We start from the raw sequence: 121896 nt of genomic DNA, 5'->3' as shown, positions 1-121896 counted from the left end.
ACTTCTCACACACCATTTGTTAATTTATATCCGTTGATTTTTTTCAATTCATCTGATTCGACGGTCGAAAACAAAAAAGGTGTGGGAGAAGTAAAAAATGATGTGTGGATATCACATCCCTATTTCTATACAATCTTAGGGATATCTGGACAGCCACATCATTTGAAAATTTTGTAAAACACAAGAAAATGAAAGAGAAAGACTCATTGTATACCACAATTATCATTTAATTAACTAGTTTTTCTTAATTATTAGTTTATTAAATAATAAACTAAATTTAAAAATCTGGTTAATTTAAATGATGTGGCCGTCGACATCAAATACCAGAGAAAACCAACGGATACCTTGAAAAACAAAAATGGACCATATCAATGCCAAATGCGACCATGCAACGGATCGTATGATACAATAAATTATTTCAAGTTGTCAGGTCGAGTGAAGCATCGCAGTGAGAGAGAGAGAGATAGAAAGAGAGCCCGAGGAGGCATAGCAAAAACCCGACCTTTGGGACTCTCGGAGGGATCACCTTTCTCCCCAACGACTCTTCTGCTTGCAGATTCTTGTGCATGATCCAACTCCCCCATCACCTATATTAACTCCTCACGCCACCCGCAAGACCTTTCAATTCAGACTTCAGACCACCCTCGATCATCCAGTCATGTCTCATTGGGCTCTCTCTCAGGTAGTGCCCGGCCCCCTTTTCAGATTCGTGTTTGTTTCCCGAGAAAATGAAAGAAAAATTGAGTCTTAGGTGGTTTCGTGATTACCCAATTTCTGGATAGCAGATATTTGATTAGATATGCTGTTTTTGTAATTGGAATCTGATTGTTTTGCTTGCTTGCAGGGTTCACTGACTGTTCCTGTTGCAAGTGATTTCTCCCTCAGAAGATCTGTGTTCAAGGTGTGATCTTTGTATTTTTGGTGGTGTTAATTTCGTGAAGTTGTGTTTGTTTTTATTCATTTACTATAGCTTAGCATTTCTCGGATTCTCCGCTCGAGCTTAGAAGCACTTTTGTTAGCATTACTTTGTGTATCTTAAGGATGGAGCTTCTAGAAGAAAAAGAAGTTGCCTTTTCGGTTTTTTAATTTCCCTTTTTCTTCTTTTTAGGATGTTATAATCTTAGTGGGCATTGTAACATTTGTTTCAAAGTACAACCAAACAAATCGTAGCTAGTAAATTTGAATGTGATGGTGATGGTCTCTTCTGTTGTTAGAAGCTGCCGTGGGCAGTGATTGTCAACAGTTGTGAATTTTAAGTTATGAGCTAAATTTAGTTTAATGATTTGTAATTGAGTGGAATGTTAAATTAATAAATTGTATTAAAAAGATTTACAAACGTATGAATATATTTGCGGTTGAAACAAATCTCTTTATGCTGATCTGATTAAGTTTAAACTGCATCTTAGACTAATGTTTTAGGGTCTTAATATGCTGGTTCAAGTTTACCTGATAATAGAGTACATATTTAACGTGCTATGTGTTTGTTCAGTTGATAACTTTCACTGAAACCGCTCTGTAATTTCGCTGCAGGCACAAAGTGTTAACTTTAATGATAAATCATGGGCACCTATTTTACCTTTGGACTTGAAGACGAAGAATGGGCAACTGAGAAATCAGCGCATTGTATGCATGTCGGTGCAACAAGCTAGTGCACCTAAAGTTAATGTAGCTCCTTTACAACTTGAGGATGCTAATGAACCCCCATTAAATATACACAAGCCTAAGGAACCTTATACTGCAACCATTCTTTCTGTTGAGAGAATTGTTGGCCCAAAGGCTCCTGGTGAGACTTGCCATATTGTTATTGATCATGGTGGTAATGTGCCCTACTGGGAAGGGCAAAGTTATGGTGTAATTCCTCCTGTAAGTAACTTATATTTATGTTTTCATGAATATTTGCATGATTTTTGGCCTTTAAAGTTCACTCGGGTTGTCTTTTTTAACTAAATGATATACTCATGTTCATCTGTTTCATGCTCTGCCTATGGATATCCAGTGCAGTTATGATTTTAAAATTAAGAGTATTATGATTCAATTGTTTTCAGCCCCATTTGTTGTCTATCCTCTTCACTAAAGGCGCATAGTTTTAGACACTGTTATTGGTTCCATCGTCACACTAAATTCCTCCTTTGTAGTACCTTATTGTGATTCACTTGCATAACAGGGTGAAAACCCAAAGAAACCTGGGGCTCCGCACAATGTTCGTCTTTACTCAATTGCATCCTCAAGGTATGGAGACTATTTTGATGGCAAGACAACCAGTTTGTGTGTCCGCCGTGCTGTCTACTATGACCCTGAGACAGGAAAGGAGGATCCTTCCAAGAATGGTGTATGCAGCAACTTTTTATGCAACTCCAAACCTGGTGATAAAATTAAGATCACAGGTAAGAGCCTATTTTTTTAAAGAACATTCGGACTTTTTAAAATGAAATTTAGCCTGCGCAATAGTGCATAGCTCATGGCAATGAACTCATACAGCTCAGGGACTGTGCCCCTATCTCATTTAGTTGCCCCAGCCTGTTCTTCCCTTTTGTTATTTACCAAATGCCTGCCTTCTTCGGATTTCCAACATATATGAGTTCGATGTGCATTTTAGTTCTTGCTTTGGCCAAGTCATTTTATGGATTTGACACTGTTGCGTAGTTAAGATGCACTCTTTATCAGTAGTTAATTGTACTTTAAATATTAATATGGCAGGGCCTGCTGGCAAGATCATGCTTTTGCCTGAAGACGACCCAAATGCCACCCACATTATGATCGCCACTGGCACTGGTGTTGCCCCATACAGAGGTTACCTTCGTCGCATGTTCATGGAATCTGTTCCCAAATTCAAGTTTGGCGGCCTTGCATGGTTATTCCTTGGTGTGGCCAACATTGATAGTCTCCTCTATGATGAAGAATTCACCAAGTATCTCAAGGACTACCCTGATAATTTCCGGTATGACATAGCACTTAGCAGAGAACAGAAGAACCAGAGAGGAGGGAAGATGTATGTTCAGGATAAAATTGAGGAGTATAGTGACGAGATCTTTAAGCTACTGGATAATGGGGCCCACATATACTTCTGCGGGCTCAAGGGTATGATGCCCGGGATTCAAGAGACCTTGAAGAGGGTTGCAGTTGAAAGAGGGGAAAGCTGGGAGGAGAAGCTTTCACAACTGAAAAAGAACAAGCAATGGCATGTGGAGGTCTACTGATAAGGCACTGTTTCTGAACTGATTCGTGTCTCTTTCTCGAGAAGATGCTGAAGTCTCTTATGCTAGGTAAAGTTTTCTTCTTTCTTTGTTGTAAGTTGCCCATTTGACAGCTTTAGTTAAGGAACTTGAGTAACAATAGCATTCATCTGTAGCATTAGACAAAGAGCCAAGCCGTCATCTTGGCCGCGCCAATTTGTGAAACCCTTTTTATTGTTGATTGATGTTTCATCTTATGATGCTGTTTACTACTTTAAGCACTTATATATGATCTATAGCTGTCCAATTGTCCTGTAAACTATCTCTGGATGAACAATCCGTGAATCACGTTTGGATTAGGTGGTTCGAGCGATCAAGCATTGTGGTGTATATATGCTTCCGATGTTCCTCAGCCTTTGATTGCATTAGCCATTATCGAGGTTCTCTGTCCAACTACAGAAACGGAGAAACACTTTGATTGTTGAATGATTTTCATCACCTTTTACTTTTTTGTTAGATTAGCTAGCGATGAGGTTCGAACTCACGCCGTCATGCAAAGGCTCTACTCCTTTCCACCACAGTAGAAAAAGGGTCATGTGGCTGTCCGATTGCACACAAAACATTGCACTCCCTGTATTTGGTCTCACCGCTCGCCCGCCCGGTCTCACCGCTCGCCCGCCCGGTCTCACCCCTTGCGGCTGGTGCCCTGTGTAACGTTGTAAAGCTGGAACACAAGAATCTCTCATGCTTTGTTTAAACAATATTACGTAATAATCAGAAGGATCCTTCTGTCACATATTTGGTGGTTGTCCTTTTGTCCTGTCAAAATGTCCATTGTCTAGTGATTGCAATAATAACTAACATAACACGAGTACACCGATTCATAACGTCCTGGACACCTGATATGACTTCAAGTGAATGAAAACCTACAAATCTTTATATCATCGGTATAAGATTTTACGATAACAGTGTACTTGTGTCATATAATTCATAAGTTATGACTCCACTGATTAACATTTGGCATGATTCATGAGGTGGTTCGGAGAAAGCGACCAAATTTTGGATTTGACGCTTACCTTTGGAAGTACCAAACTTTTCCGGTCCTGAGCAATCTGGAGAGTGGGGTATAAATCTCGTAATATTCCCTTCCTAAAAAAGCTATTCTCTTATAAATGTTTGTTTCTCTCTTTTAGGTCGGTGTATTCGGTTGGATATTGTTATTCAAACTCATTTTTATTTTTTACATACGTGTCTCAATTTTCGATCGTCAGATTCAAGGAATTAAAAAAGATTAATGATAAAAAAATTGATAAGAGTATGTAGAAAATAAAAATAGATATTTGAATAGCACTATTTTATTCAATTTTATGGATATTTTAATCTATAACAAAAATCTAACGGTTAACAAAATGGGGATCATGGTCACATATTTCGATTACCAAACTATGTGTTGTGAAGCTCATAATCTTATCGAATCCTAAGTCACTCTAACCTTATTAGTGATGATGGTGATTGGTGGTGTCAAAGTGTAAACCCACTCAGTTGATGCCTTATCTCTTGCTTCTGCCGGCCATGTTTGTTTGCCACATTGTGTGTTCAAAGGGCTAATGCAATTCATGTTATCATCCTGCATTACTAGTAAGGTTTCAATTGTAAGACTTGACTTGTAGAGCGTAATTCTAACATTTTATTTTGGGAGTTTTAACGAAAAGTTCGCGGTACTGTTCACTTTAACGACTATATTTTTACATTAAAAAGTCAAACTTGGTACTATTCACTTTACCCTTTATTTTGTCTTTATCGTTAAAACTCAAAGTTTTTAAGTCATTTTCATTAGTTTTACACAATCAATTATCGTCAAAAGAACTTTATGTGAAACAATTAAACTTTTTATTCTTTTATCAATACAGATCGTATGTTTTATAATTTTGAAAAGATTTTAAGTTTGAATTCTCATTTTCATTCATCATTGAAAGCATTACATTTTTTGCTCACCATCTTATTGTTTATTGTTGGATAAGTTTGATCTAATTTATTTATTACGCAAATCTCAAAATTTAAATTAAAATAATAGTGATTGGTAGAGTGATGAATATTAAGCGAAAATCCACTACTAAAAAGAGTAAAAAAACATTATGGAAAAATGTCAAAGAAACTCTTTTAAAAGTATGACTCTTCATGGACTCTCTGTTACCTTATATTTTTTTTACAACGTTTGACAATGTTGTAATATTCCTTCGCATTTCTCAACATTTTGTGTGATGTGGCATTGCGATTGTGTCAATTGTCACGGTGTCATCTAAACATAAACTTTGTCAAGAAAGGCAACTCTCAGGTCGGAATTCATGTACATTTGCAAAAGTGGCATTGTGTTAGGGGTGGAATTTTTTCCCGAAAATCCCGAAAATCCCGAACCGTCCCGATCCCGTCCCGAAATTATCCCGAAAAATTCCCGAAACAAATATCCCGAAACCGATCCCGACCCGAAATTTTTGGTTTGGGATTTGGCCATTGCTTTGAAATCTTTCGGGAATCCCGAACCGAACCGAATAATTTATATATATATTTATTTATTTTTAATTTTTAATTAGGAATTACTTGAACCGTTGGATTTGTTAAAATCAAATCCAACCGTCCATAGTTAGGTCATTTGTTTGTTAGAAGTTAGGTTATCATCAGACTCTCTCAGTCGCTCTCGCTCTCTCACCTCACTGGCGCCGCTCACCTCACTCACTCTCACAGTCACTCACTCTCACAGTCCCCCCGCTCCACTCCTCCGTCGAATCCACGTCGCTCCTCATCGTCCATCACTCCATTGACTCACGCCGCTCCACTCCTCCGTCGACTCCAGCCTGATCGGACAAGTTTGGAACAAAGGAATCCATGCCGGTCCTCGTCGTCCATTGACTCACGTCGCTTCTCCATAGACTGACGCTTCTCCATCGACTCACTCACACACTCGAATCCGACACCAATCGAGTCCCAAAATCCAGGTTAGTAGGCCTAGAAGCTTTCCCAGTTGCATGCAACGCTTCATCTCTGTGCCTCGAGAGAGAATGAGAAAGAAATCATCTCACTTCTTCTTCAACGGAGCTTGATTGTCGAGAAGGAGGTCCTGGGGTTCGCGGCGGAAGGTCCGAAGATTAGGATAAGAGCTTTTGTGGAAGGCGGAGCTGGAATCTGCTGTGGCGCGAACAGAGGAGCTGTGGCGAGGAAGGACTTGGTGTTCGAGCCTCTCTCTGAGGACTCGCACAGGCTCTGGTGCCAGAAGCTCGGGGATTACATCGATTCTCTCGGTAATTTAATTTGTAATCGGCTTGCGTAGTTCCTGCAGGTTCCGTACTCTTTATTTCGAACACATTTTACTCATTCATATGGATGTTAAGTTTTAATTTGTTTTTGCTTTCTCCGGTACATTTTTCATTTGGATGCCCTGCCATTTTTCATTTTTCAATCCCTGCTATTTGGCATGCCCTGCTATTTTTGCATGCCCTGCTATTTGTATGCCCTGCAACGATTGTGAAGACTTGGTTAGTGTGTGTGATACTTAATTTTGGCAATTTGATTTTGTATTCAGGTCAGATTTTAAAGCAGCTATCATAGATAAGTAGCAGGGAGGTTCTAACTTCTAAGTTTAAACAAGAGCTCAATAACAAACAGGTCAGATTTTGCACTCTGTCAATATATGTAATGTGATATATATAATGTGGTATACATCTGCACTCTCTGTCAATATATGTAATCTGATATATATAATGTGGTATACATCTGCCATCTGAGTTTATATACACTTTTATATATGTGCACTCTGTCAATATATGTATGCTGAACTGTGTTTATATATCTGCCATCTGAGTTTATATACACTTTTATTTATGGATCAGTTTATGAATATTATATATATGCTGAACTGTGTTGTGATATATTATTGTGCATTGTCAGGATGGATGGTTCTGGTAGTGGTAGTGGTAGCCAATCACAATCTACTAGTACACCTAGGATCTCGGTTTTAGTAAAACGAAAACCACAGTACATTCGAACTTAAGAATACTTTGAAGATTATTGTGATGATGATCCGGATATGGATGCTGATATAGGGTTAGAAGAAATAGATGAAGAAATAGAGGAAGAAGAAGGTGAGGAGGAGGAGGATAGTGTTGAATTGGACAGGCGGCAGATGCCTTCGGTGGCCACATTAGCAAGTAGGGTGGGTCAACAGAAAAGAAGTAATAGGACTAAGGGGCCAAGTCCGGCTTGGAATGATGCCACTAAGGTAAAAGTGACCAATGAATTTGGAATTACAACGGTTATGGCGGAGTGCAATCATTGCAAAGTGCAAGTGCCAGCGGAGTCTTCTAGACATGGGACGAAAGGTATTCTTAATCATTTGAAGAAATGCCCGGATTCTAGTCTTTACGAGGCTCCGGATTCGAAACAACCATTGTTGTCACAAGGGGTGATGGGGGGTCAAGTTGTCGCTCACACGTTTAATCAAAAAAGACTTGATATGAAATGTGTGAAGTGGATAATAAAAGCGGAGATGCCTTTTAGGGCGGTTGATCAAGAGGACTTTAGAGATTGGATCCATGACTTGAATCCAAAGTACAAGCTTCCAAATAGGCACAAGGTGGCGGCGGCGGTTTTAGAATTGTATTTTACAGAGAAGGAAAAAATCAAGAGGGTGGTTGATGGTTTGAGGGTGAGTATCACTACCGATACTTGGACCTCAATCCAAAATATTAATTACATGGTGGTGACGGCACATTTTTTGGATAATGATTGGGCTTTGCATAAGAGGATCCTAAATTTTGTTCAAATTACGTCTCACAAGGGTGATGATATTGGGAGGTGTCTAGAGGTATGCTTGAATACTTGGGGCATAGACAAGGTATTTAGCATTACCGTTGACAATGCTAGTGCCAATGACACTGCCATTGCCTACATGAAGAGAAGACTCAAGTCCAATGGTACTCTTTTACTTGATGGGGCTCACTTGCACATGAGGTGTGCTTGTCACATCCTCAATTTGATAGTTAAAGATGGAATGACGAAGCTTAGTCGTGAGATTGAAGGGATAAGGAATTGTGTCAAGTTCATACACTCATCCCCCGCGAGGTTGGAGACTTTTAGGGAGTATTGCGTCTTGATGAGATTTGATAGGATGTCGAATATTCCTTTTGATGTTGTCACAAGGTGGAATGCCACCTATGAAATGCTCAATAGTGCCTTCAAATTTAAGCAAGTGTTCTCAAGGATGGCAGATGAGTGCAACACTTTCATCTCTTACTTTCAAGAGGAAGTATCTAAAGAGATTAATGGGGTCACAACCAAGGTGAAACGGGTGGGTCCTCCGGTGGTGGAAGATTGGGAGAGGGCGGTGAGTTTTGCTCACTTTCTTAAAAAGTTTTATGATGCCACCTTGACACTTAGTGCAACCTTGACACCAACTTCAAACTTAATACTTGGCACGGTGATGGCATTGCAAGTGGAGATAGAAGAAAAGATTTGCACTTTCTCTAATGCCACTTTGCAAAGTGTGGCAACTTCCATGAAGCTTAAGTTTGACAAGTATTGGGGGGACATTGAAAAGGTTAACCCTATACTCTTTATAGCCCAAGCACTCGACCCGAGGTACAAGTTTGAAATGTTGGAGGCAAGTCTAGAGGAACTCTGCTATTCATGTGATGCAATCTTGGATGTGAAGACGACTATTAAAAAAAACTTGACATATTTGTTTAAGGCGTATAAGGAGGGAGAGGTTTCTAGTAGTAGTAGTAGTGTTACCGGGAATCAAAGGCCAAGTGTTGTGGTAGATGATTCTTCGGGGTTGGAAGATGATGATGTTGCTACAAGAATGCAAAGGAAGATCCAACAAAAAAGAGCAGCGGCCCAACAAAATGAGATATCCAATGAAGTGGATATGTATTTCAATGATCCTCACCAAAGCTTAACTTATGAGGGTTTCAATATTTTGGATTGGTGGAAAGTCAATTCTGGAATATATCCAACTCTTAGTAGGGTTGCCAAGGACATTTTTGCTCTTCCTAGTAGCACCGTTGCTAGTGAGAATGCTTTTAGTCTTGGTGGGAGAGTTGTAGATCCTTTTAGAACTTCCCTAACACCGAGAACAGTTGAGGCTTTGGTGTGTACAAGTGATTGGCTAAGGGGGAATGAAATGTCTTTCTACAAGGAGCCTACAATTGACGATCTTATGTTCTACAAGGAACTTGAAGAGTTGGAGAAGGGTAAGTGAAATATTTGATTTCATGTTTTCATTTTCTTAGTTTTAAAATTTATGCATTCACTTTCTAAATATATTTTGTGTTTTATTGTTTTTATCGTTTTAGAGTTGCCTAATATGGGAGGTGAGGAGAATCCCACACAAGGTGAAATGCCACCTCCTCCACCACCTCAAGTTCAACGCCGCCCATCATTACCTCCACGACCACCCATTTCAAGAGCATCTAATCCAACACAAAGGAGGGTTCAATTATCAACAAGAGGAAGGGGTCCACCACCACCATCAACACCAACGTCAACGGGTCATTCATCAACAAGGGGAAGAGGCCGAAGGGGCTAAAGGAAATGAACTACGTTTATAAACTATGTTTTGCTTTTGGTTTGTAATTTAATCTAAATTCATTCGGAAGTTTGGTTTGTAAAATTTAACTTATTTCATTTTGGTTGCATGCACTTTTAATTAACTAGTTTGTTAGACGTTTATAAACTTAAGCTTAACTTGTTAGTTGTTGCTTTCTTGGTATGAAAATTGAAACATGTGTGGTATTGTGAATCTGTGATATTGTGATGAAATTGAAACAAGTGGGCTGCCTGTGCTTATGCGGGCAGTGGCTGGTTGCAATTGCCAATTGTAACCTTTTTTTTTTTTTTTTATGAAAAAAGGGTGGGCTTACCCTTTAAATGGTGGGCTTACTCTTTAAAAGCCCAACATTTTGGGCTTCAAATTGTAAAAAGGTTAAAATTGTAAAAAGTTATAAAAGCCCAACATTTTGGGCTTCAAGGCCCAATCCCGAAGTTTCCCGAAAATCCCGAAACACTTTCGGGAATCCCGAATTTCGGGATTCCAATAGTTTTGGTTCGGTTTCGGGATATAAAATCCCATCCCGAAATGTTTTGGTTTGGGAATCGGGTTTGGGGTTTCGGTTCAGGATCCCGACCCGAACCAGCCCTACATTGTGTACATACCACTACTTTTCAATGTCAATTAATAATAAAATCAGGTTTAATATTAAGAAGGCAAATAGTCTGCACTCCTGTTTGGTTGCCATTTCCATCATCTTCTATTTTGTGCGATAACGGTTAAGTCACGTCAACATTTTATATTAATTTTTTTATATATATAATAAGATAAAAGGCAATAAGAATATAAAATGTTGACGTGACTTAACCGTGATAGTACAAATAGAAGAGAATGAGAAAGGCACCCAAACAGGAGTGCAGACAATCTGCCTCCTAATATTAATACCTTTGACATTTTATTTGCCTAAATAAGGGGAGAAAGAAATAAATACGAAAATGACTGGTTATGACGCATGAAACTTTAATTTAGAATGTCAAACATTTACAACATATTCTGGAAGGCAATGACTCAAAATTGGGATGACCCACCAGGTGAAATATTATGGACAAGGATTGTCTGCCCTCCTTGTTCCCGTGCCTTTTCGTGTCTTCCTGTTTTGTGTGGTCACGATTAAGCCACGCCAACATTTTATATTGTTTTTTTATAGAGATAATAAGATAAAAATGAATAGTAATATAAAATGTTGACGTGGCTTAACCGTGACCACACAAACAGGAGGGCATGGGAGGGCACGGGAACAAGGAGGGCAGACAATCCTTGTCCAAATATCATTTGACAAAAGTAACAAAATTCCTTTTCATTACTAAATACACATTACATAATTAATCCATTGCGTCCTAAGTAACTTATTGTCTAGATAGTTTCGACGCTTGCAAGTGGCTTGTTATTGTGCATAGTATATTCTTCTTTTAACTTATTGTGTCCTAAGTTCAAACCCTATTCATTTTCCTTAGTAGTTTAGGAGTAGTAATATTGCTTATAAGTCAATAGAGTTAATTCTCCTTCGATTTCTTCCTCACTTATTACTTATCAAATTCGTAAGCAACAATGGAGTTGAAGCGATAGAGTTAATTCTCCTTCGATTTCTTCCTCACTTATAGGTTTTTTTTTTGTTAATTAAGAATGAATAGCCACTCAGTACTACGGTTTGGTATATTCCTTTTCATTTGGAAGTGAGAGGTCTTATGTTCCAATTTTGTCGATGACGAATTCGATATCAAATTAGATTGCTTATTGTGTGACTTAGCCAAACTTCCCTTTGCCTAGTGTAAAATTATCAATGTACTAAAAAAAAAATGAATATATACATTTGCACCCTAATACGGATTCCCACCAATTCCTCTCTCCCCGAGCAACGAACTATTTAACCAAATCCAACTACTACAAGTCTACAACTCTAAAAGAAAGAAATGATTACATGCCCAACTGCCAATTTGGGAGTTGGGAGCAGCAAAAGGAGTGTGGTAGTTATTTTAGGGAAGGCAATTAAACTGCCCATATCCTGAAATTAATAATTTTAATCTCCACCAATTTTAATCTCAATCAATCCTTCCTGTCCTACCATTGTAATTCCACCTCCTCTGACCTTACAATATAAAAACAAATAAATAAAATACTTTTCAACAACTAGAAAAACAAAAACGAAACTAAAAAAACAAAACCAAAACAAAACGCAGTTGTTTCAACAATCCTCCTCCTCCTCCTCCTCGTCCCCTCTCTCTCCCTCTCTCTCTGTTGCTGGTTATTTCTCTGAAGAATCAATCATTCTATAAGGGGCATTTCCCATTTCTTCAATCCACTGGTAAATTTGATATCTTTCTCCATAATTTTATAATTGTCAGGTTAGTTTTTCATTTTTTGGATGATTGGTTTCTATCATTTTCTCTTTTTCTGGTTATATGTGAATGATATAGCAGTCGTTGGATTGATTTGGAGCCTTTGATTTGGACCAAGTTTCCACCTTTAGTTGCATGTTCTATTACTTTTGAATAGAACCCATCATTTATGATTATTAATTATCCCTTAATTGTTGATTTGGGTTTTGTTTCTTGTAATCGTTGATTTCATTTTGTTGCGTTTGATTGGAGCTTTCATCATTTGGGACACGAAAAAATCAACATAAAAAACAAAAATACATTCACGTATTTTATCCATTTATGGGGTTTTTGTAGCCAAGTCAAATAGTATTTTTGTTCATTAGTTTTTCTCTGAATTTGATGTGGATGTTTGGATTATCGGACTGCCTTCAACTTCGAATGATGTAAAATACCCGTCAACGATTATTGCATACTCGCAGTGGTATTGCGAATTTCATCGTTTTCAAACTGATTTTTGCTCACATATGGGGGGCAATTTGCTTGATATGAGCTCTACAGGATTAGCTTGTCTGCGTACTTTATGCTAAAGAAGTTCAAATTTTGAGGCTTTCGATTCGGTGTGGTTGTTTCGTTTCTGGAACGTTTTTTGCTCAGGTTGGTTGTTTTAGTTTTCCTTTTTCAGGTCACTGTCCTGATTACTTGAAAATAACCGGCATCACTCGTTGCATGATTGTAAGTTATTAGTGGAGCAATGAATCACCGTCCTATGGAGCTTGGGAGGCCTGCCTCAGGTATGCTTGTAAAACTCAAATCAAAAGAAAAATACAATATGAATAGGGTCTTATAACTTGAATTTTTTTAGATATTATGAATTATGCACCGTATTTACATGTAATATTCTGGTAAGAAAAGGAAAAAGGAAGGAAGGTTTTGTTCTACATACTTTCTATTCACTGGACTGTACAACTTTTCTTACTGTGGTTTCTTGAACCAAATCTGTACATGTTTGGCATAAAAAGAAAGTGTCCTTTATGTTTATTGCTTTAATCTAGAAACTGAATGACTTGCACGTTTCAATGCAGGTAAAAGAAGATTAAAAGATTTATTGATCCAAAAAGATAATCGCAATTGTGCTGATTGTGGTGCAACAGATCCTAAATGGGCGTAAGTTTTTCCCCGTTGATACTGACATTGTGTCGGTGTTTGTATAAGCACCAAGTCAGTTATTGCACTGTTTCGTGAAAAGCTATTAGTTGACATCCCAAATTTGGATACACCTGTTTCAGGACAATTGAAAATAAATGTACATTAGGACAGTTTACTTTCCATCCTATATCCTTCTGATTTGTAAGATATTTTGTTCGTAACTGCATTTGCAGGTCAGCAAACATTGGAGTTTTTATATGCTTAAAATGTTGTGGTGTGCACAGGAGTCTTGGTACTCATATATCAAAGGTAACCGCTCCTGATTGCTGGATGCCTCTAATTTAATTTTTTTAATGGAAACAATTTGCTAGTTGAAAACATGACAGATGACTAGTTAGGGACACTCATACTTCAGAGTTTTGTTTGCAGGATTGTAATATAACTAAATTTATACAGAAAAAAAAAAAGAACAGAAGCATGATTGTTTTTAACAATACAAAATCTACTGACCAAAAGTAAACTTGTAACTCGAAAAACGAAATAACTGATTGATGCCAATCTGCTTTCATCAAGGAAGTTCATTTGATTTTTTACATGAACTTTCATCCTTGGTTGTTTGAGTTGCACCGCAAGGAAACTGGGGAAGTTTATTTCAGTTCTTTTACCAAAAAAATCTCTCTTTTGGGTTGTCTTCTTCTTTTGTTTTTAGGATGTTAGGCACAGTAGAACTATTCCAGGCTTGCTCGGCGATCTGTCAAATGTTGCTTAATTGATTGATATTTGATATTCATTATTATTTTGTTTTCTCTATATTCAGATGTGATGTCCCAAGTCATATGCATTATTATAATTGTATATTTGTCTTAAACAACATGAATTTGAAATGTTCAGGTTTTGTCAGTGACCCTAGATGAATGGTCTGATGATGAAATTGATGCAATGATAGAAGTTGGAGGAAACTCTTCTGCAAATTCAATTTACGAGGCTTTTATTCCTGTGGGAGTTTCAAAGCCTGGACCAGATGCCGGTCATGAGGAACGTTCAAAATTCATCCGGTTAGTTATGATATAGAATTCTAGAATCTACCATGGAGCAGATTCAATTGTTGGGTTATTTTTCAGATGTTTAAAGTAGTCACATATTTATGCAGGTCAAAGTATGAGCTTCAAGATTTTCTGAAACCTAGCTTACGGATTAACTCAGGTCCTTCTAGAAAGAACTCTCTCCAGAGCACTCTCCAATCAAATAGTTTTTCTAGAAAGATTATCGATAGTTTCCGTTCAAATTCTTCAGAGAAATCGGTAAATATTGTCACACCTTATGTCTGCCTTTCAATTATGTAGTTCGAGTATTAAAGTAAAAGTTGATATACTTTTGGGAGGGTGGAATGTAACTTTGTTCCATACTTGACATGTGCAGCAGGAAGGCATGGTAGAATTTATTGGTTTATTGAAGGTAAAGGTGATTAGAGGCACAAATTTAGCTATTCGAGATATGATGACAAGCGATCCTTATGTCATCCTGACTCTTGGGCAGCAGGTTAATAATTCATTCACTTTTCTTTTTGCCTTGGTACTGAAACTTCAGAATCTGCTTGACATGCAGAAGCATGTAGAATTTATGGGATCCCTTTACTTCCTAGTTCCTGGTTACTTTCTGTTTATTTGAGCTCCATGTCAAAGTCAAACATCCAAAATATCCCCAAGAGAGCGATTAGAGGGACAAAAACAGGGTTTGAAGGGACGAAAAGGGGGGATGGGGGAGAGAGAGAGTTCATCTTTACTTGGTTTTTGCATATAACAAGGAACATGGGGGTAAAACTTTCAAAGAACAGGGTTGTTGACACATGCTAACGGGCTAGATTTGATTACACGTGTTAGACCATTTATAGATTGCGACCCGCTATGTTAATAAGATAATTTCAATTTCAATTCACTTGAGACTGACATTTCTTTATTTGATCATGACAATGTTGGTGATGATGTAGACTCTTCGGACGACTGTAATAAAGAGTAACTTGAATCCTGTCTGGAATGAGGAACTCATGCTGTCTGTACCTGAGCAATTTGGACCTTTGCAGTTGGTACGTATATATATGCCTCTTTTCCTCTTCATCTTTGCACATAATTCATTTGTTATTCGATAAGAGATTATTATTATACTCGATAGATTAGGAAACACCCATTTTTTTTAATCGCATTTTAACACCCATTTTGTAGGGCCCACTTCATAATGTATTTATATGATTCAAATCGTTGAAATACATTACAAAGTGGACCCTATAAAGTGGGTGTCAAAATGTGTGTCAAAAAGCATGTGCCCACCCATCCTAACCCTAATACGAAGTGGGCCATACTCACCGGAAGCAGTCACGTCAGCCTCCCGCTATTCCTATGTTAAATGTCGCAACAAAGTTTGTTTTGATGATAAGGAAAACTTTGACGCAATCTGACTGCTTCCAAGGTTTTACCTTTTATCCTTTTTCACTTGTAGATTATGGTATACATGGATAGCAGATTAGCCTCTGCCTCTGGTCTAATCAGAAGCCTTTATGTATTACTTGGGGAGTATCTTACCCTATCGTTCTGCTTGTCACATTGCAGCAGGTGTTTGATTATGACACGTTCTCGGCTGATGACATAATGGGAGAAGCAGAGGTTGATCTTCAGCCTTTGATAACATCTGCAATGGCGTTCGGGGATGCAGGAATGTTTGGCAACATGCAAATCGGAAAATGGCTGAAGTCGAATGACAATGCCCTCATAGACGATAGCACAGTTAATATTATCGACGGGAAGGTAAAACAGGAGCTGTCTCTCAAGCTGCAGAATGTTGAGTGTGGAGAATTAGATTTAGAACTAGAGTGGATGCCCCTTGAGCAATAGGTAAATAATTCAATTATTTTTTGTTCATGGTATTCAATAAAAACCTGTCGTTTTTGGTAAGAAAGACAATGAGTGCTTGAAGCTAACAGAAGACTTGGCGCAAAACCGAACGCAGTGGCGTTCTAGGATCAGCCGACCTCACTTAGTGGGAGAAGGCTTTGTTGTTGTTGTTGTCTTCGTTGTATGTATATTTTTGTATGGAATGGCACCGTGCACTTGTCTCCATCTTGTGTACTTGCTTATAGAAATTTAGTTGTCATTCTAGTTAATGAATTGCCGTCCGATTGGGAAAAATTAGATCATAAGTCCCTTAGTCACAATGGTTTTGCTTATTTCCATTGGAATCTTCTAGTTCTAGAAAAGAAGTTGACCTGGATGAGATGAAATAAAAGGGAAGAGTAACCCTAACCATATGTTTACTTGGAACGAGGGAAGTCATGAATCGAGGAAGGGAGAGAAGAAATGGGTTCAGGGTCAAGGAGGTAGTCATACATTATAAATTTCGGTCTAATGTTATTGAGCTCGCATAATATATTCTCGAGCATGCTCATGACTTGGAGAAGATGATCATATCAATTGGTACCTCCTAGTTGATCTGATTCTTGATATTAAGTATTTCATCACGGATTTTAATTTAAACTCCATATTTTATTATTTTATATGTCAGTAAACACGAGAAGTTGAACCGAATCTTTGATTTGAAAAATTGAAATTGCTCTATTCAACTATTGAGAATGTAAATACTACTAGACTAAGAGCTAATTAATGAGAAGATAAATATTACTAAATTGAATCCGATTCTTGTTCAAAGATCCGACTCAAGTAACCGTGTTCTTTATCATCATCTTCACTTTGATTGTCGATGCCGTCACCCACAAGCTAACCCAAAGTCAACCATGTGCTGTGAGCTGGACTAAATGCTCACCAACCGATAATTAATTTTAGCAGGAGGATTCTCGGATCATCTTTGTGAGAATTTTGGGATTCTTCAATCACATTCGTTCATCATATATCGTGCAGTCAAAAATCATTATAAATTTTTTTATTTAAAATTGAATATAAACAGTAACTAACAAAAACTGATAACACGATGTACGATGAACGGATGTAATTGGAAGATCCCAGATCCTCTCTTTTAATTTTACTCTATTTTTGGCATTCCTTTGTGACAAATTAATCCTTACTTATTCCTCCATATATCTCACATAATAAAAGCTATATCGATACATTACAACCTACATCTAACTATAACACTTAAATCTTGAAATAGTATGAAATAATATTTATCTGAGTGGTTCAAAAAATTAATGGTTTAGATTTTACATATAGAGATTTAATGGATATTGCACATTTAGATCATGCATAAAACGAGCATCATTGAGTAGGACGTGTAACCATAATCTAAATTAAAAGCAACTCTAGGCATTGTTAATTAATTTGGAACCTCATTACAAGCATTAACATTAAAAGCACTAAGGCAAATTAACAAGGATCAAAGAAAAATAACTGGACATCTGCATCCTCTATCGCATATGATGCAACTCTTAAGTTTATTTACACGAAAAAAATAAAATTAAAGAGTATAAATCCAAAGAAGCATTAGGAGTCGTTTGAGAGTACTTTTAAAATAGTTGAAAGTGTTTTTGATGAAAATGTTTTTAGAACTAATCTTTAATCAAAATGCTGCTGAAAAGCACTTAGAAGAAAACATTTCAACCCAGTGTTTTTTCAATTCAAAAATATTTTCTCTAAAAACGCTTTCAGTCGTTTAAAAGCGGCTCCAAACTTATATGCCCTTAGGTATTACTTAATGTAATTACCTCAAGATGACGGTGATTCTGACGGTAAAGATTTATGCTTTCGGTACCTTAAGACGTAAACAAAAGCGGAGGCCACGAACAGAGCGACACCCGCAATCCCACAAACCAAGCTCGCCACCAGCAACACGTCCTCCACGTGATCTCTACGCCTCCCGCCGTCACGTGCCACCACGCCCTTCCACCACGACGCGTCGGCGTCGCTCGAGTTCATTGCCTTTGGCTTCGGCAGTGCTGCGTCCCCCGCCGCCGGAGAATTCTCTCCTCCTCCCCCGCCGAAGAACGACTTCTCATCCGCCGGCGACTTCGCGCTGGCCGGCGCCGGGTTCTGGTACACGAGGCCGTGATCAGACGGACGCAGCTCCCGCCCGTCAGATTCCATCGCCACCGCCATCAGAAACACCGCGATCGCTGCTACACCAACTTGGATGAAAAACGCCATTTCTCTCCCTCTCTGCCTCTGCCTCTTCCTCTGTCTCCAGAGGGCTCAGGTCCACCAACGGCGTCGTTTTATATGATTTTTTTTTTCTTTTTGTCTGGATTCAGAAATCTGTGTTTTGGTTGTCGTTTGTCGGAGACCAGTGACGACTGAGCAGTGGCTGCTCTCGCTCTCTGTCTCTCTCCACTGTATTGCAATATAGAATTCACAGAAGTCTATATAATGGACTTGAGTTGATTCAACGGTCATCGTTTGCTTTATTGTACTGTACTATTATCCATTCATAATATATAATTTCTCACACACCAACCTAAATCACTAGAAGTTTTTTCATTTTGTCGGAAACACGATTAATATATCAAATGTCATTATATAAGGAGTAATGATATTCATACTATATTTTTGTACCATATTTCTATATCATTTTGGATGATATCTGATGTGAACAGTCGTATCATTTAAATTAATCAAATTTTTAAATTTAGTTAAACATGGTATGAAAATGATTAATTCATGGTTTTATGCCCAATGAAAAATTTGCAAAACCCAAAGAAATGAAAGAGAAATACTCATAGTAAGCCACAATCATAATTTAATTAACTAGTTTTTCTTAATTATTAGTTTATTAACTAATGAACCAAATTTAATATGTGACTATCCACATCAAATGCCACATACATAAGATGATATGGAAATATGGTACAAAAACATAGTATGAATAACATTGCTCATATACAAGCGGATATTTTTTTTATACGTTATTAATTTTTTAACACAAGTATCTCATTACTTGTACAATAACAAAGGGTTTATCACCAATGTTCCGAACATATTGAAATCTCTCCTTAACATGCACCCTTTTACTCTTTTAGATTTTACACCCTGTAATAATAGAAGGGAGAAAAAGAACATGATTTCATTGGAACAGATTGTATTTGATGGGAAATCTTGTTCTTAATCACTTTTTGTGCTTGGCATTGGATTGGATGGCTCGCTAGACTCAAAAAACACTTATCAGATTGTTCACCGCGTCATTCATAGTCTCACAAAATCATGGGTTGCTTTACATCTCACCGAATCCCACACAACAACGTTTGCGGTAGGGGATACCTTAATTTGTGCTCTATCGATATCTTCAACTAGACTCACATTATGTTGGAGGAAGAAATAGAAGTGAACTACCAAGTTTTGTCCAAGTTGAACTCGAGAATGGACTAGTCGTGAATGAAATTATCACTTCCGATTCCCACCAATGCTAGGATAACAACACCTTATAAAAAAACTTGAATAATTCAAAAATTTAGCCTTCCATTGCTTTAACGTAACTTGACTCTTTTGAGTTACCAAATCCAATCCAAGAAACCATCCATAACGATCATGTAATATGTATGACATAAAAAAAAAAAAAAAAAAAAAAAAAGATGGCCGGGTGAAGCTTTTGCTTTGTATTTTTGTAAAGCTTGATAAAGAATGGTCATGGTTCATCCGTGATGCCAAAAGTAGTTTAGTTTGTCACATTTTACTTTATGGTACTATACGTGATTGGAAACAAAAAATGATATTTTTACTTTTTATCTGACAGAGATATGACTCACATGTATTGATAGATCTTACCTTTATTAGAAAAATAGTACAAACGATGGTACAAATAGATTGTAAGTGTAACACTACTCGACTGGAAATGACTTAAATTGGGAGCATCATTTAGGAGCTTAACTTTTTTTATTTATTTTTAACATGGGCTTAACTTTGGGTCTAAGTTGCTTCTGCTTCATTCTTTCTCTTTTCTTCTTTAACTTCGATGACAAAGAAGAAAAAGAAGGAAAATCAAATTTAACTGTAGACATTGACGGCGATAAGTAACCTTTGCACAAAATGCACATGAGATTTTTAAGCTGAGAAGAACTATCATGCACATGAAATTTTCTCAGCGCTTGATTTTTAATCTAATCATGTATTGTTGCGTGAGAAAGATAAAACATTTGACCATCAAACATGACATTACAATAAGTGATTGATTTAAGATATTATTAACATAATATCTTAGCTGGTGGGAGTTTTTCGTGACTTAGCTATTATATACTTTTTACTATTCTCATTAACAACATTTAACCAACCCGGTAACCATATGAATTATGGGTCTTGAACAGTGATTCGATTGATGATAAAGAAAGAGAATTCTTGGTTCAGTTCTCCACCTTAACAACAGAAAAAAATGATTGATCAAATTCTATTTCAGAAAATAGCATACATCCATGCATTTCTTTTTTACATTTACTATTGCTAGTCTTGGTGTCGATCTTTAGCCATTAGATCTTTGGCTCAGATCCTTATTTATAAATTAAGGATAAGGAGAAGATAGTTCCAGTAAAAAATTTAAGAAAACCCTTGGCTTGGACATTGCAAGGAAAGGAAATGGCATTTATCTCCGCTTATTTATCTTTTGTTTTGATTCTAGTCAAATATAAAACTATTGATTCATTCTATATCATACCGTTTCAATTTGGATTGAAAAAACAAATAAATAAAGAAGAGTTAAGTAAAACAGTCGCCTAGTCAAAGGCCAAAGTTCTTTTAGTCTGCACCCAAACGTAATGCTTATGCTTGCATTTTTTTTTTAAATAGATCACGACAGTCTATTTTTATAGGACCGGAAAGACTTATAAAGACATTTTAGCCTTTCTTTAGCTACCATTGTAGGATTCACTAGTTTTAGAAATCAAACATAAGACGTGCAATGTGGAATACAAGTCTAATATTCGTCTCCAACCACTGAATCATTCCGTGATGGTTTATGCTTATGTATGAAGTCGTTGGTCGTGACATGTATATGTCCACGTGTTGGGACAAGATAAGATAACTTGAAAATCCAGTCGTCCAATGGGGATTTGGATCCCCTCCTGAGCTAATGGAGAGGATCCTCCTGACCAAGTGTTATGGGTCATTGAATTTTCATCCAACGGCTATAATTATTATAACTTTAAAATGACTCATCTATTTGTAGTCGTTGGATAAAAATCCAACGGCCCATAACACTTGATCAGGAGGATCTTATCCATTAGCTCAGGATCCAAATCCGTCCAATGGCATTCTGCTCTGAGCTCCCTCTCTCGCCGCGCTCTTTCTTGCAAACGGAACACTCAGAGCTCGGTAGAGCACCTGCAGCTGCAGAGAGCTTCACAAAAATAACAGGACTTTTAGTAAATTCCTAGTTTACTCCCCATAGAAATGGGTAATTACTCAGAGGCCCACATTCGCCAATGCCTGACCCTCCTATATCTACTCTCCGGCGCAATTCCGCGGTCACGATCACCGGCAACCGGCAAAAGACCGGCGAGGAATTCGTGGGTGGTGTCATATATCTGGCCCAAGGCCTGCTCCAACTCGGCCTATGTTCCGGCGACGTCATTTCCATTGCTGCCTTCAACAGGTGCTGCTTCACTTGTACAATGCTTTTCAAAGACAATAAACCAAGGACTTGTTGAGGATTTCTTCCAAATGAACAGCTTCTGCCCATAATTTTACTAAAAGCGTAACAAATTACTATGTGAAAGTCCTAGGATGGATACTAACTTAATCTATAAATTTCAACTTAACACTAATGCAAATTATGGTTTAAATTAATCAGTTATGCAAACATAATCTTACACAAATATTCAGTACGAATATAAAGAGCACACACACGATGTAGGATTTTATGAGGCAAAACCCACCACTGGGAAAATCCTCAGGCTACCAAACCAGGAAGCACTAAGAAAGAAAGAATACATAAAGACTTACAAAACTCATCAACTAGACACTCATACCAGTTGGCAGCTTTGTCTCCGCGCTTTGCTACTCGATCTTTCTTCAGTCTTCGAGTTGAAGTGGCACGGCACTAACGCAGCCGTCAATCACCTTTCTCTCGAACTTTGCAAGATGCTAACTCGATCATGCAGAATGTTTATATGATGAAGTGTTTGTTTGAAAAACAATCAATTACGAAAATCACAAGGCACATTCCCATAATTGATATTCAATTTGAAACCTCAAAGAAATCAGCATGAAAAAAAATATTTTCTCTTAAAAACCCATGCTGTTGGAACCACAATATAACAGCAGTATTCAAATTATTTTTCCACGCACAAAAAAACTAAAGCTGGTGCTTCTAAAAATTCTTTTCAATGAAATCAGTTTTCATGCATATATGGCTCACTTTGAGCACGTCCCTGACTTCCCATATAAATACAAAAAGCACCGCACCAATTTCTTATCTGATAAGAACTACAATGCAATCCATGTAGTTGGATAACTCCACCAACATGCAATCAGATAAATCCCATGCAAACAGATAAGTCCTACCAACATGCAAACACCTAAGTTTGAAAACACGGTTTGATAGACGGGATAATTCATTCTAGAGAAATAAAACCCACACTGTCCTATCCCTAATACAATAACATGTGATATAGATGAATGTAGTTGGATGCATGCAAACGTACCTGAATGAGTATCGCGTTTCGGTAACATCTTCGCATCGAAAGTGTGAGAAACCTCCCTAGACTTAAACTATTACAATTGAAAATATGTAACAAGTCTAAGCTATTACAGACTCAAGCATTTTGTCAGGGATTGCCAATTTTACCCTAACACTATGAATTCATAAGGACTATTTGGTATTATATTTGAAATTTTTTATCATTTCTCAAAACATTTCTTAAGAATATTTCTTGAAAATATTTTTTTTAAAACTCAAAAACTTGATTGGTTTACGATTTAAAAATTATAAATCTTACGACTTAAACTAGATAAAGAGATCTAAAAAGAGGAGATCGCAGGAGAGGAAGAAAGAGGAGAGAGGAGGAAAGAAAGTAAGAGATAATTGAAGGAAAGAGAAAAAAGAGAGAGGGTCGGACGAGATAGATAGAAAGATGAGTGAGAAAAAGAAATGAAAGAATGAAGATAGCGGATTGGAGAAGAGAAAAAAAAAGTAAAAAATAAAAAAAGAGAGAAAGAAGAAAAAAGAGAGATAAATTTGGAGTGAGATGGGAGGATGGAGAGAAAAGAAATGAGTGAGTTTAAGTTTAAAAACTCTAAAAACTCACTTTTTATGTTTTTAGAGAATAGACTATATGTTTTAGTTAGTCTTAAATTCAATTTTTGAAAATAGTTATACCAAACAAGTTTTTAAAGCCTAAAACTTGAAAATTGTTTTTTAGTTTAAAAAGTTAGGTTCAAGTAGAATACTAAATAGACCCTAAGTTTCATGAAAAAACACTTTTGCTCATAACTTTGCTAGAAGCATAACAAAAAATTTCACTAGAATTTATCAAGTTTCCTGAAAAAGCACTTCTGCTCGTAGCCCTACTGAAGCGTAACAATTTTTTAACTAGAATTCTTAGGGCCTGTTTGGTACCATACTTGAATTCAATTTTTTAAACTCAAAAATAATTTTCAAGTTTTAAGCCTTAAAAACTTATTTGTAGGGACTGTTTTAAAAAACTGAACTAAAACTAACTCAAAAATATAGTCTATTCTCTAAAAACATAAAAAAAAAAAAAAAGGAGTTTTTAGAGTTTTTAAAACTTAAACTCACTCATTTCTTTACTCTCCCTTCTCTCCTCTCACTCCAAATCTATCTCTCTCTCTCTTTTCTTCTTTTCTTCTCTTTTTTTTTGTACCTTTTTCGTCTCTCCTCCAATCCGCTTTCTTCATTCTCTCAGTTCATTCTCTCACTCATCTTCCTCTCTATCTCGTCCGATCCTCTCTTCTTTCTCTTTTTTTTTCAATCATCTTTTATTTTCTTCCCTTCTCTCTCCTCTTTCTCTCTTTCGTGCGACAATTTCTTTTTAAATCTCTTTGTCTAGTTTAAATCGTAAGATTTAAAATTTTTAAATCGCAAACTAATCAAGTTTTTTAGTCTTAAAAAAATTGTTTTCAAGAAATGTTCTTAAGAAATGTTTTGAGAAATAATAAAAAATTTCAAATAAGATATCAATCAGGCCCTTAGGTTTCTTTAAAAAGCACTTATGCTCATAACGCTACTAGAAGCGTAACAAATTTTTTTACTAACATTCAAATGCTTCCTAAGAAAGCACTTCCAAGCATAACTTTACTAGAAGCATAAAAAAAAAATTTCTTAATGTCCAAATGCTACTTGAAAAAGCACTTGCACTCATAACTTTACTAAATTGATGCTTCTAAAGAAAGCACAAAAAAGTGCTTTTAAAAATCTATAAACTCTTTTTTGTTATTTCTACCTATCATGTCGTAAGCGCTTTGATTATCTGAAAGCACTTTTAGCCATTCTAAACCATGGATAAGTACTAATATTTGGTTGTTTATGATTAGTGAATTGTATTCGGAGTGGTTACTAGCCATTGCAGATGTTGGTGCCATAGCTGCTCCTCTTAATTACCGATGGGTACGTAAGTAAACTTTGAAACCATACTTTTGTCAATTACTTTTCTGTAACCAAATCTGACGCAACATTTTTTTAATTTGTGCTTTCACCCCCTGCAGAGCTATGAAGAAGCACTTTTGGCAATGGAAGTAGTGAGGCCAGCAATGTTGGTGACTGATGATAGCTGCATCCCTTGGTACTCAAAGCTTCAACTCCGCGATGTATGTACCTTCTCTGAGGTGGCATGTTTCGTTGGATTCGCCTTCCTCGGATGTCGTAAGGGCTTCGAATAATCGTATGTAGTTTCTAAGACATGAATTTTACGTTCAGAAAATTGTAACAAAAACCAGTTGGTTTAATGTGTTAATCTGCATTCTTTGTTTGGCCAGTGATAACTAATGAATCGATTAAAAAGAACTCCGTTGGGGCTGGGCCGCTGGGCCGACGTTGAATTACTCCTGGGCGCCTGAGGGGGCTGTGATCATGTGCTTCACTTCTGGTATGATCTCTACTCTCTCTTTCTTTGTCCTCAAAAGGTTCTAAAATTGTTCTTGTTACATAGGAACCTCTGGAAGGCCAAAGGGAGTTAACCTAAGCCACTCGGCTTTTATCATACAGTCCCCATCGAAAATCGCCATTGTTGGCTACGGTGAGGATTATGTATGCATGTCTTCTTCTTGTAGTTTGCGTGGAGAACGCTCAAATTAGATTTTCGCATGAAAGCAGGGGTTGAACGAGATTCAGATCGTGAAATTGAACGAGTTCATAACATTTAATGGTGTGGATATTTGTAGGTTTATTTGCACGCTGCTCCGCTGTGCCACATTGGTGGTTTGTCATCTGCCCTGGCAATGCTGATGGTGGGAGCGTGCCATGTCTTGATGCCCAAGTTTGAGGCTAAATCCGCCCTCGAATCCATAGAGCTACATAGCGTGACTTCTCTGATCACCGTTCCGGCAATGATGGCCAATTTGGTTTCTAGATTCAGGTAAATGACGACCCTTTTTTTGTATCACACGCATGAAAGAACGAATTTTTCTGTCTTTCATATGCAGTGCACACATGAGTCTTGAACTGTTGTTTTTCGAAGTTCATGTTCCGAAATCTGTCGGGGAGAAGGAAACATGGAAAGGGATAGATAGTGTGAAGAAGGTATTAAATGGAGGTGGAGGCTTGTCAATTGAGCTGACCAAAGCTGCCATTAAATTGTTCCCAAAAGCTAAGCTTCTCTCAGCTTATGGTAATAAGTCTCTCTTTATCCCAGCAGGTTCCCTCGCTCATATACTTAGTGCTCGTTTGGCGCCTAGGATTGAATTTGATTGGATAACTCAGGAATGACGGAGACATGCTCGTCGTTAACCTTCATGACTCTGTACGAACCAACTGCTGACACCGCCGGCCAGCCGCTAAGAATGGTTCAACAAGGAAGAGGTGTTTATGTTGGGAAGCCTTCTCCTCACGTAGAACTGAAGATCTCAGTTGACGGCTCTTCTCGTGTGGGGAGGATTTTAACTAGAGGCCAGCATGTCATGCTCGGATATTGGCATGGAAGTCCACCAAATGCGTCAGTTTCCGGTGATAAAGAATGGTTTGACGCCGGTGACATTGGATCCACTGATGACTCAGGTAATGTATGGCTAATCGGACGAGCAAATGGTCGGATCAAAAGTGGAGGGGAGAACATTTACCCTGAAGAGATACGAGAGTTTCAAAGTTACATATAACTGGAGCATAAAATCTAGATTTTTTTGTCACGGATTTACCGATTTAGAAAAGTATATTTACTTATTTCATTAATTATCTCCAATCTGTAGGTGGAGCGCACCCTGTTACAACCAGAGGCGGAGCCACAGTGGGGTCAATGGGGTTGCACGACCCCTTGGAAGCCATGGAAATAACCTTAGAGGTCCCTTGGAGCTGCTGGTGCGACCCCTTGGAGCTGCTGGTGCGACCTCTTGGAGCTGCACACCACGTGTTCGATGAAATGTCTAAAAGAAGAAAAAGACTTCGGTTGCAGGTTGAAGAAGAAGGAAGGGCGCGCGCGCGAGAAGAAAAAGACTTCGGTTGCAGGTTCTGTGTAGAGTTTTGTTGTGTGCACCTCGTTACAGTGGCGAAGCCAGGATTTCTCGGGGGGGGAGGAGCGAACTTAAAAAAATGCAAGGTTAAAGAAAAATGGCAACAACTAAATCTTTTTATATAGTAATGTCTTCCATAATTAATCAATACAAACAAATTACAATTGTTGCCGGCGAGGTTTCATGTCATGAAAACGTCGCATAATAGGCTCATTATCATTCATAATTTCATTCAAAATGTGGCTTATTACCAATAAGTTTAGTTAAAGATGACTTTTGACATGCCAATTTATCTATATGTACAATTATACATACACATGATTCTTCTAATTCCCAACAATTCGTATCAATAATTTCATAATTTGTATTAAATAACTATGACATGAATAATCAATAACCATATCATTTGATTCACATAATTAAGGTAGGGATTATGCATTTAAGAATTAAAAAAATTACCTTTAAATAGTGATTGGAGCCGGCTCAATCTCTCAGAGGAGAGGAGAGTGGCTCACTGGCTTGTGGAACAGAAATTAAAGAGGACTTTGTGGCTTTGGCTTGGCTGCTGGAGTTTGAGGAGCAACTTGGCTGAGATGGATGGTGGCTCGCTCTGTGTGTGTGTGTGTTGATTATTGGTGAAGAAGACAGAATAGAAGGATAGAAAAGAGTAAAGGGTGTGCAGTGTGCAGATGGGGTGTGTGTGGGGGGTACAGACAAAAGAAGAAAGCTAGGGTTTCATTGGGGTGACACGCGGAAGCGGTCCCCTACCCCATTATAATTTTTTTTTTTAAATTCAACTATCAAAACGGCGCCGTTTTGATTTAGTTTTTTAAATTTTTTTTTACCAGGTCCAAAACGGCGTCGTTTTGGCCTGGTTTTTTTTTTTTTTTAAATTAGAATGCAATCTGCACTGCAGATTGCCCAGAAAACCCAGAAAAACAGAGGGCTCTGCCTCTGCGTGAACCATTATTTTCCGGCGAGGCGCGCGAGGGGAGTGGCGAAGACCTGGGGTCTAGTGGTGTTTCCCGACGAGGGGAGTGGCGGCCGCCACTGCCTCGTTAGTTTCATAGTTGTAAGCCTGGCTCTTTCCTTATCATACTGTTCGTACTTGCAAAGTTTGCATTTTTTTTCAATTTGAGATCTAAGATTACATTGATGCTGATTAGTTGTGGTATTTTTGGTTGTCAGGGAAAGTGAAGGCACATTTTAGTATGGTAACTATCGGCGAGAGGCTGATGACTTGCACTCTGTGGTCGAATACTTCTCTAGGGCGAAACGTGCACCCAGGGCAATTCTTGGACACAGTAAAGGTAACGTTGGATTGTTTTGCACAATCGTTGTGTGAGATTTTACTCTCATAAAATAGAGGACAAGGATTTCCTTCTAACTGCAAGAAGGAAGGATGCCCGCAATGTCAAAATCAAGAGGACCAAGGATGCTATCAAGTTCAAGGTTCGGTGCTCCAAGTACCTTTACACACTTTGTGTGTTTGATTCCGAGAAGGCCGACAAGTTGAAGCAATCTCTTCCTCCATGTTTGAACGTTCAGGACCTTTGAACAAGGATTTTGGAGTAGCTGGTCGCGCTATCCTACCAAGACCCGATGAAATGACGATATGCATGCCGTTTCTGTTAAAAAAAAATTTCACGCTGCGCGCGCTATCCTTATTGACCCCCCAAACATTATTTCCTGGATCCGCCACTGGTTACAACATCCAGGGGTCACCGGCGTTGTTGTCTTCGGAATTCCGGATGCTCGTCTAACCGAGATGGTTGTTGCTTGTGTTCAAATAAGAGAAGATTGTCAGTGGCTGAATACAAGCATCAAACACTCGGTCTCAAAACAAAGCCTCACATCTCCAGTGAGATTCTTTGCCAATATTGTAAACAAAAGAATTTGACGGGGTAAGGAGCCAAGTAGTGTTCTCAAATTTCTCGTTCTTGCTTCGTGCGGAAAATTTTGTACATGTGTGCACTTACCATAAAATGCTTAACAATTTTCTTATGATCTTTGCAGGTTTAAGATACCAAAAATATTCATTCTATGGAAGAAGCCATTTCCGGCAACTACGACTGGAAAAATCAGAAGAGACCAAGTCCGAGAAGAAGCTGTATTTCATCTGCAACAATTGAATAGCAATCTATGATTCTATTTTTCAACAATGAAGAAAAAAGTTCGATTTTTCGGTTCCGATGTCGTTTTAATTAATTAATTTATTTTATGAAAGAGAGTTTTAGTTTTACAACAGAAAGCGCAGCTGAAACAAACATGTAGTATTGCTATGGCACACATACAAAACAAGCTCTAAACCTAAGTGAACTCTAAAACAACTTCTTCCAACCATGGAAGGAGGAGGAACTAGCGGTCAACTCCAGACGACGTTTTACCTCGGCTCCTAGACAAAAAGAACTGAGTAAAAACTGTACTTCACAAAAACCAAGCTCCCTATTTCCGCATTGCCCGTATTGGTTGCGAACCATTTCACATCTCATTCCTTTGTCAAATTTTGCTTCTGCAACATGTCTATCATATGGGATTATATCTCTTATGGCTCATCAACTTTTTCTTGGATGGCTGTTTTGACAAATGTGATGAATTGCCTGACAACTACTCTGCTGACACTGCGTCACACGAAAGATGCATTGCGAGACCATTAAGAGTATACCTAACAGTCTCAAATAAGTAAAATTTAAACATATTTATAGGAGTTACGTGACATGGTGAGCTGTTGTAGAAAGATGAAACCATTAAAGTGGAAACCTTACCAAGGCAAAGGGGTGCATCAAGCTGCTTTAGTTTCTCCAGTTAATTCTCTCCTTAACAGCTTCAAAATTTCAGTTATCTGCAAACGCAAGAGAAAAATACTTGGTCAATATACAAATGTTCTTTCCGCGCATCAAAGCATTCACCACACTAGATCTTCTGAACCAAAAACTTATTGCAGATAAGAACGTATTCCAACTAATTCCTACAAAATATATAAGGGCCTATTTGCAGAAGTGCTTTTGTTAGAAGCACTACATTTTTATTATAATTCAGAATCAATTAATGTTTTTATTAACTGTCATGCTTGGAGTAAATTTCTGTCATTCCCGCCAATTTTAATAGATATTAAAACCGACATCAGTCTTTTTTTCAAACACGGGCATCCGATATTTCCAGACATCAACGCATTCATCTTTTACACTGGTTCCTCTGAAATCTAGAAGGCATATAGAGCTAACATGAACAACAAATGAATAGAAGAAAGCATCTTACTCCAGGATAATGCTTCAAAACTGGTGAATAATGATCAAGGGCAATGTGTATTTTTTCAACAAGGCTCAATAGAGTCTCCACCTTATCCCCCAAAAGATCAACCTGAAAATCAATGATAAAAACTCCATTATAGAAGGTATTGATAAAAATAAATCGTAATGCTCGTTTTTAGTATATTTTAATGATCTAGGGCACACAAACTACAAAAGCTATGTTTGATTCATAATCATAATTTCATAAACAATATACTAAAAATATATAATTCATTTTCTTACATTACAATGCTACAGCATAACATTGTGAAATGGAAGTCATATCAGAGTCAGTAATGGAAGATAACTTCCAATCATATTTACACTGTTCCGTCATCCAGCAGGGCATCTCAAACAGCTTCTCCCACATGTATATGCATTATGCAAGCATCAATTCAATTCCATGGGTTTTATAGCACGAAATATAATATGAGGCCAAAACATCAAGTTGGAAAATATCAATGCACAACGCTGATCTGATTTGAATTCACATACCTCAGCTTCGGCCTTTTCCAGGTCAGAACATTTCTTTTCAAGTCTCTGCTGGTACAGCAACCCTCTTCTTACAATGACATTAGCTTTTTGTTTAAGAAAGCACAATTGATAACTCAAATTCTTCAACCTGGAAACAAGGCCAGAGGCACATTAGCTTTTTGCTTAAGCAAAGAGTAATATATGGAAGTCCTTGATCTCTTCACCTAAGTAATGATTTAAACAATTATCGAGAAGAAATCACATTAACACTATTAAAGGTGTTTTCTTTAAGATCATTGTACTCCAAAAACTAGAACTGATGAGGCTAAGTTAACACTAACTAATGATATTATCTAGGTAAAAAAGGTTAGTCTGACACATAACATTTCTACCTCGCACAAACCTCTTTCCAGGCACTTAAAAATACAACAAAATCATTTCAACTTACATGCATACACATGAGGTTTCTGAATGGAGAAACACATCCCATTAGATTAACAAACATCACTCGTCCCAAGAATCATATAAGAATGTGGAAGCAAATCTATACACAGAACTAGCGCGCAAAAAGCATTTACAGGAAGCAATAAAAGATAAAAATAACTGAGGAAGTACCTTGAACATTTCCCTGAAATATCTTGTGTTACTCTACATTCAAATTCAGCAACCACTTTCGATATATGCACAGCCATTGATTCCAATTGTTGCTTGTGCTCCCTTTCTTTTGCTTCAAACAAAGAAACAACATTTTGCTTCTCTTGGTTAGCATCAAGAAGCTTTCTCCTCTCTTCGCGCAACTCTTTCATTGCTAGTTCAAGCTTCTGATCTAGCTTGCACACGTCAGCCTTATATCTTTCATTTTGCTCCAATGCATCAATTAAGTGCTGCTTGGTTGCCTTTGACTCTTCAATGCTGTCAGAAATCAATTTCAGTAGCCGACATGTCTCGTCCTTTAAATTATGTAGCTCCTGAGCGGCTAATTCATATCGCTCCCTTTCGTTTTCCAATGCAGCTGTTGCATCATGAGCCAACTGCTCCTTCTCTTCTGACAGAGATGCTATTTCTGTCTTTAATCTCTCTTTGTTCGCAACCTCAACTTCAAATTGTTTCTCTTTTTCTAGTTTTTCCATCTCAAGCGAAACCCGGAGTTCATTTTCTTCTCTATATTTCACGTTCAGGTTCTTGAGATTTTGCTCAGCATCTTTCATGGCTTCTTGGAATACAAGTACAAAATGTTCTTGCATGATAGTGTACTCCATATTCAAATCTTCAATTTCAGATTGGCTAGCAGGTTGAGCACTGTGGGAAGCTTCTTTAAGTATACTTTTGTTAATTTGTTGTATATAAATATTTTCCACAAGCGACTCTTCAGCAATGCTTTTAATTTGATCCATCATTTCCCTGAGAATACAAGCATATGTATCTTCAACAATTAAAGCTTCAATGTCCGCATCTTCTACAGCTGATTTAAGATTTGCAGTTGTTTTTAACAACTTTGCCTCAGCCATGGAGTGTTCTGACATTTTCTCAGCAGCTTCAGAAACTTGAAGTGAAAGACACTTAACTTCCCTTTCCTTATTTGCAAGCAAATCTCTGAGGTGGTGGTTTTCTGAAATGAGTAATTCCAGTCTCTCTTTCAAACTGCTAAGACTTTCTTCATTATTACCACATGTAGCAACTTCCTCCTTTTCAACAAGAACTTCATCTAATTTGGTAATAACCTCGGAGATTCTCCTACGCAACATGTCAAACTCCTTGCTTTTCTTTGATGGCAAAGAGGATCCCTTTTCTTTAAAAAAATCTCTCATCAGGCTGTAAATTTGCTCAGTCAAATCCAGCACATCAGACTCATGACTTCTCTTCAATTTAGTCAAATAGCTTTTCAATTCATCTGTTGACATATGCGTAAGCAGGTTGACATCCACTTCCCAAAGAGATGATGATGTTGATGTTGATGTTGATGTTGATGTTGATGTTGAGTTTGATGAAGATATCAATGATAATGACGGCGATGATTTAAGATTGTTCAAAAATCTGTGGTGTGAACGGTCACCCTTCTTATGATTATTACTCTCTTCATCTACTACCAAGGACCCGTGAGAAGATAGGTGCCCAATGTCAGAAACAGATAGTGATTTAGAAATGGTATCTAATTCCTCACGTAAACTTGATATCTCTTCCATCCTTCCATGCCAGTTCAAATTCTTATTGCCATAAAACCGGTCCCGATTTTTTTCTTCAATACTCCAAATACAATTCCTCATCACCAGTGCTTCTATTTCTGCTTTAAAATCCTGCTCCTGCTGCCATTCACAGACTGATGCCTTTGCCGAGCTAACCATTTCTTCCACCTGTTGAAAGACAGTTTCAACTGTGTCTTTCAGGCTATCGAACAATCTATCCACATCAATCCATCTGTGAGATACATCACCCAAGCCCAACAACTGAGAACCAGAACCAATCCTCTTGATTGAACTACACCCTCTAATTCTATCAATTTCATTCTTGAGCTTGTTGAACTGCTCTTTAGTTGTTCCTCTTACGATGCCCCAAGATTTTTCTATGCCATCATGCTCTACGACAGCTTCAAGAAAGTTAGGACACACGCCACCTCTGGCACCTTTTTTAATAAATCTGTCTTCAGTAACTTTTGATTCTCGCTCCATGGGTAAGAATTCGTTTTCATCACCACCCACGCTGTGAACATGTAACATTTCCTTCAGCTTAGTCACCTCTAGTTCTTTCTGAGCAATTTTCTCTGCTGCTTCTTGTGTTACCGCATTAACGATCCCCTTGATGACCGAGTCACTCACCACCCTCGATATGGTCAACCGGTCATTGATTTCTTCCAAATAAGAATCCAAATCCTGGAGAAGGCCAAGATCCGGATTATCATTTTCTTTCACGCCATTGCTAAGCTGCACCAAATCTCCATTGCATGATTCAACACAGTTACTCATGACTTCTAAAATCTCCCTAACTTCTTAGGTTCTTCGCAAGTATAAAAACGAACATCAGCACCAATATGCAGACCCGTTGAACTGCAAAAGTTTAAAAAGAAAAAAATTAGGAAAAATCACAATTAAAAAAGGCCCAGGAACTATAATCTTGTCGACTCAACTAAATTTCATGAAAACGTGAATCAAATTACAAAGGAACCTGCTCAAGTGCTAATAAAAATGGAAGAAAACAAAATATGCAACAGTATCAAGTCATTTAAAAAGAATGCAGAAAACAAATATACACATACATACATATAATATAGATATATATATATAAGTATATAGTCTCTGAAATTTTTTTCATTTCTACTAGTACATAAGTTAAGCAACCAAAAAATGCAATGCCAAATTCAAATTATTTTATATTTCCACTTTCTTGCATTTTCTCGCCAACCAAACAGAGCTTCCACGAAAACAGCTCCAGAACACCAAAATTAAAAATCCAAAATTCCTAAAAATGGAACCACAAAAAAAGCTACTTACCAGTGAAGAAGCTGAATCCACTGCTGATACTGTGTGAAAATCCCGCGACGAGTGTGAATTTTGGGAAAAGCTGCTTGCTTTCGTCGGAACGGAAACTTTTCCAATTTTGTGGTCTGGATTTTTAGGGTTTATGGAGAAAGAGAAGTTATGGCCTTTGGGGTGGATTTGGTGAGCGGGAGAGGGATTTGCCGCCGTTGTGCGCCAGAATTATGACTGTTGACCCAGCTTTGAACTTGGTGCGTATACTTGTGACGTGACGTAAGCGTACGGTCAATTTGTTCTCATTGGGCAGCCTCTCCAACTTTACTTTTTTTTTTCTCTTTCTTTTCTCATTAGTCCGTATTTCTTTTCAACTTTTGGTTGAGATCTCGTACTTTTTTTATTAAGGTTAATTTTAGTTAAATTAGAACAATGATTTTTCAACTAAAAATTTATTATCATTGATCTTTCAACTCTTCAAAACGTGCGGACCATCATCAACTAAAAATTCATTACCATTGGTCATTCAACTCTTCAAAACGTGCGGACCATCCTCAACTAAAAATTCATTACCATTGGTCCCTCAACTTTAATCTAACTAGATAAATAGTCCCTCAACTTTAATTCAATCGGAGCAATGGTCCCACATATTTAACTCCATTGTAGAAATAGTTCTTCCAACATAAATCATTTTGACAAAATTCTGATGAAGTTGACAAAAATGACTATAGCTACTCGCTTTGATGAGTTAAGGGACCCCAATTATAGTAATGGTCATTCCAACATAACTCATTTTGACAAATTTTTTACAAAGTTGACGAAAATGATCATAGCTACACATTTTGATGAGTTGAGGGACAAATGGTAATGAATTTTTTGTTGAGAAACCATTGCTCCATTTTGATTAAAGTTGAGGGACCATTGCTATAACTTACTCAAGGAATTATATAGTATGGTCAATAGTTTATATTTTGCTCATCTTAAATTGCTTTTAAAATGTTTAAAAATGTTTTTAAAGAAAATGTTTTTAAAATCAATTTTTAGTAAAAATCTAAGTGAATCTTGAAAAAAATTTAAGGTGCTTTCCAACTATATTTTTTTCTCTTCTTTTCTCATTAGCCCATATTTCTTTTCAACTTTTGGTTGAGACCCCATACTTCTTGATTAAGGAATTATATAGTATGACTGATAGTTTAGATTTTGCTCGTCTGAAATTGCTTTTAAAATGTTTAAAAGTACTTTTGAATAAAATATTTTTGAAACCAATATTTAGTAAAAATCTAAGTGGCTCTTGAAAAAAATTTAAAGTGTTTTCCAACTGCATTTTTTTATCTTCTTTTCTCATTAATCCATATTTCTTTTCAACTTTTGGTTGAGACCTAATACTTCTTGATTAGGAATTATATACTATGACCAATAGTTTAGATTTTGCTCGTCTAAATTGTTTTTAAAATGTTTAAAAACACTTTTGAAGAAAATATTTTTGAAACCAATATTTAGTAAAAATCTAAGTGGCTCTTGAAAAAAATTTAAAGTGTTTTCCAACTGCATTTTTTTATCTTCTTTTCTCATTAATCCATATTTCTTTTCAACTTTTGGTTGAGACCTAATACTTCTTGATTAGGAATTCTATAGTATGACCAATAGTTTAGATTTTGCTCGTCCAAAATTGTTTTTAAAATGTTTAAAAATGCTTTTGAAGAATTTTCTTTTTTTGAAACCAATCTTTAGTTAAAATCTAAGTGGCTCTTGAAAAAAAAAATTAAAGTGCTTTCCAACTGTAATTTTTTTCTCTTCTTTTCTCATCAGTCCATAATTCTTTTCAACTTTTGGTTGAGACCTCATACTTCTTGACTAATGAATTATATAGTATGACCAATAGCTTAGATTTTGTTCGTCTGAAATTACTTTTAAAATGTTTAGAAACGCTTTTGAATAATGTTTTTGAAACCAATCATTAGTAAAAATCTAAGTGCCTCGGGAAAAAAAAATTAAAGTGCTTTCCAACTGTGTTTTTTTCCCCTTCTTTTCTTGTTACTCCATATTTCTTTTCAACTTTTGGTTGAGACCCCATACTTCTTGATTAAGGAATTATATAGTATGACCAATAGTATAGATTTTGCTCGTCTGAAATTGTTTTTAAAATGTTTAAACACGCTTCCGAATAATGTTTTTGAAAACAATCTTTAATAAAAATCTAAGTGGCTCTTGAAAAAAAATTTATATAAAACACACTATATATAATTTATATAAATTATGTTATATCAGTAAGAACTCTGACACGTGATTTGATAATTATTCTAGGCGACGTTGGTTCATGACATCTCGATATTCGTGCTAAGGAGTCATAGCACGGACCTTAGGTAAGTGGGCATTTTCCTTTTTATCGTATAAAATTGCTTTTAAAATGTTTAAAAACGCTTTTGAAGAAAATGTTTTTGAAACTAATCTTTAGTAAAACATAAGTGGCTCTTGAAAAAAAAAATTTAAGTGCTTTCCAACTGTAATTTTTTCTCTTCTTTTCTCATTAGTCCATATTTCTTTTCAACTTTTGGTTGAGACCCCATACTTCTTGATTAAGGAATTATATAGTATGATCAATAATATAGATTTTGCTCGTTTGAAATTGCTTTTAAAATGTTTAAAAACGTTTTTGAAGAAAATATTTTTGAAACCAATATTTAGTAAAAATCTTTGTGGCTCTTGAAAAAAAATTAAAGTGCTTTCCAACTGTATATTTTTCTCTTCTTTTCTCATTAGTCCATATTTCTTTTCAACTTTTGGTTGAGACCCCATACTTCTTGATTAAGGAATTATATAGTATGACCAACAGTTTAGATTTTGCTTGTCACAGCCCGTCCCGAGATTCTATTTATCGAGGTTGTGAAATGACGAAATTGTCCTTGACGGATGCTAAGGTATGTGTGTGGCATATTATCGAATAATGCATATTTTCCTAAGTTTGGAAAATTTTGAAATGGATTAAAAATTATTTGCAATTTGTGTGGTTAGGGAAAGAAGTTGGACTTGTTTTGGGATGGACCACACACACACACGGGATACCCTCACCCCGTACCCTCTCTCTCTCCTCTTCTTGGTTCACTCTCACTCTCTCCCTCACGAAACTGTACGGACCGACCCAAAAACCCTTGAAATTTCATGGATCGAAGTGGAGATTAGCACCATCGCGTTCATGAGTGCCCTACGAACTCAAAGGTCCCATTTTCAAGTAAGGTTTTCCTCATTTTCAAGTCGAAATCACAAGCACCGAGTTTGGCACTATTCATGAACTTTGTATTGGTTCGTTTTTAGGACAATCCAAGCTCATAGTGAGCTTTAGGAAGTTCCCACGAAGCTCGGGGACGTTTGTTTGGAAGTTTTAGACGTTGGGAAACCCTAGTTCGAAGGTGGCCGGTTTTGGTGAAATTTCCCGACGTGATTTCGAAGGATTTGGAGATTTTTAAAGGTATAGCCTTCTTCCTCTCGTAATTTGTGAAGTTTTGGTGAAAATTTCATGAAAAATGGTTGAGAATCGAGCGAGAAAAGACCGATTACAGGTCTGCCCAGTTTCCGGCGCCGGCGAGTTTTCCCAGCGACTGGAGGTAGGGGATGATGCGCTTGGACACGTGCCTATTCTGACGCGTGGGGGCGCGTGCAGCCTCGAAATTTTTTTCTAAAAATATGTCTACGTCCGTGACGTCGAGTAGGTCACTGTGGTATATTCATATACCCAAATTGGGCACCGTATGAGAAGTTATTACGAATTGTCGGTTATATGCTTTAATTAACGTTTTTATAGTTGTTTCGCATATAGGTGATACCTATCCCGAGGACGAGCGCATCCAGGGACGTCATGGGGGTTACGACCCTTCGACTTATCAGTGAGTGGGCAGTTATTTATGTTATTACTTATATACTATTGAATTTCCCATAAATTGAATTTAAATGAAAGTATGTTTTTAAAATGCCATGCATGCACATTATGAATTATATGAATTAGCAATTGATGCATATATATATGAAATGGTGCTGTGGACGCACAGGTGAGTATCAGGTGAGTTTTATGTTATTCATATGATTTATTGTTGATGTGAATCGTGTTGAGAGCTCATAACCTGCACCCCTGGTGTTAGTGCTTATAATATTCACCCGCACCGCACGCTCACCTTGGATCTAAGTAGGTGCATGTCTTACAGACCATGAGAGGGTTCCGACATGCTAGTCGTACAGATCAGTAGAGGTGGTTCCGACTGGTAGGTGACCTTAGATTATGTGCACAGATGATTGATGAGAGAAGCATTAGAGCGTATTATTACACCATTCTTGTCGTACAGACTACTTCAGGTAGTTCCGACTTATGTGCAGAGTAGTGTCGTACAGGTCACCGTGGTGACTCCGGTTGGTTTGGATATTGAGATATGGAATTAACCGTACAAGACCAACTGCAGGGTCTCCGGTTGATTCATTATGTCACCTGTTATATTGATGCATTCTTAATCTGTTATTGACATTTATGGCATGGCATATTTTATGGGTTTTGATAAAGAATTGTGATTTGAGATATATGAAAATTATATGCATATTACGTTATTTTCTGGGAAAGTATACATGTTTTACAGCGAGGGGTTAGAAATGTTTTAAATGAAATGTTTTTGAAAAACTTTGGTTTTACTGACCCATTCAATTTTGTTTTCCGCCCCTCTAGGTTCTAGTTAGCAGCGTTGGTGGCCCACAAGGATTCCCACGGCGTACTGACAGACTACATAAATGTAGGACTCACCTGCGGGTGTTGTAATTTAGTTATGGTCCTACTTGACTGCACCTAGTACTTATGCTCTGAATTTGTATGTTTCACACTTAAACTTACTCTAGTATGTTAGTTGGATATTATTGCTAGTAGTTAGTTTTTATTCCTTCGTATTTCTCTTATCTTTTGCTTCCGCATCGCACTTTTGGTTACATCACGCTCACGTGACGGCCAGCACGCCTTGATTCTAGGATCAGGGTGTGTCATTGCTTGTTTGAAATTGCTTTTAAAATGTTTAAAAATGCTTTTGAAGAAAATGTTTTTAAAACCAATTTTTAGTAAAAATATAAGTGGCTCTTAAAACAAATTTAAAGTGCTTTCCAACTATAATTTTTCCTCTTCTTTTCTCATTAGTCCATATTTCTTTTCAACTTTTGGTTGAGACCCCATACTTCTTGATTAAGGAATTATATAGTATGACCAATAGTTTAGATTTTACTCGTCTGAAATTGCTTTTAAAATGTTTATAAACATTTTTGAATAAAATGTCGTTGAAACCAATTTTTAATAAAAATCTAAGTGGCTCTTGAAAAAAATTTAAAGTGTTTCCCAACTGTATTTTTTTCTCTTCTTTTCTCTTTAGTCCATATTTCTTTTCAACTTTTGGATGAGACCTCATATTTCTTGATTAAGGAATTATATAGTATGACCAAGAATTTAGATTTTGCTCGTCTAAAATTGCTTTTAAAATGTTTAAAAATGCTTTTGAAGAACATATTTTTGAAATCATATTATTAAAAATCTAAGTGGCTCTTGAAAGAAATTTAAAGTACTTTCCAACTATATTTTTTTCTCTTCTTTTCTCATTAGTCCATATTTCTTTTCAACTTTTGGTTGAGACCCCATACTTATTGATTAAGGAATTATATAGTATAACCAATAGTTTAGATTTTGCTCGTTTGAAATTGCTTTTAAAATGTTTAAAAATGTTTGAAGAAAATGTTTTTAAAATCAATCTTTAGTAAAAATCCAAGTGGCTCTTGAAATAAATTTAAAGTGCTTTTGGAATACAAAATTAATTTTTCTAAAAGCGCTTTTAATCATTTTAAAAGCACTTTCAAACGAGCCTTAGATGTTGGATCCTTGGATTTTAATAAAAAAGAAGCTAAACTCTGAATAAACACTTAAAGTGCTTCTAAAAAGCATTTTTCAAGTTCTATTTTGAACCCATTATCACTTTTAACTTTTTTTTTGGTCAAATATGATCAAAAGTGCTTGTGATAATTTGAAAGCACTCTAAAACTCACATCTCAACAACATGATCAATTAACGCTAATAACATGAAATAATAGAATAGAGGCATATAAGTAAAACAACATCTGGGCTTAAATCCGATACAAAATCTAGCACACCAGATCGATAAAGTATCATTGATCTTATAAAAAATTGTCTAATTGATTGGTTTACATATTCAGATGAAGTTCATCTAATTTTCTGCATTTAATATGTTTGCGTTCTAGTTCAAATTGTCTTTGAAATTGGTATAACTTCTCATGTTTATCTTTGATGTTGAAAATCAATTGAATTGATCTCTAGTTTGTCCACTATCAATCATTATGTTCATTCCGTGAAAAATCTATGTGAAATGGAAAAGTAAATTGAGGGGTTGATTGGACAAAAATACGGTTAATTTAACTGAGACTTTTTCCCGGAATCACTATTATGATTGATGGTAGACAAACTTGATGATCATTTGTTGCGATTTTCAATCTCAATGAACAAAATGAGACCTTATACTAATTTCAAAAATCATTTTAACTAAAAAGCGTAATATATTTGGACAGATGACTGCTTGTTAGTTGTATTGGGCAAATTCAAAAGTAATTGGGTCCTATTACTTTTGTACCTCTCCAACTGTACTTTTCTTTCTTATTTTCTCATTAGTCCATATTTCTTTTCGACTTTTGGATGAGACCATACTTCTTGATTAAGAAATTATATAGTATGACCAATAGTTTAGATTTTGCTCGTTTGAAATTGCTTTTAAAATTTAAAAATGATTTTTAAGAAAATGTTTTTAAACCAATCTTTAGTAAAAATCTAAGTGGCTCTTAAAAAAAAAATTAAAATACTTTTGGAATCTAAAATCAATTTTGACTAAAACGCTTTTAATCATTTTAAAAGCACTTGAAAATGAGTCCTGGCTGTTGGATCCTTGAATTTTAATAAAAATGCAGTAAAATTCTGAAAGAACAATTAAAGTGCTTCTAAAAAGCACTTTTCAAGTTTTAGTTTGAACCCATAATCATTTTTAACTTTTTTTTGTCAAATATGATCAAAAGCACTTGTGATAATTTGAAAGCACTCAACTCACATCTCAACAACATTATCAATTAACGCTAACAACATCTAGGCTCAAATCCGGTACAAAATCTAGCACACCAGACGGATAAAGTATCATTGATCTTATAAGAACTGAATACGATCCAATATTTCACGAATATTCACAGCCATTGATTCCAATTGTTGCTTGTGCTCCCTTTCTTTTGCTTCAAACAAAGAAAAAACATTATACTTCTCTTGGTTAGCACCAAGAAGCATTCTCCTCTCTTCGCACAACTCTTTCATTTTCTCAGCAGCTTCAGAAACTTGAAGTGAAAGACACTGAACTTCCCTATTCTTATTTGCAAGCAAATCTCTGAGGTGGCGGTTTTCTGAAATGAGTAATTCCAGTCTCTCCATAACTTCTTAGGTTCTGAAATGAATAACCACCAACAATATATAATCCCCAGAAAGTATCACTTTGTCCGCAACAAATACCAATACAATATGCAGACCCGTTGAACTGCAAAAGTTCAAAAAAAATTAGGAAAAATCACAATTACAAAGGCCCCGGAACTATAATCTTGTCGACTCAACTAAATTTCATGAAAACGTGAATCAAATTACAAAGGAACCTGCTCAAGTGCTAATAAAAATGGAAGAAAACAAAAGATGTAACAGTATCAAGTCATTTAAAAAGAATGCAGAAAACAAATATACACATACATACATATGTGTATAGTCTCTGAAATTATTTTCTTTTGTACTAGTACATAAGTTATAAAGCAACCAAAAAATGCAATACCCAATTCAAATTATTTATATTTCCACTTTCTTGCATTTTCTCGCCAACCAAACAGAGCTTCCACGAAACAGCTCCAGAACACCAAAAAAATAATTAAAAATTAAAAATCCAAAATTCCTAAAAATGGAACCACAAAAAAAGCTACTTACCGGTGAAGAAGCTGAATCCACTGCTGATGCTGTTTGAATATTCCGCGACGACTGTGAATTATGGGAAAAGCTGCTTGCTTTCGTCGGAACGGAAACTTTTCCAATTTTGTGGTCTGGATTTTTAGGGTTTATGGAGAAAGAGAAGTTCTGGGCTTTGGGGAGGATTTGGTGAGCGGGAGAGGGAGGGTATCCAGCTTTGAAGTTGGTGCGTAAATTTGTGACGTGACGTGACGTAAGCGTACGGTCAATTTGTTCTCATTGGGCAGCCTATCCAACTACCCTTTTTCTCTTCTTTTCTCGTTAGTCCATATTTCTTTTCAACTTTTGGTTCAGGCCTCGTACTTTTTAATTAAGAAATTATATAGTATGACCAATAATTTAGATTTTGCTCGTCTGAAATTACTTTTAAAATGTTTAAAAACGAATTTAAAGAAAATATTTTTAAAACTAATATTTAATAAAAATCTAAGTAGCTCTTGAAAAAAAATTGTAGTGTTTTTCAACTGTATTTTTTTCTATTTTTTTTCTCATTAGTCCATATTTCTTTTCAACTTTTGGTTAAGACCCCATACTTCTTGATTAAGGAATTATATAGTATGACCGATAATTTAGATTTTGCTCGTTTGAAATTGTTTTTAAAATGTTTAAAAACACATTTAAATAAAATGTTTTTGAAACTAGTCTTTAGTAAAAATCTAAGTGGCTCTTGAAAAAAATTTAAAGTGCTTTCCAAGAGTTTTTTTTTTTCTTTTCTTTTCTCATTAGTCCGTATTTCTTTTCAACTTTTGGTTGAGACCCCATACTTCTTGATTAAGGAATTATATAGTATGACCGATAGTTTAGATTTTGCTCATCTGAAATTGTTTTTAAAATGTCTAAAAACGCTTTTGAAGAAAATGTTTTTGAAACCAGTCTTTACTAAAAATCTAAGTGGCTCTTGAAAAAAATTTAAAGTGTTTTCCAACTGTATTTTTTTTCTCTTTTTCTCATTAGTCCATATTTCTTTTCATTTTTTGGTTGAGACCTCATACTTCCTGATTAAGGAATTTTATACTATGACCAATAGTTTACATTTTGCTTGTCTGAAATTGCTTTTAAAATGTTTAAAAACGCTTTTGAAATCAATATTTAGTAAAACAAATCTAAGTGGCTCTTGAAACAAAATTAAAGTGCTTTCCAACTGCATTTTTTTCTCTTCTTTTCTCATTAGTCCATATTTCTTTCCAACTTTTGGTTGAGACCTCATACTTCTTGATTAAGGAATTATATAGTATGACCGATAGTTTAGATTTTGCTCGTCTGAAATTGCTTTTAAAATGTTTAAAAATGCTTTTGAAGAAAATATTTTCGAAACTAATCTTTAGTAAGAATCTAAGTGGCTCTTGAAAAAATTTAAAGTGCTTTCCAACAGTATTTTTTTCTCTTCTTTTCTCATTAGTCCATATTTCTTTTAAACTTTTGGTTGAGATCTCATACTTCTTGATTAAGGAATTATATAGTATGACCAATAGTTTAGATTTTGCTCGTCTGAAATTGCCCTTAAAATGTTTAAAAACGCTTTTGAAGAAAATGTTTTTGAAACCAATCTTTAGTGAAAATCTAAATGGCTCTTGAAAAAAAAATTAAAGTGTTTTTGGAATCCAAAATCAATTTTGTCAAAAGTGCTTTTAATCATTTTAAAAGCACTTGCAAACGAGCCCTAGCTGTTGGATCCTTAGATTTTAATAAAATGCAGGTAAAGTCTTAAAAAATACTTAAAGTGCTTCAAAAAGCATTTATCAAGATCTATTTTGACCCCATAATCACTTTTAACTTTTTTTTGTCAAATGTAATGAAAAGCGCTTGTAATAATTTGAAAGCACTCTAAAACTCACATCTCAACTACATGATCAATTAACGCTAATAACTTGAAATAATAGAATAGAAGCATATAAGTAAAACAACATCTAGGCTTAAATCCGGTACAAAATCTTGCACACCAGACCGATAAAGTATCATTGTTCTTATAAAAAAGGGTTATGATTTTCACACACCCTTAACTACTTTTCCCACACCCCTCCCTATTTTTTAGTACTTAATTGGTATCCTACTAATTATTCTTCCATATATACCCTCACCCTATTTAATCTTTCATTAATTACCATAAAAAAGTAGGAAGGGTATATATGGAAGATTAAATAGTAGGAAACCAATTAACTATTAAAAAATAGGGAGGGGTGTGGGAAAAGTAGTTAAGGGTGTGTGAAAATTGTCTAATGATTGGTTTACATATTCAGATGAACTTCATCTAATTTTTTGCACTTAATATGTTGGCGTTATAGTTCAAATTATCTCTGAAATTGGCATAACTTCTTATTTTTATCCTTGATATCGAAAATCAATAGAAGTAGTCTGTAGTTTGTCCACCGTCAATTATTCTGGTCATTCCGTGAAAAATCTCCGTTAAATGGAAAAGTAAGTTGAGGGGTTGATTGGACAAAAATACGCTTAATTTAATTGAAACTTTTTCATGGTATCACCATAATGATTGACGGTAGACAAACTCAATGATCATTTGCAGTGAGACAAACTCAATGATCATTTGTAGCGATTTTCAATCTCAATGAGTAAAATGAGAACTTATACTAATTTCAAACACCATTTTAACTAAAAAGCGTAATATGTTTGGACAGAGGACTGCTTATTAGTTATATCCAGCAATTCAAAAGTAATTGGGTCCTATTACTTTTGAACCTCTCCAACTTTACTTTTCTCTCTTCTTTTATCTTTAGTCCATATTTATTTTCGACTTTTGGATGAGACCCCATACTTCTTGATTAAGGAATTATATAGTATTACTAAGGGCGTGTTTGGCATGCCGGATAACACACCGGATAGTATTATTTAACACTATCCGGTGTTTGGTGTCATTCCGCATTAAATTAGCATCAGATTATTTATGCGGTCCGGCCTATTTTATACGACGTAGGCCAGATAACTTATACACTCCAAATCGTTGGTATTAATTAGTCGAGTCGCTGAAAATAAAATCAAGCTGACTCTTTTTCCATCTCTCTTGCTAGCTTTAAACTGTGAAACTCAGTGCCATAAATGTTCTTCAATCTCCTTTTGAGGAAGTAAATGAACATGATAATCTTTGATGAATTGAGTTTTTAATCTGATACTGCACCAAACGCCCGATTAAATAGTCAATACGCTCGACTAAATAGTCAGTACTATCCGATGACAAATTATCATATTCGACTGAAATAGTCAGTACAGTCCGAGCTGCCAAACGAGGCCTAATAGTTTAGATTTTGCTCATCTGAAATTGTTTTTACAATGTTTAAAATCGCTTTTAAGGAAAATGTTTTCAAAACCATCTTTAGTAAAAATCTAAGTGGCTCTTGAAAAAAAAAATTTAAAGTGTTTTTGGAATTGAAAATCAATTTTGTCAAAAGCGGTTTTAATCATTTTAAAAGCAATTGCAAACGAGCCATAACTGTCGAATCCTTGGATTTTAATAAAAAAAGCATATAAACTTTGAAAAAAAAAACTTTAAGTGCTTTTAAAAAGCATTTTTCAAGTTCTATTTTGAACCCATAATCACTTTTGACGCTACATGAAATAATAGAATAGAGGCATATAAGGGCTGGTTTGGTATTGCTGTGCTTTGAAAAAAAGCGGCTGTGCTGTGAGAATAAGCGGCTGTGAAATAAATCAGCAGAGTGTTTGGTAAACTTTTTTGTAAAAGTGCTTTTGGAAAAAAAAGCAGTCTAATAGTGGGTATTTTCATTAAAGAAGCACCGTAGCTCCGTGTGCTTTGAAAAAAAACCAGTTTTCCAAAGCTGCAAATAGCAGCTTTAGCTTTTTCCTTTAATTTCAGCTTATTCTCACAGCAGCTTCCAAAATAAGCCTTTTTTTTCAGTTTACCAAACACCTAAAACCCTCACAGTTTTTTTTCATGGGTGCTTTTTTTTTAAGCACCTCACTCCCAAACTAGGTCTAAATCAAACAGCATCTAGGCTTAAATCTGGTACAAAATCTAGCACACCAGACCAATATGTGTCATCGATCTTATAAAAAATTGTCTGATTGATTGGTTTACATATTCGGACGAACATCATCTAATTTTCTGCATTTTAATATGTTGGCATTCTAGTTCAAGCTATCTCTGAAATTTACATAACTCGGATATTGAAAATCAATAGAAGTGGTATGTAGTTTGTCCATCGTCAATTATTCTGGTCATTCCATGAAAAATCTCTGTTAAATAGAAAAGTAAATAGAGGGGTTGATTGGACAAATATACGCTCAATTTAACTGAAACTTTTTCACGGAATTATCATAATGATTGATGGTAGACAAACTCGATGATCATTTATAGCGATTTTCAATCTCAATTACTAACATGAGAACTTATACTAATTTCAAAAACCATTTTAACTAAAAAAACGTAATATGTTTGGACAAGTGACTGTTTTTAGTTGTATCCAACAAACTCAAAAGTAATTGGGTCCTATTACTTTTGGACCTCTCCAACTCTACTTTTCTCTCTTCTTTTATCATTTGTCCATATTTCTTTTCGACTTTTGGATGAGATCCCATACTTTTTGATTAAGGAATTATATAGTATGATTAATAGTTTAGATTTTGCTCGTCTGAAATTGTTTTTAAAATGTTTAAAAACGCTTTTGAAGAAAATGTTTTTGAAATCAATCTTTGATAAAAATCTAAGTGGCTCTTAAAAAAAATTAAAGTGTTTTTGGAATCCAAAATCAATTTTGTCAAAAGCGCTTTTAATCATTTTAAAAGCACTTGCAAACGAGCCACAACTGTTGGATCCTTGGATTTTTATAAAAATGCATATAAACTCTAAAAAAAACACTTAAAGTGCTTTTAAAAAGCAATTTTCAAGTTCTATTTTGAACCTACTTTTTCAAGTTCTATTTTGAAAGTGCTTTTGGAATCCAAAATCAATTTTGCCAAAAGCGCTTTTAATCATTTTAGAAATCATTTTAGAAGCACTTTGCAAATGAGCCCTAGCTGTTGGATCCTTGGATTTTAATACAAATGCAGGTAAGCTTTGAAAAAAAACACTTAAAATGCTTCTAAAAAACATTTTTCAAGTTCTATTTTGAACCCATAATCACTTTTTATTTTTTTGTCAAATATGATTAAAAGCGCTTGTGCTATTTTGAAAGCACTCTAAAACTCACATCTCAACAAAATGATCAATTAATGCTAATAACATGAAATAATAGAACAGAGGCATATAAGTAAAAACAACATCTAGGCTTAAATACGGTACAAAATCTAGCACACCAGACCGATAAGTATCATTGATCATATAAAAAAGGGGCTTTTAGATTTTAGGACCTAAATAAGATTACTTTTAGATTATAACCTGCATGGTTTTCTCTATCCAATTTAAGTCCATATTTTAAATCTTAACGCCATGTCATATTTAATTGCCTTTATCACATATACTATTTACAAACTTGCCATCCACATATTCAATTAATAATTAAGGCTAAAAATTGGAAATTGACTTTCACACTCAAATCTCCCATTTATACACTTAAATCAAAATTCTAAAATTTTAAAATTTTTGGAAAGTACTAATAGGTGCAAGAAAATAAATGAAATTTTTTATATTGATTAATTGTGAACATAATAGTGAAAGATATGACAAAAATACATTAAAAAAGAAAAGCAAAACATCATCACTAACACAATTCCCATCTCCATAAGAAAAAAGAAGAACACCCATAAAAATTTTAAGTACATTAACAAAGTGCTATACATGGGTACGGAAGTATAAGTGCAAAGGCATAGGTACGGAAGTATAAGTGCATAGGCGTAGGTACGGAAGTATAAGCGTATAAGTGCATAGGCATAGGTACGGAAGTATAAGTGCATAGGCATAGGTACAAAAGTATAAGTGCATAGGCATAGGTACAGAATATAAGGGCATAAACATAGGTACGGAAGTATAAATGCATAGACATAGGTACGGAAGTATAAGGGCATAAACATAGGTACGTAATTTCGGTATGCAAACTTTACTCCATGTATCTTCATATCAGTACACAAATCATAGATTTAAAAATACGTACTTGTCAATCTCCATAGACAAAAAATTATCATACACGAATAAACACAATTCATAAGTAAAAAATAGATTTGCTAGCCTTAGCTTTTCCATAATGCAAGAAACATACGAATCATGAGAATATACAATTGAGAGAGATAAGAGATAATATAAAGGAGAAGTGTGTATGTGAGTTGGACATGTTCCTCTTCATAAATGAGACCTGATTGTGCAACCCGTATAGACATTTAGTAAAAATATTTGTTTTTATTGATTTCAAAATAAACATGAAAGCTCAAAGGCCTAATAGTCAATATTTATTAGCTAAATCATAGGAAAAGGGCAATAATTCTTTTAATTAATTGACTATTTAACTCCTATATGGAAAGTTGCTGAGTTGAATATAAAGTCAAAGGATCAAAATTAAATATTAGATCTTACACTCGGTTTTTTTTAAAATTGAATTTTGTGAAAGCATGTTAATCTAGTTTTCTATATAAAAAATTGTCTAATGATTGGTTTACATATTCAGATGAACTTCATCTAATTTTCTGCGTTTAATATGTTGGTGTTCTAGTTCAAATTATCTCTGAAATTGGCATAACTCCTCATTTTAATCATTGATATTGAAAATCAATAGAAATAGTCTGTAGTTTGTTCATCATCAATCATTCTGGTCATTCCGTGAAAAATGTTCGTTAAATGGAAAAGTAAGTTGACGGGTTGATTGGACAAAAATACACTCCATTTAACTAAGGTTTTTTCACATAATCACTATAATGATTGACGGTAGACAAATTCGAGACCATTTGTATCGGTTTTCAATCTCAATGACCAAAATGAGAACTTATACTAATTTAAAAAACCATTTTAACTAAAAGACGTAATATGTTTGGACAAATGACTACTTGTTAGTTGTATCCAGCAAATTCAAAAGTAATTGGGTCCTATTACTTTTGAATTTTTTGTGGGCATCTTCTCTTCAGTCACCGCCCCTCGTTCCACAATTCCAATTCCAATTCCAAAGGGATTTGGATCCTCTCCTAAGCTAATGGAGAGGATCCTCCTGACCAAGTGTTATGGGCCGTTGAATTTTCATCCAACGGCTATAATTATTATAATTTTAAAATGACCCACCTATTTGTAATCGTTGGATAAAAATCCAACGGTTCACAACATTTGATCAGGAGGATCCTCTCCATTAGCTCAGGAGAGGATCCAAATCCATTCTAAAGGACCCATAAAATTCAAAACATAGTATTCCATTGGCACCAAAAGTTACATCATCTCTTTTGACCGCCAATGCAATATCAAGCTGGAAAATGGGTAAATCGAACACGAGATCTCGGTGCAACGCTCTGGAGTCTTGACTCCCATGACAGTATTTCTTTTCTTTGGATGCTTGGAATTTGGCACTTGGAAGCAGCTTAGAGATTTATGAGCCCGATAAAAAGCTTCACTCCTGGACTTGGTATTTTTGCATGTGAAGCCTTGAGTTTTGGGATTGGGCTTTGTTGGCGGAACATGAGTTTTACAGTATGAGTTGGACTTGGGAGCATCTGAATGTCAAGTTAGCTCTTTTGGGCTCTTTCTCAAGCGTTTATCTAATATAAACCGACCCATAAAATAGAGAATTTTTTTTAGTACACTGAAAACACGCCCTAGTTTACCTAGTATTGTAACAGTTGTGTATCGAGCTGTGTTTTCGGCACACTGAAACATCTCTTCTTAACATGAATCAAAATTTATAATGATTTGATACTTGATCAAGGATTTAATGATTTTGGGTTTAGTCCATGCTAAGAGCCGGTCCTTTCTGGAACGTTTGCTTTCTCTTGATGTATGCATTGCAAAGTTTATGAGAATTATGATTTGGTCATTATAGGAAGTTTAGTTTACCATCACATGTGTCCTTCGTATGTTAATTTTGTCTATAAAATTAAGTTATTGTTTCTTAATTGCAACAATTAGTGAACTTCACATCTAAAATCGTGAAATTGAAACTATAGGAACTTCGCTTTCTATACGTCAATTTTCTCTGCACGCACGCCTCTATCATTGAATTAAATAAATTAAGACAAAATCAATAAACAAAAACAAACTTAAGTGTGTAAAGAAGAAAATAGTGCCCGGAATCATTTTCCAATCACCAATTTGGCCAACAATTTATAAATGTTTCAGGTCGGGTGGTTGCCTTCATGGTTTGGTTGGTTCTGCTGATACAGGTTTGGCAAATAATGCAAACTTGTAGGAAGAAAATTGGATGATTATGTTGATTGTTTTTCGTTTCATTCTGCGTTTTTTTTTTTGTTAACAACGAGGTATGAGCTCGAAAGAAAAAGAAGATTACATTGTATTTTTTTATGCCTTTACCCTTTTGTACCAAATTATTTTGGGTCAATTCAATAATTATCATCTACCAAAAAAAAAATTAATTAGAATTAGCAAAAAAATTATGAATTTGGATCATAATCAACGAAAGATTTTTCAATGTACTAGGAATAGGGTTCGGTACACTAAGTTTCACAAAACAACTGGTTGGATACTTGAAAAGAGAAATTCAATCAATTATTTTGTGACACTTAGTATCCGAACTGTATTCCTAGTACACTGTATTTTATTTAGAATCAACAAGAAATCAAAACAAGAATCCATATGGCTTTAGATTTGCCAACCACCTCTGTAATAATATACAATTGCTTCCACCAATTGAAAGACAAAAAGATTGATAAGATCACCATGCAATTAAATTATGATAAAAATAATAAAGGTTGTTACTGTATCAAATCCTAAATTATACACAAAAACATGGAATTAAATTATGATAAAAATAATAAAGGTTGTTAGTGTATCAAATCCTAAATTATACACTTTTTTGTGGATCTCTTCTGAAAGTCAATTCATCAATTGGATTGGACTAGATTATTTTACCAAAATTTGTTTTCTTCAATTTAATAGACTCCATGCATGTACCATAACTTAGACAATGATTGATTTCAATGGAAAATGAAATTTTAGCAAATTGTAAGTTATATATGAACACAAATATGAATAATATTTTGCTACTTAAAGGATGCGTAGGAGTTCTTACTTAAAATTTTCGTTGCCGATTCATAGAACTTCATGTTAATGGTCTAAACCGTTCATATTATAAATTACTCTATAAAGATCATCTCTACAAAGAATCAAATAAAACTAGGGTCATTTAGTTATCGAATTGTATAAAACAAATTAATGGAATTGATAAAAGTATTACAAACCGTCTATGTACTTTGCTATAATAGATTGATTAAACAACCTTAGTTTTAATTTTTTTTTCAGAAATGATTTTTACAAAGTGATTCATAATACGAAGGTTATGATTATAAGCGCAAAACTTTGTGATTCGAACAAAAAGAGTTTTGAGTAGGAGTTTCTATTCATCATTGAGTAGCCAAACATTATTCCCCAACTCTTGATGTGAAGTGGAATCATGAAGTTGGTGCGGGTTTGCATTAACTTAAATCCTAGTGTTTGTAAACATTATTGTGAACTGCAGATATTTGTTAAATCAATTGGTCAAGTCAATATGCTCGTTTTTATAAACTGAGTTTAAATTCCATTTCCGTTTTCCTTTTTGATCTGGTTCTTCCCCTACCAACGGGAGTTTAAAAGACAAAACAAGTAAAATCTTACTTAATAAGAATTTACCCATCTAGGATAAAATTTATAAAGAATATTAAATTTGATGGCAACTTACACCTATAAGTCTATGTCCTTCCAAACCACTGTTTTGGTGGCTTTGTTTATCAATTGATTAGTTGTTAATTAAATTGTTTCAAAACTTCCTACCTATGCAAAATATAGATGGGAACAAACGAAGTTTAGAAAAAAGAAAAGTAAAATTACTATTTTAACTTTTTTAAGTTAATGTATACCTAAAAAAATGCGTCAAACTTACTTAAAACTCATCTTAAAAACAAAACTAGCAAACGAGCTGTGTTGGACATGGTTTGTTTTCTTAACGAGCTAACATGAACATGACTTGTCAAACTAACGGGTGAAAAAATATAAACACAAACATGACCATTTCAACCATTACGAATTGCAACCCCCACAAATAATAATAAGGAGAGATAGCATGAGTTTTTACAAATTGAGATCATATCCGGATTTTTGTATCCGGAGCCAACAGATCCAGAGATTCGAACCGTTTATTTTAAATCATGCGGATGCGGTCCTCATCAGTCCATTTCAATGGTTCACTTAACACAAACTAAGAGTCTGATTCTCTTTTTTTTTCTCTTCAACAGTCCGAATCTTTGAATTCTTGACTCTGGACACAGAGATCCGAAGAAGATCTCGACTCGATTTATACTACTAGATTCATATACAATTCTGAAAACTAGTCATCCTGTCCCATTTCAAAAACTGAAAACTTAGACAAGCCAAGGTTTGTGCAGATTTACTTTACAAACGTAACATGGAAAGGTTCATGAAATCAGAAAGAAAAAGCCAGAGACACAGCAAAGCATAGAAACATGGCTCAGCTGAATAATTGGCAAACAAAATTAATTTTCTTGTCTTCTTTGTTTTCTTTTCCCGACCAAAATTCACAGATTTCCGAGTGCCCTCTAAATGGTAGGGTACTCTCCCTAAGTACGGAGCAGTACAAATCCATAGCCTTTTTCATAAACACAGAACAAAGATAAGTTTTCAGTGCCACTGTGACAGTCATGTGATATTAACAAAATTTTTGAACTTTTGTTTTTTGGTTAAAATGCACTTTTTTTTTTGTCATATTTAAGTTTATAACACGAGTATCTATTTATTAATAATATACTTTAATTTCGACACATATTGTGATCTATAAATCAATAATATCACATGACGTCGTGATTGATACATTCCAAAACTTCTCGAAAACAAGGTGTACCCATCTCGGCATCCTATTCCCCACCCACCAGGGCTGGTCCATATATTTTTGAGGCTCGAGGCGACGTAAAAAAATGTGCCCTTATTTCATATAAAAAAAAATTGTTTTCACACGTAAGACATCGATAAAATTATATTTAGAAAAACACTTCAAACTCAATAATTTAGAAACACAGAATAATTAATTTATTTTGTATCAAGAGAAGGAAACTAAAAAACTTTAGGCTTACAAGTAGATAGATTATGAGTTTTGTTTTCCATATGAACTTTTAAAGTGTTTTTGTATAAATTGCCAATTATTTTTTCTTATTTACTAACCTCGTCAATATAAGGCTAAAAAAATATTAATGTTTTGAGTCTTTAAAGATATGTATAAGTAATGAATGAACACTAAATTAAACATTTTGATGACACGTAATATTATTTGCAAATTTGGTCTAAAAATTTAGTCTACACATTACTCTTTGCTAAATATTAGACTTGAATTGGAATGGATATTTAAAAATAGCAACTCACATAGCTACTAGCTAGTAAATAAATTAACAACCAAACAAAAATTTGTAAAAATTGAAAAAAATAAACATGCACATAGCATTTCGAACTTAGGACCTCTAGTTAATTTTAAACAACAAAAACCATTGCTTCTAATTAAACTTCTTAATCATTTAGCCAAATTTTATAAATTTATACTGTTATGAAAAGAAATTTGTAAAAATTGGAATGTAAATAAGCACACATGGTGTTTTGAACCTAAGACATCCTCATTCATTTTAAACAACAAAACCACTTGTTCTAGTTAAATTTCTTTGTCATTAAACCAAATGTTATAAATTTATACTCTTATAAAAACATATATAAATATACCACCCTACTAATTTTTTGTGCCCCCGATTTTTTTGGGTCCCGAACGGTCGCCCTGCCCGCACTAGGCCTGGGCCGGGCCTGCCACCCACTATTATTCTTGAAAATTGAAATGCTATTTTCTAGATAATGACGTCTCCTTCGACGATAATCTACCAGTAAATGAATGACTCTTCAAATGTTGTACTACTGTATAATTATGTACTCCAATAACTACTATGAATAATCATCAGTTGCTAGCTCTTACCATTTAATTGAAAAGGGCATCCACACTTTTTCGTTCAAGAATTCTTTATATCCTTTATGCCTTTTTTGTAAATTCGGCTTACATTTTCTCCATTCTTTTCACAACCAATATAAATCTAAGACTCCTGTTATCCTTTCGCGTCCAACCTATTATTATCTTTAAAGTCCTCATCGGTCACTTAACAAATAAACATATACAATATATATTATTGCACCAGTTATCTGTTATCATCTTCCAGACATGAGCATGTGACCCACTTCGTAAATAATGGAACCCCATCTCAGGCACCCAACTGCTGCAAATTTTCACTCATTAAATAAATAAATAAAAATATTTTGAACAAAAATTAAAAACAATAAAACAAATTTGACCAGAAAATGACCTTTTCCAATCTGTTTCCATCAGCAACCCGTGTTCCTCTTTTTTTTTCTTGTTTTTCTGATACAATCCCATTGCTGCAGCAAAATTTTTTTTCTTCAAGCCTTTTTTTCCTGTTCTATTGAATTTTTCAGTCTCGTTGGTGGAGAAGAAATCTGTCAAAATCTGTCATCTTTGCCACCTTTTGTGACAATCTTCTTTGCTGTAATCCTTTTGCATGTTCTTATCTTCTGTTTTTCTCATTGCTTTTAGTCTCACTGTTGAAGAAGTTTGTCAACCTTGCCACCTTTTGTCACAGTCCTTTGCTTCCCCGCCCACATCTTTGATTTCTTCTTACTTTAGATCTGCAAGGAAATTGGATTTGCTGATTTCTGAGAGTGCAATAAAAATTGCAGTTGGGATTTCAAAAGAACCAGTCTTTTTTCATAGCAGCCATGTTTCTAAACAAGGAAATTCAAATGCAAAAACTTGAGTGATGAAGGTAAAATTTGATGGGTTTTTTCAATATTTTGATGGAATTTGAGAAATTAAATGTTAGGATTTTTAATGGTTTTAGTATGATTTGAGCTCTGGTGGAAACTGGGCTGTTCTTGCTTTTTCCATTGGGACCTCTCTTTTCACTAAAAGATACCACTCTTAGAAAATTGGTGATGGCTCTTCTGGGTAGGGAGATTTTTGGGCTGCTTTTTCCGGTGATTTTCTGTGCATTTGCTCAGTCTAAATCTCTTCTGATAAATTGTGGCACGAATTCAAGCATTACTGTGAGTGGTAGGAAATGGGTTGGTGACTTGGCCCCCAACAACAGCATCACTCTCAGCTCCCCTGCCAATGCTGCATCCACAGCTCCCTCAAGTGTTGATTCAACAGCATCCGCGCCGCTGTATGCGACCGCTCGAATTTTCGATGGTGGCTTGAACTACACGTTCCCAGGTAGTAGAGGGAACTACTTTGTTAGGCTCCATTTCTGTCCTTTTCCATTTGATAATTACAATGTGAATGAATCTAGATTTGGAGTTGTGGCAAATGGTCTTAAGTTGATGTCGGAATTCAGCGTTTTGGGTGAGATATCGCGGAAAAATGCGTACTTGTTGAGTTCAGGGAGCAATGTAACTTCTTTCTTGGTTAAGGAGTACATTTTGGCCATCAAAGAGGATGTGCTTGTTTTTGAGTTCATCCCGGTAAAGGGTTCATTTGGATTCGTAAATGCGATTGAAATTGTTCCGGCTATGGATACACTCTTTGCAGGATCAGTTAGTAAAGTGGGTGGAAATGGTGCAAATCAGAATATAAGTTGGCAAGGGATTGAGACTATGTATAGGTTGAATGTTGGGGGTTCGGAAATTGATCCCGGTCAGGATGCAGATCTTTGGAGAACATGGGAACTGGATTTTAGCTACATGATCACAGCAAATGCCGGGTTGGAAATAAGTAACAGTTCCAACATTACCTATTCGTCTGCGAATGATACCTCGGTGGCTCCAATTCTTGTGTATGAAACCGCAAGAACTATGTCCAACACTGAAGTATTGGAGAAAAGGTTCAACATGTCGTGGAAGTTTGAGGTGGATCCTGATTTCGATTATTTAGTTCGACTGCATTTCTGTGAGCTGACTTTTGACAAAGCAAACCAGAGGATCTTCAGAATCTACATAAACAACAGGACTGCAGCAGATAATTTCAATGTTTTTGCCCGTGCGGGGGGCAAGAACAAAGCGTATCATCAGGACTTTTTCGATGTGGTGTCTCCGAAAGTTGACACACTATGGATTCAATTGGGTCCTGACACAGCAGCTGGGGCAGCAGGAACTGATGCTCTCTTGAATGGCTTGGAGATTTTCAAGCTCAGTAGAAATGGGAATCTCGGTTATGTTGAGAAGTATGATTCAGGTGTTACTTCACCACGGGGTTCAAAAACTCGAATTCTTTGGGTGGGAGTTGGAGCAGGTATAGCTTCTGTTGCCATTCTTGCCATTGTCCTTTTCTGTTTCTGCAATAGACGGAGAGGAAAATCACGTGACACGAAAAACACCCCCGCTGGGTGGAGGCCGTTATTCCTTAATGGCTCCATTTTAAACAGCAGTGTCAATGCCAAGGGAGCAGGAAGCCAGAATCCATATAGTTCTGTGGCCTCTATCAGAGCTGGCAAGCGGTTCATGCTACCAGAGATTCGTGCAGCAACGAATAATTTTGATGAAAGTTTAGTAATTGGACTTGGAGGCTTTGGTAAGGTGTACAAAGGGGAGACTGATGTTGGCACTTTCGTAGCAATCAAGCGAGCCAACCCCCAATCTCAGCAAGGACTGGCTGAGTTTGAGACGGAGATTGAGATGCTCTCCAAGCTCAGGCATAGACACTTGGTGTCATTGATTGGATTCTGTGAAGAAAAAAATGAGATGATCTTGGTTTACGAATACATGGGAAATGGGACCCTTAGAAGCCATCTCTTTGGGAGTGATCTCCCACCGCTAACTTTTAAGCAACGAGTAGAAGGGTGCATTGGTGCTGCTCGAGGACTCCATTACCTTCATACTGGAGCAGATAGGGGGATAATCCACAGGGATGTCAAGACAACCAACATACTGCTAGATGAAAATTTTGTTGCGAAAATGTCCGACTTTGGATTGTCTAAAACTGGCCCAGCTTTGGACCACACCCATGTTAGTACTGCAGTTAAAGGAAGCTTCGGATATCTGGACCCTGAATATTATCGACGACAGCAGTTGACAGAGAAATCTGATGTCTACTCGTTTGGCGTGGTGCTGTTTGAAGCTGTTTGTGCTAGGCCAGTCATAAACCCAACCTTGCCAAAAGATCAGATCAATCTCGCAGAATGGGCAATGAAGTGGCAACGAAAGAGATCACTCGAGTCCATCATTGACCGTCGTCTTGAAGGAAACTATTGTCCCGAGGCACTGAAGAAGTTTGGGGAGATAGCGGAGAAATGTCTCGCTGACGAGGGGAAGAGCCGGCCAACAATGGGGGAAGTTCTGTGGCACTTGGAGTATATCTTGCAACTCCACGAAGCTTGGATGCGTAGCAATGCTGGACACAATTCTTTTACAAGTAGTCAGGCTTTTGGGGGAGAAGCAGAAGAGGGCGAAGGACCTCCGAGTTTAGACGAAGAGACAGGTTGCAGCGGAAAGTCGACCGCTAGAAAATCCACTGAATCTGCAGGAGATGAGAGGCATGACAACTGAGGAAGTGATTGTGTTCATTATATTATTGCACTATAATTCCTTCATAATTGTATTTATTTCTACATCAATTTTTGGTTTGTTCTGTTGTAATATATTTGTAGATCATATATACATAAAAACCAATCATGTAATTGCTTTATGAGGTTTTGGTTGTCTACGGAGATGGGCCTTCAAACTTGGGCGTAAGAAGGCAGGCATATTGACCCAACTAACTAACCTAACTCACATCCAGGACACCGTTGACCGTTGCATTCGTCCAATGGAATGCCATTTTCTGTTCCATCTCCGAAAGACCTACGTTTTCCCAAAAATGAAAAGGAAAACCAGTGAGAGAGAGAGAGAGAGAGAGAGAGAGAGAGAGAGAGAGAGAGAGAGATAGGTTCCGAAGCAAATAAATTATTTTTCGGCTCCATCAATTGATTTTACTTCAATAACAAGAATATACACTTTCATCTAGGTTACAGATTCACACACATTCATCCGAATATAACTTCATTGGGTCTGTTTTATCTTTATTTCGTAACCAAGGTAAGCGGTTTAAAGGGTAAAGAACTATACTCTTTTGTACTGACTATTGGTACGCCAAATCACATCACAGCTCCCAAATTCAAGAAGCAAACTTGCTCGCAATGCTGCAACAGAGCAGCTTCACTGCTTGGAAACCTTCGTCGTCAGGGGAGACTGTACCTAGCTGTTTTAGCAGAGCTTCCTCAGTAGCTTGATCAAATTCAGATCTTGATTTAAACAAGAAGTATCCCCCACACTCCCAAGCAGAAAGGATAGAGTTCGTTGATGTTTGTAGCTGCATAAAATAAATTCCTAATAAGTACGCAAATCAAAAGCGTAGCCAGAAGAGGAGTCACAAGAAAATCAGTCATCAAATTTAGAATGGTGGGCATACAGTTGGAAATTGGACATATTTTATCAAGCAAGCTAATAAAATAATATAGACGTAAAAGCACCTTCACACATATATAGCATGGATGGAGTTTACGGATGAAAACAAAACCATATGCCATTTACCTGAAAAAATAAGAATATCCTTTTGCCATGGTCAGATATCAGCAGATTATATGGAATGAGCTTTTCCTGTAAACACAAACAGATCTCAGCAAGAACCTCCATCATTGTCTTGAAGTGGTTGCTCTCTAATACAAGGGTCTTAATGGGGTAATCTGCAACAGAAGAGATAGACATTCCCTCTTTCCCAGCACCAAAAATTGTATCAAAACGCATGAACTCGACAGGTAAAGGGATTTGAAGGTAGCAGGCCTGCATGCAAATGTATTTTTTAATTATTGCATGAACAGAAATAAAGTTTTGATCTGAATTTCATAAAGAAAAAGAAAAGCAACGAATATAAGCCATCCTATACCTGGAAATACATACGAGGAGCACTAGGTGAATAGTCATAGAATAGGCGAAAAGAGCAATTATTTATTTCAACAGCAACGTGCAGTATAAGTTCCAATGATCTTTTATCCAGGAACTGGTGAATAATTTTAGAGCCATGTGGTACCAAGAAGACATGACCATATTCCACAGGGGATGCCTGAAAAATAAGCAATGAATTGATTGGTTCTTACCTCAATACATGTTATCAGGATATCTACAAGACTCAAGTCCTCAAAACAATTTATTCAAATACTATGAACCTATAAAGCCTCTGTGGCAACTTGTCAAGAAAATCAGCAAAAATATGCATATACATCTCCACTTTGCATGATTATTTGGTCGGGCTATCACGAGTTTGATTATATGACTATTCATGGTACTATAAATAGATAAGCAGTGCCTTACATGACAATATTCATGACAATTTCATACAGACAATTATTGATTCTATGACTATTCATGGTACTATAAATAGATAAGCAGTGCCTTACATTGATAGCAATAAGTAAGGCACAATCAGGCACAGCAGCTGAAAGAACAAGCTCAGCGTTCGACTTTTCACCACTTGCAACAGAAAAGAGTAACTCCTCCTGCCGTTCCATCCAACTAAACTTGAACATATCTTCTTGGCAGAAACTTATGTTCTTGCCCATCCTTGGCATAAAATCCCTACTCCATCCTTCGTTAAACTGAGCAATGAACTTCTTCCTGCCACGAACGACCTGCACAAGCCACAAACCATCTCCAACTATAAGTGCCTTTATTTAAATCATCAATGTTAAAAGAAAAATCAGGCTATAGGATAACAAAGACCTTAATTTCAGATGCTGTCACATCGTATCTGAATAGACCTTTCCACATTCGATCTTCCCACTGCATACAACAACAACAACAACAAAACCTTTTCCCACTAAGTGGGGTCGGCTATATGAATCTACAAGTAGCAACATTATAATTCACAATGCTCAATACCTGAGCAAGAACAATAGAATCTAATACACTCTCTTCTTCTTCTCCTTCTAGCACGCACGAAATGCGTCCAGCACAACCATCATCCAATATCGAATTGCTACCGAAGCGGTACAAGGGGATTTTTATACCTGTAAACATTCCTTCATTAATACACGAAAAAAATCCATGGGAACGATAAAAGCAACAAAATTTGAAGTCCTTCTGATAGTATAAATCGATCGAAAACAACACGATCAATACAAATATAACAAGAAAATAAATAAAAAAACAGATACTACTCAATAAAATTCAACCAGAAATATTCAAACCCATCAAATCAAAAGCAAGAAAAATCACAAACCTTGCACAGAAAATGGAGAGCATTGTGATAAAAAGTCACCATCTTGAAGCTGCTTAACCGTAACCATTTCCTACTGCTTAATAAAAAACGAAGTATTCTGAAAAATGACGAAAAACCCAGAAGGGGAAACACAGGCGGTCGTCGTTTTCAGCAGCAACCACCGCCGGCAAGGAAGGTGAGATCGGAGGGATGCCCACCGGCCGAGGGTAGGGCGCCGCGACCGCCGTGAAACGAAGGGCATGCAAGCAGCGAATTAGGGAAGGCTCTCATGCATTCTCTGCTGCCTCTCGAAATCTTAATCCTAATGATTGCTTTGATTAGAGCCGTGATTGCATCCACGAAGCCAGCCCTCGCCGGACCAGCGATTCCGAGTCTTGAAATTGGTCGAGACTGTCGAGAATCGCGATCGGAAAAATCTGTATCTAACTCTGTTTCTTCGTTTGATATTTTTCTCTCTCTGTGTTCTTCTATCTCGTCACGTCTTGTGATTTCCATCTCTGTGCCACCTAGTATGAATAGCATAAAGTTCGAAATCTACCGGCTGCTATTTTGACGAATGGGAGTCAACACGTGAGTTATGGTTCTGAGTCTTTTGACCGATCTCAGCCGTTCATGTTAAAGATATTACGTACTGTTTTTAGAGAGAGGTTTTTCAATCTGGTCGGTACACAGAATAGTACAGTATATGTTATTATACAAATAGTGAAATATGTGTCTTTAAAATGTTAATAACTTTGAAAAATAATTTTTTTTAGTATTTATATAAAAATATGCGGTGTAATCTTCGTGTTTCAATCATAATGAAAATTTTCTCTTATTTTTTAATTTTGGATATTCGGTCCGATCGATTTTATGGTTTTTTGGGTAGAGAGAGGGGGCCATCGGCCCCAAAACGGATATGACAACGCATATTCCATTTATCTGACAACGTCCATACGCTTGATCTTGGATAATAGATAATCTAATTTGGTATTAAATTCGTCATTTACGAGATTTAAGCTTAAAATCTCTCACTTTCAAGTAAAGAAAAATACTATTAAATCACAGTACTGATTGACAACATCAATTTTATTAATAAGTCTATATATAATTTCATAGTAAAGTTCAGGACTATTGCGCAACTAAGGCTAATTTTTTTTTGTTAACAACTTATTTATTTATGTATTTTACATGCTCGACGTAGTGCAAATGTCGAGGCACACAGATCAGCCAGGTTAACTTTAATTCATGAGTCGGATTTTGTTTGGTTTGATGATCCTCTGAATGTTATCTGTAACATTCGCATAAAATTGTACCGAAAACTTGAAGATAAAATTTAATTTATGTTTATGGTGGTGTGGGATGCTCTTTTTTTCTTTAGACCGGTTTGATCCTGGCAATATTTTTATCGAGGCCCATGTTATGGGAAAATGATCCTCTTTGGATTCTCTTTGTGGGGATCCGGGGATAGATCAATCATGACCGTTCATCATAGATCGTGCGGTTAGTTTTCATTAGATACTATTTATATTCACTTTTAAATTTTAAATGATTTCTGACCGCACAATGAACGGCCGTGATTGATGGATCCAAAGAAGATCATTTTCCCATGTTATGCGCCATTCTTCACTTTTGTACGTTTTTCAACTACTATCAACGAATATCGTACTTCCTGTTAAAAAAACAATAACAAGTAAAAAAATATGTAGAAGTGAAAGAAGAGGAGAAATTTTTCAGTACAAATATGATTCGGTACATTAAGGGCACGTTTGTTACACCTCCTTAGGAGGGATTGGCTTGGACTACCTTAAGTAGGACTATAATCCTACGTTTGGTAGGTTGTGGGACTAAAATAAATGGGACTCGCCTCGACTACGAGTCCCTGCGAGGCGTGCTAGCCGGTCTTCACCAGTCCCCCCAAAAACCACGGGATTAGCTAGGAACTTCGCTTCGTTCTGCTTGATTCACCTCATCGACCTCGATTTCGACGACATCTCTCTTCGTCCTGCTTGATTCACCTCCCTGCGAGCCCTTCTGTGAGTTCTGGGCTTCTTCCTCCTCCCTGCAAGGGTTCTTCCACCACCAACATCAACCACAAAAAATCCCCCATCTCATATTTCCCACCACCAACCATCACCCACAAAAAATCCCCAATCCCATATTTCCTGCTGCCACCATCGCTATGGACGAGCCATCCGAGAAGCTCCAGAACCTCAAGTCGCTGAATTCTCTGCCAGCAGCAGGTGGAGTTGCTGGTGCGGCAAGGCAGATTTGGGTGGACAAAAAAAAGAGAGAGGAAGATGAAATGGTAGAGAAAGAGGAGAGGGGAGGGATGCAACGGGCGGAAAAAAAGAGAGAGAGGAAGATGTTCTGGGAAGGAGATGAAATGGCAGAGAAAAGGAGAGGGGAGGGCTGGCGGACAAAAGAAGATAAAAGGAAAATGATAATTTAATAATAAAATATTAATATATATAGATTAAATTAATGATAAAATATTGTAAATATAAATTTAATAATAAAATATATTAGTCCTGCTTTTTAATCCGACACTGCACCAAACGCTTCACTAAATTAGTCCAGCTTAATCTAATCTAAGCCAGTCCAGCTTAGTCCCTGAAGCTAGTCCAGTCCGAGATAGTCCGGTGCAACAAACGTACCCTAATTGTTATAATTAGAATATTTCAGTGCGTTTGGGTGTCGCGAGTGCGTGTCAACTGCCCGGACTAGGGTTCGAACCGTTGGGTATAAAGAAGCACAGAGAGCTAGTAGCTGAAACCTTTCTCACTCCCCTCCTCCTCATCCTCCCACTCCCTCCGTACAAAAACCCCAGAAGCTCTCAGAACCCTCACTCCGTCGTCTGCGTCTTTCTCTCGGAATCCAAAAATGCCTCCGAAATCTGCAAAATCCAAGGAAGCACCTGCCGAGCGACCCATCCTCGGCCGATTCTCTTCTCACCTCAAGATTGGCATTGTAAGCTCACAATCTCTGATTCTCCACTTTGTTATTTTCTGTTTGTTTCCCGAGAAAATTAGGAACTGGGCTGGAAAAAGATTGAACAAAGTCGGAGTGAATCCATGTGCTCTGGGATTATTAGTAATTTCGGTGCATTTGTAAGCAATCTTTCATCGAATTTGGTCATTTTCCGACTCCATGTATTTATTTTTGGGTTGAGTCGTAGTTAATTTGCTTTCCATGGAAGTTTAAGACTTGAAATTAATCCAATTTTATGAATTTATTTGTTTATTGTTTCTGGTTAGGTTGGATTGCCGAATGTTGGAAAATCTACTCTGTTTAACACTCTCACAAAGTTGTCCATACCTGCCGAGAACTTCCCTTTCTGCACAATTGAACCCAATGAAGCCCGTGTTAATGTTCCCGATGAGCGATTTGACTGGCTTTGCCAGTTATACAAGCCGAAAAGCGAGGTTTGTCCTCTCACTTGATCTACCGTTCGGAAATATGAATTGTGATATTATTTTCCGCAAGGCCATTGGCTTTCTGAGCTTATTATTCATGCATCTAAGGTTCTTATGTTTTCTTGAACTTTTTCTTGACATGCAGGTCTCAGCTTTTCTGGAAATCCATGATATTGCCGGACTTGTTCGGGGTGCCCATGAAGGACAAGGGTTGGGCAACAGTTTCTTATCCCATATCCGTGCAGTTGATGGCATTTTTCACGTTCTGCGTAAGATGTTCATAACTTTGCTGCACTTCATTCTTGAATACTGTTATCTTAGAGGTTATAGTACTTCTGTAACATCCAAAATCACATATTTTTCCCATAAGTTGCCCATCTTCGCTTTTAGTTCTTAGGAACAAGAAATTTCCCTCTATCTTACAACCAATACATAAACCCTGATTTACGTTATTGAGTGTTGCAATTTCATTGGTAATTATCTGGAGAGGTCTCTTTCGCCCTCTTGCTTCCTTTTTTTTCTTCTCTTTCTTCTCATGTTGTTTTTCATTTTTTAAATGGTCTTATATGAGTGTAATGCCACTATGAAATTTACTGTTCTCTTTAACCATGTATACAGGTGCATTTGAAGATCCGGATATCATCCATGTTGATGATACTGTGGATCCTGTGAGGGATTTGGAGATTATCAGTGCAGAATTGCGCCTAAAGGTGCACTTGATAGTCAATGATTCTCTAACTATGACTGATTCTTGATTTCTGCTTACGATCTATAATTAAAACTATAATTTGTGATTTGCTTATGATCTCATTTAGCGTTTTTCTTTTTTCTTTTTGCAGTTAAACTTATCCATCCATATTGAATTTTAAGAGAGTTATATGTTATGTTTTGCAGGACATTGAATTCATTGAGAGGAGGACAGAAGATCTTGAAAAGAGCATGAAGAGGAGCAATGAGAAGGCATTAAAGATTGAGCATGAGTTGTGCCAAAAGGTTTGATCCATGAGATAGTGTCTAATATTTTTTATTTTCATGTGCAACCTTTCTTTATGTATATCATAGTCTTGTATTGAATCTATTGAGATTCCAATTTCAATCACTTAACTTTTGCCAATAATGTACCTGTATTATTGTAAGTAATAGAGAATGTTTGTTACTCATGGTTTATCTAGTATTGGAGGTTTTTCATACTTGTGGTTTTAGAATTTAGAATTTCCTCTGAATGCCTGGGAAAATACTGTATTAGTGTTTGAACTGATATGACAAGCTAGACACTTAACTAAAAGCATTAACCATATTGGTGTTCAAAGTGATACGTCTAATTTCTACCCCTTTATTTTGCATGGGTATGATGGCTGGGATGACATAATGTATTAAGAAAAGATAGTCACAACAATGTACAAGGGGGATGGGAAATAAATCATGTGAAAAAAGAGGTTGTTTCCTATGTTACATTTCACAACTGGAATGTTTTCCCATCTTCCTTGGTTTCATAGCATGTTTTCCCATCTGTATTTATTGTCTTTTCATGATGCTTGCATTTTTCTGATGCTTTCATCTCTAAATGATCTAGCGTGCATTTTACTAATTTATATCTATTTACAATTACCTACTGATTTTGAACATTGATTGTGGATCTAAAGATCAAGGCATGGCTTGAGGATGGGAAAGATGTCCGTCTAGGGGAGTGGAAAGCTGCTGAAGTTGAGATCCTGAATCCCTTTCAATTGCTAACAGCCAAGCCTGTTGTTTACTTGGTAACTTTTCCTTACCATGGCGACTTCGTAATTTTTCTGTACATGTTGCACACTATATCTATCTTCTATGTTTGGTATCTTCTACTTCATAGTTTTTCCTAAAATCAGCATATGTAAACGATAATTTTTTTTTCTTGTAAACAAATGGAAGTGTTGGTATATCTTTCGCATGTTGACCTCCTCGACAAATCTATGGAAATCTTTTATTTTTTGTTCTTTTTATGAGCATATCATGTTTTCTTTAAAAAATGTATTCGAAAGGAATCATATGAAGAGTCTTTAGTGGGACATTTATAAAAAATACTTAGACAAAAGAGTTTTGTTGTATTTTTCTTGTTTATACCCCTCGAAAGAAAATTTTCTGAAACATGTATAAAATGTGCAAAGGACCATTCTAATTTCCTACATTTTTTTCTTCTAAAATGTAATTGTTTGTCAAGTTGTACAAATTGTTTTGCTACAAGCCTTTTTGGCCACTTATGTTTATTTAGCTGGCCTTCAAAGCCTTAGGATCTCACTTTTAGCTATGTGCATATGAGGATTTGTCATATCTGTAACTATATTATTTCCACAGGTTAACATGAATGAGAAAGATTACCAGAGGAAAAAGAACAAGTTCTTGCCAAAGATCCATGCGTGGTATGGCCAAACCTTCTGATATTTATTCTCTATCCACTCTCTCTTGCTCTGTGTGTTTGCATGCTTCTGCTTGCATTTTTTTTTTTATCATTGTGCATGTCTGAGTCTATCTGTGTATGCAAGTAGTTGTGTTCACATATGGCAACTTTTTTGTGCGTTTCAGTTCTCTTTATAGCTTTCACACATTTTACTATAGGATTCATACTGTTGGTTACCTAAACAGGTTTTTTGCCATGAAAAGCTTAAAACACGTAGTTATGCTTCATAGATTGATTTAAAGTGTTTGCATGCATTAGCTTTCTTAGGCTTTATTCTACCATTTTCCTGCAGAATGTTCCTAAATATGTTACATCTTGAAACAAATCATGTGGTGAAGATAACAGTAAAACTGCCATTTTCCATGTTATAGGGTGCAGGAACATGGAGCTGAACCAATTATTCCATTCAGCTGTGCATTAGAAAGGAATCTCGCTGATTTGCCACCTGAAGAAGCAGCAAAGTATTGTGAGCAGAACAACGTGCAAAGGTTAGTTCAACCCTTGTTGTGTTGAGTTAATGGAGTTTATGAATGCTGGCATATGGTTTATATCTTTCACTAGTAGCTAATTTGTTTTATTTCTTGGAAGAAAAGAAACACTGGCACACGCTGCTACCTTTTCTTATTTGTGCCATCCTTAATTGATCTTGTTTTGCAATTTTATGTATACCGTCCGTGTTCGAAGGACCTTTACAATCTTTTATCTTGGGTTAAGTCAAGTCATAGTTTGGCTACTTCTACTCTGATTCCTGAGTAACCTCCCTGAGTAATTTTCGGATATCAGTATGATTATTTGTCATTAGAGTCCCTTAGTATCTCTCTATTGGCAATATGTTCACGGGGTCTTGCAGTGGAGGAACAGAGTGGATATTTAGTATGTAATTTGTATGCTGACTGGATCAAATCTTCTACAGTGCCCTTACCAAGATCATAAAAACTGGATTTTCAGCGATTAATCTGATATACTTTTTCACCGCTGGACCTGATGAGGTAAAATATTAACACTTGCTCTCTTTACCATTCTTTTGAAGTTAAACTTAATGCCACTTGTCTAGGGTTACTGTTTTTTTGCTTGTACTTGATCTGAGTCTATCAACTACTATCACATTTGGCAGGTGAAGTGCTGGCAAATTAGGCGGCAGACGAAAGCTCCTCAAGCTGCAGGGGCCATCCATACTGATTTCGAGAGAGGGTTCATTTGTGCTGAGGTTATTTCTTGCATATATTAAATCTTATCTGGCAATAATTCTTTAATAATATTTTTACCAGCTCTAGTTCCAATATACGATATACGAATACAAGAGATTGCTTGGCCCACTCCATGTTCAGTAAAAATGTCTTTTCTGTTCAAACTTATGCAAGAAAAAGAAATTGAAGAAAAAACGCTATATTACTGTCTGCTGTCACCGTTATATTACTGCTTCTCTGCTATCATCACCAAAGTGCCCCTGCCTGTTTGGATTAGAGGATGTACTAGATCTATCAAGTTCATTGACTGGGTTTCTTTCTTCATTTACAGGTCATGAAATTTGATGATCTGAAGGAACTCGGAAGTGAGCCAGCTGTTAAGGTATGAGATACGTTCTGAACAATGTCTTGTGGGCTTTAAATCTAATTCTCGATCATATCATTGCTTTCGTGACATATAAATAGTAGGATCGTGTTCCCATGATTTACAGTCCCTAGATAGCCCAAAGCTGCCATCCAGTCGGTTGTCAGCACTCACCCAAAGGCTTTTAGCGTCCATAGCTTTGAATTATAGAAGGAATTAATACTGGTTTACAAAGAGGATCCTCTGCTGTTTCGGCACACCTATGTGTTGTGCTACGCGAGGAATTATCATATGTTTTAACTTGCTAATTAATTTCACATGTCTTCGTTGTTTCAGGCTGCTGGTAAGTACAGACAGGAGGGGAAGACATACGTGGTCCAAGATGCAGATGTCATATTCTTCAAGTTTAATGTTTCTGGGGGCGGGAAGAAGTGAGCAGCATCTCCACTCCAGCACAGCGTCTATCTTAATATGCTGATTCAGTGAGTGCATTTCGATGTCATTCATATGATTGTATACCTGCATCGTTAAAAATGATAAACAACTGGTCGCGTGTTCTGTATCTTCGGGCTAGATTTTTGTTCTGCTAGTTCAGTTGCCACTGCTTTGATATATGTTGGAAGTTGATTGTAGACTTGTGAAGAGCAAATAGATAATACAAGATGTATCTGAAATCTCCTATGTATCCGGATTCTAAATTGGATTTCTTTTTAACTCGCCATTCAAAAATTTTAGGATACTCTGGATGTTTTAACCGTTATATTCTAATTTTTATATTTTTAAACAAAAATCCAACCGTTAAAACACAGAGTATCCCATACTCTGGACACCGTAGAAAATCCTGTGGAGGTAAATCGAAATATCACAAGAGTTGTATATTGTTGAGTAAATCGTATCATTGGGGAGGGTAAAACTATTGTTATTGAGGGTAGTGCCCAACACCCCCAACCTAACTTTTTTGTCTCGTACCCCCTCTTTTTCGATCATAAGATCGAGAAATAGGGGATAGTTGATTATGGGCAGGAAAGAATAAGTATGGTATATTATGGGTTACGCTTCTTATTTACCTTTTTTTTTTTGTTTTCTGTTTCGTTTTAGAATAAGATTTAACCTAGAATGTGGAATCTATTCCTTTCCTTTCTTTATTAAAAGAAGTTGAAGATAGATAGTACTAGATAATAAGCCCGCGCGTTGCGGCGGGAACCAACTGTCATGTATGAACATAGGGACACGTGAATGAATGACGTAGATAAGATAAGCAGCTTGGCTTTTATATACATTTAACTTGGTATGGCTTATTCAGGTACACCAAGAATCGCCACTATATTTGAAATGAATTTGGTGGATTAGAAACACTGTAATCTCACGCAACTAAGATCATCTAATACTTTCAACACTATTTGCAACTCAACTACAATACCTATTATTGATTAAGAATTAATTCCTAACCCACTACTCAAAAACCTAAATTCATAAGAAAATGAAGAAAAAAAACATGAGCAAAATTTTTGGTAAAACTCAATAATTGTTTCTAAATATACCTTCTCAGAATTTCAGCACTGCTTTGATGATCTATAAAGAAGGCGGCTTTGGAGAGTTTGGAATCGAAGTAAGGCATCAATTTTGGTCGCGGTGAACTCGTCCCGGAACTTCAGAAACCCAAATAAAAAATATGATGATTAAGTAGAGCAGCAAATGATTACACATATGTATATATATAGAGATAAACACACAAACACAAATTAATGTTTCAATTTGTATCTTATCAAAAGCTTAAACCTCCAACTAATCATTCTCTCCCAGAGGTCATCAGAAATGTGATTCGTCTGAGAATCAACGTTTAAGGAGAGGATTTGTTCGTCCCCAGGAAACCACAAATACAATCAAATAAGCTGCCAAAAGAACATTAATAAATGAAAATTACAAAACAAAGAAATAATGAGAAACCAAAATATGCATCTCAAAATCTAATCACTTTTTAGCCTGCTGGTCATTTTTAGTTCTTGAATTTAGACAGTTAAACCATGACTCAGCACATGAATGAAGTGAGAGCGTGAAAGATAAGTGGGGCAAGCTAAAAGTCATCATCGAGTCATGCATTAACTTTCAAACTGTTCCAAAATAGCTAACATCTTTAACAAATGAATAACTTAAATGCTTAAGTTAGCCATAGGAAGCCTGCAGAACAAAGTTAAACATGAAGAATGAATAAAATGACAGACAGATTTAAACAGCATACCAAAAAAGGCGTGCAACGCTGAATTCTTCTCGACTTGCCTATTTAGTGAGTTATTGGACCTATTTAGAGAGTTACTGGACTGAAATGAAGCCAACTCTGTAACAGAGAAACAAATGGAAAAGTCAAAATCCAGAAATCCAACTTTAACTCAATCAAATATAATAACCAATGAAAGTTGCAAGCTCCAAATACTGAGCAACATAGACAAAGAAATTTGTTTTTCAAAGACTTAATTGGTGTTCTATTTTATTAATTATCATTTGGGAAAGGAAATTTGAGACAACACCTTATCAAAGTGATCCATGTATGCATTTAAGTCATGGTACAATGGGCGGCATTCGCTGCTGCAGTGATCTAATGCTTTGGCAATGTTCAGAGCAACTGTTAGTTGTATAGCCCACTCAATGGTCTGATTCTCCCCTGTCAAGGAAGTGTGAGGTGAATTTATACCTGAAGCGCTTTGAAAAGATACAGGCAATAAATTTCAGAGGTCACTTGTTAGGAATATGAGAATGGGAAAAGCAAAATAGCAGTCACAATTTGAAATGAAAATAGCACACGTGTAGATAATAAATCAGCTTTGTGAAAGTGGTTTGAGATCAGAATATTATGCTCAAGCAGATCAAATGCATTCTTCAAAGCGATGAATGACAAAAAAAATCAATATCTTACTTAAAAGAAGAGAAAATTATATATTTGCAGGACTGTGGCCTCATCCAAAAGTCTAGCCAAAACATCTTAAAAGTAGTAGTCGAAAGTAAGAATTGAAACTGAAGAAGTAGGAAAAACAAAATGGCTAAACAGAAAACATGCAACTTTGAAATATCCAACTTTATATGTCAGGTTTATCTTTGACAACACCATGGCATCTTTAATCGGTATGGCCTGTGCAAAATGAAATTGTCAATCCTGATTCACAGAGAAGAAAAGATAAACTCCCATGTAAATTAAGATGCTATCCAACATCCCTAGTCCTTGTTAGCTCCCAATCCCAATCGAAAATCCCAACAGCACAAACATTATTAGCCCTAACAATGTATAAATCTATATGCACACATATATTCACACAAAAATATATTTACGCACGTATATTTATATACACGGACAACATTGAGTTCAATCCAAATCTTTAGTCCAAACAATGTACTAAACACATAATAAACATAAATCCAATGTACCTCCAACAGAGACTTGAACCATCTTCCGAGAGTCACCGTAGCTTTCCTTTGCCCTTTTTCTCTTTCTAATCTCTGTAGATTTTATCTGGAAACATAAATAAACTGCAAAATCACAACTCACTTATACTGGATGAATGTTTTGCTCTGAAATCTCTATTTTAGACTTAGTATCGAGAAACGAAGATTCTTATATGCAAAAGATAACTCATTCATCACAAAGCAACAATACATTTGCAGTAACTGTTTAAATCAGAACATATGATTATCATGAACTGCAGCATTAGCATTCTAATTAGAAATTTGTAGCCATAAAATTGAACATTTCACTACCGTGTTTGATCGCATCAAAACAATCCGATTATCGATAATTACCTTAGCAGAAGCTTGAATTTCTCTGGCAGTCATATCCAAAGCAAGTGCATAACCTTACACCATCCGATTTTCACTAATCAGATTTAAACTTAAAACCAAATCATTAACAGCATCATTATATTAAAACTAAATCATTAGCAGCAGCATTATTAACTGATTAATAAAACTAAATCATTAACAGCAACACTATTAACCGATTAATTAACTGACCTTCAAAAAATAAAATAAAAAGTGATTAATTAACAAATAACAGTAACAAAAATTACAAATTTACCCGCAACGTAATCCATGGCGGTGGATTGCGGAACATTGCGAGCTTTCTGAGAGATGATCACCGCCACCTCATGGTCCAACGATAACAGAGGGTGAGGGACTTCGATCGTGCCGCCGTTTATCAAGTAAGACAACGTCGATTTGAGGAAAAGCACGGGCTCCTTCACAAATCAGAATTAAGAGAGGAACTGGTTGCTTTGCATTCTTCGCAACCCACAGTTTTCCCTCATATCTGAAAGTTCCCAAGAGAGTTAAAAGAGCGGAAGGAAATAATAACTGAACATTCTCCATGTTCTACATAAAGCTCATAATTAATTTTAGAAAATAACTTACTTGGCACGAATAAATTCCTCTGTCCCACTTCTGTCAAAATTTGGTGGCAATTCTTTTTTCCAATAACTGTTTCCCTTTTCATTACCCATGGCTGCACAAAAGTACATAGAGTTAACTAACATGATAATGAATCAGAACATAGTAGTCAGAAAAGATTAAAAATACACAAAGCAAGAACGTGAACACTGAACTTATGTTTTCTAACAAATCAAAGCACCCTAATAACAAAACAATGGAAAATCACAAACCTGGAAGGTCCTCTTGCACTCATCAACCAAGACTCTGAGCTGATTGAGCAGCTGCCAGACCATCTCTCGCCGATTCAAGAGAAAGCACACCATTAAAAATCTCAAAACAAACCGGAGCTGCTTGTTGGCCAAGCTCAGGTCCTCAAACATGCCCTCCTTGAGTACTCTCTGCTCAGAATAACCTCGTGGAATTACCTCGTGTGCATAAGGAAGAAACTGCAACTCAATGAGACAGACCACTGTAAAGTAACTCATAGTTCACACTCCAAATTATAAGAAAACAAATGCTAATCAATACAATGCAGATAACACACATTTCACCAGAGTAAATCCAATAAAATCACAAATCAATATAGGCATCTATAAAGAATTTAAATAACCAAGAGATGGGTGAACGAATCAAAGAAGTTTGATTTTCACTTATATTCAATTCATCTGACATCATGAGCCGCTTTACAATCAAAAGGATGAACTTAAAAGTTTTTATTCACAAAAGTTGTAATCTCAAAAAAATAGTCTGTTTGCATATAAGAAACATAAGCGGCATGCAGTTCACATATGGTCTGTCAAAGCACCAAAAATTACAAAAGAAGACTAAGAGAATCCACACTAAACAAAAAAGAAAAGAAATCCAACAAATCCCGCATTGTTTCATAAATATAATATTTACTCAGTATCACTATTGTGGCAGATTTTTATGACACTACGACACATACTATATGACCAACTTCATTTCTCACTCTTTTTAGACTAAAGTGATTTTAAAATGAAGGCTTACAATTTATTGAACTAACAAATCTAAAGCCACATACATATATGCCGTTGAAACTCATATGGAACGTACCCAAGAGAGTATCTGAGTTTCATGGTAGAAGCCGCTGAAAATAGTTGGATACAAAGGCCTACCAATCGATCTACAAATGAGAACCTGCACAGAACCAGACAGATCAATTCCATCAACTATAGTACACAACAATGATTTCTCAAATAAAGCTAAAGCAAATATTTAAAAAAAAAATTAAAAAAGGGAGAATGTTGAGTTATGTTCGACGAATACGTAACAATACATTCACGTGGGATTTGTACAGAGACGATCTTCCCAATACGGGAACTCAAAAAGAGGAGAAGCTTAGAAAGTTTAGGACAATAATTTCAGACTCAGGAAAAACTGAAATTGAAGGCACATGAAAAATTGAGTGCGCTAGATTACCTGTAGTTGGACATAAGAAAAATCCATCACAAACTTAAGAAAAAAAAATAAAAAAAAATATGGCCCTGAAAATCCCAGAAGAAGTAGATGACTCCTTCGACCCGAAAAATTCAGAAGTGGAGAAAGAAGACAACAACCCAATTAGAGGACGACGTGCCTCTTATTTGCTTCCCACCAATCTGACTCCTCAACTTCAAATTGGGAAACAACAAATCAATTTGGTCTAATTGAGTGAAATCACATTATTCTGGAAATGATAAGTCATAGGTCTTATAAATTTAGTACATGACATCATATTGAATCTATAATTGTGTAATCAAAAGGAAAAAGAATATGAATAGTTAAACAGACTGAAAGAATTGTACATGATCCATTGAATCGGTGACAGAGTCTTACTCTAATGAGAACTAATTGTCTCTACTCTTCTCTCTGAAGCACTATACAATAAGTAAAATAATACAGTAGTCGTATCATGTCCTTCTTGATTAAAAGCTCATATGTCTTGCACCTAATTTTCAAACACTCAAGCGTTAGTGTCTTAATACTTCTAACCCACACAGTCCAAAACAGAAAGAACCTCATTTGATGAAAATGCCAAAATTTTCTAAGAATGGAGTCCAAAAATTTATAACATCAACCTCATGTGGGGACTTGGCTAAAATTTATAAAAAGCCATTAAACTAAACATAGTTCTTTGTACCTTTGTATGAAGATCACACAGGAAACGTTAGCATTCCTACATGCTATGTTGGAATTTGAGGGGTTAGATTACAGCCACATTTGAGTTCGACATCGTAAGTAAGGCCTCGCTGGTGTGCTTCCACACCGCATACTCTGTAAAAGAGACAATCTCAGAATCAGAAACACATAAATAAGAAATATACACACTATAGATATAGCAAGAGAAACTTAAGAAACAAAAAGTTCAATCAAAGTGAGTGAAATCAACCTTTTTATTTTTTTAACCCAAAGCATTGAAAGTAGCAGAAACCATTCTTTTGTCCTCTTTCTCCCCTCTTCCCATGTCATTCCTCACTCGTTTTCACCCTTTGAAACGATAATTGATAAGGAAATCCATAGATTCAGAAGTCTAAACCCGATAATTGATAAGGAAATCCATATCATTTCATAAGTAACATAGGATGAACCAACATTTGAAAGGTATAAGCAGATGGTCCAACACAGATAGAAAACGCCTAAATTAACAGCAAGATGAAAGCTTAACAAACAAACAAAAAAAAAACCGGATAAAAAATAGCTAAATTTACAGAGATATGCAAAAATAGGGTGCAAACATAATGTGCCTCTTTTTTAATGTGGGTCAGTGAGGGCAAGAGAGTGTGCCCTCGGTGTTCTCACTCTCAGTGCAACCTTGCTTGACAGAGATATGACCTTACTACCAAAATGGAAAGAAGCCGGTAAAACAGCATTGGTACTTACATTGGATATATGCAACCTGCTCTGGGAGCCATGTATCCAAAGTGGCAGATCTCACCTACAAAAGCATCCAAATCATCAGAATAATGCAGGGAAAAATAGAACCGAAACTCATTAGCATAACGCATAAAATATGGAATTGAGTACCATACAAATAAAAAAAGGAATTTGAAGTTTTTGCATAACCGAAAATTATACCTTTGATATATGTACCCCAAGACTACTGTGGATCCCTGAACATTGCATGCATATGAAGATACCAAGATTCATGTTAGCCAATCGTGGAGCTCTGCACCAAAAAATGGAAACACTACAACAAATTAGAAAAAAAATGTTTGACATATCTGTTTGAGGTTACCCAGACGACATGCAGTATGAAAATATATAGGATGTTGTTTAAATTGAAAATATATGTACTATTGCTGCAATGGCATATCTGCAAATCAAAGTAATATTACAATATATATATATATATATATATTTCACCCATCTACATAAAAATAAAACTCCGTAAAAAATTTTAATTTATAAAAAAAAAATGAAAGCTAAAATTATATTTAAGACCTAATAACAATTGGCAACTGTTAATTGACCACTCTCTTTGATGACATGCTTCAACTGAAACAAAGGTTCTAGGTAATTACATCTTTTATATGCATGCCTCTGTTTCTCCAAAGATCAATGACGAAAAGCTTTCATCATCCTCTATAGATCTGTAACAGAAACAAACAATGAGAAACATGTCATTCAATTCTTGATTGTTACCAAGACACTTAATGAGGATGGAATTAGAAGTATGTCATTGTATTTCTCGATTGTCATTCCAATATGGATGTTAATTGGACTCTATTAATATTGAACCTATCAGATGAGAATTAAACAGAAGAAAAATCAAAAGTTTCTTAACTGAACGTGCTCATGAAGGGGTAATAGGTTGCTAATACAAAGAAAAAAAAGACAAATTGTATCTACACATCACCATAAAACGATCACAAAGTACTTTTTTTCTTGGCAACTTCGTGGAACAGAAAGAAGCAGGATACATAAGGGGCAAAACAATCTTCTTACTCGTACATCAAAGCAAAAGAACAACCATTACATTAGTATGCCATTATCATCCGGGGAACAAATCCAATTGGCAGCTTTTGCATACCTACAATTATAAGCAAAGTTTGGAATTCACAAAAAATACTGGGCAAATACTAAGGCTGCCATTTGAAAAAGCTAAACAACAACAAACTTTGACAAATTAACTACAACTAAATTCAGATGACATTCTGAGAAATCAAAGGCTCTGAAATCAATACCATATTTCATGTGCCTTTTACTAATAGTGAACCCAGCAGCAGAACCAGGATAAAATTTTGATTTAGAACCTTGCTATCTTCGTCCTTGTAAATATGATATTTTGGCATCGGCAATATATCACCAAAAAAAAAACACAAATATATCTGAACTCAGAGAAAATATAGAATGAACATAAAAAGGCAAATTATGAACGTTTAGAAGCTAATTTCATTAGCAATTAAAGCAACCAAGCTCTCTCAACATCACGATTCAGAACCCCCCAGGAACCCAGAAATTTAATGAAAATTTTTCTAATCATTCAATTGGATTAGACAAAATCATAAAAAAAATTTCTAAAGCCCAGTTATATTAAATCACAAATTTGAAGCAGATTTTGACATGCAATAAGCCAATAAGATAGGAATCGCTTCAGACTAACCTCGATGGCAGGTCCTCCGGAATCGCCCGATCGGAACCAAGCTCCTAGGTTATAGGGAGATGCCGTTGATGTGAAATTCAACACGCAAACCTTTGACGCAGCTGTGGCACCTGGTGGTGGCGGGGGTTCCACACTGGGAGGGACTCGAGAAGAGGAATCTAGGTTTCTGGTTCAGAGAAAAGGGAATGAAGGAAAATAGTGGAGAAGAGGGAAAACGCTGTTGAAATCTTGCAGGAACAACCCTAGGTAGAGCTTTCGAAACCAACCCCTTTCTCTCCCTCCAATCGTACACCCCCTGTGACTCTGTCTGCCTGCAAGCCGCATGCCTTCCTCTCACCAAATCTCTCTCTCTCCCTCCCTGTCTCTATTCTCTCTCTGCTCGCTCGCTCTCTCTCCCGACGGCACCACTGCAGCTCACAAAGAAAGGAAATGAAAGTCTCTTAACCCACCCAACCCGTTCGAAACCCTACAGACTACAATGACCATCGCACCCCTGCCTTTCCACGATCATCAACACCGGCATGAAAATGAGCGGCAGAGAGACTCAATGGCAGCCTCGTAAATAAAGTGAAATTCGATTCCAAAGACTATTCATTTGTACAGTGCAATTGAAAAGCCTTCTTTAGACTAAAGTAATAAAATAATTAAATTCAAAATGTTAAAGTTGCTACCATAGAAAGGAGGTGATGGTTCCTAACTTACCACTCCCGAGTCTCCAACTCCAACATAAAAAAGTAAGGTTTTTAGTTGAGCACTGAGCTTTCCAAACACTTTAGCCAGTGGATTTTTGTGGCTCCTCACAATACTATCCCATTTGGGCTTCTTCTGCTCCTTATTCGCCCTTTTGGTAAAGGGTTCTTCTTTGGCCATTCGTGTTAATCTAAGGTCTCGTTCGAATTAGTAGTTAATTGTATTGGCTTAATCTAATCCTATCTTTGGTGATCAAATGTAAATTTGAATCCGGATATGATTCAATATTCTAATAGATATAGTATTAGGTGTTTACTCGTGCGCTTTGGGTTCCAAACTCCCGCTCCCTCTCGTAAATTATTATAACAATTTCGAATTCTCCTCTCTCCTTATAGTAAAAATATTATAGAAAAATCTGAATTTGAATTTTTTGTTTTTTTTTTTGAACAAGTGATTATCTACACTAAGGTGAAGGGATGGACTTAGAGCCTCACAATGGACTAGCAATAATGTGGTTCAAATTCGCCTTTGATATGAATTGAACATAAGACCTATCACTTATAAGTGAAGAAAAATACCATTATTCCGTAGTACTAAGTCGCATGTGAATTTGAATTGGATACGACCTGATCCCTCGTACCCACTCCGACCCCATGACCCAAGACCCAAGACCCAAAACCCGGGATAGTTAATGTTACCCTCTCCATTCTCCCCTCCAATGCCATCCAATGCAACCCATCAAACAAAAACATAAAATAAAAAACTAAATAAATGTAATCCAATGCAACCTAATTATGCTCCCTTATCCAATCTAGTCCTATGTCACCAAACATGACCTAAGAGTTTTACTTAGTAAGGGATTTGAAATCTTGGTCATCAGCTGACTAATGAATGCAATGTTCACTTACGAATGGTGAGTCAAGACCTAAGATCAGGTCGAAAGGCGTAGTCAATGGAGATAACATGTGAACATCCATGTATTACTTCCTTGTTGGTCCAACGGAACAAAGGAAGTTAGATTAATTGAAAGACGATTATTATTTACTTTTCATATAATTTGATATCAAGAGTGAAGAAAACACAATAAGTTTCATTTGTAAATCCTACTATTCTACTAACATTAGTTGGTTTTATACTTTTATCCAAAACACCCAACCAGAGAGGACAGAAGATAGAGGACAGAGGACAGAGGACAATGTATAAATGCAATCCTCAGGCTTGGACCACCTTTGTCCCCATCCATTCCATCCGCTGTTTTGTAGTTGCAATTATCTGTGGTCCTCCAGATCTCAAAACCAACAAGTCATGTAACCTCTCTAATTGTGACGGAAACATGAGTGGTACATTACGTGTTTTTATCTAAGTGGTCGAAATTTTTATTTTTTAAGTTATTAATTTGTAACACACATATCCTACTATTTATGTAATGACACATGATGTACCATCTCGTATGCCGATCACACTAAAAAATCTCTTCTCGATTTGGGACTCACAAGATGGGGACTTGATAGGAGCATATTTATGCGACTTAGTTGGCTTGTTCTTGTGCATTTATGTCGTGTTTCCTTAGTTATTTTAATGTTTAAAGTCATTTTCGTGTGTTTTCAGACTCTAAGTACAAAGTATGCAAGAAGATGCATTTTGGAGGCCTTTGGAGCATGTTTCGGGCTTGGAATGGATAGCAAATGCATGGGCCAAGTGGATGGACGAATTTGAGAACTAAAGAGGCCAAGAATATGAAGAATTATGGTCCAAAAGATGAAGAAAATAGCCCAAAAATCTGTCACCCCAACTTGCATTCCTTGCCATGCAAACCACATAGAATTCCCTTTGGATTCCATGCCATGCTTGATCACTCTTGTCCCCTACATAATTTCTAATTTCATGCTTCAATTCATTTAATTATTACACTCAATTGCTTGATACCTCTTGTTCCCTTCACTTATTAGATTTTAGACAACATTTACATCCATTACATGCACCAATTGATGCTCCATCATTCACATTTGGAATCCCATGCCTTGTGTACCACATGTTGCTGCACCTTTGACCCATTTATTGACACATTTTCACCTCCATTTCCATCTCTATGCAATGTACACAATCATTCATGCTCCCTAGCTTCAAGACCACTCCATTTTACCCTTCACACTTTGCATCATCACTTCATTTTCACCCTTGGACCATTGCACACCACACACACAAATTACCATGCATTTCATCCTTAACCTAACCTGATTTTCTAAGGTTTTTGGGGCCTATAAATACATGTTTACACCCCTTGGCCAAAGGACAATCCCCCATATTCATCATTTTATCACAGAAATTCGTCCATACACACCCTAGGAAGCAAAACACCCCAAAAACACCATTCTAGTGCCTAGAAAACATAACAACCACTCCACCTTCTTCCACCCTCTTTGCCTAGTTCTCCACCACCTTCCAACCATCAAACACTCTTCCACACTCACCCTAAACCCCTCCATATCATTCCCCATCCATTCTACACCATAAATCCACCCAAAAATCTGTCCACAAGCTTCATGCCGCAACAAGGAGGAAGGGAGATCCATTGATGCACTTGCTTTCCAAGTTGGAGCATTTTAGGTGTTTTCTTTCCTTTGATTTTAATGTCTAATTTTATGTATCTTTGTATTGCAAGAATGAGGAACTAAACCCCCTTAGTTGGGGGGTGATTTGAAACCATGTACATGCTTGCAATATGATTTGATTACATTCAGTTGTTATTTCATAAGTTGCGGATTCAATTCGTTCATCTACTTGATTGATAACTTATTTGTGTATGTTGATTGAGAGTGCACGCTTAGTTTTCATGCATGAATATGATGCTAGATTATGAGGGAGTTTCACCTAATAGTTACAATCTTATAATCACAAGTAGTGAAGGTCGCTTGAAAACGATCGCGTTGAATGAATTCTTGGCACTAGTTTCATGCTCATCATAGTAACGAATGCCTCGTCAACACTTATAGTTCTCATTGTGCTTCATGATTCTTGATTGTATCTTTATTGTGCTCATCACGTAAGGAACCTTTGAGGAATGCTTTGAATTGTTGTATGCGCTTTTCCATCCAATTCATTAACTTAAGGAGAACTTGAAGGTTAATTTAAGCGTATCTAATTAACTTGGGGTGTTGAGTTTCATAATTTATTGAAAGAACAACTGAAAATCATTTTGTTTGCAAGTGTGTCATGTGTGGAGAAGAACCTCCTAACTAGCCTTTTATCCATCCTTTTCATCCAAAAACGTTTTACAATCTGTTTTGTTTTAAAGTTTCTGTTTTGTTTTCAATTTTCATCCAAAACAAATCCCCCTTTATTTTGAAGTCTTAGATTAGTTAGAAAGTGTTTTGATTTGTGTTTCTAAGTGTGTTGATTCAAGTTTTCATCCAACTTCGTCCAAGTTCTTGTTAGGTTCTCAAAACTGCCCAGAAAGTGGTTTTTAGGCGGTTTTGAGTCATTAGGTTGCTGTTTTGAGTTTTATGTTTGTTTAAGTATTTTAAAGTATAGTTTTGCATTCTTTGAGTCTAGTTTAGTGTTTTAAATTTTGTGTTTATGTTTTTAAGTCAGTTTTCAAGTGTTTAGCAATCCCTCCTAATCCCCGGCCTAGAACGATCCCTACTTACATACTTTACTACATTTGATAAAAAGAGGGTTTAATTTTGTGTGTTAACTTATTTTACGCATCAAATTTTGGCGCCGTTGCCGGGGATTAGCAACTTTGCTAATCTCTTGGATTGTTTTCTTTCGAATTATTGTATTTTGTTTAAGTTTCTGTTTAAGTTGCTGATTTGTTTTGTTTTCTTTGTTTTTAGGTACTAGTTTATGACCCGTAGCTCACAACCTGTTCGTGAGCATATCTCCGACTTTGACGGTGATTTTGAGAGGACTTTGAGAAGGAAAAAGAAATTGCAAGAGTCTAATCCTCCTAGTCCCGAGCCTGAATTAGAAGAGCAAGAAGTTGAGGTTGAAGAGAAGGCCACGACACAAGTGGGTGGAGAAGAGCAAGGTATAGCCATGGACAACCGTACGCTCAAGGAGCTTGCCGCCTCGGGTTTGGATAATGCCGCACCATTGTGTATCCAATATCCCATGGCTGCTCAAGGTAAAACTGAAGAGTTCGAGTTAAAGTCAAGTTTGCTCCACCACATTCCAAAGTTCCATGGGCTGTCCATGGAGGATCCGAACAAACATTTGAAGGAATTTGAAATGGTATGCTCAAGTATGACTCCAGTTACCGTTGACGGAAGTATTTTAAAGATGAAGGCTTTTCCATTCTCTTTAATGGACAAAGCCAAGGATTGGTTATACGAGTTGGCTCCCGGTACAGTTACATCTTGGGAGAGTATGAAGAGGGCGTTTCTGGAGAAGTTTTTCCCAACTTCTCGCATCATTCTTCTTCGTAAAAAAATAAGTGGAATTCAGCAAAGCCAAGGTGAATCTTTTCCATCTTATTATGAACGATTTAAATCACTTGTTGCTTCTTGTCCACAGCATCAGATGAAGGAGGAGTTACTTCTTCAATACTTTTACGAAGGTCTTTTACCACTTGAACGGCAAATGTTGGATGCTTCCGCGGGAGGAGCTCTAGTGGATAAGACACCTAGGGATGCCAAAACTCTCATTGCGAATCGAGCACTCAATGCACAACAATATGAAGGTGTTGGGCAAAGAGACACCCCACGGCCACATCATGTCAATGAGGTAAGTTCTATTTCTGAGTTACAATCCCAAATGGCTAACCTTACGTCTATGTTATCGCAGTTGGTTGAAGGCCCCAAAACGCAAGGAACTACAATCTGTGGTGTATGCTCCATTCAAGGACACCAATCTGATCAATGCCCTAAATTAATTGAGAATGGAGGATGGGAATCGGCCAATGCTGTGGGTTATGGGAATCAAAACCAACCAAGGAATGATCCTTTCTCCAATACATACAACCCGGGATGGCGTGATCACCCCAATTTCAGATGGAGAGATGCACCACAATATGGCCAACAAAGTGGATTCCAACAACCCCCGAGTTTCTTTCCAAGGCCAATGGAACCACAACCACCTCCTCAGGCACAATCTTCCCAAACTAACCCAGGTACGTCTATGAATGATGATAAAACATATCAGTTACTAACCACCATGGCGCAGGGAATGCAGAACCAAGCAAATGAGGTTAATGAGCTGAAGAAGCAAATGGGCCAAATGGCCGAATTTTTGGGGCAATTACGTGAAAATGGTAAGTTACCAAGCACTACGGTGGTCAATCCAAAGGGTGGCTTCGAATCTGCAAAGGCTATCACATTACGAAGTGGAAAAGAGGTGAGAAACAAGGAAGATGAGAAGATACAACTCGAAGAAGATGAGAACACCTACCCCACGACAAGGGTACCATCACCCATGCCGCAGCCATCTAAGACATCCCATCCGTCCACCTCAGGTAAGAATGTTCCAAATGTTGTGATTTCGAACACTAATCTGCCCAATGTCCCCTTTCCTAGCAGATTTTTGCAATCAAAGAACGAAGAGGAGGAAAAAGATGTTCTAGAGACATTTAGAAAGGTGCATGTCAACATTCCCCTCCTTGATGCCATAAAGCAAATCCCGAAGTATGCCAAGTGTTTAAAGAAGCTTTGCACAGCAAAGAAACGTGTCCGGGAGAAAGAGGTGGTACATGTAAGTGAGAATGTCTCCGCCATCTTGCAACATAAACTACCTCCCAAATGCAAAGATCCGGGAAGTTTTACAATTCCGTGTGTCATTGGTAATACCCATTTCAAATCTGCCATGCTTGATTTAGGTGCTTCTATAAATGTTATGCCATATTCCATTTATGCATCTATGAACTTAGGAGCATTGAAAAATGATGGTGTAATCATACAATTGGCCGATAGATCTAACGCTTATCCAAAGGGAGTTTTGGAAGACGTTTTAGTGCAGGTTGATCATTTAATCTTCCCGGCAGATTTCTATGTCCTCGAAATGGATGAATCGGACCATGCCCCTTCATTGCCCATCCTCCTTGGAAGGCCATTCATGAAAACGGCTCAAACGAAGATTGATGTGGCCAAAGGATTAGTCACTATGGCATTTGGTGGTGACATGATTAGTTTCAAAATTTCTGAATCCATTGAGACTCCTAATGTTGTTCATTCTTGTTGTGCCATTGGTAAAATTGAAAAGATAAGACCGGACCATTCAGCACCAAGCACGAAGGATGCATCAAGAACCATGCAAGACGAGGGAATTGGAGTGGAGTACAAGGACCATACGGCCACTGCCCTCAAAATGCTCAAAGTGGCCGAAAGCACCATGGGGAAGAATGTTCACATTGCTGCCACTTCATCACATCACATAGGTAAGCCACCTAATCCAAATCCAATGCCATTTAAAGTTGATAGGTGGTTCCCTTCTTTGGTGCAGGTACCTAAGCAAATCCCCGATGGTGGGCGTATGAACATGAACCTTAGACAACACAACGCACCCATCAACAAACATCACTATCCATTTCCGTTCAAGGATGTAATCTACGAGAACTTTGTGGAGCATGTTGTGGAGGATATCCCACTGCATGCCGTGGGTTCCAAAGAGATTTGAAGGTGTTCATCGTCCGGCTGGAAGACGTTAAAGCAAGCGCTTTAAGGGAGGCAACCCATTTATTCTGCTTGATTGTCAATTTTATTACTTGTTTAATTATTTTTGGTTATGATTTTCTATTTTGAAATATTAACAAATATGCAAGGGATTTTTGACATTAAACTTCATGAAATGAACAGGAATCTGGGAAATAAAGAAACATAACATAATACAAGAGGAAGAGCCTTCACAAAGGCTGCTTGGGAGAGGTCGTAGTAGTCGGCGGAGTCGCAGTAGTTGGCGGAGTCTCAGTAGTCGGTGGGGCCACGGAAGGAGGAGGTATCAGAGGTTGATCAGTTGGAGCTTCACTACGCGGTGCCGCCCCAGAAGACGAAGGCAGATGCTGTTGGAACAAACCCACAAACCTCCGGTGATCAAGTAAAATCTGACCATCAGTTTCCTGCAGCTGGTCAATTTTCCTCTTCATGTTTGTGGCATAACTGTGTGCAAGCTTATGCAATTGTTTATTTTCATGCTTGAGTCCTCTAATCTCCTCTTTGAGACTCTGTATTTCAGCCACCAACGATTCAACGTGACGGGTTCGAGCAAATAGGCGTTGGGCCATGTTGGACACAGAACCCGCACACTGCACGCTAAGAGCCAGAGACTCCTTAACCGCCAATTCATCAGACCGTCTAGCGAGCAGTCTGTTATCTCTGGGGGTGACAAGGTTCCGGGCCACCACCGCAGCTGTCATATCATTTTTCATCACCGAATCCCCCACGGTAAGGGGACCGGTAGGGGATATGAAGGATGGGCGCCATATGTTGTCTGGTGAAGGCGGAGCTGCCTCTTCACCAAGGTTCAAGTCAAAACGACGATCGGAAGGGCCAGACATTTTCAGAGGTGGTGAAGAAAGAAGAGAGGATGACTGATCAAGATTAAACAAGTGCAAGAGGGGAGTGTTTACAGGAGGGAGCTCAAGTGTGTTGTGGAACAAAATTAACGCCTCTATAAAAAGAAGAAATCAAAGAGGTGCTCCTCAGAGAAGCGTCCTCTCGCAAATCGAAGAGTCGGGGCTCCTTTCTCAAAAGTCGGATTCTTTTCTCAAAAGAGGCGTTTCATTTCTTAAAGGCTGGGCTTGCTCAGAAACCGCGAGCCGAACACCGAATTTCAAAAGATCAAATTGTCCAGACGTGTCGTCACTCGTCACATGCAACTGGTAGCTTTGCGGAAATTACGGGCAGCTTTGTCAGAAAGCGCGTAATTTGTACTATTCATCCATCCACCGGCTGCCGACAATGAGTGAGGGAATAGTTCCGGTTGTGAAGAAAAGTCCTATAAGTATCTACCTTCGCCTTCCACAGCAAAGGCACACCCTCTCAGCACTTCTTCATCTCCGAGAATGTATTTCCAACACACCCTCTCAAGTCACTCTGTATTTCTCATTCCCTGGGATACCCCTGCAAACAACCCATCCAGAGCAAAAGTATTTCATATCATAATGGTTGAAAGCAAGAGTATCTCATATCATGCATTCTCCATGTCCTTTTCCTTGTCTTTGTTCTAACCTGCAGGACATGGAGAAATTGCTCTCGAGTACTCGTCTTCCACTGCTGATGTACTTCCAAAGAAGCTGCCACATCTACCTGAAGAACAGATAAGGCAAGCGAAAATGATACCAGCAGCATGTGGAGACAACGTACAGAAGAAACAAGCAGAGAAGAATGCAGCTCGTACAATCAACCCAGCACAAGGAGTCCGAGCTGAAGAACTAGAGAAGCTGCCACATCTGCTTGGAGAACAAATAAGGAACTGCAACATCACCTCGTTCAAGAGTAAAGCTGTGGAAAGTCAACAAGATCAACTATCTCCAAAACCAGATTTGCGTTCTTAAACTCTACTCTGTCTGGTTTTTACTTTGCCATATTTGTCATGTTTATTTGTCGTTTATTATTTGCTTGTTTTTGGTGTGAGTATATGCTTGAAACATTGAGGACAATGTTTGATTTAAGTGTGGGGGGGTAACCATTGTTTTGCATGAAATTCGTAGAAATTTATCACCTATTACTTCTAGTGTTGTTCCTTGTTGTTTTAAGTATTTTTTTAAGCTGTTTTGGAGTGTTTCAATGTGTTTTGACATAAAAAATCCGAAAATTCATAAAAATTTGAAAAATTGTTTTTGAAAATCCAAAAAAAGAGTTGTTTTTGTGCGCTTATTTGTGTCTTAGGGTACCTTCCAACACAATGATGAGGATTCGGTTTGTAATTGCATGACTGTTAAAGAGAGTTATAAACATGGATGAAAGTTTGATTTACTCTTTATTTATGCGTGGTTGTGGTTATAACTTATGAAATCACATGTAATCATAAAAGAAAAAAATTAGTTTTTGTAACATGCTTGAAGGAAAGAACTCAAACTAACGCTACAACCTTGTGAGACTTGAGCTTAAACGTTTATTTGGAGAGTTAAAATCTGTGCATTCTTGTTTTCTAAAGTCATTGCATGATCTCATTATTCTTTGCTTGGCTATTACTTAGAAGGCGTTTCATCATTTAGTTCCAAATGCTAGAACTCATGCCTATTTCATTCAAAGCATGCTATTGATTTGCATAAAACATATTCAAGATGAAGTTGTGTAGTTACCACCACCAAAGCCAAACTGCCATGTATCCCATATCGTTATATGTTTAAGTTAACCCCATTGAGCCTTGATAGCCTACATTCTTTGTTAAACCACATTATCCTTACCTAGCCTAGTTTAGGATCATCCATACCCTTGTTCTTGAAGCATAGTAAAACATGATTCAAATTGAATTTCTTTTGATTAATGTATGGCAGAAAACAAGTGTGGGGGAAGTGTGAGTTATTATGCTTGTTGAAAAGAAAAGAAGAGTTGAGAAAAAAAAAAAAAAAAAAAAAAAAAAAGTTTTAAAGTGCTGCTTGTTGAAGAAAGAGTCCAAAACATAGAATTCGGCCCTAATTATTGCCTGAATTTTCCCTTCGTGTCTAAAAGCTGATTTCTGCAATCTAAGTGAATTCTAAGTTTCAATTTCATTACTTTACTTGCTATTGCTTTAAGAACGATTGTTATCCTTATCCTTCATTTGTTAGCCATCACCCCAAGCCCCGTTACAACCCTTAACTTCATCTTGAGTGTCATGCGTTTCAATATGTGGAGTTTGAATTTGGTATGAGCATATGGTGTCACTGGTTCTCGCATCTAAGTAGTAGCATTCCATTCATGAGATCATATCTAAACATGCTTATTAACTCCAGAAATTGCTTTCTTTGTGATACATATATGTGAGCGTTCGTTTTCATATCTACATCAATCTTCTCACATATAACTAGTATAGGGTGTGTAGTTAGAAAATCTGAGTGAAAATTGAGTTCATATCTTGTAAGGAATTGAGTGATTTCTCTAAGGCATGTTACTACATCAAAAACATTGTTTTAATTGATTAATTGTGAACTAGTAAGTGGTGACTATGATTAAGTATGTGCTTAAGTGTAAAGATGACTCAAATCTGTGGGGATAATGATTTTTAACATGTCATGTGCATTGGAAATCCCTGAGGCAAATGTTGGAAGGTTTAGGTTGTGTTTTATTTGTTTTGTTTCGTTTTATCTCTTTGTTTTGCTCGAGGACTAGCAAAAGCTAAGTGTGGGGGAATTTGATAGGAGCATATTTATGCGACTTAGTTGGCTTGTTCTTGTGCATTTATGTCGTGTTTCCTTAGTTATTTTAATGTTTAAAGTCATTTTCGTGTGTTTTCAGACTCTAAGTACAAAGTATGCAAGAAGATGCATTTTGGAGGCCTTTGGAGCATGTTTCGGGCTTGGAATGGATAGCAAATGCATGGGCCAAGTGGATGGACGAATTTGAGAACTAAAGAGGCCAAGAATATGAAGAATTATGGTCCAAAAGATGAAGAAAATAGCCCAAAAATCTGTCACCCCAACTTGCATTCCTTGCCATGCAAACCACATAGAATTCCCTTTGGATTCCATGCCATGCTTGATCACTCTTGTCCCCTACATAATTTCTAATTTCATGCTTCAATTCATTTAATTATTACACTCAATTGCTTGATACCTCTTGTTCCCTTCACTTATTAGATTTTAGACAACATTTACATCCATTACATGCACCAATTGATGCTCCATCATTCACATTTGGAATCCCATGCCTTGTGTACCACATGTTGCTGCACCTTTGACCCATTTATTGACACATTTTCACCTCCATTTCCATCTCTATGCAATGTACACAATCATTCATGCTCCCTAGCTTCAAGACCACTCCATTTTACCCTTCACACTTTGCATCATCACTTCATTTTCACCCTTGGACCATTGCACACCACACACACAAATTACCATGCATTTCATCCTTAACCTAACCTGATTTTCTAAGGTTTTTGGGGCCTATAAATACATGTTTACACCCCTTGGCCAAAGGACAATCCCCCATATTCATCATTTTATCACAGAAATTCGTCCATACACACCCTAGGAAGCAAAACACCCCAAAAACACCATTCTAGTGCCTAGAAAACATAACAACCACTCCACCTTCTTCCACCCTCTTTGCCTAGTTCTCCACCACCTTCCAACCATCAAACACTCTTCCACACTCACCCTAAACCCCTCCATATCATTCCCCATCCATTCTACACCATAAATCCACCCAAAAATCTGTCCACAAGCTTCATGCCGCAACAAGGAGGAAGGGAGATCCATTGATGCACTTGCTTTCCAAGTTGGAGCATTTTAGGTGTTTTCTTTCCTTTGATTTTAATGTCTAATTTTATGTATCTTTGTATTGCAAGAATGAGGAACTAAACCCCCTTAGTTGGGGGGTGATTTGAAACCATGTACATGCTTGCAATATGATTTGATTACATTCAGTTGTTATTTCATAAGTTGCGGATTCAATTCGTTCATCTACTTGATTGATAACTTATTTGTGTATGTTGATTGAGAGTGCACGCTTAGTTTTCATGCATGAATATGATGCTAGATTATGAGGGAGTTTCACCTAATAGTTACAATCTTATAATCACAAGTAGTGAAGGTCGCTTGAAAACGATCGCGTTGAATGAATTCTTGGCACTAGTTTCATGCTCATCATAGTAACGAATGCCTCGTCAACACTTATAGTTCTCATTGTGCTTCATGATTCTTGATTGTATCTTTATTGTGCTCATCACGTAAGGAACCTTTGAGGAATGCTTTGAATTGTTGTATGCGCTTTTCCATCCAATTCATTAACTTAAGGAGAACTTGAAGGTTAATTTAAGCGTATCTAATTAACTTGGGGTGTTGAGTTTCATAATTTATTGAAAGAACAACTGAAAATCATTTTGTTTGCAAGTGTGTCATGTGTGGAGAAGAACCTCCTAACTAGCCTTTTATCCATCCTTTTCATCCAAAAACGTTTTACAATCTGTTTTGTTTTAAAGTTTCTGTTTTGTTTTCAATTTTCATCCAAAACAAATCCCCCTTTATTTTGAAGTCTTAGATTAGTTAGAAAGTGTTTTGATTTGTGTTTCTAAGTGTGTTGATTCAAGTTTTCATCCAACTTCGTCCAAGTTCTTGTTAGGTTCTCAAAACTGCCCAGAAAGTGGTTTTTAGGCGGTTTTGAGTCATTAGGTTGCTGTTTTGAGTTTTATGTTTGTTTAAGTATTTTAAAGTATAGTTTTGCATTCTTTGAGTCTAGTTTAGTGTTTTAAATTTTGTGTTTATGTTTTTAAGTCAGTTTTCAAGTGTTTAGCAATCCCTCCTAATCCCCGGCCTAGAACGATCCCTACTTACATACTTTACTACATTTGATAAAAAGAGGGTTTAATTTTGTGTGTTAACTTATTTTACGCATCAGGACTCTGGATTTCACGTAATGTCAATTTATATCCCTCGACAAATCTTTTATTTTTATTTATTCTTACTTTGGTCAAAGTGGACAAATGCTTTGGTGTGTCGTCTTGCATTGTTTTTAATCTACGTGTTATAAGATAAATTTACAATATATAATTGGATTCTAACTTAGCATATAATACCAATATATGCATACACGTGTTATAATATACGTTTAGTAAGATTGCATTGTAGCATGATTGTCAGGAAAGAGTTACGTACAGCCGAGACGTTAAGGATGTCAATATTCCACGTCTATCAGGCAGGTCATGTGGTGCATAGCTTTGTGTGGTTGATTAAAAATTGGAATACCGCCGTGGTCTGTAAATATATCTCGACCGTCGAATAGGAAGATCTCTCATGTTTGAGTGTACTTTCCCACGTGTCATTATCACAATGGTCCTGCTGGTTTGCTTGTGGGTCTTACTGTCACACCATATCATTATGTATACACCTACTCCACCTCTTTGGCCCTATTGGAACTTGAAAGGGGAAAAGGATCCGGCGGATTATAGATACGTGATTTTATCCGTTCATCGTATATTGTACTGTTAGTTTTTATTAAATATTATTTATATTTAATTTTAAATTTTAAAATAATTTTTAACCATACCATGATAAATAAGTAAAATCATGAAATTCTTAGAAAAAAAATCGGCGATGATCATTTTCCCTTCAAAGGAGTGAAAGCACCTGGTTAAAGGGGCGGTGGTGGGGGTGGAGCCCACATCAGTCCTACTTGGCACTGACCTCACAATCCTCCATGCAATTATCTTTTAAGTCCCCCAAAAAGTGAAACCCCAAAATTTTAAACTGGATTTAATAAATTCTTTGACGTCCACAAGGAAAGTGAAAGAGATTCTGTCCCCTCTTTTGGCGGGTAATCCCCTAAATATTACTCCCAAAAAACCCCACATTTTCCCGCTTACTTTCCCAATTCCACCATTAAAAGACGTTAATCCCCCAAAGGCACAAAAGCTAGGGTTGTTAGGGTTTTTGTTTAATACCCTAATGCCACAGAACCCCTTTGGCTTTTTCTTTGGTGCCTCCACATGCCCCTCTTAAAGACACTGCCTTTCTGAGATTTTTTGTATTTACTTTCATTAAAGAAAGAGCAAAGGTTTTTGGACTGTTAATAACTAGAGAAAGGCCCGAAAGTACTTTTCTTTTAGGGGTTTTTTGTTTCTGGTTAAATTTCTTCTGGGTCCCTTGATCAGTTTGGCTTGTAAATTTGAAGACCCACTTCTAGTTTTTGTTCATGGGTTTTCTGTAGCTGGTTGTTCTGTGAGCTTTGTGAAGAAGCAATGTGGAAAAGGTAATGCCTTTACAGTCCCATTTGTAATTTTTCAGCAGTTTCAAATTCTGGGTTTTGCTTCAAAGATTGAATCTTTGTATTGGGATAGTTTTTACAGAGCCACATTGTTGCTAAAAATGGAATCTTTTGGTAGTAAAATTTGTTAGGTCTCTAATAGTGACAGTTTTTGCTGCTTATTTGTGTGATTTACTGCTTTGAGCTGTGTAGTATGAAGTTGGTAAAATGACTTGTGTTGTCCTTTGAGGAGGAGAATCTGGTCCTTTGAAGTTCTTCAAAGTTCAAAGGTTTGGCCTTTTTGTTAGGGAAAAAAGGGGGGTTCTGGATGCATGTTTGATTCCAACTGTGGTTGGAACAAGTCCGAATATTAGTTGAGTTTCTATCACTCTGTGGATTTGAGAGCTCAAAAGCCCTCCACTTCTTCCCAACATTGATAGCTATTTCTCGTTATATTCGAAATCGAAAGTGAGGGTCCTGTGTTGTGCTGTAGTTGGTGTTGGAATATTGGTTTGGTCTTCCTGCTTGAATTTGTTGGTTGTAGAGGCGTAAAGTTTACTGCTTGTTCTAACATTGAGCTTTTATTTCAACTGGGTGAAGCCATTAATATAGGGCAAGTATGCTCCGTCGGCTTTTTGTGGTGTCCCTTCTGTTTATTTCTGCCATGGGGCAGCTCCCTTCGCAGGATATTTTGGCGCTGCTCGAGTTCAAGAAGGGTGTCAAGCATGACCCCACTGGCTATGTCCTTAATTCTTGGAATGATGAGTCCATTGACTTTGATGGCTGCCCATCTTCTTGGAACGGTGTTGTGTGTAATGGCGGAAATGTTGCTGGGGTTGTCCTTGATAACTTGAGTCTCTCTGCGGATGTGGACTTGAGTGTGTTTGCGAATCTAACGAAGCTTGTGAGACTTTCCATGGCCAACAACTCGATAATGGGGAAGTTTCCCGACAACATAGCTGACTTCAAAAGCCTTGAGTTCCTTGACCTGTCCAACAATTTATTTTCTTCACCTTTACTACCTGGGATTGGTAGGTTAGGGAGCTTAAGGAATCTCTCACTAGGTGGCAACAACTTCTCCGGTTCTATTCCAGATTCAATTTCAGGGCTTTCCTCAGTCCAGTTATTGGACTTGAGTCGAAACTCCTTGTCCGGGCCCCTGCCGGCATCATTGACAGAGCTGCCTAAACTGGTACATCTAAATTTGTCTTTAAATGGCTTTACCAAGAAAATACCCAAGGGGTTTGAGTTAATTTCAAGTCTCGATGTGCTTGACTTGCATGGGAACATGCTCGATGGGCATATCGATCCGGAATTTTTGATGCTATCTGAGGTCACTCATGTTGATTTGAGTGGCAATATGTTTGTGAGTTCCAGTTCACAACAGCAGAAGTTTCTACCCCGCCTTTCTGAGACTATTAAGTACTTGAATCTTAGCCACAACCAGCTCACTGGGTCACTGGTAAGCGGTGGTGAGCTACAGATGTTTGAAAACCTGAAGGTGTTGGATCTCAGCTACAACCAGCTGTCAGGGGAATTGCCTGGCTTTAATTTTGCCTATGATCTCCAAGTCCTCAAACTCAGCAACAACAGATTTACCGGAGATATTCCTAATGGTCTGTTAAAAGGAGATTCTCTTGTCGTAACTGAACTAGATTTGAGTGGCAACAATCTCACAGGTACTAATATGTACTTCCTTTTGCCTTCGTTTACATTCACTTGCAAATGCGTCCTTTTGTGTTGTTCTACTTTACTCATTTATGCTTAGTGTGTTTTAGCATGCCTCTCACATTGAAGTTCATCTCTCAGGACCAATAGATATGATCACATCGACCAATCTGTGCTTCCTCAATCTGTCCTCAAATGGGCTTACTGGTGAGTTACCATTGCTGACCGGAAGTTGTGCCGTGCTTGATCTATCGAATAACAAATTCGAAGGAAACTTAACCAGGATGGTGAAATGGGGGAACATCGAATATCTCGATCTGAGTCAAAATCATTTGGCAGGACCCATCCCTGATGTAACCCCACAGTTTTTGCGTTTAAATTATCTTAACCTCTCCCATAACACTCTTAGTAGTTCTATAGCAAGTGTTATAACACAATATCCAAAGATTAGCGTCTTTGATCTCAGTTCCAATCAGCTCAATGGAACGGTTCTAGCTGAATTGCTAACAATGCCCACTTTGCAAGAACTGCACCTTCGTGATAATTTACTCACCGGCTCGATTAACATCTCATCTCCTTTGCCCAGTGAGTCAAATCTTCAAGTTGTTGATCTTTCCCAGAACCATCTTAGTGGCTATTTTCCTGATCATTTTGGTTCATTGAAGGGGCTTAAAATGTTCAATATTGCTAGAAATAATTTTTCTGGCTCTCTTCCAACTTCCTTCACCAACATCAGCACTTTAAGCTCTTTAGACATATCCCAGAATCATTTTACAGGTCCTTTGCCAAACAACTTGCCTACTAGTCTTGAAAGCTTTAATGCTTCATACAATGATCTTTCCGGGGATGTCCCAGAAAATCTGAGAAAGTTTCCAAAATCTTCCTTCTATCCAGGGAATGCACGTTTGCTTTTTCCAAATGGTCCTCCGGGATCAAACAGTTCTGGAAATGAAAATTCAAAGAGGAGACCAATCAGTGCAATGGTCAAAGTAATCATTATAGTTTCATGTGTGGTTGCTGTCTTCATTCTTCTTCTGCTTGCTATCTTCGTACACTACATCCGTATGTCAAGAAGAATCCCATCAGAGCATACCACAAGCAAAAAAGACATCCACAGGCGCACTCAACCAAACCAATCTGGTGATCGTGGAACAGGCACGGGTGGTGCTTTGGTTGTTTCAGCTGAGGATCTCATGGCTTCACAAAAAGGATCATCATCCGAAACTGTCAGCCCCGATAAAAAGGTTGCAGCTGTAGCTGGTTTCTCCCCTTCAAAGCACAACCATTTCTCTTGGTCGCCAGACTCTGGAGAGTCGGTCACTACTGAAAACCTTGCAAGACTGGACGTGAGGTCACCGGATAAATTGTTTGGGGAGCTGCATTTTCTTGATGATACAATTGCATTAACCCCGGAGGAGCTGTCAAGGGCTCCTGCTGAAGTTCTAGGAAGAAGTAGCCATGGGACTTCTTACAGGGCAACACTTGATAATGGGTTGTTCTTGACGGTTAAGTGGTTGAGAGAAGGGGTGGCGAAACAGAAAAAGGAGTTTGCCAAGGAGGCTAAAAAGTTCGCGAACATGAGGCATCCAAATGTTGTAGGTTTGAGAGGGTACTATTGGGGTCCCACACAGCATGAGAAGCTCATTCTCTCCGATTATATCTCACCGGGAAGTCTTGCAAGCTTCCTTTATGGTAAGCTGTTTTTTGTTAGCCTCTTCGACCTATTTATCTTGCGTTGATCAAACAGTTTCTTTTGCTATAGAATGCATGACTTGTATCTTTAGCCCACTTCTCTCTTGATTTTTGAAGAAAAATTGTTCTTGCTACTTCACCGATCTCTTTCTCTCTGCATGTACATGTGTGCGTGTGCATATATGTATCCTATCTGTGCGCGTATTTGTATTTAGGTAACCTTCCATTGGCATTTCTGATGAGCCTAAATTATTTCAGATCGGCCAGGAAGAAAAGGTCCACCATTGACCTGGGCCCAAAGGCTCAAAATTGCAGTTGACGTCGCACGTGGCCTGAACTATCTCCATTTTGACCGTGCTGTTCCACACGGTAACCTCAAAGCATCAAATATTTTGTTGGACGGGCCAGACCTGAATGCCCGTGTTGCTGATTACTGCCTCCACCGCCTCATGACACAAGCTGGCACCATCGAACAGATTCTCGATGCTGGTGTGTTGGGTTACCGTGCACCAGAGTTGGCTGCTTCCAAGAAGCCTCTTCCCTCCTTCAAGTCAGATATTTACGCCTTTGGAGTGATAATGCTGGAACTCCTAACTGGAAGGTGCGCGGGCGATGTGATTTCAGGTGAAGGAAGTGGGGTTGATTTGACAGATTTTGTTCGGCTGAGGGTGGCAGAAGGGCGCGGCTCTGAATGTTTTGACGCTGCATTGGTGCCGGAAATGGGAATGCCAGCAGCGGAGAAGGGAACGAAGGAGGTCCTTGGAATAGCGTTACGATGTCTAAGAAGTGTTGGGGAGAGGCCAGGTATTAAGAACATATATGAGGATCTCTCCTCCATATAGTTTTAAGTTATTCCTTTTCTGTAGGAGGGAAGTTTTAATATCTCATTGGCCTCCCTTTTTGTATCTGGTTTGGTTTTTCTAGTGTGATCAGCTGATTGAATTAACCATTGTGGAGAATTGGAAATGGACTAGATTTCAAGGGATGCAATGTTTTTTGTTTAGCTTTGTGTCGCTTCATGACGATCCGCGCCGGCCGTTTCCAAGTTTACGTACCTTGCCCTATGTCATTAACATCGTTTATTAAGAATACGATATTCTAAACTACTCAAATCGAATTGGAGAGGAATTTAAATTTCGGTGCAAGAGGTGGAACGCTTTACTGCCAACTAGCCTATTTGAAGGGGCAGCTTGTATTTCTGAAAAATTGTAACAATTTTGAGCGATATTCTATTCTAAATTACGAAAAACTGTTTAAAATAAAGATCATACGGTCCTAAGAGCATCTTCAATGGGAGCTTTATTCTTTATGAGGTTATCACATTTTCAGCCTTAGCGAGAAATTTCATCTCTAATCAGTCGGAAAATAGGGTTAGATATACCATTGGGGCTAGCAACTTCTTTTCTTGGGTAGCATAAAATCGGACTACATCTATCTAGTCCCAAAAAACAGTGGGTCCCATACAAAAAATAGCAACCAATATGAGCAAAATTCTTACTCTCCACTTACGAATACATTTATACTCTCATTTTATTATTATTTTTAATTATTTTTTCTTACTTATTTTTCTTACAATTTGGCTAATCAATGATTTTTTTTATATTCCATAAGAATTAAAATTTCAAATTGATTTAACGTTCATGGGCATTGATGGATGAAATTTTCAAATAATTTTTTCAAAATTGTATGCCACTAATTTACCAATTGGTACTAGGTAAATTGTTGTGTTATACGTAAAAATCAAATTATTTCAAAAGGCGAAGTGTGTGTTTGTTTCTTTCAATGGATGAGTTTGAGATAAAAGAATCTAAACCAACGAACGATTCTTAAGTGATGAAATCTAACTTTGTTACAATTTGAACTTTTTAGGTTGAAGGGTTCATAAAAAAATATAATAAGACAGCACGTCCAAAAATAAAATTAGGGGTGTGCTATCCACACATCCCATTTTACTTCTTACACACCCCTTGATAATTTTTGTCTGTTGATCTTCTTCAATTCATCCGATCCGACGGCCGAAAATTAAAAAAATATGTGAGAAGTAAAATGAAGTATGTGGATATCACACCCCAAATTAAGAAAAGCTAAACACAAAAAAAAAAAAAATCATCGCTTAATCAAATTACTACATAAATAAATATATATAGCTCCATATAGAGCCTGCATCTCATTATGAGAGATTCTTTTATAAAGCACCAACAATTCTTCAGAGCACTAAAATAGACTATATCCATCACTTTTTCAGCTCTATATAAAACCCCTCACGGAAAACGCTATTATAACCAACTATCCCGCAACAAAGTGCTCATCTTTTAATTCCAAGTGAGGGAATAATTTGTTGGACAAAAAAGCCAAATAGATAAAGATGTAACATGAAATACAAATACAATGACGTGGACTTTAAGATAAGACAACCAAATGATAGATTGGAGACAATGATTTCCTGTTTTTCTTCTGTAAATTAGCACTGCCATTATTTGAACTTTGCCTCTAGAGAGAGAGAGAGAGAGAGAGAGAGAGAGAGCATGGCAATTTTCTGTAGGGTGAGATCACTGAATCATCTTTCCAAATGCATTTCCTCAATCGACCCACTTTCTCTTCTGCCATCTTCAACACGCAGATTTTATTCAGAGCAAGTCTCGTCCGGTTTTGAGGTAAAGCTCTGATTTTGATGCTAATTCTGGTTGCTCTGAGTTATTTCATGCTAATTCTCATCTGGGTATGTGGGAAAATTGATTTGCTCGTTTGGGATTGCACTTATGTTCGAAAGTGCTTTTGTTAGAAGTCTTTTGACTATGAACACGTTGAGGTTTTTATTGAAAATTCAAGTGCTTCCTGGAAAAGCACTTCTTGAAGAAACATCTGGCAGGTGCTTCTTTGGGAAGTGATTTTGACTGACAGCAGCGCTTTTACTGAAACAGACTCCAAGCATAAGATTGTTTTATGAAATATTTATATATCAGTTCTTTGAGAACAGAGTAATTATATGGAGAATGCTACTGTTTAAGTAGATTTTTTGGGTGCTGTATATTTGTAACATTATCTGAATGGATTGCAGAGTGTTGGGTTTATAGGGCTGGGAAATATGGGATCAAGGATGGCAAATAATCTAATTAGGGCTGGATACCGAGTCGCTGTTCATGACATGTAATGTATTTATATCTTTTCTACAAACTGTTTGTTTGGATCACATTCAGTCAGCTACGTTTTGTACTGATTAATCTCAAGGATTAACTATCCCCGTCATACTTAGGATAAGGCGGGATCACCATGTGTTCTATGGCGGTTTATAATGTCTATGTGTTATTGTTTTTATTGTTCAGAAACAGCAATGCTGTGACGAAGTTCTCTGACATGGGAGCTGCAACCAAAGAAACACCTTTAAAAGTTGCTGAAGCTAGTGATGTTGTAATCACAATGCTGCCTTCCTCATCTCACGTGAGTGCCTTAACTCATTCATTCGTTAAACTCTACTTATGGGAAGTTACATTTCAAGTGTTGCTTAAAATTCATTAATTTGCAAATTTGAGGTGTTCAAGTTCCACAAGAACAGCAAAATGTGACACTGTTTTTTTATTTCAAATGCAGGTATATGATGTTTATACTGGACCTAATGGTTTACTTCGTGGAGGGGAATTACGACCATGGTTATTAATAGATTCATCCACTATTGATCCACAAACGTCGAGAAAGCTTTCTATTGCTGTATCTGACTGTACTTTAAAGGAGAAAAAAGGTACAATAGCAGACTGATTTAATTTGTTTGTGCGTCAGTGCTTGCTCAATCATCCATTATATTGATTTAAAATATCAAATGGCTGAGGTTGTGAAAAAATGCAGTTTCTTCCTTCATTTGTCTTTTTACTGACTTTATTTTGTAAGATGGCTGATGGGGGACATTTAACTTTGCCTTTTTACTGACTAATGTGTTGCATATTGTGTAGATTATCCGAAGAAGCCTGCCATGTTGGATGCCCCTGTATCTGGAGGTGTTCTTGCTGCAGAAGCGGGGACTCTTACTTTCATGGTATAGTTCTGGTTTTGGCATCCGAAGTCAGTAATTTAAGTCTGAATGCTGGAGTTATATTGAAGAGAGAAGAATATGCATTCCTAAGGGGCGGTTGTTCTTCAGTATTATTTCTCATGTACTATATACCACTTGTACTTCATTGTATGACTTTGATTTGATATATGGCCGGAAATGCGGACTGACATTTTGATCATAATATCAGTTGATGAAGAATTTCAGATTATGGAAGTAAACAAGCTGATTTTACGATCTAGATTTTCAGTTTCCATTCTCCCAGATACTCTAATTAACTGTTTAGTATATGTCCTAGGTGTTGTTCTTGTCATCCTAGTTAGTATATGCACAAGACGGGATATATGATTTTAGAGGGTGAGGATTGTACCTAGGTTGGTGATATCTAATTTCTGAGTCATGATCAAAAGATAGCATGTCTGCAGGTGGGTGGCTCTGAGGAATCTTATCTGGCAGCAAAGTCCTTATTCCTTGCGATGGGCAAGAACATGATTTATTGTGGTGGATCAGGAAATGGTTCAGTAAGTTCTTACATCTTCACGAGCCAAAAATACAACTCCTTCCGCTTTTTGAGAATTTTCATGCCACTACCTGAACTTGTTGCAGATTGTTTGACATCTAAAATGGTTTTGTATGTAGGCAGCAAAGATCTGCAATAATTTGGCAATGTCTATTAGTATGATTGGTGTCTCTGAATCCCTTGCTCTTGGCCAGGCTCTCGGACTTTCCGCCAGTATTCTGACAAGAGTACTCAACTCTTCAAGTGGTCGCTGTTGGAGTAGGTAATATAGGAATACCTTCTACATTGTAGCTTAAGGCAATTTTTGCTTCGCTGCCGATTGGATCTTGCCCCTACACTACACATACCTGCACACACTTATGGGGAATATCTTCAGGTTTGGGCTTATATTTGAGTAGATTATGTGTTTCCAAATGGTTTGTTAGTACTTAACACCTAGGACATGGAATGCATGACAGTGATAGTTATAATCCGGTTCCTGGAGTGATGGAAGGAGTGCCCTCTTCAAGGAACTATGATGGCGGGTTTGCATCCAAACTTATGGTAAGTTAGTTTAATCCTGTTCGTCTGAAATTTATTTTTGATATTGTTCAACAAATATTAGGCATAAACTGTTCAACAAATTTTGGTCATCTAGTATCTTCGGTCTCTGCGGGCCTTAACATATTGCTGATGCTTTCCTAACGGTCAATCTTGAGTCCTGTAATGTTAATATGTTGTTCGGATACTGATGATTGTATTTGGTAAATGGCAGGCTAAGGATCTAAACCTTGGTGCAACATCAGCCGAAGAGGTTGGTGTTAGATGCCCGTTGACATCCCAAGCACAAAAGATGTAAATCCCTTTGCCTTTTTTGAGCCTACGTCGGTGTCCTCGCATATTTTTCATATCTAATTATATCATAGATGAATAAGGTAGGGTAATGCTAGTCCCACTCTTCCGAAAACTACTTGCACTCCTTCTGTTAGCGATGCTAGTCCCACTCCGAAAACTACTTGCACTCCTTCTGTTAGCGGTCTAGAAGTAACAAGCATCCATCTAAACTCGATAATAGAAGTAAGGTGACATGCTGACCATAACAGAAGACAGTCGAGGAAGTACAAAACACATATGCATCGATCTCTGTGTGCATATATCGAAACTTGATTTAAGCTGTCAATGCTTAATGTTGGGTTACTTTGAAGTTTAACCGAAACTTGATTTAAGCTTTGCGTCAACATCCAATTCAAATTCTGAAATTGATAACTTGTAAAGCACAACAATCTCCGCTGCATATACTATTTTCGGTCACCTTAAGCTGATGCACTGTTTTGTTGTGCAGATACACAGAGCTCTGCGAGAATGGTCACGAAACCGAGGACTTCTCCTGTGTTTTCCAGCATTATTACTCCGGCAAGAACGAGAGTTAGTTTGACTTCATCACTGATTAGTGATAATAGCAGGTCCAAATATTGGAAACCTGAAAAAGCATTTTGTGGCACTCAATTTCTATACAAAGTTGCAACTTCATGGCCTTAAACGAATACAATTTATCTTGTCTATATGTTGATAGCGTTTTGTTTCTTTGTAAATCTACCCCCAGCTTTTTATGGGAGGCAGATTCTCTGCCCTCTCATTTCCCGTGCCCTCCCATGCTCTTCTGTTTTGTGTGGTCTCGTTTAAGCTATGTCAACATTATATATATATATATATATATATATATATATATATATTTTATAGAGATAATAAGATAAAAAAAAATAGTAATATAAAATGTTGAAGTGGCTTAACCGTGATCACAGAAACAAGAGGGCACGAGAAGTGGGAGGGCAGAGAATCTGCCTCCCTTTTTATGATGCTTATGTGTTCCTCTTTACATTTAGGCCAGAGAGAAAGGGAGAGTATATTCCATCGATAGAAAAAGTACTATTATTTGAACGCCTTTATTGCTGATTCTCTAATTCAAGTGAGTCTCATGTGCACAAGTGTGGTCCACTTAAGTTAGAGGTGGTTAGTAAACTTTCAATTTGAAGAATTGAAAGGTGGTACGAATAGTGTTATTCAGATGAAGAAATGACGAACTGAAATATCATGTTGGAAAGCGAGGCAACCTTAAGGTATCGTTTGGTATGCGGACGGAACAGAACGGAAAGGGAGCAAAGATATCTTCGGATGAAAAAAAGGAGGTAGAAGAAGGAGACGGAGATGTTATAATTTTGTGTTCCACGGATGTGGAACGAGTCGTTCCAGAGAGGTGAGGTGGAACGAAAATTCACCCAAAACTCGTCCCCTTGTTCCACTTGTTTTAAGCGCATCAAACATGAAACGGAATGCCTCGTCCCATTCCACGTACCAAACGGTACCCAAGAGAATGGAGAAGTGGCGTCTTTATTTGTAGGTTGAGGGAAGGGGGGCCTTTTGTGTTTGGGTATCTACGTCGGCCAATCAAACCACAAACGATTTTCAGGAAGTAAAAAATCGAACGCATGACATTAAGTACAAAAATATGTGCTTTGAAGTTTTACCATTTAGATACAAGACAATTTCAAACAAAAGAAGAAGAAAAATGCAAATTTGAAAAGATTTTGAAGTCAATTCCTAAATAAAGAAAAGCAATTAAACTTGGAATGGCACAATGTTCAATGGAAATTGATTAAAATTTAAAATACAATGATAATAAATGTGAGTTGGCTACATGACCAGTTGGCATCGTGATTTCCGATCTTTACTTGGTTAAAGTAGATTTTCACTCGACTTTTATATTTGTAATAAGTTTGATTAAGGTCATCTTCAATTGAAGGGTTCAGATGATCAGAATGTTGAAAATAGTTCAAAAATCGTCTCCAACCGAGGGTTATGCCAGAGGGCTCGTGGGCCTCACGGAATCTGAAAGAGCCAAATGGCTAACCACAAGCAGCTAGCCCAGGCTGGCCAGAAATTTATAGCAATCCTGTCGGTTATAACCGAAAAGAGTATATTTAATATATTAAATATAAATATATTTCCGTCGGTTATAACCGACAAGATTGCTTAAAGAAACAATTGAATCCAACAGCTAGCTGACGTTAACTAGCCGTTATTTCTAAATTTTTTTTACAGTTTTATTTATTTATTTATTTTTTACAAAAATTTTCTTATAACTTCTATTTTTTTTTATAACTTCCTATAACTTCTATTTTACAAAATTTGTTTCATTAGAGTCATCATATTCTCGTCTCATTTGCACCCATTTTTCTTCCAATTTGGAATTGGATGAGGACCCCTAGTTGGAATCTAAAGAGGATCCAAAGTTGGAATTCATTACAAACTTGAATTGAAATAGATTGAATTCAAAGTTGAATTATAGCCCAATATCCACCCTATTTATAGCAAAAAAAAAAAGAAAAAAAATCAAATTCAATGACTAGCTAACGTCAGCTACCAACGGCTAGTTGACGTCATGCTGACGTCACTTGGTCGTTAGATTTGAATTTAAGTGGTAGTTTTTAAATAATAAATTATGTTTGGCTCTTGGTTGGAGACGGTTTTTTGTGACAGAGCTAAAACGAGCCCTATGACCCTTTGGCATTCGGTTGGAGACGAAGGCAAATATGACCCTGCACTGTTGATTAAAATATTAATATCTTGAAGGATCAGAGAACTAAAACAAACCATTTGACCAGCTCTCGATTGGTGATGGCCTAACTTTTTAGCTACAAGGAATTGTTAAACATAAATTGACGGTTCACCGTAAAAATATCTTCATAGACGCTTTCATGGTTTCATTTCAATTTGTGTAAAAGAAAATTTTAATTTGGGAAAGGAAAAGAAGGGGGCTTACTCCTTAGCAAGCAAGGCAAGGACTAAAAAGAAGACCGAGTGCCGGGGTCCCCCCAACCCCAACCGCAAGTACAAGTTTAACGGAAATGATTCACCGGATTTTTTCTCGATGGTCTTAAGAATTTTGTGATCGTAATCGTTCATTATACATCATACAGTTAGTTTTTATTAAGTACTATTTATATTTAATTTTAAATTTTCAATAGTTTCATTTCAATTTTTATTAGACGCTTTCATAGTTTCATTTCAATTTGTGTAACATAAAATTTTAATTTGGGAAAGGAAAAGGAGGGGGCTTACTCCTTAGCAAGCAAGGCAAGGACTAAAAAGAAGACCGATTGCCGGGGTCCCCCTAACCCCAACCGCATGTACAAGTTTAAGGGAAAGGATTCTCGCTGGATTTTTTCTCGATCATCTTAAGGATTTCGTGATTGTGATCGTTCATCATACATTATACAGTCAGTTTTTATTAGGTACTATTTATGTTTAATTTTAAATTTTCAATAGTTTCATTTCAATTTTTATTAGACGCTTTCATAGTTTCATTTCAATTTGTATAAAAGAAAATTTTAATTTGGGAAAGGAAAAGGAGTGGGCTTACTCCTTAGCAAGCAAGGCAAGGACTAAAAAGAAGACCGAGTGCCGGGGTCCCCCCAACCCCAACCGCATGTACAAGTTTAAGGGAAAGGATTCTCGTTGGATTTTTTCTCGATGATCTTAAGGATTTTGTGATTATGATCGTTCATCATACATTATACAGTTAGTTTTTATTAGGTACTATTTATGTTTAATTTTAAATTTTAAAATTTAAAATAAATTTTAACCGTACGATGTACGATAAACAGTTACGAGACGACCCTTTTTCCAAGTTTAAGCATATGTACAAGTTTCATGTTGATATTCTTTGCTTTCCTTCCTCCAAAACCTCTCCCTCCTCTCTCTCTCTCTCTATATCGTTTCTGCTGCCCACTAAAACCCCACCAACGCACACGTTATTCACTCTCTCTCTCTGCTCTGTGCCTCTCTCCCTCCTCTCTCAGGCTCGGCCATTGCCGTTGTGAATGCAAAAAGGTACGGCCTTTGCTCTTTTCTTTGATCGTATACCCTCTCTTGCCTGCCATTGCTTTATATCTTCACCACCTTTTGATGCCTTTTTGCAAATATTCCGTTGATTTTTTGAACTGGGTTTGCTTTTCTATCTCCAATTTTCCAACAAATTCCAGTATTCCCCTAACTTTTCTGTGCAAATTTTCTGTTCAATTAGCTCCGTTTGTCAATTTCTAAGGAACCCAGTAATTTTCAGCCACCTTTGTTACGATTACTTAGCGCATTGCTGTGTTATTAGCTAAAAGTTTAGTTTTTTAAATTTATTTTGTATTTTTATCTTGAATTTATGATCTTTCGTTTATGATCACCCAGCGACTAAATGTTATCATAATTAAATGGACTTTTGGGGGATCAAAAGTTGGTTTATTGTCTTGTTGTTTCGAGACTTTACTGACGAAAAGAATTAGGAATTTTGGGTTCTTATTTTTATTTTCATTTGATATATGTTCTTGGGATGAAATATGTTTGCTTTCTTTACCATTTAATACAAATATTGTCTTTATATAATGCATTCTGTTTTTCATTGTCAATCTGTTGGTTTTGATATGATAGTCATTCGAAATGACGACATTATCATTTTTATGCTTACTCAAATGTATAATTTGTGTTTAATTTCTCCAGTTGTTTTTGGCTACTGGTCACTTGGGTTGAGGATATCCACAGGGTTTTTTCCTTCTCTTTTTCGGTTAATCTAAAGCATTTATTCAGGATGATTGTTTAGAAACTGTCGAACGAGAGACATTGAATCTTAAGTTGTGGTTATACGGACATTGTCTTGCGGCCTATGTTTTATTTTCGTACTGGTGTCGTGTTTTTGGGTATTATGGCCTATTGTTTACTCCAATGTATGGAATGTGCCATTGGTTTTTGTTCCTTGAGATTTGTCCGTTTAGCTATCTTGCAATGTAATCACATAAGTAGTAGTCGTTTGGTAGCTGGATAGAAAAGTTTTTTCATCTGATTTCATTATTGGATTATAACCGTAACTTTTAAGTACATAAAGGACATCCTATCTAATGTATATAAAAACTTATAGTTGAAGACCTCTTGGGTACAGATGGAAACTGAAGGAGCCGCAACTGTTGCAGTGCGAAACACTACCTTTACACCTAAGGCTATTATACACAAAAAGTTCGGTAGCACAGCCTGCTATGAAGTGGAGGAAGTGCACGAGTCTCCTCAAAATGGATGTCCAGGGTTGGCCATTATGCAGAAGGGCCCTTGCCTTTATCGCTGTACCTTGCAACTTCCAGAAGTTACTGTCGTATCTGGAACCTTTAAAAAGAAGAAGGATGCAGAGCAGTCTGCTGCTGAATTGGCCTTAGAAAAGGTTGGATTGTTCTCCTTTTTGTAATCTATTATTTGTTTAACTACCCCAATAAAGTTAATGGAAATTCTTCTCAGTGTTCAACAATTATAATTAGAATTGAGATTCCCACATTGATTTGTCTGATCCTCTTATGGTTGTTGTTTGGACATCACCCATCTCAATCTGGACGTTTGATCAGTTACATATTGACGCTTTAATGAATAATGAGGAGCATGAGCAATTGTCCTGTTTTGGACAGCTAGATATGGAAGATAAATTTCTTACTTAAAAGTATTTGTGTTTTTGCTACCGTAAAACCTTTCTTCCATTGTGTGGGTGTATGAGCCAAGGGGATCTGGTGTCGGTGGAAAGAAATTTTCTCATCTAGACACCTGGACGAGGGATAGTGGACCTAAATGGTTGGAATTAGGAAGCAAATTATTTTCTTGCCCTACAGTATAAAAAATGTTGATATACGTGTTTGCTCATTTTTATAGAATTATTCTTTGTATGTATAATTTTTTATGTAGTTTTTTTTCTTCTAAGAATATTTACTTTAGTAGTTGTGTGCTGTTACACTTGTGAAGGTTATATTAGCTTACTGCCTCTTTAAAAACTTTGCAAGATTGTTTTTCTTTCTTATTTTATGATTATGGTTAGTAAATTTGTTTCTGTTTCCTGCAGCTAGGCATTAATCCCTCAACAAAAGTCCCTACTCTGCAGGAAGCATGGGATGAGTTAGTCTCTCGTGTCAATTTTTTATTTTCAGACGAGGTTGGTAAACAGTTAATACATGTTCTAAATGTCTACATTAGTTTTTACAAAAGCATATGATGATCACCTTTCTTAATTTATGTATTGATTACCTAATTGCTTTTAATTGGACAAGAGTATTAACTTTTTCTTTGACCTAGCATCCCTGTTATGTCTTTGAATTTGAGAGCTTTGGAAGCGCTTACTGCTTATTTATATCACGGTCGTGCTCCTATTGTATGCATAAACATATATGTCTGTTGAAACTTTGTTCCTAAGTTTGTTCCAAAACCTATCCGTAATAACACATGCTTAAATCGATAAATTCTTTTGCTTATTCTGTCAAGTACTCTTTACCTCTCTATCTTTCACTTTCTTCTCAACTTGTAAATCTTTTTCAAGGACTCAGTTTGCTTTGACTATTTGGAGATGGAAGTGAATTGTCTGATATTTCTTGACCTGGATTGCTTTAGGAAATAAGTTTCTGAGATATTCTTGAAGCACTGATTTGAGTTATTATTTTGACATTTTCTCTTATGTTTCACTGTTATAGTTTCTTCCAGCTCTTCATCCTCTGAGTGGTCACTTCAGAGCAGCATTGCAAAGAGAAGGTGATCTTTCTGGTCAAATTCCTGCTGCAGTCATTGCCGTCTTTGATGCAACCCTTTTTAATATGTGTAAATCCATTGATCCCAAGGTGGAGTCAAATCCTTTCTTGGCTATATTGTATGTTATGAGGGCTGCTGCTAAATTATCTGGACTTCTTGCTACTTCTGAGGAAGAGCTCTGGATTAGGAGGAAGAATCCATACACTCCTGAATTAATAGAGTCATCATCTGTTGAGCAATCGGACTCCAAAGAAATATTTCCGATTGAAGCCATAAATGTACCATGTTCATTAGAGAAGAGTGTTGAAAGAGTAATCCTTAATCTCTCATCTTCTGAATATTTCCTGGATGTTATAGCAAAACAACTTGGGTTATTGAACGCTGCTGACATTCTGATCTCAAGGTATGTTAAAAGGATAATGTGGAAAAACTGGGAGGACAGTTTGTTGACTCTGTAACCATCTGTGCTTAACTTGCGATACAAATTCTTTGACAGGCCTATAGGTAAAGCTTCCTCTGAGACAAGACTGTACTTTGCTGCTCCTAAGAAATCTCTGTTGGATATCTCTTCAGATCTTCTAAATGCCAAAGGAGCTTGTAACTCTGAAGGATCTTTCAATGCAAGAGCAAGTTACTTGTCGGGCCAAGATATATATGGTGACGCTGTTTTGGCATCCATTGGATACACATGGAGGTCCAAAGACCTTTTCTACGAAGATGTATCCCTGCAATCATATCACAGGTTTTTTCTGACTTTGCTGTACTGTTCACCTTTTAAAAACATTTTTCTTCTTTTACCTTGCTTTTGTGCCAATGGAAAAAGTGCTTCATAACCAAACTCTTCTCCCAACCTTCATATGCATATTGTTGGACCCACTGTATGTGTGATAGTTGGAAAAATACTTTGGTTCTGTAGCATCATCCCTCTCAAATAAATGAGAAGGAATAGGACTCATAAAACTCTTAGAAATTTCTGGCTTTATTAGTTATAAAAATATAATACATTTGGTTGGAAAATGATGAAATATTAATCCCTGCTAGGAAGAAAATGCTTCCAACTCTCATACTAAAGACCCGAATACTGTTTAACCTAGACCACTAGGACATATCCTTCAAAACCGCACGGTACTTACTGTTTTCCAAAATCCAAATTTGAAAAGTATATAGAAAAGAGGAACGCTCCACCTGTTTCTTTGCTGCATCATTCAGTAATAAAAGTGTACAACATTGCATAATTCAATCATACCTAAAATCTAAGTCTACACTTTACAGGATGGTCATTGGCAAGACACCAAGTGGAATTTACAAGTTGTCCAGAGAAGCAATACTTGCAGCTGAGTTACCTTTAGCATTTACTGCCAAGGCAAAATGGAAGGGTTCGATTCCAAGGGAGATACTGTGTACATTCTGCCGCCAGCACCGGCTTGAGCCCATCTTTTCTCCTCGAAACACTCTAGAAGAATCATCCGAGTCACCAATATCACACAAGAAGTTAAAGGTGACAGACTTGGCTGGGAAAGAGACACAATATGCAAATGGCTGTGTTGTTGATGCTGGTGTAAAGGAGATAGTTGAATCCGGAGGTAGCTTTAGATGTGAAGTAAAAATAATTTCGAAGTTTCAGGATTTTATTTTAGAGTGCTCACCAAAAGAGACTTTTAAGAAGCAGAGTGATGCCATTCAGAATGTTTCTTTGAAAGTTCTGTTATGGTTGAATGCATATTTTGGGGATCCAACTATGCCTTTAGAGAGACTAAACGCTTCTGCTGATGGCCACAACATTAGATTTGATTCCCAAAACTTTATTAAAACATTTATGCTGTGCCATCATATTCATACTGTTGGGCATAAAGAGACTGAAGAAGGAAAATTATCATTTTCCAACTCTGTGAATGAGCTGTTTGCTCTCCCTGGAATTGAAATTCGTTCCTTAAGTATAGAAGGACCGGATTCTGGTGTTTGTCCATCTATTGGGTCCTTAGCATGTGTAAGCTATTCTACTTCTTTGGTGACTGAAGGCAAACATACGAAAGAACTTTTGGAAAGTAGTGATGACTTTGAGTTTGAGATAGCATCTGGAGCAGTGATCCCACATCTCGAGTCAGTTATTACACAAATGACTGTTGGTCAGTCGGCTTTTTTCAGTATGGATTTGCCATCTCAAGAGTTGGTTTTAGCCGCAGCTGGCGATTCTGCTAGGATGCGTTCCTTATTGTCTTCAGAAACCTGCTATTTGGAGTACACTATAACTTTGTTGGGGGTAACCGAACCACTAGAGGATAGAATGGAGCAGGCTTTTTTCAGCCCTCCACTTTCAAAACAGCGTGTGGAATATGCAGTGCAAAGCATCAAAGAATCTTGTGCAACTACTTTGGTAAATGAGTTTTTATCATCTTTTGGCTTTACACCGTTTATCAAGCTGAAATTTTTATTACACTGTTTATATGACATTAAGTTTCATGTCCTTTGTAATTGTTGCAGGTTGACTTTGGATGTGGCTCTGGTAGTTTGTTGGATTCTTTATTAAACTATCCAACTTCTCTGGAAAAAATTGCTGGTGTTGACATTTCACAAAAGAGTCTTGCTCGTGCGGCAAAGGTCTGAATCATAATTTAACCACTGATTTTTGCATTTAGAGTATATATCTGGTTATTCTATTTTTTTCTGCTATTATCTTTTAATTTAAACATTTACGGGAATAAATAATGTGACAGATATGCTGGGTCCTACATATATAGATAGTTGCTGGTGATTTTGTCACTAGAGAGCCAAAACATTTATTAGGGAATGGGTGACATCTTGCCTTGCCGTAGACCTGTGATACACTTTGTTTAGACTTTTCTAATTTATGGTTTAGAGAATTAATACTGGTTTTACTTAATTTTAAAGGATCCCTTGTTAGGATGGACCTTATCCGTGTGTTTGCTTGGTCATGGTGGGTACAAGAAATGAAATAGAATTGTTTCCTCCATTTGTATTAGTGTGCTGATTTTAGATATTTGTTCTTTGTTTGATTTTCCATAAAGTTCATTTAGTTAAACACTTGCCTTAGCCATGAACCTTAGTTTTCTGTTAATATTGCAGATACTTCATTCCAAATTAAACTCAACTTCAGATGCCATTACGTCAGCCATGAATTCAGCAATTCTTTACGATGGTTCAATTACAAATTTTGATTCCCGGTTGAGTGGATTTGATATTGGCACTTGCTTAGAGGTAATCTCTTATTTTTCTTTTAAACACATCTTAGAAAGTTCTGCCACATAAAATCTGTAAATATTCCTGTTTTCACAGATATCAAGCGTGATGTCCCCGTTGTACTGTAATTCGTTTATAATGTTGCTTACTCTGATTGGAAATCATAGGTAATAGAGCATATGGAGGAAGATCAAGCATCCGAGTTTGGCAACGTGGTGCTAAGTTTATTTCGTCCAAGGGTTCTTATTGTCTCCACTCCAAACTACGAATACAATGTGATACTCCAGAAATCCAATTTGTCAAGCCAAGAAGATGACCCGGAGGACAAAAGTCAAGCACAATGTAAATTTCGTAACCATGACCACAAGTTCGAGTGGACGAGAGAGCAGTTCAATTGCTGGGCGACTGAATTGGCTGCAAAGCACAACTACAGTGTTGAGTTCAGTGGAGTTGGGGGTTCCGGTGATACAGAACCAGGTTTTGCTTCCCAGATTGCTGTCTTCAGACAGGAACACGTAACAAAGGAAGTTGCTTTTCCAGAGGTTTCAGATCTGGAACAACCTTTCAAAGTTATATGGGAATGGAATAGCAGCGATAGGCCAAGATCTGCTCTCTGATGAACTGAGATATTCGTGCAGGATTTTCCAAACCCATGAAACAGAGCTTTTATTTTGACTTAGAACTGGATTCGGGGTATCTAGTGACAGAAAACCAGGTTTCAGACGGTGGGGATCCCTACCTCCGGGAGATGATCTTCCTATTGCAGATTTAGAACGTCTACAAAAAGTTGTATGGGAATGGATTGGTGTCAACTAGCATTAGGAGAATAGATTACCACCATAATATGTGCCATTTGATGATTTTGATTTTTATTCTGTGGTGGTGATGCTCACCACCACCGGTGGGCAAAATCTATTTTCCTCAATAGGTCAAAAGATATCCTCTCCGAAAAATTAATGATATGCAGCATCATGACACACTGGTTTATTTTCTTCTGTCTGTGGCCTTAAAAGTTTCAGAATTGTATGAGATTCTTATATGATCATATATTATGGTTGTTCAGGTGCAGAATGCATTGCTTATTCTCATCGCAAATTGTCTTTCAAGTAATTCACTGAACAGCTCCGATCCCCCTTCCTCCGGCTATGCTTGCCGGACTCCGTGAGACAGCCCTTTCTGCATCTTTACACAATTCCTCTTGTCCGTCGGGCCAACAGAAAAAAAAAATTCGATAAATATAGTTTACAATCATTCTCCTCCCCCTAAGACTTGGTATTGGGAAAAAAAAAAGACCAAAATTAGTACGTCGACAAAGACATGAAGCAATATATAACTGATACTCGGACCATATCAGCCCCAGCCGGGTGCCCAAACAAAAAACTCAGACGTTGGCTTGATATGTTTAACGCATGCATGAAGAATTCTAAATGCACATCACACTCAGGAGGAATAGAAAATTAAGAAATGACTACAATCCTTTGAACAAATTTTGGATTCAGTGGATGCACCTGTTTACATTTGGCTTTAACTGAACGCTTTAAGACTTTTCCGGTGTCCAGAATGCAAGGCCGGCCGGTCGGCCGCGCTTTCTTCTGTGTCGTTGTTCTTCATTGAAAGCCATCACTAGTTCTACCTTCTCTATAAATATCCAAGTCCATCCAACAATTCCTTCACCCCTCTCTCTCTCTCTCTCAATCTTTTAAATTTCTCGTTTGCAATAGTTTCACATATAATCTTATAGAAGAAGGTGAAAAATTAAGATGGCAACCCAACTTTTGGTATTAACTACTTTCCTAGCCGTCACATGTTCTCTAGTCGTTGCTTTTGAGCCTAGTCCATTGCAAGATTTTTGTGTTGCTGACGCTACTAGCACAGGTTTGTGTCGATATAGGTTAATTAGGTTAAAATCATAAACTATAATTTGCATTTGGTACTGACTTATAACTTTTGGTTTGTGAATTGGATTTGTTCATATATCACAGTTGCAAGAGTAAATGGTCTGCCTTGCTTGGACTCGAAGCTTGCAACAGCTGACCATTTCTTCTTCAGTGGACTTCACATCCCAGGCAACACCTCAAACCCTGTTGGTGGAAAAGTCACCCCTGTCAGTGTGGCTCAACTTCCGGGACTCAACACCCTCGGCATCTCGCTAGCTCGCATCGACTACGCGCCAATGGGTGTTATCCCTCCCCACACCCATCCCCGCGCCACCGAGATTCTGACGGTCTTGAAAGGCAAGCTCAATGTTGGGTTTGTGACCTCAAACCCCGAGAACAAGCTCTTCTCGAAGGTCCTTAAGAAGGGTGATGTTTTTGTGTTCCCTGTTGGACTAGTTCACTATCAGCAAAACCTGGGTTCTGGAACTGCCATCTCTCTATCTTCTTTGAGCAGCCAAAACCCTGGAGTCAACACCATTGCTAACGTTGTGTTTGGATCCAATCCTGCTATTTCTGAGGATGTTCTTGCCAAGTCTTTTCAGGTGGACAAATCCGTAATTAGCGATCTTCAAGCCAAATTTTAGATGTTTTCCATGCATCGAATTAAATTAGTTCTTGTTATTTAATATCATCATTCATCCCCAGTTTATACTTTATACATACTTTTAGGGTTTTGTATGAAATTCTTTGATATCAATCTTGATTCATATCTGAGTGCCCTTATGACAACACAAGAACATTGAAAATACATGCTTTATTTAATTTTTATCATTATTGTTAACTTTTTTTTTTTAATAAAAGATACGATATTATTAAGAATAAGGAACCATGACAAGAGTATAGCAGAATAAAAGAGAGTGACCCCTGAAAAGGCCTTGCCGGGTCTACCAACTCGGAATCAAGGAAAGATGGGGCCACCAAATCCATCAAATACTTGAATTTATTTACACCACTTTTTATCATTATATGTTTAGTAAGAAAAGGAATGTTTTCGTATGCTAATTCTAAAAACTAAAATGTTAATTAAGCAGCACATCATAGAGTGTAAGATGGTGACACTAGCGTTATTTTGAGATGGCCAAAGAATTTGTTAGAACAAAATATTGTACAAAATTAAGCCTTTGTATGTTAATATTACCAAGAAATAAACAATACATTTTGGATAAAACTTGAAAATCTCATTTGTTTTTAGTGAAGCTTATAGATTGGAAAATATTTTTCTAAAATATTTTAATTAGCCTGTGTCATTCTGCTTCAGAACTTATAGATTGGAAAATTGCTTCACTAAAAACAAATAGTACGGTTAATTTTTTCAAAACTATTTTAATTAGCCTGCATACATCTGCAAATAGGTGCTGGTTCATATGTTTGATTGTTTTAGGCCCAATTGGTGTTGTTCTTTTCCAATACCACACTTACCATCTTAACAAGAACGGAAGAAAAGTGCTGAACATGGAGAAATGAAATGAACTGATTTTTCAGTTTATACAGATGAATGACAAAATATTATTTATACCACAGCATAGGAAGTAACCTATATAGACTCTGACACTTAAACCGACTTTAGAAATAGCTGATGTGTTAGCCCTATGTGGCGGTATCGGTTAATTAGCTTCTTCAGTCTTAACTGGGATATCCAGAATAATATTGAAACAACGCCTCAAAAGTATAGACTATTGTTTTTAAGATATTGCATTTTGAGATCACGTTTTGGACTCTTTCTCATCCAAAATGAAAATCAGTATCAAAATGCTTAATTCTAAAGTGAAAGACTGGATTAAAACTGAGATAAGGAAAACTGCTTGTAACTTGCAAGTGTTTAATTTTTTGGATCAGTCTGTGATTTCTTTTAAGAATCCTAGCTACAAACTACTCTCAACTGATACGTACGAAGATATGCAAGAATGAAAAGAAAGCTGTAACTTTTGGTATTTCTCCAACCTCTCGTATGATCCAATTGTCAAAAAAGCATGCAATCCCTTGAAACATTCCCTCAGAACATACGATAATTGAAAACTTTCTTTCGGTTCCTTATATGAAATCTCTCATTCTTTACGCAGATTAGGATTGGAATAGACATTCAATCTCTTTGATCATTAACAAAATATAGTATCTTTTTTTTATCATAAAAAATATATGATGTCTCTTGACCATAAAAGTGGCATGCTATATCAATATCATGCATGCTACATCCACCATCATTATTTGCACGTCACAAGACAACCTTAAATGTAAATATATCGCTGCATTAAAAAATTGTTGATTTGTTTAGTTTTATTAACTAAATTTTTGTCCATTATAGAAAGGTTTTTTTCTTTTTATATTTTATATTTTATATTTTTTGTGGCAGTAGATTGGTGCAAAATAATCAGAAACAGGATATCAAAATCACATGAGTAGCAAAAAAAAATGCAAGGCTTTTAAGACCCGACAGGAAATTCTATTGACTGAATAGGATTTTGTTAGGAACATGGATTTACATTAGCATATATATATATATATGTTTGTATTATGGATCACCATATTGGGTTAGTCATTAATCATTATTCGGCTTTATTTGTATGTTATAGACATCTGTTATATCCAACGAAGAGGGTCAAACTTACGGAGGAGAGTACATCTGTTCTATCAAATGAGATTTTTTTTCAAGTCTACGACACAATAATGTATGTTAATTTTCATATCCTTCTTTTTAGTGACATAGAATTCGTTTGAAAGTATTTTTAAAATGATTGAAAATAATTTTGATCAATTTTAAAAACGCTTTTAAACGAAACCTTAGTGTTGGGGAGAATCTGGCCAGTGTCTGCAAATGGACAAAGAAAAAAGGCAATGCAATACACCTGAAAAACTGGCTTTGGGTGTGAATTTAATTACCATTTACAGACCAAATTCCATTTTTTGAATAAAATATTTGGGCAGCAAAACTGATCGCACAAAACCCTAAACATATTGCAGGTCATTCCTATGGTCGTATATCACAGATATCCTTCCTTACTATCCAATACATAGGAAAAATGAACCAAACAAACATATGTTGTACCAACTAAATTTTTGTGCCATAGAAAAGTAACCGTTTTATTTGTCTTTTATTTAGCAGCAGACAGATGTGCAAAATTATCAGAAATACAAAATCAAAATCACATGAGTAGCAAATAATGCGGGCCTTTGTGACTCGATCACAAATGTATGGAATGAAAAATGAGTTTGTTACTTGTATAGTAATTGTAATGGATTAATGGATCAGAATTTCTGTATATATATTTTTTGACAAACAATAAGATAATTTACATTAAACTACAGCAGGGAGATCGAATACGGGACCTCGAGTGTAAGGACAAATACACTTAATCAATTGAAATACAAGCCACTTCCATTAGGATTTGGATATGAAATAGTTGCCTATTCTACCATCTTCCAAAATAGTAGCTATTGAAATGTGGTTTCTAGTTTCAATTTGAAGACATCGCTTAAGTGCTAGTTGGTAAAGGCAATGTGTCAGCCCCTTTGCAACCAAATTCATATCACCCTCCACATAGATTATTAGTTTAGAATATTATATTTTCAAAAGAAAAAAAAAAGAGGCTTGAATTTGCTTTCAATTCATCATATAGAAGACAAAATTTCCATTCCTTAACAGTCACCCTTCTTTCACTGACTTGGTCGTCTTGGGGAGGATCTGCCCAGAGTTTGCATTTGGACAAACATATAATGCCTATATCTGAACCTTCCTTTGTTTATTTGGATCCAATACATAAGATTGGACCCCCATAATTTAGCGTAATGCATTGGCTTGATACGTTTAAAATATGCATGATCAATATTTTACTCACATCAGAAGGTATAAAAAATTAGTAAAGGACTTGGTATTTGAACTGATTTTGGATTTAACGGGTGTGCCTATGTTAAAATTTAGCTTAAGTGAAACGTTCAAGACTTATCCAGTGTCTAAATGCAAGATGCGCCGGCCGGCGGTCGGCAGCGTTTTCTTTTCGTTTAATTGCTTGTTCTTAATTCATTCATACCCTTTTCTATAAATAACCAATTTCATACTTCAATTCCCCACCTCTCTCTCAGTTCTTTCAATCTATCAATTGCAATAACTTAAATATCTCAAAGAAGAAGGTGAAAGATTAATTGAGATGGGAAACCAAATTTTGCTATTGATTACTTTCCTTGCTATGACATGTGCATTGGTCATTGCTTTTGAGCCTAGTCCACTGCAAGATTTCTGTGTTGCTGACACAACTAGCTCAGGTTCATATCGAAGTTTTTTTCAGTTTTATTTGTGCTAGGATAAGCTTTAAGTTTGCATTTAAAAATGTGTACACTTCTTAATCCTCTTAGTCCTCCGCTGACTTTAACTTTTTCTTTGTGAATTGTATGTGTGCACATATCACAGCAACGATAGTAAATGGGTTTCCTTGCTTGGACTCCAAGCTAGCAACAGCTGAGCATTTCTTCTTCAGCGGACTTCACATCCCCGGCAACACCTCAAACCCTGTTGGTGGAAAAGTCACCCCTGTCAATGTGGGTCAAATTCCAGGTCTCAACACCCTCGGCATCTCACTCGCTCGCATCGACTACGCACCATGGGGTGTTATCCCACCCCACACTCATCCCCGTGCCACTGAGATTTTAACCGTCTTAGAAGGCAGCCTCAATGTTGGCTTTGTGACATCAAACCCCAACAACAAGCTCATTTCAAAGGTCCTTAACAAGGGTGATGTGTTTGTGTTCCCTGTTGGACTAGTTCACTATCAGCAAAATGTGGGGAATGGAATTGCCATTTCACTCTCTTCTCTGAGTAGCCAAAACCCGGGAGTCAACACCATTGCTAATGCTGTGTTTGGATCCAATCCCGCAATTTCAGAAGATGTTCTGGCTAAATCTTTCCAGGTTGACAAATCAGTAATTAGTAGCATTCAAGCTAAATTTTAGATGTTTTCCATGGAAACTAGTTTCTGAAATTTCTGTGTTATTATTACAGCTCCAGTTACACTTGTGATTTGCAATTTATGAGTTAGATTTGTTAGAAGTGTGTATTAAAATCTCCTTGGAATCGAACATGGAATTCATTGGTAGTGTCCGTTGTGGACCTCGTATATCTACATTGTTTATGCAGCACATCCCGTATTCCATAAATAATTATGTTTGTGAGGTGAAATTGAGAAGTCACCGTGCCAGTTTCCTTGAGATTTTCATGCATAAGATGTACAGCCTACAGAATTCACATAAGAGTACCAAAAATGCCTCTTTCACTTAGCAAGAATTAGAATAGATAGGTCTACTCCTCAATCCTAGTCTTTTTGTTTGTTATATATATATATAAGACAAATATATGACAGTATTCCCTTCGTAGGTTAAAAACTACGTACGTTTAACCACCACATGAATAAGGTTCGGAAATACTATATTGTATTCTAGGGCACAAAAGTTTCCATTAAAACGACTGAACTATCAAGGAAAAACAAAAACAAGAAGATGAACTTAAAAACATCCTATCAGCTGGTTTCAGGAAACCATCATCGTCATTCATCGTTAAGGGTTCTGTTGACCTTCTCGCATTCATCAATCCATTCACTGTAAATGTCGATCGGTTCAGTCAAAGCTGTGACAGTTGTGCTGAAACTCTCTAGGCAAACGCAACAGATAGCCTCACCAATCATGTTCTTCATGTCGATTCGGCACTCAACACTGCTGGAATGGTTGCAGAAGGGGCAACAGAAAACAGTAGCAAGCTTCTCGGCAAATCGCTTCCTGGCTGCTGGTTTTGTTGCCGTAGACTTTCTCTTCCCCATTTAATTTACTTCTCCCAACAAATTTCTCTCCTGAATTCTGAATCGCACTCTTAGAAACGCTTATCCTTCTGGTTCCTTAGTGCTTACTTGTGCTACTTATATATAGCCCTTGGTAGTCGGATCAACAGTGCTCAATTAGGAAACCTTCTTTGAGTAGGAGTCTTGATGCCTAGAGGAAAGGAAATAGTTACTGCGTTAATTGGCTGACCACAGTTGTAAATTTGTTTTACGAAAATTATGTTGGATTTATCCAATATAAATCAACCTTAAGTGGTCTACTACATGTAATAGGAATGTAATATTGGAGAATAATGTTAATTGTGATTTAATCTCTTAAAGATATTAATTCTATATAAGGTGTCTTATATTGGAAATAGGATTGATGGAATTCTTAATAATATATGATTATGATATTTTACTTGAGAGCCAAGAAAGAAGAGTTTTAGTTTTCCCTTATGGACGGAATCTAAGACTTTTTGGCTAGTATATAAACACCGGTCCCTGCTAACCCTAGAGACGACAACTAAGGCTTCCCATAGAGCATTGTCATAAAGCTAGGAGTTTACAGAAGAGTTGGTGTTTTCTGTTTGTCACGGCAAATATAAAGATTGGAATTTTATCGATCACGTCTTGATTGCATGGCTGCTGCATCTTCGACAACTGTCATTGGAATCAGGTCAGTCACTCATTTGTTTGTGTTTTAATTGTATAACCTTGTAAGGCTAACAATTGGTATCAGAGCCACTGGTTATATGATTAAAACCTATTAAGTTTGAAGTTTGATTATATAATATTTTCCTTTTTGGATTGCGGTTTTGATCTTAAAATTCAAATTGTGTTCCGGGTCGATGAGGACTTCTTGCATGAAGACACATCTGCGGTCATGAACGAGATCTATGCCCTGCATTGGTTCAAGGACGTTCACGTGAGAACCGTCCGTGTATTGGTGGGTAACCTTATTCCAAACGTAGGCTTTTCTAATTGAAGCACCTAATGATGATATCAAATTAACTATAATAAAGGAAGATTGATATAGTTGATTCATTATTTTATGGAATTCTATAATTGGAATACCATGGTGCTTAACGTTTTCTATTTCACATATGCATCGCATATGAGATCTTGATGGAGGTGGGTTAAAGAGCGGATAAAGCGCCGAGGCATAAAAACACGGTCGTCAGTATCATGAACTCTGGCATCGCAGTACACACGGTCACATCTCCACTCTAATTGGTTCCAAACCCCAAAGGCTGGAGTAGGACCCCCACCAAATATCAACCTAGCTATTTGTGCATTGATGGTCTTAAACTTTAACTAACGGACGTTAAGTTACTTCCAAGACATGTGTAGCCTTGCAGGGAATCACATTTTTTGCTATCGGATATATCAAACATAAATTGGTAAACTAATCATTGTTGAATGGTAGGTTTTCAAGCACTTCAAGCTTTCTTTCTTGTATTCAGTTCTCATAAAGAAAGATTGGAATCGTTTGCTCATCTTTACTAAATTAATTATGACCGGAAGAATATGACATGTTTTAAACTTTCTATTTCGATATTCATGCCAATGTTTTTGGTTGAATTGATTTAGTGGTAGATACAACTATTTTGGCTAACGTTGTTGTCAATTTTGTAAGGATATACAAATATGTACTTCTGTAATAATGTTGTCAAGGAAGACTATGAAGCATCTCAAGTCAACAAGCTCGGTAAAGTCTCCTATCAAAGCAAACAATTTTGATCATTATATGTGTCAATTGCGAATTAATTACTTGATCATGCATATGGTTAGTTTTGACTATTAAGTTTTAAACTTGGTTATCAAAACAAAGAGAAAATATATGTTTTGAACATGATTAATTCTGCATATAAGTGGCATACAGAACGAGGGAAAAGTAGATTTTTTAAGATATGCCAAGATGCATGCATATAAAAGTGCATATATATCTTGCTTGTTCGTGGCTTTTCGTTAGTAATATGCATGAGTGAGCCTATTGGCTGGTCCCAGCAGCTCCAGTCACTGCTTCCAGGGTGGAAAGGCAACAAGGGGACACTAAGCACCCCTCAAATTTTTCTTACATACCTTATAAGGTTTTTGGAATTACTTCTTAAACTCCAAATCTTTATTGCCTTTGTTATCCATTTGAATAAGGACTAATATTGTTTGCCATGAATTGCAATTGCATAAGTGCCAGCAATTGTTTGATCAAGCTAAGTATACGTAATTTTCTAAAGCCAATTATGTATCTAGAAGTTCACATTGCATGTGTAAAATTATCATGACACCAGTATCTAAATGGTATGTATATGGTAAACATGCGGAGAAGCATATGTAAAAATGCATAAATTATTTTATTGTTTGAGACTATATTTTGTACAAATAGTCTGGGTGTTTCCGCATTAGTACAAGAGTAAGTCTATTGCTCTGTTTTTCATGGGTAATAACTAAAATGGACATATGGCATGTTTTATTAAAGGGATTGGGTTGTCCTAACACAAATGTGTTGATTAGTAATGCAGTATACTAAGCATGATGGGGGATTAATTCAAGTACGGTTTATAATGATATTAACTCCATGCGGAATTTGCATGACTAATCAAATTAGTTTTGTCTACAATTTTGCTTTCCTATCTTAGTATAGTCATTTAATTGTACATGACTAATGCATAACTTATGGATTGACTGAGAATGACAGAAAGCATCCAATGACAAGAATAAGGGTATGATACAAGTGAATAAGGTTTGTAGTAATTATGTGACAATTCTCATTTGTATTTTAACTATTTATTTGAGAATTGTGGTTGGTCATGTGATTATAAATATGTTTATAAAGAAGTGGTGAACATATGAAGGCATAAGGTATGAATTTCATTCAGAGCATGTGACTAAATTGATAAGCATAAGTCTTCAAACTTGTATATAGTTTATTAGTTTTTCCCATGCCTAAAGAATTTAAACAATGCTTTAATCAATCAATTTTTATGTGCCATAAGTGGAGAAGAAAAGAAATTAATCAAGGCTAATGTATGGCATGTATTGGAGATGTTTCTTTTGGAAGAAAAGAATTTTGCTAGTTCCTTTATTTAATTTGGTATTTACAAGGCTAATGCACGATTTTGATGCTAATGTTTTAGGAGCCTTGTACTACGGAAAGAAAGGTACGAAAGAAAAGGAACTCGTTTGACTTAAGAAAAATTTGAGCGATTAAGCTTTTAAATTAAAGGAACGTATAGTTCTTTCCCATTACACAAAGAAACTCTATTTTAAGTAATTGACTCCATAATGATAAGTATTGACATTCATGTGGTGGAATAAAACTTGTTCTATATGTGATTAATCTCTTTCAAGTATGCTGTCAAGTTTCTTGAGATTAATTTAATGTCAAAGGGAGTCATGAAGGAATTAGTGCCATTTGTTGGCAAGACTCAAAACTCGAATCAGGTTATCATAATTTTGTCACTTACAGTTAATTAATCCATGTGACTTCTTGTATCGTTTCAGGGCGGAGTTGATCAATGCCCTTTCAACTAAGCAAACCGCAACGGCTTAGTTGACGATGAAACTGTGTTTTTGAGTTACTTCGGTCAATTTTGCATCTTAATTAGAATAAAAGGGATAATCTTCTTGCCTACAGGTGTGGATTACTTCTTTTAGTTTAATTGAGATGGCATAGTATGAGTTTTATTTCACAGAAGTTGTGAAAACCTTCATCTTGCCTACAGGTGTTGAAGTTTTTCATGAAGGAACTTTTGTGACATAAAATCTAGTACTAGAAACTAGTTAATTTTCTTGCCTACAGGTGTAAATTAATTTAGTTTCATGAAGTCTATTGGGGATAAAGTTCCATGCCATCAGTTAAAATATTTCCACAATGAGCCCCATAAAAGGTTGTGGTTTGAAGGCATGGAAATCGGTTGCATCATGACGAATTTTGTGTCTCTTCATGAGACTTGTTGATGCAAAGTATTGGACCCATGAAGGTTAATCAAGGATTGCTAAGGTACGCATTGTTTAAGTCTTTATGCTTGAAAATCTTTTCAATTTGAACTATGATGTCGGTTTAGAGGATGAAATTTGACTATTAAAGTTTCCTTTG

The 121896-nt window shown here is 36.7% G+C and overlaps 14 protein-coding genes, 4 long non-coding RNA genes and 1 pseudogene across 54 annotated transcripts; 13 read left to right on the top strand and 6 right to left on the bottom strand.

Annotated features, from left to right (window-relative positions):
* Positions 1-367: 367 nt before the first annotated feature.
* On the top strand, positions 368-3430 carry LOC126624754 (ferredoxin--NADP reductase, root isozyme, chloroplastic). Its single transcript, XM_050293855.1, has 5 exons — positions 368-682; positions 845-901; positions 1531-1863; positions 2165-2384; positions 2698-3430. The coding sequence occupies exons 1-5, from the start codon at positions 659-661 to the stop codon at positions 3195-3197; spliced, it is 1134 nt and encodes a 377-aa protein (XP_050149812.1). The 5' UTR covers positions 368-658; the 3' UTR covers positions 3198-3430.
* Positions 3431-11896: 8466 nt separating this feature from the next.
* Positions 11897-16392, top strand: LOC126624153 (probable ADP-ribosylation factor GTPase-activating protein AGD13). 5 transcript variants are annotated; one of them, XM_050293184.1, is made up of 9 exons: positions 11897-12076; positions 12761-12883; positions 13175-13256; positions 13472-13547; positions 14130-14293; positions 14389-14539; positions 14661-14777; positions 15226-15321; positions 15842-16392. In XM_050293184.1, the coding sequence occupies exons 2-9, from the start codon at positions 12844-12846 to the stop codon at positions 16121-16123; spliced, it is 1008 nt and encodes a 335-aa protein (XP_050149141.1). In that variant the 5' UTR covers positions 11897-12076; positions 12761-12843; the 3' UTR covers positions 16124-16392. The 5 variants fall into 5 exon arrangements, with proteins under 5 accessions (XP_050149141.1, XP_050149143.1, XP_050149139.1 ...); XM_050293186.1 differs by having other exon boundaries at positions 11898-12076; positions 14658-14777; positions 15845-16392; XM_050293182.1 differs by having other exon boundaries at positions 11899-12076; positions 12775-12883; positions 14658-14777.
* A 1133-nt stretch (positions 16393-17525) lies between these two features.
* LOC126624154 (uncharacterized) lies at positions 17526-18585 on the bottom strand. The gene has a single exon (XM_050293187.1). The coding sequence runs from the start codon at positions 18380-18382 to the stop codon at positions 17945-17947; it is 438 nt and encodes a 145-aa protein (XP_050149144.1). The 5' UTR covers positions 18383-18585; the 3' UTR covers positions 17526-17944.
* Positions 18586-20919: 2334 nt separating this feature from the next.
* On the bottom strand, positions 20920-22523 carry LOC126623862 (uncharacterized). Its single transcript, XR_007623912.1, has 2 exons — positions 22186-22523; positions 20920-21831 (listed from the first exon to the last, which is right to left on the bottom strand). It is a non-coding gene; the product is annotated as an uncharacterized LOC126623862 (long non-coding RNA).
* LOC126623859 (2-succinylbenzoate--CoA ligase, chloroplastic/peroxisomal-like) lies at positions 20984-27055 on the top strand (annotated as a pseudogene).
* Positions 26686-28556, bottom strand: LOC126623860 (uncharacterized). Its single transcript, XR_007623909.1, has 3 exons — positions 28307-28556; positions 28040-28223; positions 26686-26834 (listed from the first exon to the last, which is right to left on the bottom strand). It is a non-coding gene; the product is annotated as an uncharacterized LOC126623860 (long non-coding RNA).
* Positions 28557-28578: 22 nt separating this feature from the next.
* Positions 28579-29150, top strand: LOC126623863 (uncharacterized). The gene is made up of 2 exons (XR_007623913.1): positions 28579-28740; positions 28853-29150. It is a non-coding gene; the product is annotated as an uncharacterized LOC126623863 (long non-coding RNA).
* Positions 29032-42399, bottom strand: LOC126623858 (WPP domain-associated protein-like). Of its 3 annotated transcripts, none has more exons than XM_050292841.1 (6): positions 42088-42399; positions 31216-33641; positions 30622-30748; positions 30095-30196; positions 29602-29678; positions 29032-29457 (listed from the first exon to the last, which is right to left on the bottom strand). In XM_050292841.1, exons 2-5 carry the CDS (start codon positions 33558-33560, stop codon positions 29619-29621), a joined length of 2634 nt encoding a protein of 877 aa, XP_050148798.1. In that variant the 5' UTR covers positions 33561-33641; positions 42088-42399; the 3' UTR covers positions 29032-29457; positions 29602-29618. The 3 variants fall into 3 exon arrangements, with proteins under 3 accessions (XP_050148798.1, XP_050148799.1, XP_050148797.1); XM_050292842.1 differs by lacking the exon at positions 42088-42399 and adding an exon at positions 34086-34364 and having other exon boundaries at positions 29032-29501; XM_050292840.1 differs by lacking the exon at positions 42088-42399 and adding an exon at positions 34086-34363.
* Positions 37085-38960, top strand: LOC126623861 (uncharacterized). 2 transcript variants are annotated; one of them, XR_007623911.1, is made up of 5 exons: positions 37085-37293; positions 37377-37530; positions 37622-37767; positions 37879-37945; positions 38770-38960. It is a non-coding gene; the product is annotated as an uncharacterized LOC126623861 (long non-coding RNA). The 2 variants fall into 2 exon arrangements; XR_007623910.1 differs by lacking the exon at positions 37622-37767.
* Positions 42400-54315: 11916 nt separating the features above from the next.
* LOC126623203 (GDP-L-galactose phosphorylase 2-like) lies at positions 54316-60969 on the bottom strand. 8 transcript variants are annotated; one of them, XR_007623700.1, is made up of 10 exons: positions 60465-60965; positions 60125-60252; positions 59966-60025; positions 59644-59874; positions 59133-59309; positions 58781-59029; positions 58316-58559; positions 57975-58051; positions 54565-54904; positions 54316-54477 (listed from the first exon to the last, which is right to left on the bottom strand). XR_007623700.1 is itself a non-coding variant. In XM_050292000.1 (8 exons), exons 1-7 carry the CDS (start codon positions 60529-60531, stop codon positions 58365-58367), a joined length of 1107 nt encoding a protein of 368 aa, XP_050147957.1. In that variant the 5' UTR covers positions 60532-60965; the 3' UTR covers positions 54316-54904; positions 58316-58364. The 8 variants fall into 8 exon arrangements, 3 of the variants coding, with proteins under 3 accessions (XP_050147957.1, XP_050147956.1, XP_050147958.1); XR_007623698.1 differs by having other exon boundaries at positions 54316-54474; XR_007623701.1 differs by having other exon boundaries at positions 54316-54904; positions 57975-58055.
* On the top strand, positions 54898-57896 carry LOC126623202 (probable receptor-like protein kinase At1g30570). Its single transcript, XM_050291998.1, has one exon. The coding sequence runs from the start codon at positions 55211-55213 to the stop codon at positions 57755-57757; it is 2547 nt and encodes an 848-aa protein (XP_050147955.1). The 5' UTR covers positions 54898-55210; the 3' UTR covers positions 57758-57896.
* A 2215-nt stretch (positions 60970-63184) lies between the features above and the next one.
* Positions 63185-68518, top strand: LOC126622395 (obg-like ATPase 1). Its single transcript, XM_050291113.1, has 12 exons — positions 63185-63413; positions 63701-63868; positions 64005-64128; positions 64478-64569; positions 64754-64852; positions 65503-65616; positions 66191-66255; positions 66665-66781; positions 67207-67282; positions 67408-67500; positions 67812-67862; positions 68181-68518. The coding sequence occupies exons 1-12, from the start codon at positions 63327-63329 to the stop codon at positions 68277-68279; spliced, it is 1185 nt and encodes a 394-aa protein (XP_050147070.1). The 5' UTR covers positions 63185-63326; the 3' UTR covers positions 68280-68518.
* A 983-nt stretch (positions 68519-69501) lies between these two features.
* Positions 69502-77466, bottom strand: LOC126622396 (uncharacterized). 16 transcript variants are annotated; one of them, XR_007623426.1, is made up of 18 exons: positions 76861-77455; positions 76442-76525; positions 76203-76287; positions 75779-75847; positions 75333-75423; positions 75138-75192; positions 74647-74744; positions 74398-74531; positions 74094-74205; positions 73332-73415; positions 72488-72703; positions 72240-72330; positions 71908-72138; positions 71634-71686; positions 71262-71346; positions 70370-70503; positions 70084-70179; positions 69502-69736 (listed from the first exon to the last, which is right to left on the bottom strand). XR_007623426.1 is itself a non-coding variant. In XM_050291114.1 (2 exons), the coding sequence occupies exons 1-2, from the start codon at positions 72740-72742 to the stop codon at positions 72133-72135; spliced, it is 453 nt and encodes a 150-aa protein (XP_050147071.1). In that variant the 5' UTR covers positions 72743-73325. The 16 variants fall into 16 exon arrangements, 1 of the variants encoding a protein (XP_050147071.1); XR_007623430.1 differs by having other exon boundaries at positions 76234-76287; positions 76861-77454; XR_007623427.1 differs by lacking the exon at positions 76442-76525 and having other exon boundaries at positions 76209-76287; positions 76861-77452.
* Positions 77467-79059: 1593 nt separating this feature from the next.
* Positions 79060-89116, top strand: LOC126624661 (uncharacterized). 2 transcript variants are annotated; one of them, XM_050293745.1, is made up of 2 exons: positions 79060-80157; positions 81387-89116. In XM_050293745.1, the coding sequence occupies exon 2, from the start codon at positions 81397-81399 to the stop codon at positions 84157-84159; it is 2763 nt and encodes a 920-aa protein (XP_050149702.1). In that variant the 5' UTR covers positions 79060-80157; positions 81387-81396; the 3' UTR covers positions 84160-89116. The 2 variants fall into 2 exon arrangements, with proteins under 2 accessions (XP_050149702.1, XP_050149703.1); XM_050293746.1 differs by lacking the exon at positions 79060-80157 and having other exon boundaries at positions 80904-82006; positions 82109-89116.
* Positions 89117-91018: 1902 nt separating this feature from the next.
* Positions 91019-95730, top strand: LOC126624397 (LRR receptor-like serine/threonine-protein kinase GHR1). Of its 2 annotated transcripts, XM_050293453.1 has the most exons (4): positions 91019-91373; positions 91968-93046; positions 93177-94727; positions 94986-95730. In XM_050293453.1, the coding sequence occupies exons 2-4, from the start codon at positions 91987-91989 to the stop codon at positions 95567-95569; spliced, it is 3195 nt and encodes a 1064-aa protein (XP_050149410.1). In that variant the 5' UTR covers positions 91019-91373; positions 91968-91986; the 3' UTR covers positions 95570-95730. The 2 variants fall into 2 exon arrangements, with proteins under 2 accessions (XP_050149410.1, XP_050149409.1); XM_050293452.1 differs by having other exon boundaries at positions 91019-93046.
* Positions 95731-97162: 1432 nt separating this feature from the next.
* LOC126624827 (probable 3-hydroxyisobutyrate dehydrogenase, mitochondrial) lies at positions 97163-100852 on the top strand. 2 transcript variants are annotated; one of them, XM_050293938.1, is made up of 10 exons: positions 97163-97381; positions 97786-97874; positions 98051-98165; positions 98316-98463; positions 98672-98754; positions 99195-99290; positions 99409-99551; positions 99748-99832; positions 100044-100123; positions 100611-100852. In XM_050293938.1, exons 1-10 carry the CDS (start codon positions 97253-97255, stop codon positions 100696-100698), a joined length of 1056 nt encoding a protein of 351 aa, XP_050149895.1. In that variant the 5' UTR covers positions 97163-97252; the 3' UTR covers positions 100699-100852. The 2 variants fall into 2 exon arrangements, with proteins under 2 accessions (XP_050149895.1, XP_050149896.1); XM_050293939.1 differs by lacking the exon at positions 97786-97874 and having other exon boundaries at positions 97235-97381.
* A 3134-nt stretch (positions 100853-103986) lies between these two features.
* Positions 103987-111133, top strand: LOC126623890 (small RNA 2'-O-methyltransferase-like). Of its 3 annotated transcripts, none has more exons than XM_050292869.1 (9): positions 103987-104158; positions 105252-105524; positions 106188-106277; positions 106810-107267; positions 107361-107606; positions 108137-109238; positions 109346-109462; positions 109949-110080; positions 110230-111133. In XM_050292869.1, exons 2-9 carry the CDS (start codon positions 105252-105254, stop codon positions 110677-110679), a joined length of 2868 nt encoding a protein of 955 aa, XP_050148826.1. In that variant the 5' UTR covers positions 103987-104158; the 3' UTR covers positions 110680-111133. The 3 variants fall into 3 exon arrangements, with proteins under 3 accessions (XP_050148826.1, XP_050148825.1, XP_050148827.1); XM_050292868.1 differs by having other exon boundaries at positions 105231-105524; XM_050292870.1 differs by lacking the exon at positions 103987-104158 and adding an exon at positions 104226-104379.
* A 689-nt stretch (positions 111134-111822) lies between these two features.
* On the top strand, positions 111823-112583 carry LOC126623921 (putative germin-like protein 2-1). 2 transcript variants are annotated; one of them, XM_050292895.1, is made up of 2 exons: positions 111823-111937; positions 112045-112583. In XM_050292895.1, exons 1-2 carry the CDS (start codon positions 111823-111825, stop codon positions 112581-112583), a joined length of 654 nt encoding a protein of 217 aa, XP_050148852.1. The 2 variants fall into 2 exon arrangements, with proteins under 2 accessions (XP_050148852.1, XP_050148853.1); XM_050292896.1 differs by having other exon boundaries at positions 111823-111941; positions 112052-112583.
* A 3558-nt stretch (positions 112584-116141) lies between these two features.
* LOC126623922 (putative germin-like protein 2-1) lies at positions 116142-116940 on the top strand. 2 transcript variants are annotated; one of them, XM_050292897.1, is made up of 2 exons: positions 116142-116256; positions 116402-116940. In XM_050292897.1, exons 1-2 carry the CDS (start codon positions 116142-116144, stop codon positions 116938-116940), a joined length of 654 nt encoding a protein of 217 aa, XP_050148854.1. The 2 variants fall into 2 exon arrangements, with proteins under 2 accessions (XP_050148854.1, XP_050148855.1); XM_050292898.1 differs by having other exon boundaries at positions 116142-116268; positions 116411-116940.
* Positions 116941-121896: the final 4956 nt, after the last annotated feature.

The sequence above is a fragment of the Malus sylvestris genome, chromosome 5 (genome assembly GCF_916048215.2).
Source record: "Malus sylvestris chromosome 5, drMalSylv7.2, whole genome shotgun sequence".
NCBI classification, from domain to species: domain Eukaryota; kingdom Viridiplantae; phylum Streptophyta; class Magnoliopsida; order Rosales; family Rosaceae; genus Malus; species Malus sylvestris.
The sequence above is the reverse complement of the archived record's forward strand: the minus strand, read 5'-3'. Positions and strand labels throughout refer to the sequence as shown.

What these genes read in the sequence shown, in the direction of transcription:
- LOC126624153 (XM_050293182.1), top strand. Translation starts at nt 12,844, where the DNA reads ATGAATCACCGTCCTATGGAGCTTGGGAGGCCTGCCTCAG. An exon ending in GAACGTTCAAAATTCATCCG is followed by an intron (nt 14,294 to 14,388) that starts GTTAGTTATGAT and finishes ATATTTATGCAG; the next exon opens with GTCAAAGTATGAGCTTCAAG. An exon ending in TCCTGACTCTTGGGCAGCAG is followed by an intron (nt 14,778 to 15,225) that starts GTTAATAATTCA and finishes GTGATGATGTAG; the next exon opens with ACTCTTCGGACGACTGTAAT.
- LOC126623921 (XM_050292895.1), top strand. Translation starts at nt 111,823, where the DNA reads ATGGCAACCCAACTTTTGGTATTAACTACTTTCCTAGCCGTCACATGT. An exon ending in TGCTGACGCTACTAGCACAG is followed by an intron (nt 111,938 to 112,044) that starts GTTTGTGTCGAT and finishes CATATATCACAG; the next exon opens with TTGCAAGAGTAAATGGTCTG.
- LOC126623890 (XM_050292869.1), top strand. Translation starts at nt 105,252, where the DNA reads ATGGAAACTGAAGGAGCCGCAACTGTTGCAGTGCGAAACACTACCTTT. An exon ending in ATTTTTTATTTTCAGACGAG is followed by an intron (nt 106,278 to 106,809) that starts GTTGGTAAACAG and finishes TCACTGTTATAG; the next exon opens with TTTCTTCCAGCTCTTCATCC. An exon ending in GTCTTGCTCGTGCGGCAAAG is followed by an intron (nt 109,463 to 109,948) that starts GTCTGAATCATA and finishes TTAATATTGCAG; the next exon opens with ATACTTCATTCCAAATTAAA.
- LOC126624827 (XM_050293938.1), top strand. Translation starts at nt 97,253, where the DNA reads ATGGCAATTTTCTGTAGGGTGAGATCACTGAATCATCTTTCCAAATGC. An exon ending in AAGTCTCGTCCGGTTTTGAG is followed by an intron (nt 97,382 to 97,785) that starts GTAAAGCTCTGA and finishes AATGGATTGCAG; the next exon opens with AGTGTTGGGTTTATAGGGCT. An exon ending in CGAGTCGCTGTTCATGACAT is followed by an intron (nt 97,875 to 98,050) that starts GTAATGTATTTA and finishes TTTATTGTTCAG; the next exon opens with AAACAGCAATGCTGTGACGA.
- LOC126624397 (XM_050293453.1), top strand. Translation starts at nt 91,987, where the DNA reads ATGCTCCGTCGGCTTTTTGTGGTGTCCCTTCTGTTTATTTCTGCCATG. An exon ending in GAGTGGCAACAATCTCACAG is followed by an intron (nt 93,047 to 93,176) that starts GTACTAATATGT and finishes TTCATCTCTCAG; the next exon opens with GACCAATAGATATGATCACA. An exon ending in TCTTGCAAGCTTCCTTTATG is followed by an intron (nt 94,728 to 94,985) that starts GTAAGCTGTTTT and finishes AAATTATTTCAG; the next exon opens with ATCGGCCAGGAAGAAAAGGT.
- LOC126623858 (XM_050292841.1), bottom strand. Translation starts at nt 33,560, where the DNA reads ATGAGTAACTGTGTTGAATCATGCAATGGAGATTTGGTGCAGCTTAGC. An exon ending in TGGAAAAGGCCGAAGCTGAG is followed by an intron (nt 30,197 to 30,621) that starts GTATGTGAATTC and finishes ATTGATTTTCAG; the next exon opens with GTTGATCTTTTGGGGGATAA. An exon ending in TTTTGAAGCATTATCCTGGA is followed by an intron (nt 29,679 to 30,094) that starts GTAAGATGCTTT and finishes TTGCGTTTGCAG; the next exon opens with ATAACTGAAATTTTGAAGCT.
- LOC126622396 (XM_050291114.1), bottom strand. Translation starts at nt 72,742, where the DNA reads ATGAGTTACTTTACAGTGGTCTGTCTCATTGAGTTGCAGTTTCTTCCT. An exon ending in AGTGCAAGAGGACCTTCCAG is followed by an intron (nt 72,331 to 72,487) that starts GTTTGTGATTTT and finishes ACTTTTGTGCAG; the next exon opens with CCATGGGTAATGAAAAGGGA.
- LOC126622395 (XM_050291113.1), top strand. Translation starts at nt 63,327, where the DNA reads ATGCCTCCGAAATCTGCAAAATCCAAGGAAGCACCTGCCGAGCGACCC. An exon ending in GTGCAGAATTGCGCCTAAAG is followed by an intron (nt 64,570 to 64,753) that starts GTGCACTTGATA and finishes TATGTTTTGCAG; the next exon opens with GACATTGAATTCATTGAGAG. An exon ending in TTGCCAAAGATCCATGCGTG is followed by an intron (nt 66,256 to 66,664) that starts GTATGGCCAAAC and finishes TCCATGTTATAG; the next exon opens with GGTGCAGGAACATGGAGCTG.
- LOC126623922 (XM_050292898.1), top strand. Translation starts at nt 116,142, where the DNA reads ATGGGAAACCAAATTTTGCTATTGATTACTTTCCTTGCTATGACATGT. An exon ending in TAGCTCAGGTTCATATCGAA is followed by an intron (nt 116,269 to 116,410) that starts GTTTTTTTCAGT and finishes CAGCAACGATAG; the next exon opens with TAAATGGGTTTCCTTGCTTG.
- LOC126623202 (XM_050291998.1), top strand. Translation starts at nt 55,211, where the DNA reads ATGGCTCTTCTGGGTAGGGAGATTTTTGGGCTGCTTTTTCCGGTGATT.
- LOC126624661 (XM_050293745.1), top strand. Translation starts at nt 81,397, where the DNA reads ATGACCCGTAGCTCACAACCTGTTCGTGAGCATATCTCCGACTTTGAC.
- LOC126624154 (XM_050293187.1), bottom strand. Translation starts at nt 18,382, where the DNA reads ATGGCGTTTTTCATCCAAGTTGGTGTAGCAGCGATCGCGGTGTTTCTG.
- LOC126624754 (XM_050293855.1), top strand. Translation starts at nt 659, where the DNA reads ATGTCTCATTGGGCTCTCTCTCAG. An exon ending in CTCATTGGGCTCTCTCTCAG is followed by an intron (nt 683 to 844) that starts GTAGTGCCCGGC and finishes GCTTGCTTGCAG; the next exon opens with GGTTCACTGACTGTTCCTGT. An exon ending in TGATAAAATTAAGATCACAG is followed by an intron (nt 2,385 to 2,697) that starts GTAAGAGCCTAT and finishes TTAATATGGCAG; the next exon opens with GGCCTGCTGGCAAGATCATG.
- LOC126623203 (XM_050292000.1), bottom strand. Translation starts at nt 60,531, where the DNA reads ATGGTTACGGTTAAGCAGCTTCAAGATGGTGACTTTTTATCACAATGC. An exon ending in ATTCTATTGTTCTTGCTCAG is followed by an intron (nt 60,026 to 60,124) that starts GTATTGAGCATT and finishes TGTTGTATGCAG; the next exon opens with TGGGAAGATCGAATGTGGAA. An exon ending in GGATATTCTTATTTTTTCAG is followed by an intron (nt 58,560 to 58,780) that starts GTAAATGGCATA and finishes TATTTTATGCAG; the next exon opens with CTACAAACATCAACGAACTC.